Below are 144,179 nucleotides of genomic sequence, written 5' to 3' on the forward strand. Positions count from 1 at the left end.
ATGACGATGAGGAATTGTGCCCGAAGTGCGTATACGCCACAGTTAATGGGTGAAGAAGAACAAGCTTTTGTAATGGGTTGGAGCTGCTGGAATATGGAATGGATGCCGCTGGAATAGACAGTGGTGTGCAACACGGCACTTGGAAGTTACTTTTACAAGATTGCGTTGCAGAATTCCGCAACTAAATTATTATTTGCATAAAGTTGGTCTAAAGGCGTCACCTTTATGTCAGACTTGCGAAAAAATGGAAACGATAGATCACTTCTTTTTGTTCTGTCGCCGATATTCTCATCAGCGGAAAAGATGCCTGGTAATTCCACTTGAAAAGTTGGAATTAGAATTAAATGTGGCAGTAATTTTGTCGTTTGGCAGCATTAAATTCGGTTATAGCCACAGGGACGTCTGCTCTGCGGTATTTGAATACATAATTGAAACAAAGCGATTGCCATGTTAATCTGCCTATATATATATATATATATATATATATATATATATATATATATATATATATATATATATATATATATATATATATATATATATATATATATATATATATATATATATATATCCAAGGACTTCGAGCGGTCACCTGAGGCACCACCATCATAATTGACGAAGAGTGGGAAGGGACAGTGGTTAATCCCCTCTTCCCCCCCTCACCCGGTGAAAACTGCCGGACTATAAATAATAAAGTTTATTCATTCATTCATTCATTCATTCATTCATTCATTCATACTCATATGTCCATGTTTGCACGGCTACCATCTGTTAACAATAATCCCTACCGATTAAATTGATTGATTGATATGTGGGGTTTAATGTCCCAAAACCACCATATTATCATGAGAGACGCCGTAGTGTAGGGCTCCGGAAATTTCGACAATCTGGGGTTCTTTAACGTGCACCCAAATCTGAGCACAAGGACCTACAACATTTCCGCCTCCATCGGAAACGCAGCCGCCGCAGCCGGCATTCGATTCTGCGACCTGCGGAGTCAGCAGCCGAGTACCTTAGCCCCTAGACCACCACGGCAGGTCACCGATCAAATCAGCTTTCTGTCATTCTAATACTTATGCCACTTCCTTCTTTTCCTTTGTTTTCCGTGCTTTCTTTTTTCCCCATGCGCTGATGGCGCGTGTATATACAGCCACTCGACCCTTTCTACCCATGGGTCGAGTGGCTGTATATACACGCGCCATCAGCGCAAGCCCTACTGACCATGAAGGAATTCTAGGACGTGATGTGTTATAGTAATGCTTGACGGGCTTAGTTATTTTTAAGTTTATTGTATTGTTCGTTGTGAATTGTAATATATTTATCTTAGCAACCCGTTTGTGATGTTGAACCGGAAATAAAGAAAAAAAATATACAGCCACTCGAACACGTTTTCGCAAAACTTCGCAACCCTCGCTAAGAAATCGTTAATGACAGGTAATCCGCCACTCGATAAAACAACAGCTCCGGACCAACGCCGCTAAAGGAAGAGTAGAAACGTGGGATCCAGCAACAACAAAACAAAAACGAACAAGTCGAGTAGCTAACGGAACGAGAGCAGGAAAAGAAACACTAATCCGCGGAAGTCTGAACACGGACAAGAAGCGAGCTAAACGAGACGTGAAGGGACGGCAGCTTTATCCGCTGTCCTCATCCGAGCCGACGGTGAACATCGGCGACGAAATACGCCCCGAGGGATGGACGGTGGCGCCCGCTACCTCGCAAGCGTAAATCACGCCGGGTTCCGCAATAAACAAACTCGCGCTCGGACAGTCCCCGACCAGCAGGTTCCTTCTAGAGACGACGCAAGAACAAAGTGCGTTTGCCCGTGCCGTAACCGTTGGGATCTCCTGTTCGGCCGTGTGAGCGCTCACAGATTTGGAGGGGAAGTGCGCGCCAAGCTCCACAAGGAGGAAGGACCCGATCTAGCGCACTGCGAGGCGATTACTGCATATCTAGCGGAGGCGTTCCTGGCAACGCATTACTCATCATGCGCTCCTCGTCGTGCACCTCCCTAATACACTCTCGACACCAAAGAAACCATGGAAAGAGAAGACACGGGGAGGTGAACAAGGTTGCTTCTCTGCAGAGGAAGAAATCAAAACACGAGGATATATACATATAAGTACAATGAATACTTGAAGAGGTGTCTAATTGCGTAATATGATGTTTTCATTTCTGGTGTTTTATTTGTTTTGTTCGTTTATTGAAGCACTCCTGCAATGCCTCAAACATGAGACAGCAGTATCGGTAAATAAAAAAAACCGGCTGGGTCACCGCGAAGCTGATGGGCACACAGAGCTGCTCCCGAAATCACTAGGTATTTCTGAGTTTTGCGAAGTTGCTTTGTCAATTGAAACGTGCACTTACTCACGGCTGTACGAAGTGTTCACTCTCGTATCAAAATTATCTCTTCGTAAATTGAGTTTTGGCCACTAGCTTATCGAATGGTATTGATTGGCATAACGTAGCAGCACCGAATCAACACTTCACTAGCTTAATTACCCTATTCTGGCTAATCAGACTAAACAGCTACATTAAGTTAAACATAACGTTTGGACTTAGTCACACTCACTGGTCACGCCTAACACATTTCTAAACCCTACCTGAACTTAACGACCTAATTAGTTTTTAGCGCTCCTTCGGCTTAATTTAATTATACTAACTGGTCTAAATTAAGGCTGCATCAATAAGACTTGCCGTATGCGAACAATGCTAGCCACAACAAATAATTATATATGGTTAATTTGTTCTCTCTTAATGAGCTTAATTATTTCTATATATAATTAGTCGTAACCATGCTTAATCTGGCCTAATTTCACTTGGCTGTGATAACCTTGGCTTAAAAAGGCTTTTTAAACTTAATAAGGCTTGACGCGGCAAATATACATATATACATATATATATATATATATATATATATATATATATATATATATATATATATATATATATATATATATATATATATATATATATATATATATATATATATATATATATGTGTGTGTGTGTGTGTGTGTGTGTGTGTGTGTGTGTGTGTGTGTGTGTGTGTGTGTGTGTGTGTGTGTGTGTGTGTGTGAAGAAAAGCAGGGTAGTTAACCAGAAAGCAAATGTTGGGTTTGCTACCCTGCACCGGGGAAGGGGAAACAGGAGACAGGAAAGGGAATGACAGAAATAGAGCGGGACGAAAGCGAAAACACACAAACGCACTAAAACGTCACAAACGTTCGACCAGGCGCCAAAGGCGAGCTTGAAATGACGACGATAGTCTTCTTTCAGCGGCACACGGATAAACCTCGAGATAACAGCTCAGCTGTGAGAGGTTATCGCGGAACAGAGTCGGCAGAGTGTGAGCATGTGTCGGGGAGGGGGGGCTTGTTTGGTAGGCACCAAAACTCGAATTCCTCAGATCAAGAGGGTGGCGCTTGTGTACAGGAGAAGGCGTTTGACCAGTACTCCGCTGCGTGTATAGGTGAACGGATGAGCGAACTGTTGGGGACATTAGGCGTGTGCAAGGGGGGTGGGAAGGAGGTGGCTGGCTTCCATATTCATGTAAGAAATGGAGGCGCAAAGTCTGCCTCATAGATTGACTCGACAGGGAAGGGGTGCTGTGCTGCGATGAACCTTCGCCCCGTCTGAAGGGGGACCCTGCACATGCGATTAGAGATTTGACAGCACCGCAAATGCTCTCCTCCTAACTCTAATCCGAGTAAAATTATGGGCAGAGTAATAAATAAGAGTAATAATGTTAAATAACTATTGCAGCGTAGCTCTCCACTACGGTACTGCATACCCGTCAAATGTTAATTACCTGTGTTCACTTAAGGTGAACGAATCTATCGCATTATTAAAAATTAGAACTGAACCAACCATCAATAAATTAATTTTAATTATGCCAAGATTTAACTGGTTCTTTCTTTTATTATACTTACGCTAACTTTAATATTAACTTTTAATATTTATTGAACATAATTCTTACCTCTTTTAAAACGGAGCTGTAAAGCTTTTAGTTTTACCACGTGGTGTCACCAGAAAACTAATCATGCATCATCATTATCATCATAATCGTCATCAGCTATCTTCGTTCTTTTCTTCATCTTCATTTCTGTATCTATCTTCTGGTTTTGGGACCTCAAGCCCCACAAATTATTACATTGAGTCGAACGTGTCGCGTGCACTTATCGATGTATATGTGTGTGGTGCCGAGAAAAGTCGGGGTCTATTAGGGGCGAAGCTCCTTATGGCGTGGCTTGAGCGTCCCTCGTAGTACGTAACCACCAGTGGCACATACCCGAAATAGCGGTCCTTACGATTTTGACCTCCAAGGTAGTTCCGGTGAGAGATTTCTTCTGTGCGTGGTTGAACAATAAAAGATAATGCTCAATGCACATGTTAATGGCTGTTAAAGGGGAATGAGAGACAGGAGCATTCGACCTTTAGGTAACGCGCACGCTGCGATACCCATTAGCAGCTATTGGCTTGTACATTGAGCACGATCTGACAAGAAAGGGTTGCTACGTTATACTCGCTGGGTGTAACCTCCTTGGTTTTAGAAAGGTTTAGCGAGCGTTCGGCCGCATAGCCATGAATACAGTGAACTAGTATATACCATGAACTCGAGGTGGTTAAAGGTGGGAAGTGGACCCGAAGCGCAAGCCGTAAGAAAGTGTGCATGTGCCACCTCCCGTTTAGTCCTTGAAATGTCCGCTGGATGGCGGTGCTTCTATATGGAGAATATATGATGAAAAGATGCGAGATGGCGGTACTTGGAGTGCTGAATAGATGGACGAACGGACACACAGAGAGATGCATGGATGGACGCATGAACGGACGCAGGCGCGGATGCATGGTCGAACGCAGGGACGGACGCACGAACAGACGCACGCACGGACGGGTGGATGGACGCATGGACGGTTACACAGACGTATGCAGGAACGGACGGAAGCAAGAACGAATGGACGGACGAATGCTTCGCCCCACTCCCCATCACTCACTCCGTGGATATGCTGCCATTTTTTTCAATTTCAAGCTGACGCTTTGCGGTAAGCGATGCGAACATGACATTGCTTTCGTGCGAAGTTTTTTTTTTCTTTTGCATTTCGCCACTATCTAGAACTATAATTATTTCGTTCCTTACCTTTCCACCACCCCGCCACGGAGACCTAGTCGCTAAGGTACTCGGCTACTGACCCGCTAGTCAGGAGCCGAATACCTGGAGGCGGAAACGCTGGAGGCGAAAACGCTGTAGGCCCGTGTGCTCAGATTTGGGTGCACGTTAAAGAACCCCAGGTGTTGGAAATTTCCGAAGCCCTCCACTACGGCGTCTCTCATAATTATATGGTGGTTTTGGGACGCGTTAAACCTCACATACACATCTAACTTTCGCCACTTCAGAACACACAAACGAAAATACTGTCAACAAACTTTTACGTATGGCCGCATCACCCAAGCGGCAACTGACCTAGTGGTGGTGGTAGTGGTTAGAAGATGAGAAAAGGCACCTAATTTCTGCAACCCGGTCGGGAGCACGGCGCAGTGCCTGACCTGAAGAAGGCACGAACACATTCCGCTTGCATGCGAAGTGGAAAAGGAGAGTTCCCCCACCAAACCTCCTTCTCTCGTTTTTTCGCACTCTCCCTCTGTTTGGTGACCACACCAGTGACGTCATGAAAAAAATGTTCTGTTTGTGATTTATTTCCAGTGGGACGCCCGCCAGCCGCCAGTCGCAAAAGCAGCGCTGCCGCTGCGTATCAGCTTACCAGAGCGCGTACATGGGAAGTACAGGGAGTTCCCGCCCCCTGCCCAAGGCCCGTGAAGCTATGCTTTGTGTGCTCCTTTCCCACATTTGTACGTCCGTATTTAGCCACTATGTACGGCACAGGCGAAGGCTAACATCGAAAGGCCGGGCTCCCGCATTTCGTGAAAATTGTGTCACCAGGTATACAACTGTGTGCCGACTTATAGGCGCGAGTAATTCAAATTGTTTACCCCATTCCGCTTTTTTTTAACTCTAATCAATATTTATTCATCCCGTGTGGACTGTGGCGTTTGACTAAAGGTTTGCATACGTCGCATGAGGGCTCAGTTGAAGTTCTATCACGCGATTTGTTATGCATGCATATAGTAGCAAGTTACTTGAACGCTCGAGGGCTGTCAACGAGTGTTCTTTGGGCAAGAGTGGTTGCATTCTACCATAGGCAGGTGGCCATATTGTTTGCTGATTCGGTCAGTTTGTTAGTTGTTGTGGCTTGCAGACTTTAGACATATTGCCGAGAAATAAACGGGACATATCTCTATCTATAAGTGTTGTCCCACAGACCTGCTCCCCAGAGAAGTTGTCAAAATGTAAACCATTTATTATGCGTCTTACCCTACTATCCACCGAGCGATGTTATGAGTTACTTCACATAAAAACAGCCCGAAAAGACAGAGGACCTGTAACTGAAGGACACTGATGGAAGAGCTGACGGCGAAACAATTAAAAGGGCCCAAAGTAAATGACTGTGCTGATTGCGCCATCATCAGCGCTGCCATCTGCGTTCTTCTTTTATAAATGGTCCTCTCTTTCATTGCCGTTTTCATGTGACGTATGTCGTACGAACTCGCCCAAGCAACCACTTTAAAAGTGATGGCATGTGCCACAGTCTCCGAAAAAAATGTACACGTTGTAATTCATATTCAGAGACTTGCACATTGTATAGGTGCTGCTCGCACACAAGCCGCACACAAACACACACGCACGCACGGATTCACACACAAAAACATTAAAGAAACCCCTGGGCGCTTCCCACCGGTTCAAGCCAGCACAGCGTTTAAGACATACGAAAAGGCAGAAATGGGCGAAACGACGGCGTGTACTTATAGAATGCGTAGCAAAACAACGGTAAGCGAGACGACGAGGAAGATGCAGATGGCACCGTCACCCGGACGTAAGGGCTAGCCTCCAGATCAGTGTGTAGGATCTTCCCGTGAACCATGCTTCAGCCACTGAAATCCATTTGACAAACGGTGGCGATCATGTTCAAAGCCATTGTGAACAAAGCGCTCCAGAAAAGCCCGCTTCCCAGCGCCCTTCGCGCAGCCGCTGTGTTTTTTAGGGTGCAAGCAACGGAGTGGCGTCGTGACGCTTCTCGCCTGCCTCACCCACGAGCCTTAACGCTAGTAGCTGGGGTAAATGTTTCGCAGTACTTATCTTAGTCATTCTAATCTGTTGGACCTTACGCGCCTGAAACGCGATACGATCATGAGGTACCCGGTAATGGGCCGTTCTCACATAACTGCCGGTTTGTCGACGGCATGAGTGATTTTTCACTCCTTCTATCTCTAACTTTTATTCCCTTTACCCCATCCCCGGTGCAAGGTAGCCTACCAGGCTGAGCCATGTTTAACCTCCCTGCCCTTCCTTCATCCTTATTCTTTATCTCTCGGTTGATTCTGGTCACCTAACACGCACGGAAGTACAAGTACACGGTTGTTGTTGTTTTTTTTTAAGTGCGCCCACGTAGCCGGGAATCAAACCAGCGTCTTTAAACTTGATTAGCCGAGCAACACATTGGCAGCGAGGCCACCACGTAAAGAATCACTCATCTTCTTCATGATTAAGGTTCACTCAAAATTTCTGTCCGTATACTGCACTCATCTATTGTGCACGTTTTTTTTTTCATTCATATACCATTACCATCGTCGTGTTGCAATGTCTCTTTTTTCTTTGTCTCTATGAGTGTACAATGATTCTCACGATAGGCTTAACATTTTTCCACGCTAAGAGTTTACTGTTTATTTTATTACATAGTATATATATTATTTCTATGCTTAAATGGCAGCTGTGCGAACATGTATTTGTCTTCACTGGCAAATGAATGCATGTTTCTATGTACCAGTAAGATGTTGTGCAAAAACAAACAAATATCATGACACTCTATCTCGTGCACTTCTTAACGCGATCGTGCACGTTTTAACGCGATAGCGTTAGAAAAGTTCGTTTTGCAGAAATTCGGCGTCGGCATCGTCGTTGATAACAGCGTCGTTGGTTTTGGGCTAAAAATCATCTTGTCCGGGACCGAAAACTCAAGCAAGATGCAAACAAAGCAAATAGAAGAAAATTTTGGTTTAAAGTGAGAATCGATACCAGGCCTTCTGCATAACAAGCAGTTGTTCTACCACAGACATCGCTTGAAATAGCTTGGGGAAAAAAGAAACTACTTACATGAATGGCGCGTATTGTAAGAGCCCCCTTAACGCATGTAATGCATGTAATATAATCCCACCAGTCGTCAAAAGAAGTGGGCAGCACAACGAGTGGGTGGTTTTAAGCTACCGACCCATTGTAAGGTGTGCCACTGTGCAGTGCACATGCCTCCTCACGAACAAGTGGTGGCTATTGCGCCAATTGGTAAATATGAAGAACTATATGGCGTAGTAGGTACCCAGTACATCCAGCAGACGATCGAAAATAGTTTGAAACAAACAATTTTATACACACGACCTTTTTTTTTTCTTTTGACGTGGTGGATGGCACTGCGCGTGGGGCATCATTACGCTCTAGTAGGCACTCTTGTAGACAAAGCTCAAAGTTTTTGTCAATATTGTCAACATTGCGCATGGTAGCAACTTGAGCCACTTACCATGCAAGGTTTCATTGAATTCGCCTTGTTCTGTAAACTGTGGGGCGGAAGCGCAACGTCGGGGAGAATGAGAGCGCCAATTTCAAACGATTGCATTAAAAAAGAGATGAAGTTGGAAGAAAATATTTTCCTCTTATTCAAAGACAATATATCTTACGATATCATGGCCGCAATGAGGAATGATAATTATGCCAGTATGATGCCACAATATGGCATGCACAAATGAAGAACTCATTGGTTCGCCGCCAATGAGTCTTCTCGCTGAGAGCGGCACGGCTGAAGGCTTTTTATTTCTATATTTCTTGTTAAACATCTCAGCTCTTTGTACGTATGCGACGACATATCAGACTGTCATGGGGGCATGGAAGCATTATTTATTTATTTTCATTCACTGCGGCAGTGCCGTAACCCGAATTTTTCTCGGGTTAAACCAGCTATATCCACGTTTGTGCTGGCATTCCTTTCTGAAAAAAATTGAAAGTTTCCAAGCCCCTTCTCTGGTTACGCCACTGCGCCCCGGCGTTAGTCGTTGGAACGAATGACTTCCATACCTATAACGCTTGTCGCCATCGTTCGAACCAGTTACGACAGCGCCGCCGTTGCGCACTCTCGTGACGCTGCGAGAAATTATCGGTATAAGGCCCTTCACTCAACGAAGACGAGTACATAAAGCGCGGCCCGCGACTTGCGCATTTTGCAGGACTCCTCTGGGAGTCGCATTTCACGGAAACGGCGTCGTTCCGTCCAGTCTTCCCTATAACTGCATTTTCCTGCGAGGGCTTTTTCTCCGCGCAGCTCTTGGCTGCTTGTTTATTGAAATTAATAGCGCTCTTGTTTTAGCAGACGCGGTCGCTCGGGCTTTCTAAAAGCGTGCAGCATTACAGGGACAAACAGGACGTCTCACTCCAGAGGGCACCAGTCATTCACAAAGCATTTGTTGTGTGCGCTACGCTCATTCGTCGCCACAGGCGTCGGCAAATCGAGGTGGTATTCACAGTAAAGACAGTCAGTCAACGACAAACGCCTCTCACGAACAAGAGGGAATCGTTAATGCTGTGGCAGGACCGATCTCACAAACGTTCTATACACACGTACGTCAGAAAAGCTTGAGGGTGGGGTGACGTGGGAGAGTACTAACTAATATTACTCACATGTTCGTAATATATGTCACAATGAATGGTTCCGGAACTGCACCGAAACGCGTTCAAGCTTCAAACCAGAAGCCGTCTACACGAATACATTCTCGTGCTCCGACTTTGAGGTCGCAACTATGTAAGGCATGTCTCGCCATAGTGATCCTCAATGAGCTCACTACAGCTAAGATTTCACATCACAAATAGATAGCCGAAATGATAATGACTTTAATGTCCACCAATTCAGAGTGAATATAATGTAACGATAGCTCTCCTTTCATTTTACCCGTTTATTTTATTCGTTGCCCACTGTCAACCATTTATATACTGATGAAAACGTATGTCTTGGAACAAAGTCATTCTGGTAGCGCGTTAAGTTGCTCATGTTGCACAATGTGAACAGGGTGGTAGCTAGACGTCGCTTCGTTAAGTTGTGAGTAAGGGAAAGAAGTGAACTAGAAGCGAAGTCAGCCAGCTGTTAGGTAGTTTCCTGCGTGTGCTTATAGGTGGAGTGTAAATGCACAAATGTAATTTTTTTTATTATTTGGAGGGTAGGTGTGACTTCTTCTCATCCCCCTCCCTCTTGGCTACGCCAATGCTCTTCGCTTCGAACTGCGAAGAGTTGGTCACGTAAACAGGTGCTCTTCGCTTCGAACTGCGTGGTCATCAAACGCTCACGCCCCCCTCCCTTCTCCTCCAGACCTGAGACTTCTCAATATAATCATTCGTTTCCGCAGCGCTTGTTCTCCCTCCCCAAAACTGCTCTGCGCAGTCTATACAGACGGGTTCAGTGTGCATTGTCTACCCATGCTTAAACATTCGCCGTATTTATCAGGTGCGGCTCGCAGCTCGACTTCCCTATAACTAATAATAACGTAGCGCGTAAAATTGAGACATGGGAGAAGGAAAAGGGCAAGGAGGAGCCCTATGACTACATTTCCATCGAAAGCTTTTTCTCGGCGCATCTTTTCGCTGCTTGTAACTTTTAACTTGTGGGCTTCTTGTAGCTTTTTGCCCGTCTATGCGCGCTGTTCCGCGTTCAGTATGTACCAGGTGGCTCGCCGACAATCTGTTGCATTCTTTAGACTGGGCATGCAAACATTGACAAAAGAAACAAGTCGGGACACCCGAAACGCCAACTGCAACTGCAAAAGTGTGCAACATTGGAAAAGAAAGGCAGCGCGAAAGCTTACCTGCGCATGTCCAGTTGATAGATGAAGCTATCAACCCGGCACGCGTAGGCCGGTCGTCGTGAAAGATAACTGTTCATAAATTAGATAGATTTGTGGGGTTTAACGTCCCAAAACCACCATATGATTATGAGAGACGCAGTAGTGGAGGGCTCCGGAAATTTTGACCACCCAGGGTTCTTTAACGCGCACCCAAATCTTAGTACACGGGCCTACAACATTTCCGCCTCCATCGGAAATGCAGCCGCCGCAGCCGGGATTTGAACCCGCGACCTGCGGGTCAGCAGCCGAGTACCTTAGCCACTAGACCACCGCGGCGGGGCAAAATAACTGTTCAGGCATTTCATTTCTTCTTCGCGCGTGAAAGTGAATCGACGGTTGACTCCCGCATGCTCAACCGCTATTCTCAATGCCTCAAGCACAGAGACGAGCTTCTTCATTCATCTACCTACATGTACAAAACCGCATTCGTATTAGTTTGGCGACCCTCTCGACAAATTAAGCCTCCGAATGAGCCACCAGTTAACAATCTCTTATGTTTCAATGATATCTGCTTAACACAGTGGCCCGTCTATTCCACATCTGGCCTACAGGCAGATAATTTTTCGTGTCTTTTTTTTTCTATTCCGTCGTCGTGAGGTTTTGCTGTTGTTGGTCGGATTTTGCGACGTCTTGATTTTTTCTCTTGTGTCCGTGTTTGCATGCCCAGTATTTTAGAATAAATACTTATTAACCAGCAGAGCTCTCTGCTTTTCTAAGCTTGGGAAACCAATTGGCGACACTTGACCGTGTACGGCGAGCCACGATAGGCAGTGCGCCCTGGATGAGGGACTCCACCCGAACTAAGCAAGCAACACTTCTTTATGAAAGCTGTTTTTTTTTTGGCGGGGGGGGGGGGGGGGGGTCTATGAGCGTGCATAGGATGGCCGGCCACTAGCAAACAACAAGTGTTTTTTTTTAATACCACCTTCGAAGCGCTCAGTTTTTCCTTCTGCAACGTAACGGACCAATTAAGCTCTTCTTGGAGATCTTGTTCGTTAAAGGGAAAAGAACAAAGGTGCGTGGGAGGCAGGAAGATTTGTCGAGCTTCCAGCGCGGAAATGAAAACGAACCACGGTGAGAGAAGAAGGAACAAAAAAAAACACGCACACACACACACACAGGTGGAGCACTTTCGCCATCTGGTTGTTTCGCTGGCAACATACTATCGCTTCCGTGTCGGTGTGAGAGGCATAAGCGAGACCGTGCAAAAAGCACTTTTGTTACGAAGAGTTCCCACAGCCGGCAGAGCCAACATCACCTGGACAGAGCGTGTTTCTCTTCATGTTTTCCTAGCAATCTTCTACCCTTTGAGCATATCTATCTATCTATCTATCTATCTATTTATCTATCTATCTATCTATGTATATATCTATCTATCTATCTATCCCACCAGTGAAAGGGGTCCTGCTGAAGTCATCTGCCCACTCAATGGACCCAACTATCAAATATCGGTAAGTCAGCCGGTGAATTATAGTGTACACGTATTAGCACATCCCCTTCACTTGTGATAAAGGGATATTTTGGTGTGTATACACCTATCATCCGGTTATCCGTCACGAGAAAACTGCGCGAGTTAGATTCGAAGAGATGTTTTAATGGTCTGCGAGCGCTCCGATTTTCACATTTTTTAGCTGTATTATTCTCCCTCACAGCACTTCCACGCACTCCTTGTGATATTGGCACATTAGCTTTTTCCCTTTTTTCTCATTATTCAGAGAAAGATCCTGTCTCGATTTAATCCAAACCCCTCGCTATGACTTAAACTTCGAGTCTGTTTGAGCAACTCTCGATAAAAGCCCTCTATATACATGCCTACCAATTTGGTTAATGGATTCAAGCCGTATGGTATACATCTCGGACAACCCACTTCATCACACTAGACAGCACCACTTATAGACGTCATGTGACCCTTTTCAATCGTTTCTAAGGAATCGATGGACGCCTCCACGTGGCTTAATGCATGTCTGAGCTCCTCTGCATCGCTAACATTTCAGTTACGATTCACATGCTCAAGGACATTAGGCTTCTGCGGTTTATAACTTCACACATCACATAATTAATAAAAAAATATCAGAAAGTAAATGGTGTTTATGTATCCATGGTGGCAAATCGTACGACCCCAGTGCAGGCAGCTTTACCAAAAGGGCATTTGGCTTTGACGACACGATTAACGAAAGCCCAAAGTGCGCGTGTCTCTCGCGGCTCGGCTTTCGTTACCAACTGCGCTACAATTTAGGATACCGTCCTGTTGTCGTCACGTGTCTCGCGTTGGCGTCCAGCACGTCCAACGTTTTATGCACATGAAGCGAGCAAGCTGCGCGTTTTCAACGGCAGCATCGCCGAAGGGCTAATTCGCCTGTCCTAACCATCGAAACTACGGAGAAATGCCAGCGCCGGTAGTTAGAAGCACTGCGGGGCAGCGAAACGTGGAAAAACACCATACTGGAGACCATAGAACAGAAGAAAAAAATTAATTCGGGACAGGTAAGATAATCACAAGAAAGAACAGCAAAGAGTAGGAAATATTACATAGTCATTTGAAAAGAATAAAAAAGATAGAAAAGAGGAGTCAAATGCAAGAAAAGAACACAAAGGGGCAGAAGGTAGTTGATAAACACAACGTAGGCACAAAGAAAATGAACACGAATAATGTTCCGCAGTTCTCACTCATTGTACTGAACTGACTGCGTGGTTAGATGCGGGGTACCAGCAGTAAAACTTTCACTTGTGGTGGGACTGTTTTGTTATCTTCATGTAAACCTCTGCGTATTCAATCATGTGTTTTAGTCAGTTGCCATGTGCCGAATAATAGGCACCCAGTGTTCAGACGTCTATGAGCATTTTCATGCACTGAAAGGGCAGTCCAGAGTGCATATAAGTCGGAGACTAGGGTGCTCGCAAGAATGAAGGGCAAAATTGCACGAGAAATAGAAGAGGCATATTTTGTTAATAGGTTAGGTGATACATGCGTGGCGAGGCCCTCAATCACGCTACATGACACCGAGATGAATTACCTGAGTGCTGCCACTAAAATAGATTTTTTTTCTGCTAATATGACATGCGAATTTGTTGACCTGTATACATATGTGTGCGCTTTTACGGATAAATTTAGTTTATAGTATGCGCTTGTCCTTCTTTCATGTTTTTTTTTCGCACCATAATCTCGTTAAGTCGGTGAGTAACAGTGTTGTTCCGTAAGAAAGGAACAAGCAAAAAAACTCTCGTATCGTATACCCCCCCCCCCCTTCCCCGTGGATACTAAATATTTTATTGAAAAACAACGAGCGATATTGTAACTCTTGATAAGCGGTAGAAAATTCAATACTTGTTACCTTAAGGAAACATGAAAGACGTTTAAATACGAGTAAATAGGGTGTGTTTTTGTCTTACAACAATAGCCAACTTTCTTGTATGCCATTTTTTACACCATCGCCTTGCACTTGGCGTTCCCTGCTCATTAATGGCACGCGCGTTATCAGCGGGACATAGCATTCTTGATAGCAAAAAAAAGAAAAGGCGAGTTGTGAGTTTTCGGGAAAGGAAACGCTAGCCAGCGAGACTAGTATCATACTGTTGTGGAATTTAAAGACTCTCTTTTTACGCCAGCACTTCTTAGAGAGTGTACTCGCCACGAGTGCTTCCATTTACACCTCCCTCACTCTCACTACTTCTGTCTAGGCCAGTAGCCATTACAAGGCACTTACAAGGCACCGCCGGCGATGCCGTCGGCAGGCGACATTCTTAATCGTCACTCCTCGGCTCGTACAGCGTGAATTGTTTCTTCGTTGGACAACAAACGCCCTCTGTTGTTCGTGATTGCAGCGCACTGCACGGCTCTTCCCGCCGGCGCCGTGTCGGGGAGCTCGAAGAGCCGAGAACTACTGAGAACGCCGCCGAGAAGAGTTCGCAGCTCGGAGGCGTGTTTCGCCAGCGACATTAACGTTGAGTAATGGTCGCGAATGGCGGGAGGCGTCGCTTTGGCGGTGCTGCGGAAAGTAACCACTTTTTGTTTTCTCGATGGCAATTGAGAAACGAGGAACAACATGCCGTGCTTGTGCTTTCCCGACATAAAACAGCCCAAACGCGCTTCCTCTATAGTTATGCCCTGAGCGGCACTGCTTCAACTTTTAATGACCCCCGAAAACTACCACGGAAATCTCCCTTCTTAGCATTTATAGCTTTAATTTCCTCCTTATATGACGCCGGCTTTTCATTTCATGGCCGCCTAATTTTCTTTTCTTCTTCTCGCCATATGAATATTCCTATATTGTTCATCGACGTCTCCAAAGCTGCTGTAGACTTCGCTAAAACAGTTTACTGTATAGGTGCGTACCATTTAGCTTTCTCAATTAACGAGGCAATGAAATTGAGTGCGCTCACGTTCCAGCAAAGAGCTTCGATCGGTATTCGCTAAGAACGCGTAGACTTAATCACGAATGAAAAGTTTAAAAAAAATGGCAGCATATCCACGGAGTGAATGATGGGGAGTGGGGTGAAGCATTCGTCCGTCCATTCGTTCTTGCTTCCGTCCGTTCCTGCGTACGTCTGTGTAACCGTCCATGCGTCCATCCACCCGTCCGTGCGTGCGTCTGTTCGTGCGTCCGTTCCTGCGTTCGTCCATGCATCCGCGCCTGCGTCCGTTCATGCGTCCATCCATGCATCTGTCTGTGTGTCCGTTCGTCCATCTATTCAGCACTCCAAGTACCACCATCTCCCATCTTTTCATCATATATTCTCTATATAGAAGCACCGCCATCCAGCGGACATTTCAAGGACTAAATGGGAGGTGGCACATGCACACTTTCTTACGGCTTGCGCTTCGGGTTTACTTCCCACCTTTAACCACCTCGAGTTCATGGTATATACTAGTTCACTGTATTCATGGCTATGCGGCCCAACGCTCGCTAAACCTTTCTAAAACCAAGGAGGTTACACCCAGCGAGCATAACGTAGCAACCCTTTCTTGTCAGATCGTGCTCAATGTACATGCCAATAGCTGCTAATGGGGATCGCAGCGTGCGCGTTACCTAAAAACCGAATGCTCCTGTCTTTCATTCCCCCTTAGCAGCCATTAACATGTGCATTGAGCACTATCTTTTATTGTTCAACAACGCACAAAAGAAATCTCTCACCGGAACCACCTTGGAGGTCAAAATCGTAAGGACCGCTATTTCGGGTATGTGCCACTGGTGGTTACGTACTACGAGGGACGCACAAGCCACGCCATAAGGAGCTTCGCCCCTAAAAAGTTAGACCATCTCCCGCTAAAGGGAACAATGTGTGGATGCGAAGCAGCGGGGAGATTGTTCGCTTGAGCAGGGGATGGTGTACTTTATTGGGAACTTGTGCTGGCGCTAACGCTGACACTGATGGCAGCGTCGATGCTGGCGCTCTTTGCGGCGTTGCGCTGAAGAACTGGTAGGTGTTCTGTGGGCGCGCGCGCTCCGTGATTTTATACCGCGGGACTACCGTGGCCCCCCCAGCGAAAAAATTATTTGGATAAGTCCAGAGCTAGGACAGCCTTCGTGTGGCCCGGAAAGAGTGGGTCAAATATGTCGTGGGCGATTTGTAGCATAGCATCTTTTGTGGACAAATGGGGGCGAAAGCCAACCATGCTGTGAGGGTATAAGTCATAGTCTGTCATATGTTGCGTGAGCCTCGCCAAAACAACGTGCTCGAAAAGCTTGCCCAAACATGAAGTTAGTGAGTTCGGGCGAAGGTTCTGGATGTGAGCAGTTTGTTGGGCTTTGGTATGAACATTACTTTCGCATGGCGCCTCGACTGGAGAAGCAAGCCTTCCTTCCAACATTTGTTGAAATACTCCGTGATGCGAGCGATTAAGTTGTCATCCAGGTTTCGCAGTCTTGTTTTGGTGATCAAGTCGGTGCCGGGTGCGGATTTTGTGCGGAGAGTCAAAAGGGCGGCTCTGGTTATGTCGGTGTTGAGTTCGGGGTTCTGTTGTCCTGTGTATAATGGAAGAGGAGTTGATGTTCCAGGCAATGTGTCGGTGTTGCTAAGTTTATCTAAAGGATCATTAGGCTTGTCCATGTGTGCGTGGATAAGCCGGGTGACGTAGTGTTGGGTAGTGGTTTTCGTGTGTGATGGGTCAAGGAGGTGTCAGAGGAGGCCCCATGCTTTTTTTGCTGGCAAGCCTGTCGGCGATGCTATCACATACTTGCCCCCAATTGGAGCGGCATAGCTCCTCTGAATGTTGTTGGATTTCAGATTGTAAAGTGGCTAAACGTTTCTTTAGTGTCCTGTTATGTTTACTCCGTTTCCACCATTCTAGAAGGCTGTGATAAGCATCCCACAGGTGTGCAGGTCTGTTGCCGAGTGTTGGGGTGTCTGTAGTGGTTTCAATTAGCCGCGTATGATGCTGGATGTCGGTCTGAAGAGAGTCTACTCAGTCATTGATGTTCGTGATCAGATTGTCTGTTCGGGTGGTACGCGCAGCACGGAGAGCGTCCCACTCAATGAATTTGTGGGTCCTGGAGGTGTTGCGGGGTGGTTTGAAGGGGACCGATGTTTGTATAATATATAATGATCACTGCCCAGTGTGTGCTGTGTTCTCGTCCATGTGACAGTAGAGAGGGAGCGACTAACCACCAGGTCTGGACTAGTGTCCATACTGACACTGTTTCCTACCCATGTAGGTATCTGAAAGTTTTTGTGGATGGAGAGTTGGAGGTTTTGTAGGAGCAGACATAGCCTGCGACCTCCGTGTGTGGTTGTTTTATATCCCCAGTCAGTATGCTGACTGTTGAAATCACCGCCGATTAGCAAGGGATGTTTCCCCGCCAGTCGATGGAGCTCCCGGAAGAGAGAGTCCAATGAGGCCATCGGTTGTGATGGCGGGTGGTAGATGTTAGCGATAAATATGGATGGGGGTATATGTGGGGTGAATAATTTCCGTTATCACGCAGGGTGTGTGTGATGTGATGTAGTGTGTCTTACATGTGAAACCTAAGTGGACAAGGGTAGACGCTCTCAGTGCGTCTGTGGTGTCAGAGTGGGTGGAGTTGTAACTAGGAAGTGTGGCCTGTATAGCAGTATCTTGAAGAAGAAGGACCTGGGGCATCGGGGAGAGCGTGGGAAGTAGAAGCTGCAGTGGGGCGCGCTTGCCTGGAAAACTACGGCAGTTCCATGTTATAATATGAAGTGAGTTATTATTGCCCCGTCCTGCCATAATGGACCATAGGAGGATGGATGAGAGGTGCTAAACTTTCGTTACTGGAGATCTGGGGATCCACATCGACAGGCGGTGCTGTGAGGGGAAAGGCGGTGGCAAGTGGAGGCAGCTGCGTCAGGCGTGTCTCGAGAAGGCCAACCATCCTCTGGAGAATGGCTTCCATGCATTTTTCTATGCGTTCCGGTAATTTTGTACTTACGTCGGTGATAAGGGTGTTCAATTTAGTTTCAATGCGGCCTTCTAGTTCTTGGAGTGTTTTGTCGAATTGGTAGGACAGATTTCGCATTTTTGTCGATCGAACCATAAGGGGGGGTTGGGGTATCCGTGCGTTGTTTTTTGGAGGGTGGAAGATCGGGAGTGGTGTTAGCGTGCGTGTGAGAAGTGGGTAGAGAAGGTAAGATAGAGGGAGTGGGAGGGGCAAGTGAGCGCTGTGTTAGGTTTGTAAGGCGGTTTACCTGCTCCCGTAGGGCCCTGAGCTCGTTATTGTTGCTGTGATTGGCAGCCTGTTGGGCGGAGGCTGATGGCGATTTCCGTGCTTGATCAGCCCAGGTGATATCTTGCTTGGCTTTGTGGCTCCGGTCACGGGAGCGGGAGTGCGATGCACTGTGTCATGGCTGCGGAGAAGCTGGCTGTTCCCTATCCCGATATCTGGACTGGGTCCAGCCGCTAGTTGAGTCGTGCGTGGCGGCCGGCGGGCGTAGCGATGCTTGCATTCAACGTTGCCGGTGTGGTGCCCGTCCCCGCAGACGATACACTCGGTGAGCATGTTGGAGGTAGGGTCGGGGCATGATGGCCACTGCAATTGTGACAGCTTCCGCTTTTTGGGGCTGGACAAACGTCTTGGAGGTGCCCAATTCAGCGACAGTTGTAGCATGCTTCAACTTTTGGTCGGTAAGAAAAACATGTATGGATGCCCGCCCAGAAGCGTGATTTGATCGCTTCGAGCATCATGCCATCTTAACAGCTCTTTCTCCGTTGAATATGGGTACACGTTCATACACTTACATTCAGACCTTTCTCTCAGCACGCACTGCCGATTTTTAGTTCGGCCCGCTCACTTGCCCAACATACGCACTAAAAAGTGTCGGCACACAGCAAGGGTCCATCCTCTCACCCTTCAATTTAATGTTACTCTCATCCCCCTAGCCCGACAACTGGCAACTATTCCTCACCTAAAACACACCCTGTATGCAGATGACATCACGCTATGGTCTACCCATGGCGGTGATGGTGACATACAGGACACCATTCAAACCACCACCAACCTAACACAAAACTATGCAGCTAGTGTAGGACTTACTGTTCTCCAGAGAAGTCCAGACTGCTCTGCATCCGTCCCAAAAGCCGCAACTCCCCTTCCTCCCCCATCGTTATCGAACGGGATGGCAGATCGGTACCTGAGGTTGACACCCTCCGGATATTGGGCATTCATATCCAAAAGGATGGAAAGAACTCTAACACAATCCAGATACTCAAAGGTTGTAGGGCGATTTCACACCTGATCCGTCGGGTCTCGGGCCACCACCGAGACATGAAGGAGGGTGACCTATGTCGCCTTATTCATGCATTCGTACTCAGCCGCGTGCTCTACTACACTCTCTACCTCCAAATATCTCACCTAGACACTGACTTCCTGGATGCCTTCATCCATCTGGCATACAAAGTAGCCCTCCACCGTCCCATAAGTACACCCACCGATCGACTTCTCAAGCTGGGCCTTCACAACACTATCGGGGAACTTATAGACGCGCACCGCCAAGCGCAATACCTTCGCCTCCCACAAACTGACACCGAATGGCATATCTTGCATTCTCTTGGAATCCAGATACCGGCCAATGATGCGACATTACACCCCATACCATGGCCCCTGCACCGAGAACTCCTCATTACACCACTCCCCCGTAACATGCACCCCAGCCACCATGATAAACGCCGCCGAGCTGGTGCTAGAACTCTACACGGGTGTTATGGCTCCGAACCGGACGCCGTACGGGTGGACGCGGCCTGCGTGGGTGATGAAGTGGTCGCCACGATGGTGGATCGCACACTCTCCCATATAGGTACACACACACACACTTCCTCCGGACACCTCCCCCGAAGCTGCATAGGAAGCTGCCATTGCCTTAGCAATTGTTAACACTGAAGCACGATATGTTTTATCAGATTCCAAAACCGCAATTCTAAATTTCGCGGGAGGACAAGTTCACGTCCCTGTGTTCTGCATACTAGACTCGCCCGCTGCACCCTCGCCCCGTCGTGTGAAGTTGATCTGGATGCCCGCGCACTTTGGGAATCGTGGAAACGAGGCTGCCAATCTCTTAGCCCGAGGTTCTTTAAACCAGGCACTGCGGCCTCCGATCCCGGATTCACAAAAAAGCGTGCGTATACTTTCAACAAGCTGACTCAGGCCCATTGGGCAAAGTGTCAGCTTTATCCTCCACCGCACAAGTCCATCAGCAACCGACAGGCCACCCTCTGGCACCAGCTACAGACTCACACTCTTTCTTCTACTCTCATTCTATCGCACTATCACCCCCTTTTCTTTACACCAGCCTGTACTCTCTGCCCTGAATCTCATGCTTCTGCTATACACATCCTTTCTCACTGCCCTGCGGATCCCCCCCCCCACGGGCCCTAGAACATCTCAAGACCTGGGAGGACTGGGAGACCGTACTGCATTCAGAGGACCCGGTTGAGCAGACAATGGCTGCTGACCAGGCTGTCAGCGTCATAGAGCACCACCAAATGAACGCTTGAGCACAGCGGGACTGTGCGGGGGCCTGCGTGATCCAAACTCCTCTGTTGAAATAAATTTTTCCCCTCCTCCTCCCTGCGAAGTATGCAGCTGTCGCACCATGAACCTGTCGTGTACGCCGCTCCGTAGAGTAGAGGATTCCTAAAGGTGAAAGACTGTTCGCTCGATGTGCGCTAGAACGTTTTGGTGGAGAGGGTGAAGCGAGATCATGATACGCGGCGAGCAATGACAGGTTGGAGCGAGAGTCACGTCAGCGCGCACGCACTACGAGTAAAGGCGTGACCTACTTGGCATCCACTCAACACCTGTGACCGTATATTGGGTTTTCATTTCGAACAGGATGGCCTGACTACCGAAAACTGGCGGTTCCCTAGGCAAAAGCTGACCGACAGGATTGGGGAACTCGGTGCCTTGTCTTGTCCGCTTACAGCTAGGGCCACGATAATTCGATCACATTTGTTTAGTTTTGTTACTTACGTAGGTTCGGTTATGCCAGTTAAGCCCCACACAAAGTTTCTCCTGGAAAAGAAACTTTTCGGTTTTCTTTGGAGTCGTGCCTCTCCGTTTGTGTCGCGCCCCGTGCTGAAGTTGCGTAGGGACGAAGGGGGACTAGGTATTCCTGACCTTAGCGTTGTGACCACGGCGTTACACGTTAGATGGACGCGGGTAGCTCTCGATTCAGGTATGCTCCTTACTAGAAGCTTTGCGTCGTATTTTTTGAGCACGTGACTGAGGCTGTTCTCACCTGGGGCATTTTCGAATTTGGTGCCTCGGGCGGGAACGCTTTTTGCCTTCTATGCAGGGGCCGCTTCTACTTTGGCCCGTCTCCAAGAGGTCGACCCCGAGATAGATTTAGTTTCGATCGAACTCCACGAGTTAGTTGATAGACTTACCCCTGAATTACCTGCAAACTGTGTAGCATTTGACCTGTCCCACCTTAGTCCTAACTGGTGGTTCATCACTGCCAGTTTCCTGGACGCCAAGCGTGCTACATTCATGTATCGCCTGACCAGAGGGTGTCTGCCCCTAAAATTCAGGCCCTTCACGAGAATTCCTCAACGAGGAAGGTGCCCCTTTTGTGGCACTATGGAGGACCTGGTTCACGTGTTCTCCCAGTGCGCACTACCAGCTGCCCTCCATCGAAGGATAGCTAGCTTGTTTGGCCACCCAGGTGTTCCTTTCAACACCGTTCGTTTTCTTCATCCCCTGTCGGGACAAGCGGCTAAGCAGTATGTGCTTCTGCTTGCTGAGTGCCCCTACCAAGTGTGGGTGGCACGGTGCTGTGCCGTCTTTGATGGGAAGCGACCCGGACTTCACGAAGTGCTCGCTAAATACGGAAGGAGGTCTGGTTCGTTCTCCGCCGTAAGTGGCAGTGCCTAGGTGCAAATAAGTTTTATGAGATGTGGCACCGTCCGGCAGTGATTTTTAGTGAGTCAGGAGGGCAGATAAGTCAATTTTTAATGATGGCTTTCTCTAAGTTTCCACGACTAGGCCTAGTGGGCCGGTCGCCCCCGAGTTTGGTTTGTATGGTTGTCCACCCGAGCTTTGCATACGCTAAGGTGATCCTGTGGCCTTGTCGGGCTTTACCCGCAAGGGTAAAGCCCGACAAGGCGACAGGATCCTTGTTGGCTTCTCCTCTGTGCCTGGTGACTCTATATACTCGCCGAAGCGGAGGGTGGTTGCCTTCTTCGCGAAGGACTAAGTCGGCTTTCAGCCGTGCCGGTTTCCCTGGGTACGTTTGGTTTGCGTGCGGCGGCATTGGCCTCTGCAACAAATTGTAGTCCAGTAGGCCCCACAGGATGGATTGTGTCTCACTGCGCCGTAGTGGTGAGGAGACGGGCCGTGACCGCAAAGCACCTCACGCCGAGCGATAGCTCATCCGTCCTGAGGAGACGTTGTCGCAGGCTCTCTGCCGCGCGACAGTGTGAAGGCATGGGCCGTTTGGTTGTGCTGACTGAAGTTACCACGGCCAAGGGTAGTCCCGCTGCCACGTGCTTGGGTACGTCCGCTTTGCGTGCGGTGTCGAGAGCCAGCGTGCCGAAGGGTAGCCCCTGTGTCGAGTCTCGCTGGGCCCTAGCGGTCAGGAGACGGGCCATGACCGCAGCGCACCCCACGCGCTGCGATAGCTCACCTTGCCAGGATACGTTTACTTTGTGCGTCGCTACCGAAGTTGCTTCGCCGAAGGGTAGTCCCTTTGTCGGGTCTCCTTGGCTTGTACGCCGGAAGGCAAGCCGCGTCCGAATCCCACCGCTGCCACAGTGGTGGCAGCGGTGGGATTCGAACCCACACTCCCGAAGAGACTGGTGACTGTTATGAATTTGCTCTGCCGCGATGGTAGCGGTGGCGAAGAGCGGCGAGCCGTCGAGCGGACTTCGATGAAGCCTTAGCCGGAAGGTGAAACAGGGAGGCAATCCGTTTGGAAAACAGCAACAAAAGGAGCGTTTACTGTAGCAGGTTGTCGTTTTACAGAGCCGGCCAGCACGACAACGTCGGCTGGGGCAAAAAATCTCCTAACATGGGGCCGGCTCGGCCTTAAACAGCGTCTTTGGTCCATTCTCTCAGACCAGTTCTCGGGCTCGGAGGGGGAGACGTAGCCATACCCGGAACTGCAAAGTGGTTCGGCGGAGGAAGCGACGTTATCCCCGGAACTGCACGGTTCTTCTGCACGGAAGGCGGCGCTGGGAGGGGGGGGGGAGACAGTTCGTCGAAACAGGGCTCGATCTTGTGAGACGTGCTCCCGAACGAGGAACATGTCTGTGGCACAACAGCACCCCTGCCGCCAGACAATGCATCCGGAGTTTTGAGCCGTCAGCGCGGCTCGGAAGGAGGGATGCTGGTTGACCATCGGTAGCCGTTCCGCTCTCTCCGCCCGTTGAGACTTCCATAGGCCTGCAGAGGTTCACTGGAACGACGGAGTCGAACACAAAGCCGAACCACTCTGACCAAAGCAAGCACCCTCCAAATGCTGATCAAGTCGCCAGACCAGCATAAACCAAATGTTTCCTCGAGATTACGCTGGGCTAACAAATAGCATCACGAGCAACGAATCTCGGGAGGAATACATAATGCGGACACACCTTTAGCTAAGTGTCAGTGCATGACACCGCTAAACCAAACAGAATTTTTTTGTTTTCAAGCGATTCTCAATTGTAATTTAGGCAGAATCTGGATGATCGAAGCTTCTGAGGATTGTTCAATTTAGCACCGAAACTACAATTTAGTACACCGAGCAATCCTGAATCACGCACACAGGCGTCGCCTGCAAGCGTCATATTGTCAACTTAACAAAGTCCGTCCTCCTACAAGCTCTCTTTTCAATGCGCGCAGCCAATATGATCAAAACAAGATAAAACACGCTTGAAAAGGTAAGAAATTAACAATGAAAATCAAACTTGCGCACGTTAAACAAAACAAAGGGCAAAGTTGACCTACATTTACGTACATACTAACACGTAATGCAAAACACATAAGGTATTTAAACAGGGGCTTTTATAAATAAATTATAAATAAAACACACTGACTGTTACCCTTTTAAATTTTATGAAAACAAAATAATGAAACAACCATAGCAATGTCAGTTTTTCGATGAGAAGGAAAGTAAAACTTACAAAAATTCAGACGCATTCCTTTCTGAACGGCTGACGACAAAATTAGAAAAATAATTCTCAAAGCTAAGCACAAAATACACTCTTGGTATTGGTAAGGCAGCACTATCTCAGACGAACTCTGGGGAGTCGCGCACTCCACAGCTTTCGAGGGTTGCGGTCTGGACAATGGGACGACGAACCAACTTGTTCGCCGAACTTAGTAGCACCGACTTTTGACGTACACCCACCTAAGTCGAAGAAAGGGGCACCTGCACTGCGTCGTTTACCCCTCCGGTTCGACCAGCGACCTTTTCGCCATGGTGGAGAACAACCGCTCGTGTTACCGCTAAAGCGCTCACAACGTTTCCCCACTTGCTTGCATCTACGCGGCAGTGAAAAGGATAAGACCAGGCGGGGATCTCGGCGTTCGAATTTCCCTGAAATTCGGTCTTTCTTCATGTGCTTCCCGCCTAATCTCGGTCTCAGTGATGGCATGAGCCTCAAACATTTCCTATAGAACCCTTTCGCGATCCTACGCGTAGCCCTGAACCTGGCGTCTCGAATGAAGACGTCACGGCCCTTAACAACTGCTTTAACATGTTTGACGCTTCTCGTCTTTTCCGTGCTACGTTTTTGCCGAGGCCTTTTGCTTTTCGAATGGCTAGGAACGCTGGAAGCCCCGACACACTTATTAACAAGTGCGCTGCCTTCGCCAGGTTCTGCCAAAACTGTATGCGGCTGAACCAACTTATCTTTCTGGTCATTGTTAGGTGTCTGCTCTGGAGATGAGAGGAAACGGAGACTTTGGCTTCGGAATTTTATTGAAGTTCCTTTCTTCGCGACGCGCTTCGCGTTTGATCTAGATCTCAGCAGCGGCCTGAACTTCAACTTTCTTTTATTGAGCTTTGTCCCGACCTGAGCCCTGACATTGAGCATGGCACCTCAAGAGCCATGGCGTTTAGCCACTTTCACGCGTTTGGCACTCTTCAACTTTGCCTTATGTTCTCGCCGGCAACTCTTCTCAACAGAACTGATCGCCGTGCTCACAGCACTGGCATTCTTATTCGCAAGTACGCTGCGTTCAGTTTGTGGAGTCAAAGCTCCAGATAGGTTTGCTAGCTTTTCCTCGGGCCCGTTGCTAGCTGTCTCTGCTTGCGACAGAACGGGATTTCCGACACCTTTAAAGCCAATCAACTCGCCTGAAGGTGTCTCTCTTGTTTGTAAGGGTTCTCTCTCTCTTTTCAGGATAACCCGTGTTCGCAGGCCTTCGTAGTCGGCCTCCTGCTCTCTTTGACGCAATTCATCCTCTCGCTTTCTTCGGCAAGCGTCTACTTCTGGCGCCTTACGGCGTGCTTCGGCGCTGTCTCTATCGCTCCGACTTTCAGCAGGATTTGAAAGAAAAAAATATCTTATCAAATTGTATCTAGCCTGGCTAAAATCTCCTGCTTCCTGGTAGGGTAAACAACTCAAAACATGCGCGATTTTGCGCGGCAACAACGTGGCGAGCTTCTCCACCAAAAGGTCGCGGCTAACACCCACATTAGTGCAAACAACTTCAAAATCATCCAGAAAATGCGCGATGTTTTCGCCTGTCTAAAAGCTGTGGAGCTGCTGTTTCGCTCGCTCCCACTTAAGTGCTTGAATTTTAAGATCAAGCTCTCTCATTTTGAGAGCATGCTCTGTCCTTTTTCGTTTCTGTTCAGCCTTCCATTGTTCGTGCCTTTGAGCTTCTTCGGCCTTCCATTGTTCGTGCCTTCTATCCTCTCGCTCTTCGGCCTTCTGCTTTTCCTCACAGATGAGCTCCCAAAACTCGTCAGCCTCATCGGCAGTCACATTTTCTGCCCGCATCACCTCGAGAATCGCTTCCTTTGTTTTAGCGGACCCGGCGGAAATCCCCATGGCTCCACAAATTTCAAGGAGGTCCTGCGCCAGGTACTGCTCCATCGCGATCTCGTCCCTCGTGATGCTCTACTACTGATATTCACCGTACTTCAAAACTAATCGCGTGGTTTAAAGTAGGTGAATATCAAATTGTAACCATCAAAACAAAACAAAACAAAACAAAACACTCTCTTAACATCTGCCTGTGCTAGAGAGGTCTGGCGAAATGAACAGTAAACGTTGGGCACTCACCCAACCAAAGTAGCCGACGATGGTCCAACTCGTGGCTGCCGTCGAACAGTGTCAGGCCTTCAGGGATCCGGTCCAACTTGCCAATGTTGAGATCCGGGGTTGCTTGTCCCAGCTTGACGAACGATGAGAACCGGGTAGCGTATCGCAGCGTAGCCAAACGCTATAACGGCGGTCGTCCTCGTGCTCGGAGATCCGATCCAACTTTTCAGCCGTTGAGATCGGGGTAGCGGGTCCCAGAGCAGCAAAACGTTGAGGACAGGGGTAGCGTATCCCAGCGTATTCAAACGCTAATATCAAGTCGGTCGTGCTCGAGCTTCCAGGGGTCCGATCTGGCGTGCCAAACGTAGGATATCGTATCCCGTAGCTGCCAACCACTGTTATGAATTTGCTCTGTCGCGATGGTAGCGGTGGCGAAGAGCGGCGAGCCGTCGAGCGGACTTCGATGAAGCCTTAGCCCGAAGGTGAAACAGGGAGGCAATCCGTTTGGAAAACAGCAACAAAAGGAGCGTTTACTGTAGCAGGTTGTCGTTTTACAGAGCCGGCCAGCACGACAACGTCGGCTGGGGCAAAAAATCTCCTAACATGGGGCCGGCTCGGCCTTAAATAGCGTCTTTGGTCCATTCTCTCAGACCAGTTCTCGGGCTCGGAGGGGGAGACGTAGCCATACCCGGAACTGCAAAGTGGTTCGGCGGAGGAAGCGACGTTATCCCCGGAACTGCACGGTTCTTCTGCACGAAAGGCGGCGCTGGGACGTGGGGGGGGGGGGGGGGAGACAGTTCGTCGAAACAGGGCTCGATCTTGTGAGACGTGCTCCCGAACGAGGAACATGTCTGTGGCACAACACCACACAGACGGCGCCCGCCACCTCTCCTCGTGGCCCGAAAACAGGGCGGTCAACTTGTAAACCCTCCTCTACCACTTCGCTCTTGCTCTGCGTTTTTTGATAACCACCTTGGTTTTTTGCGCACATACGACACCATGAGGCCCCTGATTGTAGCCGCATCGTGTTTCTAGAAATCTGGCAGAATAACTGTTAAAAATATTGAAGATAATAAAAGAAATTGGGAGATTCCACACACAGTGAGAATCGATGATATGCGAATAACAAATGAAAAATGTTGATATGTCACTTCAAAATCAACACTACGTTATGAGGTGAAGGTAAATGATGCCGTACATGACTTCCGTGTCTTGATTATCGTGTTTAAATGTGTCGTTTACCTTCGTCATTTATTCCCGTCAGGTGATACCAAATTTAATATATGTGAAGGTAGCGAAACGGCCGTGAGCACGCTGTGATCGTGGTATATTTTCATGTTCTTACATGACACGCGTGTCAGGATTATCATGTTTGCACCAATCATATACTTCGTCATCCATTGACGTCGCGTAACACCAAATTTGGTATATGTGGAGCTGGCAAAACGGCCGTGAGCGTATCATGAAGGGACCAATATACTCCGATGTAGCGTTGACAGGCGCGTACGCCGGGCACCGCGACGCTTAGTTAGCAAACCGCGAGCACTCTATAGTCTGACGCCAGGTGCGAACAGCGTTCGTCGGCGCGGCCCGAAGGCAACCGACGCGAAATGCCACATGCTGCATTTCGCGCCGATGCTTTACCCAGACAACGCTGCGTATTTCTCTTTTCGTGACGGAGGCACGCCGGACCCGCTAAAACGCGCATGCGTCAAAGCAACACAGCGCGGCACGCGCCTGCGAGTACATGGTAGGACCGGTACCTGGCGTGGCAACGCCGGCGTGAAGCGACAAAATGAACGCCGGCGAGCACGCACACCGCATCACGTCGAGACGTATTGGAGCATTGACTGTGGCATGTAGTCATGCTCTCACATGACATGCATCTCATGATTATCATGTTTGCACCAGTCACATATCTTCGTCATTCATTGACGTCACGTACTACCAAATTCGGCATATGTAAAGCTAGCGAAACGGCTGCGAGCGCATCATCAGTGTGGCATGTAGTCATGTTGTTACATGACAAGGATGTCGTGATTATCATGTTTGGATGTGTCATTTACCTATGTCGTTCATTCGCGTCACGTAATACCAAGTTTGGCACATGTGAAGCTAGCAAAACGGCTGCGAACACATCATGAGCGTAGCATGTAGTCATGTTGTTACATGACACGCATCTCATGTTTGTCATGTTTGCACCAGTAGCATACCTTCGCCATACATTCAAGTACTGTAATACCAAATTTAGTACATGTGACGCTAGCGAAACGGCCGCGAGCGCATCATGGGCGTGGCATCTTGTCATGTTGTTACATGACACGCATGTCATGATTTTCATGTTAGGGTCTGTCGCTTGTGCTCGACATGCAATCATGTCATACCATACCATTTTTGCAAATGTCATGTGAACAAAACCACCACAAGGACTTCAGGACCATGAAATGTAAATCATGGCAATCATGACATACATGTCATGATTTCCATGTTGTGACTATTAAAATATGTTCTTAATACAGTAACGTTATGCCGTACCAAGTTTGGTATCGATACCACTGTCGAAACGGCCAGGAGAGCTAAAAGTCGTAAGCGGCTGCATAGATAGATAGATAGATAGATAGATAGATAGATAGATAGATAGATAGATAGATAGATAGATAGATAGATAGATAGATAGATAGATAGATAGATAGATAGATAGATAGATAGATAGATAGATAGATAGATAGATAGATAGATAGATAGATAGATAGATAGATAGATTGGTAGATACACATATAGATAGATAGATAGATAGATAGATAGATAGATAGATAGATAGATAGATAGATAGATAGATAGATAGATAGATAGATAGATAGATAGATAGATAGATAGATAGATAGATAGATAGATAGATAGATAGATAGATAGATAGATAGATAGATAGATAGATAGATACGCTCAAGGTCACCAAAGTTTGCTAACAAATGTTTCGCATTTAATAATAATAATAATAGTATAGCAGGTCGCGGGTCTGAATCCCGGCTTCGGCGGCTGCATTTCCGATGGAGGCGGTAATGTTGTAGGCCCGTGGGCTCAGATTTGGGCGCCCGTTAAAGAACCCCAGGTGGTCGAAATTTCCGGAGCCCTCCACTACGGCGTCTCTCATAATCATATGGTGGTTTTGGGACGTTAAACCCCACATATCTATAATAATAATAATAATAATAATAATAATAATAATAATAATAATAATAATAATAATAATAATAATAATAATATGGTTGGTTTTACGTCCAAACCACGACATGATTATGAGGGGGGAAAAACGCCAGGCCTGCGCGGCAGGCGCAGCACTATCACAGTGAAAGCTAGAAGAGCGGCTTTTCAGGGCCTTTTCTTAACACTCATTGGGTAACTACTGCAAACGCACTTGCTTGGTACCCACTATGGCATTAATAATAAACTTTTGGGTAGTAGGACGACATTCGCTATGCTATTTTTCATCATTCTTCTGAGAAGCGTGGTATCCGCTAAACACTTGCAAAGAATTTAATGCCAATTGTTCATGCAGGGGCTGACGATGATGAGTAATTACGGCTGAAGTGGGTATGCACCACATGAACTGTGGCGCATACCCACTTCAGCCATAATGCCTCATCATCGTCAGCCACTGCATGAACAATTGTTAAAATGGGAACAAGAAGAAGCTTTTGTAATGGGTTGGAGCATTGGACGGCCCACTCGTTACGCTATTCGCATTTGCGACGACTGGTTGTTCTTTCGCTGTTTTAGAACGACTAAGGCAAGTTTGCCAACAAGTCACAAGCACCAGTGCAACCCAGTGTTGAATCAAGTATTTGGCAATAGAGAATGATGATAAATTACCTTTCGATTTTATCATGATGACTGCTTTGCACAGTATATGGCACTCTAGATTGGCCGGACATCACTGTGACCCTGACTGGAGACCAGCAAGAGAGTGTTTAAAAAAGGTATCTCAAGGTTTCTCGAGGTATTAAGAACAGACGAATGTGTACCTTACGAATGTGTACGAACATGAAAAAATAACTACGGTCGTCAAGCATTACCATAACACATCACTTCCTAGAATTCCTTCATGGTCAGTAGAGCTTCTACCCTCTGTAGCCTCTACCCTCTGTAGTTCGTTGTGTGTTGTGTTACATTTGGTCCGGCAATTCGTCTGGGCAGACGCCATTGTGCGTAAGCGAGTCTGCTACGGAGGCTTTCAACCCCATCGGCACCCAGTCTGCAAGACGCTGTCCTGTAGATGTTCCAGGAAGCAGTCGGGTCTCAACGAAAGCTTCGCGAGACAAGCCTTTTGTTGAACTGGCTTGAACAGCGGTGGTATTGCGCCACTGTGGCTGGTCTCATTAAGACAACCTCTTGACTCGTCTATCGTCGTCGCCGACGCGAAATCGTCACAAAAGCACCGTCAGTCCTGAAGCGTGGGAAGACGTCGAATAAGCCGTCCCCAGGATCGAGCGTTTGGGCTGCCATGTTCGAGAGGGTTCTGGAAGCCGGTAGCTGAAAGCAGCCATGGACCACTGCTGACATTCGGGTCCGCGGCCATCTCCCCGGAGGAGCACAACTTTCCCTCTCCAGGCTATACCTCCTCGCCTTGCGGTGCCTTCAAGGCGTTGGCCGAATGCGTCATTGTGTGGTGTCCTCGTGCTAGCATTGGGCGTTTTCACCCAGCCGAGTGGTGCAATATCTGCACCCTTTATGGTGAACGGACCACTGAGACTTCGTCACCTGTTTTGTGGCGAGAGTGCTCACCGCCTTCTTCCGACCTCCGTGTAAGGAGACGGTGGGCTATAGAAATCAAAGACAGAGCTAAATCATGTGTGGATTCATGAGCGGAATCATGCGCTGTATCATGAAATTAATCTCTGTTGTCTTTTGTACATAATGCGGGATCTTCTGGATCACTGTACAGTTCCTATCTTTCATCTATCATGTAAACAAATCTTCGTTCTACCTCTCTTAACGCGTCCCCTCACTGGCGAAGATCGGCTATGCGGACGACGGTGGGAAGCCTTAAAGAAGACCTCCGTTCCTGCCATCGACCTCATACCCTTTGCAGTTGTAATATCTTATCAGCACCGCGTGTGTGAAGTTTAACCGCAAATGAAAAAAACAGCGTAGGACGGAAGGAAAATAGCAGGAAAAGAACGGCAGTGAGGTTAACTAGCCTATAGGCAGCCGGTTTGCTACCCTGTGCATAGGAGGGGGATGGGGGAGATGAAAGATAGAGAGCAGAGAGTGAAGAGAGATAAACAGCACATTCGGCAGCACACGCGCGCACACTCAGTCATAGTCTAGTCTTGTCCTTCGTGGGGTGTGACATTGCTGTTACAGCCGCTTGTTCAAGTCCGTGTCGCGTAGGAATTTCAACAGAGCTTTTGTCGCCTTCTATTGCAATGTCTTCTCTCGGGCACTTGACAGAATAGTGTCCACAGACATTTGACTGCAGTCGATGCGCACAAAAACGGACGCCAGTGACTGTCGGTGGATGTCATACAAGGGACAGTCACACAGGATGTGGTGTAGCGTCTCTTCGCAACGACAGGCATCGCAGAGAGCGTTGTCGGCTATTACTATGACAAAGGAATAAGTTTTTGTAAATGCCACTCCTAGCTATAAGCGATGAAGAAGAGGGGCTTCTCTTCGGTCGAGCCCAGTGGGCATGCGGAGAGCCATCAAAGAGGACAGGTGGTGTTGACGATTCGTCGCGTTTCTTGGTGAGCATCATAACGAAAACGTGATTTCACGCGCAAGTCGTCGAAGATTACTGGCTGCATCGGTCCGCGAAAGTGGTATGGCTTCTTCTCGTGTTCCTTCAAGAGCTGCCCGCGCGGCAGTATCGGCATGTTCGTTCCCTATGACGCCGCAGTGACTTGGTAGCCACTGAAACGTCACATGAGACCCTTTCTCGTGTGAAGTGTGGAGAAGACATCGAATTTCGAAAACAAGCTGTTCGTACGGCCGGCGGTGCAGTGCTGAGAGCACAGATTGAAGGGTAGCCCTTGGATAGCAGAAAATCGACCATTGTTGCGGTGGTCTCCGATTGACCACACAAAGTGCAGCAACCAAAGCAGCTAGTTCCACTGCTGTAGATGCCATGGAGCGGTCAGTCCTAAAGCTGATGGTAACACCTCTTGCTGGGACAACTACTGCACCTGTCGAACAGTGGCGGTTCGTGGAGCCATCGGTATATATATGTACACTGTCTGAATATTTCTCGTGCAAAAGAAGAAGAGACAGTGGTTTCAGCACGGGCGATGAAAGCTCAGATTTCCTCCGGATCCCTGGTACACTAAGATGCACTGATTGATAAGTGGGGTTTAAAGTCCCAAAACCGCCATATGATCATGAGAGACGCCGTATCCACTACGGCGTCTCTCATGATCATATGGCGGTTCATATCTCATGATCATATGGCGATCTCTCATGATCATATGGGATCATATGGCGGGCTCCGGAAATTTCGACCACCTGGAGTTCATTAACGTGCACCCAAATCTGAGCACACGGGCCTACAACATTTCCGCCTCCATCTAAAAATGCAGCCGCCGCAGCCGGGATTCGATCCCGCAACCTGCGGGTCAGCAGCCGAGAACCTTAGCAGCCGAGAACCTTAGCCACTAGACCATCGCGGCGGGGCACTATGATGCACTATGGGTCGAATAAGACACCAAGGGAGTATCGATGGTTTAAATGCAGGAGTGAAGCCCGAGGGAATTTTCTCGTTGTACTTGAAAATCATTTTAGCGAACGGTGCTTGGCGCCTCTCTGAAGGCTACAGTGCAAGGTGATGACAGGGAGCACGTGCGAAGTCTCTGATATGCGTTCTCAGGACTTCTACAGCAATGTGAGTTTGTATCGGATAGTCACCAGCAATTAAATTGTTGCCTCTGTTGATGTACGTCTTGGTATACCAAGGCACACTCTCAGTGCTTGGGCTTGTACTGCCTGTAGAACACGGACATTGGTCTTGCAGGTATTTCTAAGCACGGGCAAGCTATATCTCAGGAAACCGAGAAACAGGGCTCTGTAGAGTTTCTTCATTGCGTCTACTGGCATCTCCCACGTCTTTCCTGCCAGGAACTTGAACAATTGGGAAATAGCGGTCAGGCGTTTCTTCATATAGGCCACATGCGGACTCTAACAGAGGTCCCTATCAATAGTGATGCCTAGAAACCGGTGAATTTTGGCGTAAGAAATGGGTCGGTTGCAGATTGAGATGACCTAAGGGGTCATTGCTTTGCGAGTGAAGGGCACCAGCGCGCATTTTTCTGGTGATATGCTGATACCTTGTTTTAACAAGTAGTTGGCAATCATACTTGCTGCTCTTTGAAGCCGGGAACGTATCTGAGGACGTGTGACTGGCGACGTCCAGACACAGATGTCGTCTGCGTATATTTGAGATTTTAATAGTAATTACAAGTATTCAACAAGGCCAATCATTGCAAGATTGAATAGCATCGGGCTAAGAACTCCGCCTTGAGAAACACCCCTGGAAGAATAGCGTCGCGTAGTTGGGCCATCTTTTGTTAACACAAAGAATGATCTTGCAGCCATGCAACTCGAAATCCACCGAAAGACTCGACCACCAAGGCGAACCACCGCAAGAGCACCCAGAATGGCTTCATGTAGTACATTATCATTCGCGCCTTTCACATCTAGAAACAAAGCTGTAGATAGTCGCTTACGGGATTTTTCGTGCTGAACGTACGAAACTAGATCAACGACATTGTCAATGGAAGAGCAGTCGCGTCGGAAACCAGTCATGGAATTCGGATAAATTTTTTAGTATTCAAGATACCACTCCAGGTGGCCTAGTATCATAAACAGCGTAGCTCAATGGTAGAATACTGGGCTGGCACCCAGCAGACCCTGTTTTCGAGCCCCCCTGTGTCTTTAGTGCTAGGTTTTATTTTATTCATTTTTAATTTCGCGCGAGGAGGTTACGGACACCGGTGGCGGTGGCGGACAACTGTGCGTGACCCGAGTTGTGATCTCATAACAGCTTTGGCTATAAAGAATGTGGAGCTGCAGCAGCGGAGCTCGTGGCATCATACTGCTATTTAAATGAGCACATTACTTTGCTCTTTAAGTTTTGACACCATGCACTTTCACTGTTTATCCAGCCTTCGCAATGTTAAGTTGGTGAAGCTGCTTGAAACTTCAAATTCATAAAGTTTAGTCAACTGAAGGTGAGAATATATATTGGAGCTTGCCCAATTTTCGTGGTACTTACCGTTAAGATATGTGCGTTATACGCAGCGTACGGATAACGTCCGCTGTTATGAGGAAATGGAATAATTGCTCGTTGTCATCGTAATTACTTTTCTGTAGCGGCTGGCATCTTGAGATGACTAAAGGCATCAAATGCGGCATAAATTAAACTCGTAAATTGTTAACTTTTTGACTAGTTGACATATAATGGGAGAATCTCAGCGCTGCCTGCGAAGAGCCCGTTGCTGCTTTGAGATTGATCTAAGAAAAAGAGATGTGTAGTATATTTTTCATTTCATTTCATAGATACTGTGCGGTTTTGTAGAATTCGATTACGCTGCCCTGCCGCGGTGGTCTAGAGTGGTTAATGTGGTCAACTGCTAAACTGACTGAGCCCGTATTCTTAGATTTGGGTGCACGTTAAAGAACCCCAGGTGGTCGAAATTTCCGGAGTCCTCCACTACGTCGTCTCTCATAATCATATGAGGGTTTTGTGACATCAAACCCTAGATACCATGAGCGCGACAAGCGAGTGACTCTTCATTTTTTTTACATATCATCATCACATGTACATCTTCGTCATCTGTACATATCATCATCAATGTGATTTAGCTCGAGCTTTGCTGAATAAACCGGTTCCTCGCAAGTGGTGGTGCTGCTGGGTTATTATTATTATTATTATTATTATTATTATTATTATTATTATTATTATTATTATTATTATTATTATTATTATTATTATTATTATTATTATTATTATTATTATTATTGTTGTTGTTGTTGTTGTTGTTGTTGTTGTTGTTGTTGTTGTTGTTGTTGTTGTTGTTGTTGTTGTTGTTGTTGTTGTTGTTGTTGTTGTTGTTGTTGTAAATTTGATTAAGTTCCCCAGTGAAACCACCATTGAATCGCCGATGAGCGCATGACTGAGAGACAACAAGAATAACGTCACCTTCCGCGGGGAAGTAGTGAAATTCTAATCTATATGCGTCAAAGCAGAATAAGCTTACTAGGGAAAACGGCAAGTCGACAGAAATGCAAAGGGCGGATAACTTACGATATACATGCGGTGCCCGAGGGACAAAACGGTGACTAATCATTTAGGCTTTCGTAAGCGCAGCGCGAGGGATATATATATATAGGTGGCAAACATCACACGCAAGCGTAACGCGATCCCCTGGCGTACATTGGATCATCGCTTTTCACGAAGTAATGTCGCTACGTGACTCCATTCGAGTCTTAGTCACATCACGGTAAGTTGATGTCTGGCATAACAAACACGGCTGTCAAGTTTTTTTTTCGTTTTGCATGGACGCGGTTTCTTTTGATATCGCACTAAAATTTTGATTACGAATGCCTCAAATGTGGTTTCCTAAAAAAATGGGTGTGCCATAAATTGTGACATCGTACAACTTTATCATGTAAGCAACTGCCATCAAGTCACTAAATGAAGAGTGCGAGCCCAACAGATGAATGACTCATTTTCTTCGTGTCTACATATCGTCAAGTCTACATCTTCCTCATGCCCGCAGCCAGGAATTTTGTTCGGGAGGAGGGGGGGGGGGCACTTAAACTATATATGTCACCACATCCTGCATTGTAATTGTCAGGTACGTAGCGGTATGTACTAGGCTCTTACCAGTATCTTATAATTTTATATCACCCTGTACCTAACTGTGCAGTTTCCACTTGACCCAGATGAGCATTTTAGTCCCTCGCTATGTAATATTGCGGAAGCCATAGCATGAGCCGCCTTGTTTCTGGTAGGGTGCGCTATTATTGAGACAGAATTATAAGATTTTTTTTTCTTCGGTGATATGCACCTCTGGTAAAGGTGCACAGCGAAGGTAGGAAGTCATTGATTACGTATTTGACAAAACCACCATGAAAACCATTCAAAAACAAAACAGGCACTTGCCTTGTTCGAAGAAAAATAATCACATAAACATTTCAGGGCCGCTAGTGTTACAGTGAAACGGGTGCGAAAGGTCGTAACTATTTATGTGTTGGGTGGGGCAGAGGGCACATGTTGTACACTTAAGGATATTACCCCGCGTCCAGTTAATCGCGTTTTTAGTCGTTTGAGTGTGTGCAGATTCTAAAAGTAGCCGTGTCAAGAGGCGCTTTTCTGTCTCGATTAAACCTCCTGTATCTTCCCATTCAATAATAATAATAATAATAATAATATAATAATAATAATAATAATAATAATAATAATAATAATAATAATAATAATAATAATAATAATATAACGTTTTATTTTTCTTTAATAGTTTGGTGATGGACAGTTGCAGGTAAAAGCTGCTCTCAGAAAGAGTCACCTTGACAAAGGCCCTCAGCCACCTTTTAGCATGGCATCAGTGGCAAACAGTCAGTAATGTGAACTCAACAACAAAAAAGAAATAAATGAATAAATAAATAATAAATAAAAATTATGAAGAATCAAGTCCAAATTCTGAAAATAAAAATAGCAACCATGATAATACAGCAACTGCAAGGAAATCTTAAAAAGTAAACATGCGTATATCGTGCAATTGAGCCTGTGTACAGTGTAAGAAATCTATGCCAGCTTTCACATATTTATTAAGCAACGTAGGAACTATGTAGGATAACTTATCTGTGGAGTATTTTGTTCTCAAAGTTTTTATTTTCCATGTTTCTTCATTTCGTACTTCAAACAATGTATTATTTGGCTTCAGTTTTGAGAGGTCGTACAAAAAAAAATGTCGACTTTCTTTTCAATTCACGCCTGATTGCCAATTCACGCCTGATGATGTGGTTAGCGTTCAAGTGATTGTCTGCCAAGGCGTTCAAGCTTGCATTGTTTTTCCTGACATCATTCTGGTGCTGCTGCATTCTTGTTTTAAAATTTCCATTTTCGCGTAAGTGTGATAATGAAAACCAGTAGGTAATCAAGTCATGAAAGGTAGAGGATACTTAAATTGTACCGTTTGAAATGTGTAATTGTGAGATAGATGCGAATAAAGTCAAGTGGATAAAAGAAAACTTGCTTTCCGCCAGGACCGAACCTGGTACTTTCGAATAATGTGTCCGATGCTCTACCAATAGAGCTACGGTGGAGCATCAGGCACATTATTTAAAGGAGCCAGGTTTTGGGCCTGCTAGTGGAAAAGGTATTTTCGTTCACTTTACTTTCTTCACATTTATATCACCAATACTACGATACGCTTAAAACAGTACATTTACTATCCCCCATACTTTCGTTGGCTTCATTATCTGCAGGTTTTAATTAAGGGTCTGTCAAACAAAAGCAAAAAAAACAAGCCCTCAGAGCGCCAGTCTTTCATTGATCACATACTCGGCTCATGTGAAAACCAATGGAATGGGGAATTTGTCATCTCAATAGGCGTTTCAAGCTCACATTTACCGTCCCACTATGGAATCAACATGTGTTACTTTGGGCACATTGCAAAGAGTTATGTGCAAGGGGGTAGAAAGAAACGTTAACAGTGCAGTGTACTGTTTTCATCACGCCCTGACCTTGGTGTCAAAAAAAAGAAAGAAATGATGCTACGAAAACTCTTGATTGTCTCATGAATGACTCTAGGTGCTTTTCATTACAATTCAGGCAACAATCGCTTGAAAGGAAATGCGAAACAGCAGAGAATGTAGATGCCACACTGCTAACGTTTCTTTACAAACCCACTAGGATACCATAGCTGTCTTTGCTTGTGTAATTTGGGGTAAATCTGTCTAGGTTAAAGGATTACCTAAAGATGTTTCCTTACACTAAAAGAACAAGTTGTTTGTTATTTCAAGTTTATTAACTATGTATCTCCCCATAGGTCTCTGCGTGAGCAGAAATATTGAGCTTCGAGTAGTGATTTCCGTGACATTGGAATTTTGGTAGGGTTTTGCATTCGGCACGTGACAATGAAGGTGTGCGCTAGGAATGCCAATTAATCTGGCTGCTTTTGTGGCAGAACGACGACTGCATATCCTTTAGATAATACAGCCTCATCATTTCTCCGGCATACGGTTTAGTCTTATGTGTGGTGTATTGCAGTGCCTTCCATCGACTGTGTCCTTGACTTATCGATATTTGTTCAGCAAGAAAAAAGTCGCAAGCGCATATCAGTGGCACTTTTTCTTGACGTGAAGGGTGCATATTATAATGTAGCTCACGATGCCATCCTCACTTCTCTCGCAGCAATGGGCATTGGTGGACGAATGTTTCAATGGATAAAAGATTATATAACTGGCAGGGGTTTCTTTGTGCAAAACAGATGAGGGTACAACTTCTGAACATTACACCTACTGCGGAGTACCTCAAGGAGGTTTTTTAAGCCCCACATTGTTCAATGTTGCCCTCATTGGTCTGGTGAAGGTTCTGCCAAAGTCGGTGTGCCTATTCATATACGCCGATGATATTTGCCTCTGGAGTGCTCCAGTTACTCGCCCTCAGGTGCGTGCACGAATACAGCGGGCAGCAGCCCTCACAACAGCCTACCTTCAGAAACAAGGCCTAACTATATCAACTGTGAAGTGCGCGTTGATGGCGTTTACACGCAAACCAATGACGCCATACCCTGTTTACATCAATGGGCAGAGTGTCAAATATGCACGGACGCATCGTTTCCTGGGCTTATTAAGGGACAGAAGTCTTTCGTGGAGCCCGCATTGTGCGTACTTGAAGAAGAGACTGCTATCTCTTGTGCATATAATGAAATTCATGTGCGGGAAAGCATGGGGAACTTCTGTGGCCTCCATGCTACAGCTGTACAGAGCCCTATTTTTGGGTCTATTGCGCTACAGCTTGTCGGTACTGACTAACACTTGCAAATCCAATACTCATTCATTGGAGAGTTTGCAGGGTCAGGCAATGCGTATCTGCCTAGGACTACCCCGATGCGCTTCTACTTATGCCACAATCATGCTTGCCAAAGACCATCCGGTTAGGACATATAGAGTTGTGTATTGCCTCAGAGCGCACATTCGACATGCTAGCCGTGTCCCCGACCACCACTTGGCCCTTCTACCTTCCGGAAGACCACGTGCTACGTTTTCAGACGTCATAGCCAAGCACCTTAACAGCATTCCATCAGGATATACGCCAGCTACGAGAATGACATGTCCTTTGGGGTGCCTCGACCAGCCGCAAGTACGTCTAGAAATTCCGGGTATCAAAAAGAAATGTAATCACTCCAGAGTAGCATTGAAGCAAGCAACACTGCTATTATTACATGAGTTGTACTTGGACCAAACGCAGATATACACTGATGGGTCCGTCTTGTCCAGCAGCTCATCAGGTGCCGCTGTAATTCCGGCTGCAGCAACGACAATCAAATTTAAGTTGTCGCATATGACTACATCTACGGCATCAGAGCTTGCTGCTATAAGGGCTGCTTTACAATATCTCGTTCAAGAACGTCCAGGAAAATGGGTCATACTCTGTGATCCGAAGGCAGCGCTTCAGAGTTTGCAGTCTGCCATGCGTAGGAGGAGTCATGAACAATTGGTACAAGAAATAAGACATTGCCATCACAAAGCTCTAGCACGAGGGCATGATATTATATATCAATGGCTGCCTGGACATATCGGTATTACCGAAAATCAATTAGCCGTTGATGCAGCCCGCTCAGCCCATGAAGGAACCCGTGTAGTCCCGATTCCTCTATCAAGGAATGATGCAGCAAGACAACTTTACCTGCTGGCTCGAGATCTTACACGTACGTTCTGGTCATCTACCAGCTTCCAAAGGTGTCAATTTTATGAACTGGATCCTTCGCTCAAGATAAAGCTACCATCACAACTTTCCCGCTCCGATGCGACACTGTTATGCCACCTTTGGTTGGGTGTTGCATTCACAAAGGTGTACTTCTTTCGCATTGGTATGGCAGACACTTCTACATGCGACTACTGCGGAGCTGAAGAGACCATTGAACACGTCCTGTGCAGCAGTGCTTGCTACGACACACAGCGATGCCAGCTCCGGATGGTTTTGAATCAACTTGACCCCGGACCATTTTGTGTGCAGAAGATTCTAGGACCTTGGGCATGTGCCTCAGTTGCGCAGAAAGCGACTAAAGCACTCCTACTGTACTTAAAGTCAACAAACCTGAGCGACCGCCTGTAGACTGTGTGTGCTCCCCGGGTGTGCTCGTGATTGTGTGTACATTCTCATCTCTCTGCAACCTCTTTTCTCCCCTTCATCTCTTCCCCAGTGCAGGGCAGCAAACCGGATGTGCGTCTGGTTAACCTCCCTGCCTTTCCTTGCATCTTTTATCTCTCTCTCTCTCTCTCTCTCTCTCTCTCTCCATCTGACCAGCGGCTTTCACCTATTACGCACAGCATGGCGTCAACTTGCTGGCCGTGCTGTCACGCTTTGATGTTATTCAGTTCTGCTAACAGACGTAACATAGCTACATTAAGCACAAGTGGAAATGGGATCAATTCCCAAGGTGTTTACCAGCTTTGGAGTTCTATGACATGTTATCTGATTTCGCATATGATTGACATTATATGATACACGTGTGTTATTACATACATGTAGGTATGCTTAGCTTTTGTAGCTTCTCCAAAGTAGCCTTCTGAGTGATTTTATTTATTTACATTTACATTTTACTTACATCGCCGTAAGGCATTACGTAGGGGAGGTACACATAACTTGACTACATAGTTTCAATCGAAACAATAGATACAACAAATACAACAGCACCCAAGATATTTTAAGAGAAGGAAAAAAAACACTCGAATATTGGTGAGCGAAATCAACGTCGCAGTCATGCATTTGTAAACACGCACACGCTTCGAGACAACAAACCATTCTTAGTGGCAGTGATATTGTAGGCATTGTTACAAGGAAGAAAAAAGGATTCATTATCAGTTTCATTGACGAGATCATCCGGTAGAAGGTTCCATTCCTGTATTGTTTTTACAAAAAAAGAACTACCGAAAGAGTGGGTTTTGTAGCGGTAGTCTAATATTTTTCGTGAATGGTCTTGACGATTAGAGACGAACGTTGGTGTGAACAGATAATCGAGAGGGTTAATAGCATTTCCATTATAATATATACAATGAAGAAATTTAAGCCTCAGTTTCTGCCTCCTTACCATCAGTGTCTCCCAATTCAATGCTCGTTTCATTTCTGTGATGATTGCAAAGGAATTATAGTTGTTGCTAACAAATCTGGCTGCTTGGTTTTGAACTTTTTCCAATGCGTCAATCAAGTATTGCTGATGGGGATCCCAGATTACGCAAGCATACTCTAGAATAGGTATTACATACATGAGATAAAGGGTTTGTTTCACGGTCTGTGAAGCTTGCCTAAAATTTCTGCGTATGAAGTATAGCATCTGGCCTGCCTTGGTCACAGATATGTCAATGTGTTTATTCCACTTGAAATTCTCGGAATAATAGACGCCCAGATACTTTTAATAGGATTCATTGCTAATTATTAAATTATTTATTTCGTATGTTGTGTCTAGTTTATCAATCCGATCGATGAATGATACACAACAACATTTACGGACGTTTAGACTCATTTTCCATTTTTGGCACCACGTTGATATCCGGTACAGATCATGCCGCAAAATTTCAGCATCCTTGTGCGATTTAATCACTCTAATTACTACACAATCATCTGCGAATAACTTAATGGGAGAGTTTATACCATCGACTATGGTATTAATATAAATCAGGAAAAGCAAAGGTCCTAATACGCTCCCCTGTGGTACACCGGACGTAACGGTTACCGCAGATGATTTTGAGCTGTTAAGCACTACGTTCTGCTGTCGATCATTTAGATAGTTCTTTACCCAATTGATAACTTTAAGGTTTATGTTTGCAAAGAGCATTGCGAATTCTAACAGATTGTGTGGGACGGTATCGAAAGCTTTCCGGAAGTCGAGGGACAGTGCATCTACTTGAGCGCCACTGTCTATAGATTGTGCGATGTAATGCTGAAATTCGACTAGTTGAGTTACGCATGAGTGTCTATTTCTGAAACCATGCTGAGATGGAGTGAGAAAGTTGATCGACTGTAGGTATTTAACTGTTTTACTGTATATGATGTGCTCAAATAACTTACAGCAAATTGCTGTTAGCGAGATGGGCCTGTAATTTTCGACAAGCTTTTTATCACCTGATTTATGAACCGGGACAACGTTTGCAACTTTCCAGTCATGTGGGACAACTCCAGTATTTAGTGTAATTTCATATATAACGCATAAGTACTTTGCAATGACGCTGTGACAGTTTTTAAGAACAAATGGTGATAGACCATCTGGTCCAACTGTTTTAGTTGTATCTATCTGCCGTAACAAGCAATCAACACCAGTAATGTCAACCTCCACGTCTTTCATGGAAGGCATCGTGACTGGAAGCGCCCCCACATCACCAGGTGTGCTTTGTGAAAAAACTGATTGGAAATAGTTGTTGAAAGCTTCAGCTTTTTCTTCATCGGTGCACAAAGTATCACTCTCCACGGTCAGAGCAGGAATACTCATATCGTCTTTTCTAGTTTGTTTCACATACTTCCAGAACTCTTTCGGGTTCTGCTTTAACCTATCGCTTAATTGGGCAAAAAAAAGTATCCTTCCTTGCTTTTATTGCCGATTTCAGTGTGAGGTTTGCATGCTGTCGAAAAGGTAATCTCGAGACCCATTTTAAAGATTGCTTCGGTAAACAATATACGCAATCACGTGTATATTTTTTAGTGTTCATTTTTAGCGTAATGTTTTGCGTGGAAACTCAAATATTGAACCTCATCATAGTATGCAGGAACAGCTTTCTGCCATCACTGTTTTGCCAAACTACGTAGTAACTTTTAGCGTCATATGATCATTTTAGCATGTCAATAAAACATTGTCATGTAGGCTTCCTAGGAGTAGCGTTTCCCACGGACCAAATGAATTTTCGTGTCTGTCTCAACGTACACATCTGTACATCACGATTCATGCCCCGATCGTCGATAGCGTGTCGCGCTGCTGCTGCGTGACGTAAATGGCGCGACAGGTTCTCTACCTGAATCTTCGAGTTCAAGACGCGTGCGAAATGCCACCTTCTTGTAAGTTGAAGCTCACGCACCTTCAGGCATCGCGATGTCACGCCGGACGCAACCTACCGCAGACGGGCCGATTTCATGCCACTGGAGGCGGCAGCATAACTGAATGTTAACGATCACGCAGGTTAAAACTCATCGGCAGCGTTTCCGACGTCCCTGACCCCGACCATGCAACTCCTACCCATGCCGAACAGGACGTAACGGTGCAAAGGCTTCGTTTACGCCCCAATACGGGTAAGCGAGCCCGCAAGTGCTAAAATATACGTTTGTGTCGGTGTGCTGGCTATAATCGGCGACAACGAACACCTCTGCTACACCGAGTGGTTGCCACCGCTTCGCGAACATCGCGTCGGGCCAATCTGCGTTCGAATGCCTTCCGTTCGTGCGGCCCTACCGTGCACAGCTGAGGGAGGGAGGGGGTCAGGGAAGAAGAAGACTATGCACCCTCAGGCCGCTCTAGGTGGCCGAAAGTCCGTGCGCTTCGGCGACCCCTATGGCCGAGCGTACGATCGGGAGTTGGTCGTCCGGTTGGGAGCTGCGCAGAGCAGCCTCCCATCGTTCCTGTCACTCAGCCCCCGCAAAGGGGGGATTCGGCTTGTTTGGATATATATATATATATAAATATATATATATATATATATATATATATATATATATATATATATCTGTGTGTGTGTGTGTGTGTGTGTGTGTGTGTGTGTGTGTGTGTGTGTGTGTGTGTGTGTGTGTGTGTGTGTGTGTGTGTGTGTGTGTGTGATGAAAGTCGGCTCGGGGACTCGAGCAGAGGCGACAATGGGGTAAGGTGTCATGCGGGTGAATTTTAGAATGTATGAAGCAGGAAATCAAGGTGCCCGTTCGGAGTCGGCGCCAAAAGATTTGCACAGTCTGGGACAGTGATTTATGGGCTGGCGGGTAGATCATGCGGGAATGGCGGTAATGTAAAGTAATCTCATGGTAGGTGAAGAGGCGCTTTGGCGCACTGCGAAAGGAAGGCAGACCGTCCAATGCCTGGTTGACAAGTGCTCGGGCTTGTTCATGGACGGCTGCATTCACGGGATGGCCACAATGCACGGTAACCCACAAAACGGTGATTATTCGCTGAGGGGAGGGAGGAATCGTAGGGTACGGTGTGCAGGTGCACGAATTCGACGCATAGCAAAATTACGAATGGCCGTTTTTGAGTCTGAGAAGATATACTCCGGCTAGGTGTGGGAATTGCCAACGCAATCGCTGCTTCTTCTCCCTCGATTGGTTGAGCCACTCGGTTGAAGGTGGCGCTACAAAGTAATTTCTGGGCGTTGTCTCATACTGCCACCGCAAAGGCACGACGATGGGAGTATTCTGCCCAAAAATACCCACCCCAGCCATAATCACGACCGGCGGATAGTCGGAAGCGATAAGGGGTAGAACGCAAAGCGACGGGCAGGTGCCACCACCGTGTCGTCTTAGGAAAGCGTTTGAAACACTTGCCTTTTTGAGCATCGCGTTGCACTGTTAGCGCATTAGCGCAGCGTGATAAACGCTACGGTGCTTAGAATTACTTGTGTGTGCCTTCTCTATATATAGAAAGGCACACACAAAAACCAACTCGCTCTTTAAAAACCAACTCGCTCGCTCGATTCCGCGCCGACCTGTTGTGCCCCCGCGATCTCCGACGACAGCGCAGCTCTCTCTGGCCGACCGGCCCGCCCTCCCCTCCGGCTTCTCCTAACGCCGTGAAGCTCTCGCTAAGTGGTGCCACGTTCTCGGACGCCTGCGACCGTGTCCATCTTTCTGTATCTTATTTTACTTCTGTATGTGGGTGTCCTCATCTCTGTCCCTATCCCTTTAATTCTACCTATCTATTTTAATGCCTCCTTACCTCCATCCCTCGTGAGCTACTGTTGAGGTGTCGCACTATGATGCAGACAGTTACGGGACTCACTTTTCTCTTCTTTTCTCTCTTTCAAGAATCACTTACAACCAAGTGGGGCAGACGGGCGGTCGTGCCGTGGTTTGGCCTTTATACGCTATTGCCTTGCTTGCTTGCTTTCTTGTACCTGTTCTGGTCCTCATCCAATAAGAAGGAGGCCAAGACGCCGGCGGTTAATCTAAGTGAAAAATTACTGCTGGGTAAAAGAAAAAAATGCTTACTTTTTTAACAGGATATGGTAATTTTTGACAAGGAGAAAAAAAGAAATGAAGTAATAAAATTTTTGAATGACTTGTAATTATTCCATTTACATGTGTCACAGAACGAGCGCTAAAAATGGGTGCACCGCCAAATTCTTGCAATAACGGGCGGGAGAAACGCCGCGAGGTCAAAAGAAAAAAAAAGAAAACAAACATCCAAGGCTCCCCGGGCGCGCGCTCCCCCCTTCGCCGACGAACCTCCTCACCCCACAACGGCGGCCGAGCAAGCGCTGGAAAGTTCCAGAAGGAAATAGGCGTGGTCAGACCGAGTTGAGTCATCTGTCGGGGACAGCCCCCGTACCGTCTCGCGCCTCTCCCCAGCCTTCGCTGCGTATCGCGCCGACGAAATGACGAGAACTTTCTGGAATGTCGCGCGGAAGGTATTTAACTGAGCAGCCGAGACGAGAGATCAGGAGGAGACGGAAGTTAGCGCCAGAGCGCGTAGGGATTCCGCCGAGTAGTCGGCGAAGGTTTTGTTCGTAGAGACAAAGCGGGAGAGGAAGAGGATTTCCACCTGAGGGGTGAAGGCTCGAGCTACAGGCAAGAGCGTGTGTTTACCGCTATCGAGCGAAGACGCGTGGCAACAGCTGCGTGTGTGAAGCCAACGTGTTTCCGGCGAAGAAGTTTGAAGCTTGGAGAGTGGCCAATTGAAGACGCGAGGTTTCCTAAAAGAGAAACTTCGAGGGCGCGGAACGATAACAACGCTGGACTTTGAGTGAATGATTCTCGAAAGAGTATCATCCAGACTTTTGTTCCAAGAACTTTGGACTGGATAGGTTTTCTATCTCTTTAGTCTTTAAGTGTCTTGGTCGTTATATGAATGCGACTGCATTGTAGTGCGTATCGTTGTCTGTGTACGTTGTTTCGAGTGTGGCTGATTGTACTGTGTAGTACGTTGTTTGATTGGTGACATATTGTCCTCAGCTATTGTGGAGTGAGCATATTGTGTATTGTTTTTCTGATCTGCTATTATTGAGAATATAATTTTGTTTGTTTATCAACTCTCGGCTCTGACTTATTCTTTGGGCCACATCCGGCGTCTGCTGGCGCGCCAATAAGGACCACTTCTAAATTGTCCACGCTTTCGTGGTGCGGTTCGGTGGGCCGATACTTCGGCTCTTGGAATTAGCCCGGCGATCGCCTCCCTAATTAACGGGACCAGTGTGACAATTAAACTGGCGTCCGCGACACAGGACCTTTTGGTGCACAGTGTGTCCAAAGTAGTGAGAAAGAGCCTCGAGTGTTGATAATGCTATCGGAACGATTTTGTGTGTTGTCCAGTGTTCTCGTTAACGAGTGCAGTAGAGTGTTCCGATAGAGTGATTTAGGCAGATACCTTTTACACGCGGCAAGGTTTTATTTGTGAGGAGAAATGGATCTCGAAAAGTTAGTAGCTCTTGGTGAGAAGATGGGTCTTTCTGGCGCCGAACTACGGAAATGGGTAAGCCAGAAGGAGAAAGGGGCGGTGGAGAGAGAAAGGCTGGCCGCTGAAAGGGCGAAGGAAGAAAGAGAGCAACAATTGAAGTTGGAGTTGGAGAGAGAAAAGTTGGCAGCTGAAAGGGCGAGAGAAGAGAAGCAAAGGAGCGACAGCTGAAAGAAGAAAGAGAAGCGGAGATGGCTGAAAGGGAACGGCAGCGACAGCACGAGATGGAACTCGAGCGGCTCCGTTTGCAACAGCGAAGTGAAACTCCGGTCCAAGCTAGAGTTGAGAGCAGCGAACGGGAAGATCACGGCTTCTGCTTGAACCCAAGCAAGCTGCTCGTAGCGTTTGATGAAAGGAAGGACGACCTAGACGCGTACCTCCACAGATTTGAGACGATTGCGAGGAGCCAGAATTGGCCGGAACAGCAATGGGCAACTGCTTTGAGTACGTGCTTGAGTGGTGAAGCGCTCAGTGTGTACGGTAGGCTGACGCCGACCGATGCAGCCAACTATGCAAAGGTGAAAGCGGCTTTGCTGAAGCGATTTAGATTTACCGTAGAAGGATTCCGGGACAGATTTCGGACAGGAAAGCCAGCTGATGGTGAGACGGCTACACAGTACGCCGCCCGACTTAGCCACTATTTCGACAGATGGATTGAACTTTCAGGGACAGCGCAGGAGTACGATGAACTTAGAGAGCTCCTAATTAGAGAACAATTTCTTACTAGTTGCCACCCAAGCCTGTCGCTGTACTTGAAAGAGAGGAAGGCTGAGTCACTTGAAGGAATGCTTGAATTGGCTGATCAATTCTTGGAAGCGCAAGGTGGAACTAATTTGGCCAAGGTCAAGAAGGATTGTCCCGATGATTCGAAGAAATTGGCTCCCGAAGAAAAGAAGCGTGCACCGGAGAGCATTCCGCGATGTTTTCTGTGTAACCGAGTGGGTCATCACGCGAAAAACTGTCGAACGATCTTTACGAGCCCTATGGTAGTAAAATGTTTCAAGTGTGGTCAGACTGGGCACAAAGCAGACGCTTGTCGGAACGGAGTGAGTCAAACTCACCAGGTATCCTGTGTGCAAGCGGCACCGAAATCTGTTAACAATGCCGTCACTGATGGATTCGTAGAGTTGAAAAATGGGGAGAAAATTCCTATTGTGGGTGCTGTAATGTCAAAACAGCCAACCGGTGTTTCGAAGGGAATGCCAACGCTGCCTGAAAAAGTTGCAGACAAAAAGATTACGGTGTTAAGAGATACCGGCAGCTCCACTGTTATCATGCGGAGAAATCTGGTACGGGAAAGTGAGTTAACAGGCAAAATGAAACCGGTTTGCCTAATTGACCGTACAGCTCGGATGCTTCCCGAAGCAGAAATCGAGGTTGAAACCCCATACTTCAGCGGGAAGGTTACTGCGTTATGCATGACGACCCCCCTGTACGACCTTGTCATCGGAAACATCGACGGGGCGCGAGGACCGAATGATCCGGAATGCTTGGGAGAAGACCTTAAGATAGAGCCCTCGCCAACCCAGCGACCGCGAGATACAGTGGAGGAGCAGCCCGTGACGGATCTCACTAGAGCCCAAGGCGAAACCGCGGCGCAAGAGACTGTGAATGAGAAGATGATCGTGTTGAATGAGTTCACCGGCCGAGAAACTGGACTTACGTCGGCACGACCTCAACCGACCGACAGTGTAAGGAGACGGAGTTGGCCAGCCGGGCAAAATGTAAAGACATGATCAAGCTGGTAAATAAACAGACAGGACCCGTCGAATGTTATGGCCCGTTAACGGTGTCGAAAGTGACAACGATGGCTGAGACGACGCCTCAGATATCGTCGTTGGAAAGGGCTCGCCGAAAAAGAACGTGGAAACACAAGAAGAGATCGAGCGAGCACCGCAAGAAAGGGCGCAAGCGCCGCTCGGAATGCACCGGATAGGTGCCGAGGTCGAATCTGAATGTGTTTGACAGTGCTGAGTGTCATGTGTTGTGTTAATGTTGTGTTATCCTGTGTCACAAGTGTCGAAGTGTTTGTGCTGTGATGTATAGTGTTGTATAATGGTTGTAAAGACAGAACCTTGTACGTTTGTATTGTTTGGAATGTGTGATGAAGCGTTGTACTCATGTATCTGCGGTTATATTTCATGTGTGTGAGATTGAATTGTAATGGCCAATCGTATTGAGTGATCTATTGTGAATGTGAAGTGTCATGAGCGACGGATGGTGTTAGTCTTTCAGAGTGTGTGGTGACTGTTCGCGCTCGTTTGTGTGGGTTTGAATATTATGAGATAATATTCTTAAAGTGGGGGGCAGTGTCACAGAACGAGCGCTAAAAATGGGTGCGCCGCCAAATTCTTGCAATAACGGGCGGGAGAAACGCCGCGAGGTCAAAAGAAAAAAAAGAAAACAAACATCCAAGGCTCCCCGGGCGCGCGCTCTCCTCTCGGAAGCGTGGCTTCGCCGACGAACCTCCTCACCCCACAACGGCGGCCGAGCAAGCGCTGGAAAGTTCCAAAAGGAAATAGGCGTGGTCAGACCGAGTTGAGTCATCTGTCGGGGACGGCCCCCATACCGTCTCGCGCCTCTCCCCAGCCTTCGCTGCGTATCGCGCCGACGAAATGACGAGAACTTTCTGGAATGTCGCGCGGAAGGTATTTAACTGAGCAGCCGAGACGAGAGATCAGGAGGAGACGGAAGTTAGCGCCAGAGCGCGTAGGGATTCCGCCGAGTAGTCGGCGAAGGTTTTGTCCGTAGAGACAAAGCGGGAGAAGAAGAGGATTTCCACCTGAGGGGTGAAGGCTCGAGCTACAGGCAAGAGCGTGTGTTTACCGCTATCGAGCGAAGACGCGTGGCAACAGCTGCGTGTGTGAAGCCGACGTGTTTCCGGCGAAGAAGTTTGAAGCTTGGAGAGTGGCCAATTGAAGACGCGAGGTTTCCTGGAAGAGAAACTTCGAGGGCGCGGAACGACAACAACGCTGGACTTTGAGTGAGTGATTCTCGGAAGAGTATCATCCAGACTTTTGTTCCAAGAACTTTGGACTGGATAGGTTTTCTATCTCTTTAGTCTTTAAGTGTCTTGGTCGTTCAATGCATGCGACTGCATTGTAGTGCGTATCGTTGTCTGTGTCCGTTGTTTCGAGTGTGGCTGATTGTACTGTGTAGTACGTTGTTTGATTGGTGACATATTGTCCTCAGCTATTGTGGAGTGAGCATATTTGTGTATTGTTTTTCTGATCTGCTATTATTGAGAATATAATTTTGTTTGTTTATCAACTCTCGGCTCTGACTTGTTCTTTGGGCCACAGCCGGCGTCTGCTGGCACTCCAATAAGGACCACTTCTAAATTGTCCACGCTTTCGTGGTGCGGTTCGGGGGGCCGATACTTCGACTCTTGGAATTAGCCCGGCGATCGCCTCCCTAATTAACGGGACCGGTGTGACAACATGATTCTTTAGTAGGTTAAATTAATACTGTGTAATGATGAAATGCAAGATTTAAGTTGGTTTTGAAAAAGAGCTGATCAATGACTAAACAAAGTAATTTCAGAGATTCTTTCTGAAATCTTTACGCAACCCGCGTGATTTCAGCCTGCTTTTAGCACTGCCTGCAGAAGCAATTTGAAACATTCTGCAACTCAAGTGATCTAACAGAGCATTTGTTATTGGTTCGCCTTAGATCAAGTGAAGATGTTGTGTGAATACGTCATCATGCGACGTCACGTAAAAAATGTTCGCAGCCTGTGACATCTTGATGATGTCACCAGATGACGTCATAGCATGATGCTGATCTTTTGCATCAGTCGCGTCGACGCCACCGATGCCGGCGGTCACTTTCCGCGTTTGATGGGACATCTACGGCTTCGGCCATATTTATTGGTTACCACAGAAGTCTTCAGAAATGTGTCATGTCATCCGCAAAGGGCGCTAGCTTTGCAGCCGTCACACTTGCAATCTCACGGGCGAAAATCAACGTACACCACAACCAATGTTCTCAGCAGGGCGGGCTATGTTCATAGTGTTCTAAGGAAACGGGTTATTGGTGTGCAGCGCCGTCAAATCTTACGCTGTCATATGCCGGATCACCGACGCACCGGAGCTATGGTGACGCCAATGGATGCACTCGCTGACGCTGCTTCGCGGGATGCATATGAGCTCAGTGAATACCTCCTATTACCCTGCCTCGCATTACCACTGGTTAAAAAGTTGACAATCTTAATTTCTACAATTATTGCTGGAATTGTGGGCCTCAGTCGGCATAAAATGTTCGCAGCTACAGCAAAAAAAAATAAAAAACTAGCGATGCAGCGACAAAATATCGCATTCTCTCTTTTTTTTCTTTTTTAAGGATTTTTGAACACGTTTTCAAACAACCGGTATTTCATCATTAGTGCGTGAGCGTTCGAGTTCACCACAATAAAGCGGTTTTTCACAACTTGTGGAGGCGCTGGTTTAAACAGCGAAGTTTTTTAGTCAAATATCTAAATTTAGTTGTGGCAAGGTATTTTCGCCTCGCAGTAGCATTTATGTGCGAAGACGACAGGAGCCAGACAGAGCATTCTTATAAAACATCCGCATTTATTAAAAATTAGTTTTCATAGTTAATCACGAGCACCTCCAGCTCAGCGTATTCGTTAGTAAAGCGTCTAAGACCGCTTCAATAGCGCACTTTATTTGGTCGGAAATGTGCAGCTACACATTTATGGCACCCAAGCGCTCAGCGAGACACGATTGCGGTATTCAGAAAGCGTTCGCGTTTTTCTTCCTTGCTTTTTTTTTTAGCGGCTCCGTCAAAACTCGTATTTCTCATCTTACAGGCAACAAAGTAATGCAAAAAAAAACCTCTCCAACGACGGGGGTCCACAAAACATGCAGCGTTTGCGGCTTCACGTCCGGGAAACGCGAACATTGGAAGTTGACTTTTTTGCGCATAAAAGGAAAAACAAAATGACTGAAAAATATAACAAAGCGCTATCCTTCTACCTGATGTACGCTCTTCTGCGCTGGAAGTTTTTAGTGGATTACCAACACTGCCAAAAATAAGTGCAAGTGCCACGCCTTGCTGACGCTTGCGCTTATTCAGCGTGTACGTGCGTGGGAGTAAATTGTGCAAAGCTGGGAAATTGAGACAAGGGGCGTTTTCACGCGCCTCGGTGATTCATTGCAAATGAGTAACTTGAGATGAACGTGTGTGTCTATATCAAATCGCGCGTCTTTCTTTTATGGCACTATCCCTAGAGCGTCAGTTTCCGCCTGAAAGCCACTATCTCACCAACCAGCTCCGTCAACACTGACACTTGACGCTCAGACGGGACATAGCCGAGATTGCAGACAGAAGGGTGCAATTGAAGGCAGTGGAACGACGCTTTTCTCCTACTCTGAACGCTTAAAAAAGCCGCGAAACTCCGTGCGAGCCTTGCGTAGCTAAGGCGGATCATGGCGAAGTCACTAAACGTCGTTTTTTACCGCATCGTCTACATCTGTGCGTTGTGGTGCGTGGATCTGGCGTATCAACGTGAAGCGCCGAGTGAAAACGACTACGACGAGCAAGGCGTCAAGCTCTGGGCGCTTCTAGTGGCCGGTTCGAACGGCTACCCCAACTACAGGCACCAGGCTGACGTGTGCCACGCTTACCACCTGCTGCGACGCCACGGCATCCCGGATAATCGCATCGTGGTCATGACGTACGACGACATCGCGTACGCCGAGGAAAACCCGACGCCTGGTGTCGTCGTGAACCACATCAACGGCTCCAACCTCTATCCTGGAATGGTGAAGGACTACACGGGTGATCTGGTCACCCCGGAAAACTTTCTCAGCGTTCTCCAGGGTCGGAGACCGCGCGACGGAGGCACGGGAAAGGTGATCGCTAGCGGACCGCGAGACCACGTATTCGTGTACTTTGCCGATCACGGCGCTCCGGGCTTGATCGCATTCCCAAACAGCGTACTGCACGCCAGGAACTTGAGTGATGTCATCAGGAAAATGCACAGCAGGGGCCAGTTTGGCAAAATGGTGATATACGTCGAAGCCTGCGAATCGGGTTCCATGTTTGCCGACGGTTTGCTGCCGAACAACGTTAGCGTGTATGCCACGACAGCGGCCAATCCCGACGAGCCTTCCTACGCCTGCTATTATGACCCCATTCGTCAAACTTACTTGGGCGATGTCTACAGCGTGAAATGGATGGAGGACTCTGACATAGAAAACTTGAGGAAGGAGACTCTAATAGATCAGTTCAATATTGTCAAATGGGAGACGAACACGAGCCATGTGCAGGAGTACGGAGATCTCAACGTTGGCGCCATGACAGTGAGTCAGTTTCAAGGAAGCAACGTGACGGAGCCTGTCATCCACCCAACGGTGCCCTTGGACGAAGTCGACAGTCGGGATGTACCAGTAGCTGTCCTTCAAAAGAAGATCAAAGCAGCTACTGATCCCCATTTAAAGAACGCCCTTGAGAGGAAGTTGGAAAATATTTTGGCTAATCGGTCTCTCGTTGAACAGAAGGTCAGGAAAATAGTCCAGCTGCTTACCTACGGAAACGCAGAACAAGCAGAGATGTTGTTAACTGCAAAGAAACGCATATCAGACTTCGACTGCTACGAGAAAGTGATCGACAGCTTCAGCAGGAAGTGTTTCGCACTTGCAGCCAGTCCATACGCGTTGAGCCAACTCCATGTTTTTGCGACTGCATGCGACACATTTGAAGCCAGTGAGATTAAGGCAGCTATCAGTGCTATGTGCACGTCACCTTCAATAAAAGGTATTGTCTAATTGCGAAGTTCGCTCCCTTTAATATTAAAAAATGCAGCAGCAATAAATGAAACTCTAGTTCTAGCGGATGTGCATATTAATCACTTCTTAGTCTAAGCAAAGGCACATTTGTCCTTGTGAAACATACAGCGAAAGTGTGTGTTGAAGGAACATCAAGTGGCTGAACGATTTGTATGCATGGCATTACTGAACATATGATGCTATGTGGTTGTAACATAGAGCGCGGCAGTCAAACAAGTCGAGGTCAAGCGTTTTAGTGGACGGATTCATGCCGAGCCAAACAACGATCAAAGTGCGATGAGAACAGCAAGCATATGGTAGTCGAAATTATGAATCTAAGCTGACATGCTACGGCTTTTACACGCTTCATACATTCCAAATTAACCTCTGGTGCTTGCCCTAAGTATATAATGTGCGTGGCCTCGTGCGTTGCAGAGACACTCTTCTTAACGGGGGGTGGAGGGTGTAGAAATTAATAACTTCAATACTTCAGTAGTTGCTGATGTTTAGGCGCGAAAATTTCTTTAGATTCGCATTCCCGCAGTTACCATACCGAAGTTGTGTTCGTGCCATTTCGGGAGGCCCACAGCTGTGATCTGCGGAAATGTTGTAGGCCCGTGTGCCAGATTTGGGAGCACCTTACAGAACCCCAGGTGGCCAAAATTTCGGAGCCCTCCACTACGGCGTCTCTCACAATCGATTGATTTGATTGATATGTGGGGTTTAACGTCCCAAAACCACTATATGATTATGAGAGACGCCGTAGTGGAGGGCTCCGGAAATTTAGACCACCTGGGGTTCTTTAACGTGCACCCAAATCTGAGCACGCGTCTCTCACAATCAGATGGTGGTTTTGGGACGTTACACCTTACCTATCAGATCAGCAACTTTGATCTGCCGTACAAGCGCACTGAGAAAGAGTGCCTCAGTTTTCAGCAAATCCGTGCAAGCGACAATTCTCGGAAAGAAGTACCATGCAAAGGCGGCTGGTTTGGAAGTGCTCCGCGAGATTTCTTTTTTGATTATGCGGGTGCAAAGTCACCTGAATATTGTACAATAGACGTTCCTCGGTGAACATAATGAATAATGGCGAATAATATGCCATAAAAGATATTTATCCTGACTTGACGGCCACTTAGCGTTAAAGGACCCCTGACTGCTAAAGTTTTGTTTGCGAGTTTTTTTTGTAGTAATATTTATCTTTTCGTCTGGTAATACCGGTATTATATCGTAACGCATCGTATAGTCAATGTTGGCGACGTTAATTAAGAACGACTTTGCGTCAGTTTGAAACACCCGCCTAAATACCGTTAGAAACAATCGCCCCAGAGTGGAGCAGCGCCTGCTTTCAATAGGGGAACCCGCGTGCGGTGAATAATGAAACGATGTGGGTGCTTTTATTAGCGTGTCCCCCTCAGAAAAAAATTAGCCCCGTATCTGCATGTTACACTACAAATGTCGTCGAAAGACTAAAGTCTTGCGTCTGGAGAGAGTGAACAAAACGTTTATTTGATGCTCTGCGCTAGAAAATCGGTGAATGGTATTCTGGAGGCGCTGCGTTAGAGTGCCTCGAGCGTGCAGCGGAGGCGAACGAGCGCATCAAGTCATGTCACACGTGAGACATGAGCGCTATCTGGCAGTTATCTTGGGAAACGAAGCGCACGTCGTGCGCGCCCGTCTCGGAGGTGACAAGGTGTAGAACGCAAGGCGGCGGGTAGGTGCCACCACCGTGTCGTCTTAGCAAAGCGTTAGAAACACTTTCGTTTTCGTGCTAGCATTGCATGGTCAGCGCAGCGTGATAAACGCTACGGTCCTTAGAATTACTTATGTATGCCTTTTCTAGTAAAAGACAAACATACAGAATATTGACGCGTTGTTATGGTGCCTCAGATATGCGCAATAATTGCTTTTTAATTGAAAATCGCACAAGTATGAACGCTCAATCTGCGGATGGGGTCGGCCGTTAGGGGTATCGTCTAGTGCCGTTTAGGGTTCCGTTAAGGGCGGACAAACATACAAAAATACAGACAAGACAGACCAAAATTTTTGCATCGAAGGTCACCAAGAAAGACCTTCGTCTTTAACAGCAAAGCATTCCTGGCGTAAATAGCCAAAACCACCTTGAGAGCCGCCCGACAACAGAGCGAGAGGGATGACGAACAATAGTCTTCGCCAGGTTCCTGTCGGGGTATTGTGCACGGCCCGCAAATGTTGACCCTGCAGCGTCACAAGGGGAGTCCCGGTCTATGTCAAACCACAGAAAATGCTGACTGCGCCTGAATACTCGGAAGAGCACGCACCCTCACTTTAAACCAAAATAAAATACCTTCTAGGCTACGCTCGCCACTAATAATCGGTCAGAGGTGGCCGCGCATGCGACTATTAAACAACACAAGCATCTCGAGTTTCTAAATTTGGTGTCAGGGGTCTGTAAATAGTGTTTTCTTCTAAGCACTGCTTTTTGTCAGAAAAGGGACATTTCTTTTGTAATTGCTGCAGCTATCAAGAGCAAAATCTTGTGATTCGTTTCTTAATAACATGAACCCTTTCTGAAGTAAAAGAATGTCGTTGCCACCAAATTTTATTTTTTACAAATGATTTCTTCAAAGAAAAACAAAAGTCTTGAATAGCAGTAATCAGAGATGCAAGTTTTTCACTGATAAATTATCACGCCTAAAATTATTATTTTTGCTCAGACGGGCGCCCTTGGCACATTTAACAATCACCAAAGTTTTCATCTTCCTAGGCGCCAAAATTCTCAAAAAATAAACATATGAAATATTTTATTTTTGATATTTTCAAAATGATTCTACATTTTTCATCCAAATTTATAAAACATTTAGCAACATCTCTACTCAAGTAGCTTGCAAGTTTTGGTTGAACTTGCTTTAGAAAAAATGGCAGATCCCACGTACAGTGGTAATCGATGATTTGCGAAGCATGAATAAGAAAGGTTGATATGTCACTTTAAAATCAGTGCATCGTTACGAGGTGGAGGTAAATGATGCCGTACATGACTTCCGTGTCATGATAATCATATTTGGATGTGTCGTTTATCTTCGTCATCTATTCACGTCACGTGATACCAAATTTAGTATATGTGGAGGAAGCGAAACGGACGCAAGCATGCGATGAGCGTCGTATGTTGTCATGTTCTTACATGACACGCGTGTCAGGATTATGATGTTTGCACCAGTCATATATTTCGTCATCTATTGACGTTACGTAACACCAACTATGGTACATCTGGAGCCAGCAAAACGGCCGCGAGCACATCATGAAGGGCCCAGTACACTCCAATGTAGCGTTGACGCGCGCGCACGCTGGCAACAGCGATGCTACGTTAGCAAAACGCGAGCACTCTATAGTCTGTCGCCAGGCCGCGACCGGCGCGACCAGCGTCCGTCGGCGCGACCCGATGGCAGCCGGCGCAAAACGCATAACCAGCGCGAAATGCGACGTGCTGCATTTCGAGCTGACGCGTTACCCAGACAACACTGCGTCTCCCTCTTTTCATGACGGGGAGACACCGGACGCGCCGAAACGCGCATGCGTCAAAGCAACGCCGCTCGGTGCGTGCCTGCGAATATATGGCAGGACCGGCACCTGGCGCGGCAACGCCGGCGTGATGCGCCGAAATGTATTGGCGCCTTAACTGTGGCATGTAGTCATGTCCTCACATGATACGCCACTCATAATTATCACGTTTGCACCAGTCACATACCTTCATCATCCATTGGCGTCACGTAATACCAAATTTGGAATATGTGAAGCTAGTGAAACGGACGCGAGCGCATCATGAGTGTGGCATGTAGTCGTGTTGTTACATGACACGCACGTCGTGATTATCATGTTTGGATGAGTCATTTACCTATGTCATCCGTTCGCATTGCGTAATATAGTGTTTGGTACATGTGAAGCTAGCGAAACGACCGCGAGCGCATCAGGAGCGTAGCATGTAGTCATGTACATGCCACGCATCTCATGATTATTATGTTTGCATCAGTCACATACCTTCGTCATCCATTCACGCGCCGTAATATTGGTATGTCACACTAGCGAAACGGCCGCGAGCGCATCATGAGCTTGGCATGTAGTCATGTTGTTACATGACAGGCATGTCATGATTTTCTGGTTAAGGTCAGTCGCTTGTGTTCGCCATGCAATCATGTCATACCATACAAGTTTTGCAACATGCCATGTGAATGAAACCACCGCAAGCGCTGCAAGACCATGAAATGTAAATCATGACATTCATAACATCCTTGTCATGATTTTTAAGCTATGACTAGTCAGATACGTTCTGCGTACAGTCATGTTATGTCATACCAAGTTTGGTGTCGATACCATTATCGAAACGGCCACGACAGCTAAAAGTCCTAGGCGGCTAGATAGATAGATAGATAGATAGATAGATAGATAGATAGATAGATAGATAGATAGATAGACAGACAGACAGACAGATAGATAGATAGATAGATAGATAGATAGATAGATAGATAGATAGACAGATAGACAGACACGCTCGAAGTAACCGAAGTTTGCTAAGAAATGCTTCGCATTTAATAAAAGAGCGATGGGCAGTAGTTGTTCTACACATCTTTGTTATCCCTCCCCCCTTAAGATCAACAACATTGAAGCGATATCAATGAAATCATTGTGATTTACTGGCACACAGACTGAAGTACAAAATTCAGGTAAGGACATTTCACTTTGCAAATGAATGAAAGCAAGTATCAGCCGACTTAAATGCTGCCTTGCACTGCTCCTTTAAAGGGACACGAAATTGAAACAGCCAATATGTTTATATTGATAAATTGTAATCTGAGAACGCTGATGTCCATGATTTCATCACAAAGGCATTTTAAAACATGAGCACATTAAGGTCAAACTTGCATCCTTAAATTTCGCACTGAAATCTTTGCGCCTGACGTCACGGCTTTCGAAGCCATTTTTTGTATTTTGGCGTCAACGAAATTCATTGAAACTTTGTGTGTTATGTCTCTGACCCTTTCGGAGGTCAATGAACCTAATGTTCAGCGATTAGAGACTACTCAGTACCTGCTAGACACTGTCAAAACTAAATAAATGCTACCCACATTTCTTGTGCGTCTTTTTGTGTGCAAGCGTGGTGATATTCGTATAGAGAAATAGAATCATGAGGTAAAATGCAGCCCATAAAAGACGCCACACAAAAGGAGGAGGACACAGGCCAAGCGCTGAACTAGCAACTGACATCTTTATTACAAAAGAGGACAACGAATACAATCGGTATCGCTGCATGCGCATCCTCCAAACTGCACGTATTTGCAACGCCTATTCAAGTTAAATGATTTCACAATGATGTAGAAAGATGGATGTGGCCGAGGTGCAATCAGCATTCTTCTTTTGTGTGTCGTCTTTATGCGCTGCATTTTTCATTATGAAGCGAAACCACCTCGCCCAGTTTTGTACGCTGCTGCAGAGAAATGGTAGTTTACTATGACGAAAAGCGAGTGTATATAGCGCCCCTTCAATGCACGATTCATATTTTTCTTGACAATGTCACTGTCTTTGCTGTTCTTACCTTACTGGCAGGGATGTAGCCAGAAAATATTTGCGAGGTGGGGAGTTGAACAACCCCTTAACCTTCCCCGTCAGTGTGCCAATGTATTGCAAGGTCCCTAGATAAAACTTGTTTCATCTAGGGACCTTAATGTCTTGGGTGGCGGCACGCTATTTAGTGAGCATTGTTGAACTCACGAGAGAGGCGACCGTAGAAGAGTACACTTGGCAACACTGGTGTACACGCCGGCTGCCGCCGCCGCACAAGGTGTGAGCAATGGACCAAGCTCCTAAAATCCGTACATGCATTGTTGTTGAGTGGAATATGGTTCGTGCAAAACATATACTCTTTAGATTTATTTAGAAAATTTCAAATATTTACACACCCTTACAAAAGTACAGGGTGAAGTCCACACATTGCATTTTTTGAGCTGCGAAACTTATATCTAAGCCTGACTTTAGGCTTCAAAGTAGCAGCTGTGATTAAATGAGGCAGATATGTAGAAGACCTCACCTATCAATTGTTGGTTTAGGTGCCACCGCTATCTCAAACACTAATGCGATCCCGAAGGCGAGCAAGCTAGACCTACTACAGGTGCCGCTATGCTGCATCTCTTTCAAAGCAACCTTCACGCGATCAGCCCTATGCAAAAAAGTGAAAAGCAGCTTGACTGCTTGCATGAATACCTCACACACTTTCACAACCATTACGATTCCGCCCGATAATGTTGCATTGGACGTTCCCTCATATCAGCGTCAGTATCGGTGTGGAGCAGACAAAGCAGAAAGTAGCGAGTGGTCGCAGCATACGTCAGCACTTTTCTGTGCGCCACCTTTATAACAAAGCACTAAGAACATACAGATTCTCACGACACATATGTGGAGTGTAACCTGCAAAAACATGTACAAGATGGTGATTGATTGATATGTGGGGTTTAATGCCTCAAAACTACCATATGAGAGGTGCAGTAATGGAGAATTTCAACCACCTGGGCTTCTCCAACGTGCACCAAAATCTGAGCACCTGGGCCTACAGCATTTTCGCGTCCATCGAAAATGCAGCCGCCGTCAGGATTCGATCCCGCTACCTGTGGGTCAGCAGCCGAATACCTTAGCCGCTACACCACTGCAGCGTGGCTAATGTACAAGATGCAATAGCTACTCTGTAGGAAACCGTATGAGCTTTGATTTCCCTGTAACCAGGGGTAAAAAATTCAACATTTTCAGGCAGTGTGTGCTACTTTATTAGGCAAAGTGAGAGCATGATAGGTAGCATAGCTCTCAACTATACCTTTACATGACAATGGAAAAAGAACAACTATGAAGGCGGAGTAAGAAGTCTCCCTTGTTATATAAATGATGAATATGAAATGCTCCAACAGGGAAATTTGTGTATCACGCAAAAACTATGAAAACACAGAATTGCAGGTTGCATACTATTAACAAAAGCACATACAGACGTCGCAAGCAAATTGAAGGAAGTAAACAATACAGCTGCCATTTACTGCACATTGATGAACATACAGTAGAACTAATGGCTGATAATTCACACAATAATAAAAAATGAAATATTTACAAAGATAGAATTAGATGTCTATTTCACTTTGCTGTGTCAATGATAAGTGCAAAATGCTACAAAAGCGAATTTTATAAATTATAGAATAAGCAGTATGACAACACATAACTGCTAGTTTTGCTTTATTAATTAGAGCACATCACACCGAAATTCAACAATATGGACATCCTCAAGAAAAGTGAGCAAGGTGAACAATATTTTCGTTGCTCACAATTCATTTTCTGTCTGTCACTGTAAATAGACTGTTCAACAGATAATAGAGTGCACGACATCGATCACAATTTTAAACAAAGCCGTAGGATTGGTTCAAGGCAATATCTGCAACATAAAAATTCAATGAAGGTATCCTCCATTCCCTTGCGAAGCGCAGAGACCAACAGTTCTTTGAATGCTCTCAAGCCAGAGGTTTCTATTCCTTACTATGAAAACACTGTGAATTGATTTTCACAGCCCAAGGAACTAAATGAATGTGTGCATATCTGCCCCCTTTTACCAGTGCAGCAATGTCTATACAGAGTCATTGGATTAATACGGTCCATTTAAATTCAACTGCAATAACTATTCAGCTACTGCTTCCATGAATAAGCAACACTGCATCTTGACATAATAGCCTCGAAACCTGCACATAAGTGTGCAGTGGCAAACATCTTTGCAAGAATAACTGAATGAGCATGTCTACCAAGGGGATCAGTTTTTTCCAGGTTTAAATTAGTCCTGATGGGCATGCGCACAGCTTCTATGAAAACCTATGCGCTTGCCTCGGAACTTCATGGAAGCACTATAAATGCAGAAAAGCCAAAAGTCTGAGAACCTCTGTTTCAACTGCCAGAGTTCGAATAACTATGAAAAACCTGAAAAATGCACTCCTATACATTGGACAAGCTATTTCACTGACACATGGTGCTCTGAAGCTGCTGTTTAGGCAACAAGCCTCTTACACATCCACCGGCTCACTTTTGCATGGCCGATCAAGTACCATTGTTTCTGGCCTTGCAGCTTCATTTTTCCCACTGTCATCTTCCTCTTTCTCCTCCTCCTCATCCTCTGAACTATCTTCATCCTCAACATCTGATGTGATTGCCACTTTCAGACCAGAAAATGATGACAGACACGAGTCGCACGTCTCAATGTGGCATACACGAACACGACACTGCCGTATGTGTTTGTATTTCAAATGTTCTGTGAAGTCCTCCACACTTTTCTTACAAGCCACGCACCAAACAAGTTCTTGTAAAAAATTTAGCTGTGATGAGGCAGAGGGGGCCACTTCCATGGGATCTGCCCGTTCCACTTTTATTTTGGACAGCACCGACTGAAAGGTGGGCTCTGCCCATGCACCTGAGATTTCTTTTGATTTGGAATTGGATTCAACAGGTGAAATATCTGTTGTCTTAGCTATTACTGTAAGCGCAGAGGCCTTAGCCAAAAATGGCTGCTTTGTAAGCTGAACTACTGGCAAACAGGTCACTTCCCTCACATTGGTGTTGAGCTCAGAAGGTGACATAGCCAGAAATGGTGGCTTTGAAGGCTGCCCTACTGGAAGGCAGGTCACTTCTTTCACACTAGATTTAGGCTTATCAGTTGACATAGCCAAAAATGGCTGCTCTGTAGGTTGGCCTATCGGCAAACAAGTAATTTCCTTTCCACTGGATATAAACTCACCAGTTGACACAGTCAAACTTGGCTGCTTTGTAGGTTGGCCTATCGGCAAGCAGGTAACTTCCTTTCCACTGGGTTTAAGCTCACCAGTTGACGCAGTCAAAATTGGCTGCTTTGTAGATTGGCCTATCGGCAAGCAGGTAACGTCATTCCCACTGGATTTAAGCTCACCAGTTGACGCAGTCGAAATTCCGTGCTTTGTAGGTTGGCCTATCGGCAAGCAGGTAACTTCGTTTCCACTGAACTTAAGCTCACCAGTTGACACAGACGAAATTGGTTGCTTTGTAGGTTGGCCTATCGGCAAGAAGATAACTTCATCCCCACTGGATTTTAGCTCACCAGTTGACGCAGTCGAAATTGGCTGCTTTGTAGGTTGGCCTATCGGCAAGCATATAACTTGGTTCCCACTGGATTTAAGCTCACCAGTTGACACAGCCGAAATTGGCTGCTTTGTAGATTGGCCTATCGGCAAGCAGGTAACTTCATTCCCACTGGTACTAAACTTACCAGTTGAAGAAATTGCTACAGCGTTATTCACCACAGAAGTAGGGCACACCAACAACTGTTGCTTTGCTGAACTGGAACCAGCAGCTGTCACGGAAGGTGTTTCAGCCAGGAATGGTCTTGATGTGGTAGCAGGATGGATACTTACAGGACTAGACTGAGCCATGAAAGGCGACATTGGTGACTTGGTGTGTGCAGTTGCAGGAATGAAGGCTGCACCTGAAGTTGACTCCTTTGAAGAGCTGGAGCCAGTAACTGCAGTTGTAGTGTTTGCAGGTAATAACGGTCTTGCGGCGAAATTGGAACCCGCACTTTCAGGACTAGAGGTTGAAGCTGAAGGCGGCCACTTTGCAGCACTGGAACTGGCACTTGAATTATCGGAGGTCTGAACCACGACTGGCAGTCTTGTAAAACTAGAAGAGGAGTTTGTAGCTGTTGAGTCTGTAGCACAGAATGGCCTTTTCACAGTGTTCAGCTGGGAAGTTGAGGAAGAATAGGATGCAGCCATGGATGGTCGCACTGAGTAACTGGGATTCGCAAGAGCAGAAGTAGGTGCTCCAGCCGAAGACGGGCACATTGCAGAACTGAAATGACCAGTGGTTGGAGACAATAATGGCCGCTTTGCAGCACTGGAGTTTGAAGTTGCAGAACTAGAACTTGGAGCTGAAAATGGCCGCTTCACAGAGTTGGCCTGGTAGCTTGTGGAAGGAGAGGATGTAGGCAGGCATGGTCGCTTTGAGGAATTATACTTAACAATTGTGGGAGTAGAAGCTTCGGCTGATAATGGCCTCTTGGAGGTTTGGCCATTATTAACTGCAGCAGATGATTTGTTCCTATTATTAGTGTGTACTTTACGTACATGTTTTTCAAAATGCCCATACATGGCAAATACAGCTTCGCATATAGGGCACTTGTATGACAGGGTGGCCATCCTTACTGTCATTCGATGCACCTGCACAGAAAAACAATGGCAATAAATTTAGTATAGGCTAATAACAGAGTCATTGCAAGGACTTGTTAATGGTCACAACAGAATACAAAAACTCAAAACCCTAGACAGGGGTTGTGTGCTCAAGCCGACGTTTCAACAAATGGACTTCTCTTCTTCAAGGCTGAAATTAGGAGAACACAAGTCCACTTGCCATAACGTTGGCTCGAGCACGCAACCACTGTTTACAGATTCTTTGATTACAAGCTTTCGTCTTCCCCTTCCCATAGTGTTTTTTTTTTTTTCAAATGCTAAAAAGCTTTTTTAAAAGTTCTTCACCAAAAAACATTTCAAACTTCGGTAGAGTTGAAACTCACAATGACGAAATCAACGGGCAAAGCAAAAAAATTCGCCCTTGCGAGAATTTCATGTTTTCATTGGCGGTGGAATCTTTGCAGGCAGACAAATCAGACCAAACGATCACTTCATGCAGTTCACATCGAACCAAGCACACACAGAGACTGCTACCGCTCCACACACGTGACCATGTGCGGAAGCAATGGGTACACAAAGCCTACAAATTCAGGGAACCACCGCGAATGAAACTCCATGTGAATGTGGATTTGGCTATGTAGTCCACGATTACGAGTCAGCATAAGCTGGCGTTTCTGCGACAGCCCATTGAAATACTATTACATGCCTACTGCAAAGTCACCTCAGATATTTGTCGAGGTTTGTTTTCAAAGATGTAGTTGTAGCTGCTAGTTGAATGCATTTATGATTGGAACATTGTGCAGTTACCCATACTAATGGGCAACGGATTATCATCATTCTATTCGCCAGCTTTTCTTTTTTGTAAACAGTGACAGCGGCAGTTGCTTTGTGGCGATTGTTTTCTGCAATTTATGTGTATCACGAATGCATTTGAGCAGCTTTTGAATGTAGTTAATGTTACAAGAGTGAATTATTTGTGCACTCTAGTTTAAAAAATTTTGTTAATGAAGGACAGTGATTGAAGTATGTTTCACAGTCCCTGGTTATGAAATACAATGACTTCCGTGGGCGTTCGCCAGGGCTAAATATCGTTGCGGTGAGAATGTCATTCCCTTAAAATTTCACCATTACAAGTTTCGACTGTACTAGAGTAACACTTGTTAGGCACTGTTCTGGAATCATTTGAAAACTACCCAAATCGGTCTGTACTTAGACATTTTGCAGTATGTTACCAAGCCCCTAGAAGGCAAGCATCCGCTGTTACTTTTGCTTTTGCTAGAATATGCGAGCAAAGTTCTTCCCCTGTAGGAAATCAAGCCTCTCGATGCCTAGGAAAAGGGTTTTATTTACAATAAACCACAGCCCGGTTCAGTTGGCTGCTGTTGTAGCGCATGAATCCAAAACACAACAGTTCGTCGTCTTCTTCAGCAAACTTTTTCCCAACATCCCCTGCATACTCCTATGCACCACAGCTCATAGACCTTCACGTGATGACATAGCCTCTTTATATTGCGTGAGTAGAGTCGATCTGAAGCCAGCAGCATGTGTGTGCTGCGAGCTGGACTGAAAAAGCAGTGAACAAGGAGAACTATGGCAGCAAAAATGGCCTTTCTAAGTAAAGTATATTCTGAAAAATGGATTTGAACTACGGTACTCTAATAACAAAGCCCGATACTCCCCAACCACTATCTATAATTTCTTCAATCCAACTTTTTGGCAACATATGAAAAAATTCAAAGACTGCAAAAAAGCCCACAGGGAAGCCGACTTGGTAAACTTTAACCCCAATTAATTACATCAGGTATGATTAAAATGAAGTCAGCAATGCTAAACAAAAGTTTTTCTGTTTAACTAAAATGAAGTTCCAAGGTAAAGCTTCATGCTACGATACTGACGAGGCACATGAAAAAAGAGAAGAATGGGGGTTGGCACGAGCGGTGATCTTCCCAATCCCTGGACTCTCACATTCATCATCTCCTGTAAATAAAGGCATCTCACCGTAACAATATTGGTGGAGGTGCGGGCTCCAGAACAGTGATGCCGGGCGAACGATCAGGGAAGCGCTGCTTCCAGAGCTACATCGAAGCCGCCGACTGGCCAGTCTACCACCACTCTCTATGGATCTGATCGCTGACGGCGACAACATGCAGCCTTCGTCTCGCTCCAGCTACGTTTCAGTGCTTCATGGACACTACATTATGTGGACTGCAAAGTCTGTCTTTGCTGACTGGATGACATAAATTTTGGTAGTACATTCGATGAGCAAAACCAATGTCTGGTCATTGTTCTCACCTGCCTTGAGAGAGCTAAGCTCACAGTGAATTCTCAGAAGTGTCATAACAGGAACTGTGAGACTCTGGTTCTGGGGATCACCTGGTTGACTAGCATGGCGTTTGACTAGATTCTCAGAAGGTGGCTGCAGTCAGCAGCTTCCAACAACCTCAGTCTGCACAAGAGTTGCGAAGCTTTTCGAGCTTATGATCGCACTTCCGTCGCTTTGTGCCTAAGCTCGCCAACCTCGTTTACCCTTTGACGTCCCTACTCAACATGGATTCGCCTTTTCAGTGGTCAGAAGAATGCGAGTGACCTTTTTCGCAACTCAAGTTCGTTTTTATGTCAGGGCCCTTGCTTCTCCACTATGACCCATCTGCTGCCACAGAAGCTCGTACCTACGCCAGTGGTGTAGCTATTGGCGCTGTCTTGGTCCAACGCCATGGAACTGCTGACCCCGTCTTTGCCTATGCCAGTCGCTGTTTAAGTAAACCGGAGCGAAACTACGCTCTTGCAGAGCAAGAATGTCTCATGGTCACATTCACGATGCACAAGTTTCGCCCTTGTATCTACAAATGCTGATTTTAGACAATCACAAACCACCATTCTTCATGTTGGCTCACTGGACTTTGGGACCCATCCGGTCGTCTTGCTCGTTAGACGTAATCATTGCAAGAACACAACTTTGCAGTCAGTTACAAGAGTGGTCATTGACGTGCTGACGCTGATTGCCTTTTACGGCTTCCCCTTCCGACAACCGAGTGTAACGCACACAACTCTGATGAATATTTGGCAGTAATCAATGCTCCAATTCCTGGCCAAACAACTTTTCCAGCAAAGTAATGCAGTGACAACAGTCTTGCTTCTTTCTTCATCTTTGGAAAGAACGGTCAAGGCCGTTTCATCGTAAGAATTATTCAAGCAAAAGCCCTCGTCTACTTCAAGTGGTGCTCACAAGTTTGAGACAACACATACTTCTGAGCAATGCACAATGATGCAACATCTGGCCATATAGGTTTTTCTGGGAGATTTAATCACACACAAGAACGCTTCTTCTCGCCAAATATGTGTAAAAGTGTGACTGCATACCCTGCGAGCTGTGAGCAATATCAACGCTACAAGCGTACGACAACCCCGCCAACCGGGCTACTTCACCCCATAGCACACCGGTGTTCACCATTTTGTGTCGTCAATCTCGCTATTTATAACTATTGCCTACAACACTCCACGGCACGAAACAACCAGATACAGTCAATTTTATCTGCTCTACAAACGCCAGCCACGCACAGCTCTTGACACTACTCTTTCGTTTTCTGCAACCGGCCAACCTACTCTCGCTGAAACCATTTGCCGTGCAGAAGAGGCCCAGCTCATCGCCTGTCTTTGAACTTTCGTTTCCAAGAAACGCTCTAAGAACCGATACCACAGAAATCACCTCCAGGAATTGTTTGAACAAAATGGATTTGGCACGGCTTTGAACACGCCTTCTCAAGCGCGGCCTCTGCCAAAAGTTTCTGGCCAACTACACTGATCAGTTTATTGTCCTGGAACGTCTCAGTGATGTCACGTATGCTATATCTCGGCTGTAGTCAACTGACCATCGCTCAAGCAAGACCAACGTCGTCCATGCTGCCCGTATAAGATGCTCTCATCATTGCAACGAAGACAGACTCGCCCAGTGGCGGGCATCGTCTGTGAAGGGGGTATTGCTACGATACTGAGGGGACGCATGGAAGAAGAGAAGAACGAGGTTGGCACGAGCAGTGATCTGCCCGATCCTTGGATTCTCACATTCATCATCTCCTGTAAATAAAGGCATCTCACCGTAACACTTCACAATAATACATTCTCGAGTATTACACACAATAATGACGATGTGATTAAGAGGCACAATGCAAAAAGGGGAAGGTAGTATTGGGGTTATTTTGACTATAACTAAGTTTAATTATAGAGTACCCACATTTAAGTTCAAGGTTGTTCTTGCGTTTCCCTCCCTTAGATACGGCCACCATGGCCAGCAATCAAACCCGCGTTTTCAAACTTAACAGTGTGATCACCTTGAGGCAAAGTTTCCTCACAAAGATGGATAATAGCATACTGCTCACCTCTTTCATGTGGGAAACCAGCTTGGCAACATAAATGCGACCACATCGTGGACAACGGCCAGCATCCCTGCCCCTTTTGGCCATGTACTGCATGTTGGGTGTAACCATGCCATGAGCCCCCAGCAAATGCCGTTCCAGTCCCTGGTCGCTGAAACAACGCCTGTCACACTTTTGGCAGCTGAGTGGTGGGCGCTGGGACAGTGTAGCCCGATGGATTTTCACACTGTGTGTTCGATGCATGTGCAAGCGCAACTGCGCCAAGTCTTTGACAAAGCCATCACAGATCTCACAAGCTATAACGGGTGCAGTTGAGCTGGTTCCCTTGGGGCTTTCACATATTTGTGGTTGTGTGCCTTGCTGGGCTTCCTCTGCACCAGTACGCAAACTAGCCAAGTTGGAAGGTGATTGAGCAACAGCTATGACCTGCCTGATGCTTTCATTGTACAATGGGATAAGCTCCGTACCATTGCCAACAACCTGGAATGTTTGGTTTGATGAAATATCTGGCTGGATCAATGTCAACCTAGACTTGCTCTGTTCCTGACTTTGATTTTGCAAGTGAGCAGATCTTCGTTTTTTGGATAGCAGTGGCGGTTTTCCTTGAGGCGCTACCAATGCAGAGGCTCCGTTCTGACGTGTCGCGCCAGAGCCTTTACGTGGATCTTTAGCAATGCGGCCTAATGAAAATAATGTTTCCTCATAGTTCATGATATTATTAAAATTAAGAGGTTTAGCTGTGACTCCCGGAGGCTGAAAGTCATAAGTGGGCCTCTGATTCTGACTTGAGCTAAAAACCTTTTCACAACGGTTAACATGGGAAGTGGCCTTAATTTTCAGGTTGGTCTCAAAAGGACAAAAAGGGCACTGATGATGCAGCTGTGGAGGCTCTAGGATTGCCTGTCGGTTGTGCATAGCCTCTACATGGAATGCAAACACTTTGCTATCGCGAGTCGCGTAGTCACAAAAACCGCACTGAAGCTCCCGCCGTGTTGTCAAATGTGGTGTCAGTAGGTGGCCTTCCAGAACAAGGCTTGATTCAGTTTTAAAATCGCATAACTTGCATGACTTGGGCTTGAATTTAAAGGCAGAGTTTGCTATTAAAGTTTTTCTATGTTCTTCTATTAGCCCTTTATACTCATCGATCATCTCTTGATTACGACCACCAGTTTTCTTTATCTCGCGCCTCTTGAGCTTTAGCACCTCTTGGTTACACACCTCACGTGCTCTGCTCAAACCGAGACCGATGAAGAACTTTCCAATTTCACTTTCAAAAAACTCATCAGCAGAGCTCACATTTTGCCTCAAAGGCAGCACTTTTTTCTGTTTCTTACTTCCCTCACAATTTTCGTCCTCTGTCAAAAGGTAGTCTGGTCTTTTTATAAGTAAGGGAGTAACCAACGAAGGAGCTTCAACTACGACATCTGCCCTTTTCATACGAAAATCTCTGGCCTTCGACACAGATGTTGGCACATACTTCCCAACCTTTATGTATTGATGAAGAAACTGTGAGACATAAGGATGACATGTCTCTTCCTGCTCATCTTCATCTTCACTCTCTTCTTCAGTTTCTTCTTTACTTGTCTCAGTGAATGAAGTGTTTTCGCCATCTTTTGAAGACAAAAGGTCATCAGCAGCTTGACTACATGGTTCACAACTAATTGATGGTTGTACGTCTGTCTGACTATAATGTGACTCAGATGAACTGGTGTCAGGTTTCTCCACTGACGATTGAAGACTGGGCATGTGATTGTCATGCTTACTTCCAGGCTGAATTTCCTCTTCTCCTGCTTTCTTCTTCAAAGGTTCAACTGAGGAAGACTCTTGAACATCACAATCATTTTCCTCTTTTTTTCCTATGGCATCTATTATGGGATATATTGTGGAAGAGCCATGTCCCTCATTATGAGTCTCCTCTTTTCTGGATTCCTGCTTTCCCCGTTCACAGGAGGAAGAGTGCTCTTCTTTTTCACTCTCCACTTCTTTCACTGCCTCTCTCTCTGGTACAAAAGAAAAGGAGATGTGTCCTTCCCTATCAATTTCCTCTCCTTTTTCTGCAGCGTGTTTTCCAACATCCGTGGAAAAAGAGCCATGTGGACTGTCTGAGTGCATGCTGCTCTCACTAAAGGCACTGCTACAGTTTTTCTCAAAACAAGATGATTCACTGAGATTGGCACCACATGGTTTGGCCTCTAGGCTATCGTCTTTATCCAGCTTCGAGAGAACTTCGCCTCGGGAACACTCATCTTCACTTTCACACTTCTCTCCTGCTGACTGCTTTGCCATTTCTTTCGTTTTACTTTCAGAAGAGTTCTTTCTCTGTTCCCAGGTGACTAACCTGCCTTTAGTTGGCTCAGAGATAACTGAATTTAGAACATCACTGTCACACAGTGTGGAGGCAGAGTTATCTCTTTTCCGCCCTGAATGAACTGCAAGCTTTAGGTCTGCATCTTCAGTTTTTACTTCTTCCTTTAACTGTTTTGCTATTTCATTTCTAGCCTGCACACTAGAAGGGTCCCCAGACCTTTCCAAAGTCCCACAGCTGTCTTTGGCAGTACCACTAGAGCATGCCTCTGAACCTGATGAACTAAAAACATTACTGTCAGGTAATCTTGGTACAAGGTCCACATCACATTCTGTTTCTGGAAAAACCTTGCCTTCGCAGTTCAAGTTTGCATTTTGATTCTGCTTCTCCTCTTCGGTCTCTTTGGTAGCTTCACTACAAGGACTCTCTAACTCAAATGCCACACTGAATTCTTTTTTCAAGTCTAAACTCACTGGTTCAGCTGCTTCCATGTCTGCATCTTCAGCTTTTACTTCTTCCTTCAACTGTGTTCCTATTTCATTCCTAGCTTGCACATTAGAAGGGTCCCCAGACCTTTCCAAAGTTTCACAGCTGTCTTTGGCAGTACCACCAGAGCATGCCTCTGAACGTGATGAACTGACAACATTACTGTCAGGTAATCTTGGTACAAGGTTCGCATCACCTTCTGTTTCTGGAAAAACCTTGCCTTCACAGTTCAAGTTTGCATTTTCAATCTGCTTCTCCTCTTCAGTCTTCTTGGTAGCTTCACTACAAGAAGGACTCTCCAACTCGGATGCCACACTGAATTCTTTTTTCAAGTCTAAACTCACTGCTTCAGCTGCTTCCATGTCTGCATCTTCAGCTTTTACTTCTTCCTTCAACTGTGTTCCTATTTCATTCCTAGCTTGCACATTAGAAGGGTCCCCAGACCTTTCCAAAGTTTCACAGCTGTCTTTGGCAGTACCACCAGAGCATGCCTTTGAACGTGATGAACTGACAACATTACTGTCAGGTAATCTTGGTACAAGGTTCGCATCACCTTCTGTTTCTGGAAAAACCTTGCCTTCGCAGTTCAAGCTTGCATTCTCATTCTGCTTGTTGTCTTCAGACTCCTTGGTAGCTTCACTACAAGAAGGACCCTCAAACTCGGATGCAACATTGAATTCTTTTTTCAAGTTTACGTTCACTGCTTCAGCTGCTTCCATGTTCCAAGTGGCACTGCAAGAATAAAGAAAGTATAACCTTAATTTCTTGGCATGAAAGTTAACGTATTTTGAATGTAACGAAACACTGTACATTGTGCTACACAACAGCATGTTTCCAAAAGACTTCCAATTTGTCCATATTCATACAGCTAATTTAGAATGCACCCACAAATTCTAGCACTTCTCACAGTGGGTGGAACATAATCATGACAAAAATCTAGACCAAAATAATCACACTCAACAGCGCAACAACCTAGTTACTGGCATTATTTGCTTGAAGTTATTGTTGCAGCTGCAAAAGGCATTTGTTGTTAAGAGGCATGATATCTTTTTGAGACATAGAAAAATAATTATATATGTGGAGCTTCAAGCTTTCTTTTTTTCCTAAAACAGCGAAATACATGTATGAAAACTTGGCTTATTCACAGGGGAGCACAAAAACACTTAAAGGGGCCCTGCAACACTTTTCGAGCATAGTCAGAAATTGCTGCCCATCGGTAGTAGAGGCTACCGAGAATAAGCGAGACAAATAAAATGGCACAGCACCGTCGCCTGAATTTGCAATATATTCTCGAAGTCAGTTAAAAAACGCGTTTTATTCTCTCATCAAGTGATGCTATATACTAAAAAATGATCGCATTATAGGCCCAAGTGTCACGCTATTGGTTGATCTGAGCATGGCTCGCTCGGGAGTTACGAGGGCTGCCGAAAGAGGCCGCAATGTGTCAGCACGATCGCACTGAAAGACTGCACGTTCAAATAAAAACGAGAAAAAATGCTCAAGGGCACAAGGCCCACATCATATACCTGATTCCCCCGTGCCATCCCTCCCTGCTTAGCTTCGAGCGCTTTGGTTGCAATAAGAGAAGAGAATGAGCAATTGCAGCATGCGACAAATCTTTGCAACTGCGCTCGTGCTGGGTGGATTCTAAAAAACTTTTGAGGAGGTGAATTCGTGAGACAATAAGCTAATAAGCTTTTTTGGTAAATCTATTCCATGGCTACTTGGAAAAGCGTTCCACCAGAAGCCCTTCAAGTTCCTCTCATTTTAAAAACACTTGTAATCAAAGTGGGTCAACTTTTTATTGCGACATAAAACAAAAAAAAACTAGCTTCTAATCAGAAACGAGCCACATGCTGCACTTGTTTGAGCTACATCTATTAAACTAGAGCTGAATCAGTATCTTGTGGCCACAACAACCAACATGAGACCTAGCTGCTTTGCTGTCATGCTTTCGCTTGAGAACTTTTATCTTTAGTTAGTTATTACATATTGTAGAGAGAATCACGAAGAAAAAAAACTAGAAGACAAGCTTTCGTATTTCTGTCAGCCTTTTAGTCTTTCTTTTCGAGTTTTGCACTACAATATCATATCATATTCTTTTGTTCTGAGACAGTACATTCACAATAAAGGATGATGAAAATGAACATATCGGGGACCAATCTGTATATAAAAAAAAGAAGTCCCAAATGACACTGCATAAAATCAGCTTGCAATGAGCATGAAATAAAAAAGATTACTGAAGCATTTTTCAGGGGTCTTAATATATTCATAGAATGAGAAAACGTTGCTGCCTGCCACCAAAAGGAGTGCACCTGTTCTCAGAAGGAACTACCTGCTCAACAAAATTTGTGTCACTACCCGTGTGCAACAGAGGCCAGTACCAGCAGAAGCACATTGATAAAGTTAGTTTTGTCACTAGCAAAGTTTTGTGGTATTGTTTAAGTGCTGCTTATTAGATCTTGTTATAATGTAGCCAGTACAAGACTGCAGCCAGTTCAAGATTGTCACAGAGCAAATGTGCAGTATGTGCTCTGCGACACTTTTTTCACCACATACACCACGTCATGGACGCATTTGTTCATCTGCTAGCAGCATTTTTGTCATCTAAGCTGGCATGTCATGCATCTTAAGGTATTTCCTTTTTTTGCAGTTCAAACGTAAACATTTACACTAATTTTTGTATTCACACACCAATTTTCATTGAGATGCACCTTGAAATGCAAGACACGCCAGCTTAGCTGACAAAAATGCTGCTAGCAGACGGCGAACAAATGCATCCATGACGTTGTGCACGCGGTGAAAAGAGTGTCGCAGAGCACATGTTTCCACGGTGAGTGTTGCGCCGTGCTGATAGTGGTTGGGCACTCGCTCGCGTGTTCTCCTAACTGTGCTCACCGCTGTACGTGGCAATATGTAGAAGTTAAATGCACAAATCTGAGCATGATTTTACATACCTAAGCCGTAATGTACTTGCTAAGTAAACATTTCGTTGTGTTTTACAGACCAAGCGTTGCTGCCGCTCTTTCTCGTATGGCCTTGACGTGAATGAGTAAAAGATGATGTTTGGGTGGTACCCTCCACCTGTGCGGCACTTTACACGTAGCCGTACTATCGTTTCCTGCATTTTTTTTTTTTTGGGGGGGGGGGGGGGTGGCGCTTCTGCGTAGTTGATTGCAGTAGCCATCGCCATCCTACTATCTGTTTCGCAAAAAGGCCACCAGGACAGTGCAACAGGTCATGAAACAGGGCAAAGACTTGAATCACAAGGGTATCTGGGCAAATTCTTGCTAATGTTAAGCCCCCAGCATCACAAGATCATGTGTTCAATGACAACGAATGTTTGCACTTATCCTGATGAAGGCCGACTGCAACTATCGTCTTTAAAACGCACAATGCATTGCATCTGCATATACAAATACGTGTGGGCCACATTTGACTACACCAAACTTGCAAAATGTGCAACCCTAAAACAATCAAGTTATGATTCTGATCACGAGTATAATTTTATGTCGTGATAATCTTACCGTGAAAATTATACCGTGAAAAGCCACGGCATAATTTTATTACGCCGCGGCTTTTTTTAATAATAAAATATGCCACGGCATATTTTATAATGAGGGGCGACAAATCATGAAGCAATGTACGAATGACGGAGGGCAAACTAGCATCATTTTCAAAGCTCCATGCAGCTGAATGCTGTTTGAGCTCAAATAGCAGTTTAGGCACTTATCTTAAAAATGCCGTGAACGCAGGTCACAGATTTGGTGCACTTTTCGATAACTCAACCTTGTTCTGCCGGCTAGGTGCAAGCACACGCATCACCTAACGCTCCAAACCGCACAGCTAAGTGAGGTCTATAATTTGTGAATTACTCACTCACCCTGTTTGCCGTTTTGATAACGAGATTTGCGCATCTGCTGTCTTAAGCCTGATCGGGATAATATTTCTAGCATGAAGCAGTCAATTAAGTTCAACCAAGTCAGCCCGATCGCGATCAAAAAAGACCGTGTGACTGGCATTTCACTACTGCTGCTACTAATCATTATAGTAATAATCAACTGAGGAAGTTATTTGGAGCAGTAGGTCATGCTTTCAGCTCGAACAAAGGAACAAGTTATTTGCTACTTCCCACTTTTTCAAGTGTTTCACACTCACACAAGTGTTTCACTAACCGCTATAACACAAGCGTGTTATAGCGGTTCGCCATAACGCACAGCTTGTTAGAGCAAAACAGATAAATGAATATGCGATCATACCATTCGACTGCCAAACACAACCCAGCCAACGCTATCATCTGTCAGGAAATCGATACTCAATAAACTTAAAACAGCAACCGGATGGGAATTACAACGTTCTTGTTACCGCTCAGAAAAACAGCATCGTTCTTATTTGAATTAAAAATGTAAAGAGACTAACTTATTCGGAAGCCGCGGTATTTGCTCGGGCAAAGGCTGGATTCACTTGCCAGTCGATGCCAGCACGATGACAGTATCGTTGGCAAAGCACAGAAGAGGTGACGCGATGAGGCTTATTATCACGTAGAAACTATACACTTTTCTTCAGGTAGTGCTAAAGAAAGTGCCGAAACAACCATGAAACACCACCATCCATTTCGCCGAACAGCGCCACGGCGCCATTTTAAAAAACCATGGTTTCATTATTTTACACGAAACTCCATGTACACAAACGCTGAAAAACGGCAAGTTTTGATTGGTTGACAATAGCGCCTCCAAGTTGCCAGGTGTTGCGTTGAGACTTCCGTAACTAAAGAAACACTGAACTGGTTGTACTACAAAAACATCTGCCACTCAAACGCACTCTCTGTGCAAAAAAAAAACTATTATTTGCGTTTATAACATTACATAACACACAAATTAATTGAGATTACTTTAACACATAAAATTGTCATAAAGTTTGCCATCATCATATTTATTCAGTTGCTGCATCGACAATGACACCAATTCGGTGCGCCGCGTACCATGCTACAGTGCACTGTAACCATGCTGCTGTGTTTTAATCATGCTTTTCGAAGTTACGCTGATGAACGAGAGATGACCAGCGAGCAGTTTGATTATTTACTCGCTTCGTAGAAGTTTACTAGTGGACTGAAAAACCAAGGAATGGTTGTTATAATCCTGCCCAGGTGACGATGGATTCGCTGCCGAAGCTGCTGCCTGTGTGGCCCAACGCTGCTGAACACGCATTAGCCGAACTGGTTGATTTCAGCGTCGACGCGAAATATCAACCAGACTTTGGAGGTGCTGGTGTGGATGTCCAAACGAATGATGACGGACTTCCGCATTTCTCGACCTTAAAGTGTCACGATTCTCGACGGAACAAGCTGTCCGCGCAGTATTTAACGCTGCCTCTATCGGTTCCGAACAGGGGTGTGTGTGCTCTCGCGTCACTGTTTTTGGAGTCATAATAAGGCGTATAATCGCGTGTGCTTTCACTTTTTCTTGCAGTTGCAAGTGCAGTGGAACCGTGCTTACAATATCAGCTTGACCTAAATAGACGAATACGTGCCTTCGAGTCAACGATTGGCGTTTACCGCGGTTATATCAAACGCAAAGTAAGGTTCTCATTAACATTTCGCTACCGCATTAAAGTAACGATGAACGGCTCCTTCACTCTTGTTATCTCCCGTATTTCTCTTTAGGGCCCCTTCGCAAGCGCTGTTCAAGAAATCGAAGAAGCCCTGATGTCAAAAAAGCCTCGCACAGAACTTAGAAACATGAACATTCATCGGAGCCTACTAGAGTTAATACAAATACAACCTGAATCGTTCTGCTACAGGGTAAGTTTTACAAGGGAAGCCTGCTCAACAATTTTTTAAGCGTGCATGGGATTTTCAGTTGAACAGTACATCATGAAAGAAGCAATTCAGTGATTTCCAACCCCTTACCCGCCACTTTTTTTGTAATTTTCTATTACGGGTGAGTTTAAGTCTTGGAAGCTTTGGATTCACGATGACAAAGTGCTCAATACAAAAGTGAGAGAACCATGGAAAGGAATAACAAACAAAAGTGTTTGGCTCCTTTGATCCTTTCTGCCCTTCATTTGATTTTGTGCGGTGTATTTTTTAATGCAATACCAAATAGCCTAGTCCCACACATTGCTTTTGAAGTCACTGTCTATATAAGAACGCTTTTAGAATATCATGCAAGCATACACATATGACTTCTTTCACGAAGGACTGTAATTGGGATTTCACTGGAGGATGCCTTGCCACAATTCCTCATCCTTTATCAAATGGATCCATCCTGCTGGCCCACCCATCTGGGAACGAGCTAGACAAGCTAGGTACGGTTTGTTATAGATGCATTCCAGGCGCACTTATGCTTATTCTTCATTTGCATAAAAAAACTTGCAAATATAATTAAATGGTACCACTATTGGTCTCATCAAAAGCATTACAGTGTCATATTACATTACAGTGTCATTGCATGTCAGGCATCTAGGCGCCACCATCATGGGCTGTTCTGCCAATGTGTTCTACTTCTTTCTTATTTTTTTTCATACAATGACGTAGATTACTTAAGCCATAAAACATTGTATGCACCAACCCAACCGTTTTCGCTACCGTAATACTGTTTGTTTAGTTGTTAAGGATACGAAACACAAATAGCCCAAGACAAATCCTTTAACAGCTCAGAATGTGTAGTCCCTCATTTTAATTACAGCCTCGGTGCGACAAGGCCAGTTAAAAGGGTTCTGAACAAAATTTTGCCGTAAGCTTTTCAGCCTAATCGAAAAATTGATTGTTGAAATCGATAGACACCACCGTCATTTCAGGCAGAAGCTATAGGAGAGTAATGGATTTAATTATTTTTTCACAGACCGTCTTGCGGCTGCACCGTGAACTAGATAGAGGAGGCGATGTTACACTCGCTGGAAACAGGCATCCAAACAATGCAGGCCATCACTCGCATCTCTCAAGCTGCTCAGCTACCACTATGGTTCCCAGAACAACTATGGCAGGGAACAATGCTTCTAGCTTGGGCCAAGCTTCAGGCTTTTTGCGAAAGGGGGAGGGGAATGATACTTCGGAAGAGGTGGAGAAAAAGGAACAGGACAGGAACACATGTACCCTGATTGCGCCTGGGAGAGTGTGGCATCATGGCTCGCACGTAGCCGCTGCACGCTGACAATCCACCAAAAATACAGCCAGCTGTTAAATATGAAAAATAAACTCTGTTCGTCAGAACAGTAGCACAGTCCGAGAGTAATTTCGATGTTCTTATCGGTTTTTGCAATTTTCATTCAGTATCTCTTTAGGCCGTCGCTTTATTAAGTTGTGTAGCTTCTAAGAAATGTTTTCAAAAAGCAGTAGTCATTGATGTCGAAGCTTGTAAGCCTCTTGTAAATGTCCTGGTGATGACGTCGTCTTGGCTGACATTTCATTTTCTTACCCTCACAGACATTGCTAACCACAATATTTTCTGTGGATATCAGTTATGCAAGGTCTCTTGTTCAGCAACCATTTGCAAGCATCAGTAAAAGTTGCAATGCAAGGTGTTGATGCTAGGTTAAGGCTTAATTTAATGCAAGTTTCGAGTGCCTCATTTTATTATGTTGCCACATGCAAATTCTAGATAATTCATTGTCAGTGTTATGAAGCATTCTTTCTTTAACAACTTTATGTGTGTAAGAGAGAGCAAATTTTGATGATTTAAATGTTTAGTAAGTAAGAAAGTGCTGTCATCTTGGGCATTATGTAGTACTGTTTTCTTTAATGCTTCTTTTTCAGCCATATCTGAATATCAGCCGGCTCCTTTTCACTCAAAAGAAGCATTCCTGGAGAAGCAATCAAGTCTGGTTCTGGAATCAGCTGGAACTAACGGCACAATTTTTCAAGTGAGCCTACAGCACGTTCAAAAAGGTAAGTGTATCTCAGCAACACTGTTGCACTATTTTTTTACAGATGCCTAAACGTGGCACACATTAAAGTTTTGCACATTTTGTATAACTACCTATATTTTTTTATAACTGTCTATTTCATATAACTACCTCTGCGAGGACACGTCTCACTTTCAAGTTATACCGATTCGTAAAGAAGAGGGACCATCCACGTTTTTTTAAGTTTCTCACTCTTGTTCCTTTTTTACAGAGACGACATGCTGTGTTCGATTAAAAAACAGTTGTCAGTATATTCGTTTGTTTGACACACTGAAGAAGGAACCAGCGATGCTCTCGGAATTCTTGTATGATAGCGGTGTTTGTTGTACTACACCAAGGTGAGTCCATAGCTTGTAAGGCTGCTCAGTGACCACAGAGACCTTTCTTTATGCCCACTCTGTCTATTGGCCAACTTGCATGTTTGGTTCCTGATACCAATTCACCGAGCATCATGGCTTTCATATACTAGATTTTATATTGTCACGGGGTCCCGACGTGGAAGAAGGGAGCAGTTTCAGGTCGAATGATAAACTGTTTATTTGAGTCGAATTTGTGGCCACGTCAAAGAAAAATCCAAGAACAGCAAGACACTGGCACTGATAGCTGCGAGCAGAGCGTTGGTCGTTGATCAACTGACAAGCGGCGAAGCGTGTCGGCATTTATACCCTTGCCATCGAATATTCTAGCGTTATCGCTAGCAGCGACGTAGGTTCTCGAATAATCTGTGACGTTTCCTAAGTGGTTGTAATCTTAAGGGGAGACGCGGGTCGAAAATCGCGGTTTTCCGGAAAATTTTCACTTTTTTTTTTCCGGCTGTGTTGGCATCCTTGGACTATAATCTATTACTTCTGAAAATATCAAGTTGAAATTCGCACGAGAAATTATCAAAAAATGCTTCCAAGTGGGCAGCGGTGACGCGAGAAATGCGCGAAAGTCGCGAAAAACGGCGAAGTTCGCGTCGTCCTGTCGCGAAAACGACGCGTTGGCCGCCATTTGCAATAGTGCACGCATGCTGCGAAGGCCGTATCCTTCATAATCCACTAGTAGCCAGTCTCGTGCCTTCACGCAGAATAAACAAAAAACGAGAAAAACAACGCGTACGTCACGCGTTTTGAATATCGCGGCACACAGCGCGAGGCCGCCATTGGACGGCGGTGCGCTCCACGCTCCTCCCCCTCCTATCTCTCCGGCAAAAGAGCGAAGCCTCGGACGTCGCGATCGAGTTTTTCTGCGTTTCTCTGCATTTTTGCGTCATGGCAAGCCCGAAGAAGTGCACTTCAGATAATCGAAAGTTCAGAACTCGCCACAAGTATCGAGGGAAACGGCGTCGGACGCTTCGCAAAGCGACAGCGAACGACGATGTCGCCCCCGACCAACGCCCCGACGCTCCGACTTCGGATAGGCCTAACACCGTCACCGAACCCTGCGACAGTGGTTGTGAAATAGCCGCTGCCGTGGAATTCGTCAGTGCATCCCAAAGGAAGATTGGATTCTTCGAGAGTGAACGTAGACCGGTAGATGCTGCTACTGCGAACATGCTGCTTTGCGAAATCGATGCGCTGACGGCACTTGTGGCGGGTGCGCAATGCCCAACCTGCCGCGAACGGAAGCTCGGCGTGCGAGAGGCAGCTGGAAAGCGCAAAGGACTTTCGGCATTCCTCGAACTGTGCTGTCAAAATTCTGATTGCCCTGAATCTGCACTTTCGTTCACGCACACGTCGAGACGTACTGCTTCGGCCGGGGACCAAGGAACGAGCGCTCGTTTTGACAGCGGCAGCTCGTGTGACAGCTTTGCTGTAAACGTGAAGGCAGTTCTGGCAGCACGCGCTATAGGCGCAGGCCACGACCAACTTTCAGGATTTTGTGCGATTCTCGGTCTTCCGAGCCCGATGCATCACAAGACATTCAACGGCATTTGCAAGAAGCTCCATGGTGCGGCGATGACGGCAGTGAGTAAAAACTTGCACCAGGCACGAAACATCACGAAGGACGCAGTCGGCGGCAGAGATGTGCCAGTCATGTTTGATGGCACCTGGCAGAAAAGAGGTCATAAAAGCCACAATGGAGTGGGCACAGTCATGTCCCTGGACACGGGGCTCTGCCTCGATTGTGAAGTTCTCTCGAACTACTGCCATGCTTGCAGTATACACAGGGACCTTGGGGAGGATGAAGAGATATGGCGAGCTTTTCATCTTCCAGTTTGCCAAAAAAACACTGACTGCTCATCCCATGCAATGGAACCTGCGGCAGCTGTCAATATATGGCAGAGGACCTTGTCTTATGAAACTCCACTGCGATTCACCAGCTTCCTAAGTGATGGTGACAGCAAGGCCTACACTGCAGTCTGCGAGGCAAATGTATACTGTGACACCCCCATTGACAAAGAAGAGTGCACGAACCACGTTGCAAAGCGCTTGGGAACTGCCCTACGAAAATTGGCAACGCCACTGCCACGAGGCGAAAAACTGAAAGATGCGACAATAATAAAACTACAAACATATTACAAGATCCCCATCACGAGCAACAAGGACAGTGTCCGAAATATGTACACTGCCATATGGGCATCGTATTTTCATTGCTGCTCCAGTGATGGTGCCAGTAGCCACAACTTTTGCCCCGCGGGACCAAATTCGTGGTGCAAGCACAAGCGTGCGGAAGCACTGGGGGAGCCTGCACCACGCCACACCCCACTGTTGACGAAGGCTCAAGGATTGGCAATTATGCCTATCTACAAGCGCCTTACAGAGGAGTAACTCCTTATTCGGTGCCTTCATGGCAAGACACAGAATGCAGCCGAATCGCTGAACAGCAAGATATGGCTGCTATGTCCAAAAACAAAGTTCGCCTCCTGAACAACTGTGGAGACAGCCACCGCTCTTGCTGTACTCTGGTACAACAAAGGCCACAGGGGCTTTGAAGAAGTGCTCGAAGGCATTGGAATTCTCCCCTCACAAGATCTGGCCACACATGGTGACCACTGTGACGTCACGCGCATCAGGAAGATGAACCTGAAGCAAACTGCAGAAGCGAGGGCACACCGTCGCAACACAGCGAAGAGAGCTCGTGTTGAGGACACTGACCGCAAGAGCCGTGAAGGACCAAGCTATGGTGCAGGGGACTTCTAGACACTTGCAGTGCATTCAAGGCGAGGTACTTTTCATTGTGCCCCAATTTGATGCAAAAAGAATGATTTCCTAATAAATGCCAACTTTGCGAACTTTCAAACTTGTTTTTCTCATTTTCATTTTTTCTGACAGTTTCACGTTTTCCGGGCAGCCTTTTAGAAACTTATATTCATTGTATAGTAACGAAACTTGGCACACATATTCTTAAACACATGCAGAATGCAAATATCTACTCTAAATTGCAATGCCTACCAGCATTAGTTGTGAAAATATTAGCTTATTGTTTCAAGGGAGATTGAAAATAATAAGTCATTTAATACAATTTTTTTTTTCTTGGTTCCAATATTTCTGTGACATATCTATATAGATATTTGCACTTTTCAATCTACCGAGAGTCAAATAAGATCAGACACAGTGCTTTTACTGAAAGTTTAGTACATAAAAGAGTGCCCGCAAAAAATGTAACTTTTTGCTATTGTTTATGGCATAACTCAATAATTATAGCAGCTACCCAAAAAATGATTGCATATTTGAAATCTGCATGAAAAACTATACTAATAACAAACTTTTCAAGTCTCTATTACTAGAAATAAAAAAAAATACTTTTTCGAGGAGCGTCTCCCCTTAACAAAACGATTTACTAAAGCCTCGAAGCTTCTCGAACATCGTTGGCGTGGTTTGCCCTGAACGTATTGTAATGGTGTGATAAGAAAACTTGAAGAAAAGAACGTAGCATTGCCCTCCTCTGAAAAAGGCATCGTCCCGATGCTTTAACAAAAGACAAAGGTACAATAATAAAGATAACAATAAGTACAGCAACAACAACAAAATACAGTCCTCAGGTTCGCGCATGGAATGGTTTGAGGCGCAGGACATGGACGACTTCAGGTCGAGCACGGCGCCGTTGAGAATTCGTAATGCCGTCAGGAACAACCAAGCAGTCGAGTGGGCCACGAGAACCGCTCTGTACGGTCTGAAGTACCATCCCATATTTTTCGCTGAGCCCACGTTGACATATCGGCGTCCATACCCAGACACGGTCCCCGAGCTGGTACTCAACAAAGCTTCGTCGAAGATTGTAATGGCGGCTGTCAGTCGCCTGCTGGTTCTTGATGCACAGGCGGGCGAGTTGATGAGCTTCTTTCGCGCGCTGAAGGTAGGCAGTGACGTCGAGGTTCTCTTCGTCAGCGACGTTTTCAAGCATACCGTTGAGCATCGTTGCCGGGCTCCTTCCATAGACCAACTTGTACTGCGTCATCTGCGTCGTTTCTTGGACGACGGTATTGAACTCGAAGGTCACCTGCGGAAGGATTTTATTCCACGTCTTGTGTTCGACATCGACGTACATGGCCAGCATGTCGGTGATTGTCTTGTTTAGCCACTCGGTGAGACCATTTGTCTATGCTTGGTAGGCGGTGGTGGGGCAGTGGCTTGTCTGGCTATGTCTCGAAATTGCTTGAGTCAAGTCAGCAGTAAAGGCCGTACCTCTATCAGTAATGAGGACCTGTAGAACTCCATGACACAGAACAATGTTCTCGACGAAGAACCTTGCTATCTCGAAGGCACTGCCTTTGGTGATAGCCTTTGTTTCGGCGTAGCGTGTGAAGTAGTCATTAGCTACGACGATCCATTTGTTCCCGAAATTGGACGTCGGGATCGGCCCCAGCAAGTCCATGCCGATTTTGCTGGAACGATCGGCGAGGTGGCTCGATGGGCTAGAGATGTCCGGCTGGCCTAGTTGGTGGTATCTTCCGTCGCTGACAGTCGCGGCAGGTCCTGACACAGCGAGTGACATCGGCGGAAGGTCGCGGCCAGTAGTGCTTTTTTTGTATTCTTGCGAGGGTACGGGAAACACCGAGGCGTCTAGCCATCGGGTTGTTGTGTAGGGCCTCGAGTACTTCTGGTCTCACTGCTGAAGGAACCACGAGAAGGTGGTCGGCTGGAAGGGGCCAGAAGTTCTTCTTTAAGAGAACTCCGTTTTTCTAGAAGAACAACTCCAGTCCTCTCTTGAAAATATTTGGAACAGTCGTGCTGCTACCCTTGAGGTATTCCACAGGGCTTCCGAGTTCCAGGTCAGCTCGCTGTTGCTTGGCGAAGTCGTCAGCAGTTTTTGTTCCTAAGAAGCTGTCCTCATCCTAGCCATAGGGCCACGGTGGTTCAACGGGAGCACGAGAAAAGTAGTCGATGCGGAGTGTGTTTTTCCAGACTTGTAAACGATGGTCACATCGAATTCTTGGAAGTCTGAGGCTCCATCGTGCGAGGCAACTTGAAGGGTCTTTCTACTTAGCTAGCCAACACAAGGCGTGGTGGTCACTCACAGCTTTGAAAGGCCTGCCGTAGAGGTAAAGGCGAAACTTTGATGCTGCCCAGATGATGGCAAGGCACTCCTTTTCTGTTGTGGTATAGTTGGCCTCGGCCTTGGATAGTGGCCGGCTAGCATAACTGATGACCTTTTACACGCCGCCAGTCCTTTGCACAAGGACGGCGCCGAGTCCTACGCTGCTGTGTCAGTGTGTACTGTTTCGGCATATTCGTCGAAATGGGCAAGTATCGGTGGGTTTGGAGGCATCGTTTAAGTGCCTGAAATGCTTCCTCTTGTGCCGTTTCCCACCTGAATTCGACGTTGCTTTTTGGGGGGTGAGTTAGCGGCTTGGCAATCTGTGAAAAACGTTTGACGAAACGGCTGTAATAGGCGCACAATCCGAGGGACCGGCATACAGCCTTCTTGTCGGTGGGCTGTTGGAAATCGGCGATGGCCGATGTTTTCCATGGGTAGGTATGGACTCCAGACTTGCTTATCACGTGTCCCAGGAACAACAGCTCCTTGTACGCGAAGCGGCACTTTTTTTGGCTTCGGGGTTAGTCCAGAAGTGTCGATAGCTTGAAGTACCGCTTCAAGCCACCGGAGATGCTCGTCGAAGCAGGAGGAAAACAAGATGACGTCATCCAAGTACATGAGGCAAGTCTGCTATTTCAATCCAGCCAGCATGGTGTCCGCAGGCGCCGAGCAAAGACCAAATGGCATGATCTTAAACTCGAAGAGGCTGTCTGGGGTGATAAAGGCCGTCGTCTCTCGATCTCTCTCGTCAACCTGAATTCGCCAATAGCCTGATTTGAGGTCCATCGAAGAAAAGTACTTTGCATTGTGGGAACGGTCCAGTGTGTCGTCTATACGTGGGAGAGGGCACACGTCCTTCTTTATGATTTTGTTCAGGCGGCGGTAATCAATGCAAGCTTCTTCACTAATACCGCGGGTGACGTCAGCCCACAGACTTTTGGATGGTTGAATGATGTCACGTAGCATTTCGTCGACTTGGTTCTTCACGGCATTGCCCTCGCGCGCCGAGACTCGATACAGGCTTTGTCTAACTGGTCGGGCACTTTCTTCTATTAAGATGCGATGTTTTCGCGACTAGGGTTTGTGGAATTCGTGATGATAACTAGAAGCAGTTCTTTAATTGCAAAAGCAGGGACTTGAGCCGGTCTTGCACTTTGAAAGGCTCGGGTTGACATCGAAATCTGGTTCGGCACCTAGATTCGTTGAAGCAACATCGAAGAATGCGAATAAATTGCTGGCCTCCACGAATTTGTCGATATGCGTTACTGACGTACCACGGTTAAGGTGCCTATATTCGTGACTGAAGTTTATCAGCACCATCTTTGCATTGCCGTTACACAACTCAGCTATGCCTCTTCCGACGCCAATCTGACGGTTCAGAAGAAGGTGCTGATCGCCCTCGACGATGCCTTCAAAGTCTTCGGCTTTTTCGGTGACAATAGAAACGACGACGCTGGAGAAAGGTGGCATGGTGACCTGCTCTTCTAGCTCATGCTATGCGTGATTACTTGGCGTTGTAGGGCTCGGCAGGGTGTATTCTGAGGTTAGTGTGGTTGTTGTAGACCTCAGGTCAATGAAAGCGCCGTGTTGACTTAGAAAGTCCGAGTACCTTATCCCTAGAGCAATTTTGTAAAAATACAAGGTTCGCAGGATAAGTCTGGTTACTGATTGTGATTCTTGCTGTGCAGACTCCAGTCGGCTTTGTTTCGGGGCCTGGCCATGCAATCCTCACTTTTTTAACTTGGTCGCGAACGACCCACCGACGACAAAATAGTCGGCTCCAGTATCGACGAGAGCAGTGACGAGGTGGCCATCGAATATTATGTCGAGGTCACTGGTTTGTCGGCATGCATTGCGGTTAGGTCGTGGCGTCGGGTCACGGCTATGTCTATTTGCTCCGCTGCTTCCACGTTGTGTCATGACGTCTTCTGCAGGCTGCGAAGGTTCGAGATTGAAACCCTTTTTGTCTTGCAGCGGGTGCTTTCGATTTCGTGGCGGTGGCAGAAGATCTTCGGTAGTTTGTCGTACAGCAGCCGCACCTCTATCGGTTGCTGCCCTTAGTTTTCAGAGTAAGTGCTCAGAGATCGGCCTTGAACAGGGCCGGTGTACTGCCCGCGGTGCGGTAAAGCGCAGCGACCTGGTGGCGGTAAACGATACGGTCATCGGCGTGTCGACTGTGCTCTCGCAAGGTAGTCGACGATGTCATGTGGTCGTTCACCTTGTTGTAGGCGCGGCGCATTGATGTCGAAGCCCCTTAGACCCATCTGTCGGTATTGGCATCGGCGGTAGGTGTGCGCAGCCTCTCCACAGTGGTAGCAGAGCGGGCGGTTGTCAGGTGCACGCCAAACGTCTGTTCTTCTCAGCACGCTGCGCTGGCCCGCTGGTGAACGATAAAACGTCAAAGGTGGTGGTAAGGTCTGGTGACACAAGTGCGACGGGGCGGCGTTTCGGCATGGGCGGGGAGAAGGGGCATGATGGCGGGCTGTAGCAGCATAGCTCATGACTTGCAGCTGTGGCTCTGAAGACTAAGGAACGCCCAGCGATGGCTGGATCTCCTGGCGTACGACGTCTGCGATGGAGTCCACGTGCGGCTGCGCTGGAGGAAGCGATTTTCGCAGCTCTTCTTGCACGATCGCTCGGATCATCTCACACAAGTCGGGGGTTCCTAGCGCTTGCATGTCGGCGTAGCTTGCAGACGAGAAGCTACGGTTGTATTGCCATATCTGCATCTCGAGCGTCTCATCTATCGTAGATGCTTCCGAAACGAATTCGGAGACCGTCTTTGGGGTGTTCCTGATCAGCCCGGTGAAGAGTTCTTGCTTGACTCCTCGCATGAACAGGTGAACCTTCTTCTCCTCAGACATGTCGGGGTCAGCGTGGTGGAAGAATCAGTTCATTTCTTCCATGAAAATGGTGACATTTTCATTGGGCAGCTGCACCCGTGTCTCCAGCAACGCAGTGGCCTTCTCTTTGCGAGCGTGAACGTTTGCACGAATATGCCGTTGAAAAGGTCACATGTTTGAAGGGCTGACTCCCGATTCTCGAACCACGTCCTTGCTGCATCTTGCAGATAAAAGTCAGCGCGACGTAGCTTCTCCACCGCGTCCCAGTGGTTTAGGGCAGCCACTCGCTCGTAGGTCTTTAGCCAGGTCTCCAGTACTTCAAACGATGATCCGTGGAAAATCGGTGGTTCTCTTGGCTGCTGCATCACAATCACGGGCGTAGCAGTTGTCGTCGTTGCCGCGATCGAGGTCACGGCCTTGGTCTTCCGAGCCTTGTCTTGTAGAAGCCCGTACTCCGGAGGTAAACCCTGCTGTCCGTGGCTTGTTTGGTGTTCGTGGCTGGCGTCGGTGTCTTCTTTACGTCGTGGGCTGGGTTCACGGCTTGACAGGGGTGTCCGGTACATGGAAGAAGCAGCACCTCCACCAGATGTCATGTGGTCGCGACGTGGAAGAAGGGAGCAGTTGCAGGTCTAATGATAAAGTGTTTATTTGAGCCGAGCTTGTAAAAGGCAAATCAGATTAGAGCAAGACACTGGCACTGATAGCGGCGAGCAGAGCATTGGTTGTTGATCAACTGACAAGCGGCGAAGCGTGTTGGCATTTATGCCCTTGCCATCGAATATTCTAGTGTTATCGCTAGCGGCGACGTAGGTTCCTGAATAATCTGTGACATTCCTGAAGTGGGCATAATCTTAACAGAACGATCTACTAAAATCTTGAAGCTTCTCGAACATCGTAGGTGCGGTTTGCGCTGAATGTAGTGTAACGGAGTGATAACAAATCTTGAAGAAAGAAACGTGGCAATATTAGGCTTGTGTGAATACTGATTTTATTCAAATAATTTTGAATCAAATATAAATGGCATCTATCACATATTGTAAAGAAAAATTATTGTATTTGTCATGACCCAACTAACCTGCAGAATGTTTTTTTTTATTAATAATTGAAACAAGGCCTGTGCAAAAGCTATTCTTTTTAGTTCAAAGAATGTTATGTAGTGAAGAGGAATGCCCACTACTGCAGCGACATCGACACGTTGGCGCGAGGCACGAGCAAAAACTGCCTGGTTGCTGCTGCGACGCTGCCCGTATACTCGGCCTGCTCTTGCTGCTTCGGTACCGACGCCGCTACCGCTGTTTACCTTGCATTTACATTATATTTTGGTGGAGAGTGCTGCGGTCTTCCCCCGTCCTGGAACTCCGTAGCCGAAAGCTGCCGTCTGTCATGCCTGACGACGCTGTCTTCACACCCCCACCGGCTTCGCCACGCAGGGGCTGTCCCGGTGCCCAGCTCTTGCGAGAACCAGACATCTTCAGTGGCACCGATGAGAAAGACGTTGAGGATTGGCTGGAATCTTATGAACGAGCCAGTGCTACTAACAAATGGGACGATCCCGCGAAGCTTGGTACCGTGATGTTTTATTTAACGCATGTTGCCAAGCTATGGTACAGAAACCATGAGGCGGATATCCCCACTTGGACAACCTGCATCACAGATGTTTTTGGACGCCCTGGTCTGCGGAAACTTCGCGCAGAACAACGTCTACGAAGCTGGTCCCAACAAACTGGTGAAACATTCACTAGCTACATCGAGGACGTCCTCGACCTCTGCCGGAATGCCCCGCCGCGGTGGTCTAGTGGCTAAGGTACTCGGCTGCTGACCCGCATGGCGCGGGTTCGAATCCCGGCTGCGGCGGCTGCATTTCCGATGGAGGCGGAAATGTTGTAGGCCCGTGTGCTCAGATTTGGGTGCACGTTAAAGAACCCCAGGTGGTCTAAATTTCCGGAGCCCTCTACTACGGCGTCTCTCATAATCATGAAGTGGTTTTGGGACGTTAAACCCCACATATCAATCAATCAATCGACCTCTGCCGGCGTGTCAACCCGAAGATGGCGGTAACTGACAAGGTACGACACATCATGAAAGGCATTTCCGACGACGCCTTTCAAATGCTGCTCTCGAAGAACCCTGTCACTGTCTCTGCGCTCATCGAGTTGTGTCAGAGTTTCGACGAGCTCCGACGACAGCGTCTCCTCATGCGACGCCCTAACGTCGCGGATGACACACTCTCAAGCCTAACCACCACCTCTGACCTTGAGTCCCCGCTATCGCAGATCAAGGAGTTTGTTCGTGCTGAAGTCGCTCGTCAGCTATCGCTGCTATCGACAGTCGGCCAACCACAGTCACCTCTTCCAGCAAACCTTCGCCAGGCCATCCAGGAGCAAGTTTGCGCGGCTCTGCCATCTGCCCGTGACGCTTCATCGTTGCCGACCCCCGTTGCCTGTGCCGAGGTAACTGCACCTCTAAGCTATGCTGAAGTGGCCGCTCGACCACCTCTTCAGACTTTTACATCACTGCCATCAGCCATGCCACCACGACCTACTCCTCAGTTCGCCCAGCCAAGGTCTCTCCAGAGTAGTGGACAATGGCGTACAGTCGACAATCGGCCAATATGCTTTGCCTGTGGCCTACCTGGCCACATAGCGCGATACTGCCGTCGACGCGTCCCTATCTACCACCACCAGAGCTACCACCAGAGCTTCGAACCTGCCCCTTATGTGTCACCGCGCCCTTCGTTCACAGGATCTCAGCCTCCTGACCAGATGTCATCGTACGCCGACTACCGCCCTCCAGTTAACCGTCGCTCACCATCTCCTCGACGCCGCTCGCCATCCCCGATGCGCCGTCGTTCTTCATCGCCGGAGCGGGAAAACTGATTTCCGCAGTTCCAGAGGCAGGAACTGCGTCGCCCGCGAAAAGACCTAGGCCTCTCTCTTCCCCAACGAATGTTCTCGACGTATATGTAGACGGCGTCGCTGCACTCGCTCTTGTCGACGCTGGTGCTGCAGTTTCAGTGATCAGTGCCAGACTCTGCCGCTTGCTCAAAAAGTTATGACGCCAATAGCAAGTATATCACTTCGTACAGCCAGCGCAGAGCACGTCACGCCAGCTGCTGCCTGTACTGCTCGAATCGCGATTGATGGCCTCATCTATGTCGTTGAATTACTAGTTTTAGATTCCTGTTCCCATGATCTCATTTTGGGTTGGGACTTTCTCTCCGCTAATAAGGCCGTCATCGACTGCTCTCGCGCTGAGGTAGAATTTGAAGTGTTTGGCGACGCTCCGTTAAATGATGCACTTGAAACCGGGGACAAACTATTTGTTGCTGAAGACGTCATCATACCGCCGCACTCTTTCGCCCTTGGTATCTTGCAACTCGCTCGCCGAATCGAGTGCCCTTTTCTCGCCATCTGCCCTTTTCGTTCGCCGCAAGTGTTCGCCGCTACCTTATGCCCTTCTAGAACTTCATGACGGCGTCAGCAGACTGCTCATCTCGAACCTCTTGTCATGTCCTGTAACACTACTTCGGGGTGAGTGCGTCCGGCGGGTTTACAGTCTCGACCCTTCTACAATTTTTGACATGCCGACTGGTCCTTCCGCCAAACACGAAGTCGCCGGAGTGACTTGTGCCTCTTCGCCGCAGACTACTAGGCCTGACGTACTCAGCAGCTCCATCGCCGACACGTTAACCATTTCGCAACGTGCTCAGCTGCTACGACTGCTGGAGAAGTTCCGTTCTTCCTTTGACTGCCAGCATACTCCCCTCGGCCGCACGTCCGCTGTGTGTCACCGCATCGATACGGGTACCAATGCGCCATTGCGTCAAAGACCTTATCGCGTGTCCGCAGCCGAGCGCCAGGTTATCGATGACCAAGTAGCTGACATGCTCAAGCGTGGCGTCATCCAGCCTTCGAATAGCCCCTGGGCATCTCCAGTCGTTCTCGTTAAGAAGAAGGACGGGTCAATTCGCTTCTGTGTTGACTACCGTCGTCTTAACAAAACAACTCGAAAAGACATTTATCCCTTACCGAGAATCGACGATGCCCTTGACTGCCTCCAAGGTGCGGAGTACTTCTCTTCTATTGACCTACGAAGTGGCTACTGGCAAGTCCCTCTGGCCCCTGAAGATCAGCCTAAGACGGCCTTTGTCACACCTGATGGCCTTTACAAATTCTGTGTCATGCCTTTTGGTCTTTGCAACGCCCCCGCAACATTCGAGCGGATGATGGACAATCTTTTGCGTAGCCTGAAGTGGAAAACATGCTTGTGCTACTTGGATGACGTAGTTATATTTTCACCAGATTTTCCAACGCATCTTCGCAGGCTAGATGAAGTACTGCAGTGCCTAACTGACGCTGGCCTTCAGCTCAACCTGAAGAAATGCCGCTTCGGCGCAAATCAGCTCACCATCCTCGGCCATGTTGTCTCTAAAGACGGTATCCTTTCTGACACCGCCAAGCTTCGGGCAGTTGCAGAGTTTCCTAAACCTGCGTCTCTGAAGGATCTGCGCAGCTTTCTTGGCCTCTGCTCCTATTTTCGCCGCTTTATTCGGAATTTTGCGATGATCACCGCCCCCTTGACTGAACTTCTGCGCAGTGACTCGAAGAGTTACGCTTGGTCACCCACCTGTGACGATGCTTTCGAAAAGTTGCGCCGCCTGTTAACCTCGCCGCCAATCTTGCGTTACTTTGACCCGACTGCTCCGACTGAGGTACACACCGATGCCAGTGGTGTTGGACTCGGCCCAGTGCTCGCGCAGCGCAAATCAGTATTCGAGGAGTACCTAGTTGCATACGCAAGCCGTACCCTCACCAAAGCGGAGAAGAACTATTCTGTGACAGAAGAGGGGTGTCTGGCAATTATATGGGCTCTAGGTAAATTTAGACCATACCTATATGGTCACCCCTTCGACGTAGTCACCGATCACCATGCGCTTTGCTGGTTATCCACATTGAAAGACCCCTCCGGTTGTTTAGCTCGCTGGGCTTTGCGGTTGCAAGAGTTCGACATGCGTGTTGTCTACAGGTCTGGTCGACGTCACACTGATGCCGACGCCCTATCACGTTCACCTGTGTCCCCCGAAAGCTCTGCATGTCTATCTGCCGTGGACGAAATGGTGTCGTTCCCAGAAAACTGTGACATGGCGTCTGAGCAACGTAAGGATGACTGGATTAGCACTCTTCTGCGATTCCTTTCAGACCCGTTGACTTCTCCATCTTCTCGAACGTTGCGCCGTCAAGCGGCTCACTTTGAGGTCCGCGATGGCCTCCTTTATCGCAGGAACTACAAGTCCGACGGCCGAAAGTGGTTACTCGTCATACCTCGCCATCTTCGTGCTGCAATATGTTCAGCTTTCCACACTGACCCTCAGTGCGCACATGCGGGCGTCTTCAAAACATACGCTCGGCTTTCCTCCCTGTTTTATTGGCGAGGAATGTACACCTTTGTGTGCAAATACATTCAGTCATGCCCTCAGTGCCAACGACGCAAAGCTCTCCCTCTTCATGCCTCTGGTCCGATCCAGCCAATCTCTTGCCCAGCCAGGCCTTTCGACCGCGTTGGAATTGATCTGTATGGGCCTCTACCATTCACGGCTTCCAGAAACCGTTGGATCGTTGTCGCTGTCGACTACTTGACGCGATACGCGGAAACAGCCGCTTTGCCTGCTGCCACAGCACGCGACGTCTCATCTTTTCTCCTGCGGAACTTCATTCTGCGTCACGGCGCACCACGTGAACTTCTCAGCGACAGAGGACGTGTATTCCTTTCTGAAGTCATCAACGCACTCCTTGCCGAATGCCGTATCATTCACCGGACTACCGCCGCCTACCATCCGCAGACGAATGGATTGACGGAAAGATTCAACCGTACCCTAGGGGATATGATATCAAAGTATGTTGCCTCAGACCACTCCGACTGGGACCTCATTCTGCCTTTTGTGACGTACGCCTACAATACTGCTCCACAAGCGACTACGGGCTTTTCACCATTTTTCCTGTTATATGGCCGAGACCCTTCCACCACACTAGATACCATTCTGCCCTACCACCCCGATTCCTCCGAGTCTACGCCCATCTCTGAAGCTGCCCGCCGCGCCGAGGAATGCCGTAAGCTCGCCCAGTCGTTCACAACAATCGACCAATGGAGACAAAAATCTCGGCGTGACGATAACCACCCGTACCCTAACTTTGTTCCGGACACTCTTGTTTGGCTTTGGGTTCCCGCTGTGCCTACAGGCCTTTTCTCGAAGTTTTTTTCAAAATACCAGGGACCCTACCGCATTGTCTCGCAGACTTCACCAGTTAACTACATCGTCGAACCCGTTACGCCATCCACAGACCAGCGCTTTCGGGGTCGTGAAATTGTTCACGTACAGCGGCTGAAACCTTATTACGACCCGCTCGTACTCTGTTCACCGTGAGTCGCCAGGATGGCTCCTTTTTCGACGGGGGACGAAGTGTAGTGAAGAGGAATGCCCACTATTGCAGCGACATCGACACGTTGGCGCGAGGCACGAGCAAAGACTGCCTGGTTGCTGCTGCGACGCTGCCCGTATACTCGGCCTGCTCTTGCTGCTTTGGTACCGACGCCGCTACCGCTGTTTACCTTGCATTTACATTATAGTTAAAACAACTTTGAAAAGTAGCAGGATTTGATTTTCATTTGAATGCTAAAGATAACCTGTAAATAGTGTTGCATTTTAAAGTTTATCTTACTCAGAGCATATAAGCTGGTATAACAATCTTTTAAACTTCAAAAATGATGCATTGCGATGGTAAGATGTTCGTTTAACCTTGAAGTGGGGCTTTGAGACAGTACAGATTTTTTTTCTGGATAAGTGTTTTTAGAGTTTAGCACCCATTTACCATAGTGACATCACCTTTACAGGGGATTACATGCGGACTAATAACATCTGCACATGCAGAACGTATGGCTGGGTTGACTAGTGAAGGAGGTGCCCGCTCCCTTGTACAAGCGCTTCATTTTTCACATTTTGCGAAGGTTACCAAGTATATTAATCTATCATCCAGAACCGACATTGACTTTGTACAGTGCAGTTAGGCTAATTTAGCTTAACTGTGCTCACTTAGAGCAAGCAGTAAGCATCTACATCAATTGATGTTTCCATTTGCAATTTTTAATAAATTTAAATAAATATTTATAGTAAGTTCTAGGTAATTGCACATACCTGTATCAACCAACGCACAATTCCTCTATACAGTAGGTAATGGAGTAAAAAAGTGTAAGGTTAAGGGCTCGTTTTCTTTGTTTCATACAATATTAATGAGAATTAACAGATAACACTGCCAAGGAAAATATATGGGGTGTTGTTAAATGTAGTTGTAACATAAATGGGAACAAAGAAAAGGAGACGAAAAAATAACTTTCCACCAGCAGGGACCAAACCTGCGACCTTCGAATAACGTGTGCAATGCTCCACGACTGAACAACTTTATAGCAAATATTATATGCATTTAAACTTGAGAGCGTCAGTCAGGCAGCCACCTGTTGCTGTTAACGTGAGTGTGGAACACTGTTTTTTTGTTTTTTTTTTTTGCCTGTTGGCGTCACGTAGCACATGATCGTGTTATGAGCTGGCAGCTGACCAGTGATTTGTCGCATACTACCTAAAGGAATCTATTTTTTCAGGATGAGACCCTCACTAGGAAGGAGAGAAAGAAGTGTAAATTTAAAGGCTAGCTTTTTTTGTGTGTGTGTGTGTGGTTACACAAAATATTGATGATAACCAGCAGACAATGATGCCAAGGAAAGTATTGGGGATGGTGTTGTTATCGTAATGATATGATGAAAAATTTTTTTGTTGTATGAACCTGCCCTTATGTCTGATTTTTCATTTTTCCCCCTCTCGCTGCAGCAAGCATATCTTTGGAGAACTTGTTGCCATTACAGAGGATGGAAACGTGCTTCTGCAGCAGTGTGATCGAACGTAAGTTTATGCTTATACAGTCGATCCCAGATATATTGAACTCGAAAGGGATAGTGAAATAGTTCTATATATCGATAATTCGAAATACAAAACGTGTGTATTCAAAGGTTAAATTAAAGCATTTCAGGCCTCGGAAATCATTACAGGCACTAACACAATGATTCGCTCTCAGTATAATAAAGGACAAAGTGCAAACAGCAATTTATCACACTTTATTTCGCATGAAAATAGTCTGCAGATTTGTTTTGCTTCTTGTGCGCCATCAAGTTCCAGTCATCCTTAATATTGTTGAAGTTTTTCAAATAAGCGAATTGAGCTCCTTCAGCCAGAATAGCGTTGGCTGATGCAGAATGCTAATGCAAGCTTTGTAGCGTGGCAAAAGGTTGGTCAGCGGCGGCACAGAAAGCGTTGGCCTATTAATAACCACATTGGTACACTACCGCAGCAACGGCAGCCATGATCTCAGCATCGATGCAGTCAGAAACAGCTACATCGTCATTTGCACCGATGAAGTCACTCACAACGCACCTAAAGTTGTTTCCTGGCCCGCAAGGAGAGTTTACAACGATGCTTTACTTGACATCGCTGCAAGTGCCAGCGATAATTTTTATCTCTATGTGCGGGTCAATGTTCAGTTCAATTTCACAATGAGGATTTGTCAGAAACGAGCTGAGAAGAGCACAAGTCTACCAGTCGCAAAATACTCAAAAAACAACGTCGAGTTCCCGCCGTCGACATGCTGGCGATATCGATGTCACTTGTGGCTTTGCAGCTGGCAGCCGCTGCTTTCAGCTGCTTTGATGTGAAAGGCTAGAAAAGGCGTAGCCTCCGAGATATGCGTCTTAAAACCGAGAACACTAAAAATACGTCACAAAATTTACATCTTGAAGGCCATGCTTTTCAGGCTCTCATGTCATTGTGCACTAACAAACAAGGAATGAAATACGAACATCGCAATGAGATGCCGAGTCACTTCTCATTCTGGTGTCCTCGGCAATCGGTCTTTTTGTAAAACACCAAGCCCACGCTTTACGACTTACAGATTGCACATCAAACATACCCGTAAGCATTTTCGTCACCTGCGCATAAAGAGAGATCGGAACTTATTAGAGCGCTGTCATCAATTTATCAATATTTGCTAGGAAAAGTGCTTCGGCGCGGCGCCGCGTTCGATATATGTAGTGGATGTCCTGCAGTGCGTGAGTTCGATATATGGGTGCCCCGGTCCCATACGTTTACATGTAAAATTCAAGGGGATTGCTTGCCTGTTCGATATAGTCAATAATCCGATATATCTGAGTTGGATACATCTGGGATCAACTGTAGTATATTGTATAAAAAATTCAAAAGCTTACATCATATTCTGGCAATCATCATTGCTTTTTTCGTCATGGGTCATATACAGGCGGCGCAGCATCAAGTCATGGTCGGTTTAGTAAAATATATTTTTCTTCTCTTTCTCAATTTTATTGAAGTTGATTTATTGTAGCACTGCTGTATTATTAGAACATTCTTCCGGCATTTCCCGTGCAAACATGAAGCTTTTGGTGACTACAGTTCTGTTAGCAAGTTAGATTTAACAACCTTTTTTATTAACAAAGCAAATTGTAAAACTTTACCGACTTTGTTATATTGAGGTTTGTCGGTATACTCTTAAATAAGCATGCACTATACTCAATATCATGCATGTGCTCTTTTGTTAGACACGACTTTGTTCGCTAATAAACATCAGCCGTACAAGTTCAATGGCAAGGGAGAAATGAATAAATTATACTTTGCAGTGAACCTTCGTGGAGAGCTTCCGTGTCTCACGAACGTCCATCCAGCAATCAGTGGTGGTGCACTAGTTTTGGAAGCCATCCTAGACACATCTGCTACATGGACCGCTCTGGATTGTACAGCCTCGATGCGAGACGACCGGTATGGCTTTTGATTTGTCTGTGCGAAGAAAATCTGGGCATATGTTCCATAAAATTTTTGCGCTGCCTTTCATTGGCAATGAATTTGAGTTATTTCACTGCTTGAGTAGCTTTCGTGGTATCGTAACTCTCCTATCGGCTATTGTCACAGCTTTTCTTGAAATTGTGCCCCAAGAGACCTGTCATAAATTCTATTCAAGACATTTGCTTTCTGTAAATAAAAAAATTCTACCTTTTTCTAATTTAAAGATGCCAGTGTGTCAGAATTAAGCGAAAACGAAAAATTTTATTTTTGACTGGAACGAGAACTTTGTAAGCTATCTATGTTTTGTTCTGAAGTGAAAGGAAGTGTTTTCTATCGTTTTTGGTTCATGGGCAAACTTGGCGATTTGGAACTTTGATCCTGCAACAGAGGTATAGCCAAGGGAAGGGTTCAGTTTCCCCCCAGAATTCAATTTTGCTTACATATAACACACATACACATAATGCACGCATAAACTCAGTACATAAAGTATGGTTGCCCCCCTACTCGAAACATTTCTTGCTATGCCCCTGACATGTGACTTGAGCAGTAATGCATATATCAGGGGTACAGTACTAGCACGTATCTTTGGCAGAAATTCCGTAGTAAAGATGCTTTAAAATTTTCTAAAACATGATAAGAGGGGCAACCAAAGATATTTGTTTTAGTTTGGGCAGATTTTCATGTGCGTGACACTATATGAGAATCTGCACACAAGCCAACATGATGAGGGCATTCTTGACGCTTATGTTTTATCAGAACAGCGATCTCACGTATCAGTTATGCACTCAATGACGACTGCTTCTGAGATCATGATCATTCCATTGACACATCGCATTGACCCTGCTCACTGAGTTCGTGATTCACATTGTGAAAAGTAAATATTACTACTTAGAAGGTTTATGCTAGTTGGTTGGAATTTGTAGTAAATTTGCTTGCGTTACTCATGATAGGTGGAAAGAATGTGCTTTACCCCTATCTCATATTTTTAAAGGGCCTCGCACCAGGTGCGACCACTTTGAGTTGGCGAGCGCAATGCATACACCGGGCATTCACTGTCACGTCTGCCAAAATTTACACCGCTATGCGTCGTGGAAATGGATCAAATTTCAAGCTGAATGCTGCCCTTCTTGCCTGCAAACTGAACACTTGTCCTTACTCTCGCGGGGGCATGCCCAGAGAATTAGTGGATGTCGTATGAGGAAAAATGGCCCTACGTAGTTGGTAGCGCCTTGACGTCCTCTCTACGTACCTGCGCTCCGACATAGCCCACTGTAGCAAGTGATACTGTGATAATTATTTGACACATGTGAAGATTGTGTAATTTTTGGCTTGCATAGATGAATACAACTTGAGAGTAATTATAGAACACACAAATAGATCGTGTGTTTGTTTCCTTTTTTTAATGTGTACTGCAAATAGCAGCGAGATGCAAGACTCATATGCCTCCTTTTTGCGTGCGTTCATATGCTCGCACTTTGCACATTGTGCAGACATCACCCCTTACAACGGAACTACGCTCAAATTCTGATATGACGAACCTGGATATAATGAATTATCGGTTGTAATGGAGTAAAGAAAGAATAGTCTTGCCATAAATATGGTGTTACAAACCTATGTTTATAACGAAATTTCAGATATAGCGAAGATATTTTTGTGGACGACATGGCTTCGTGTGTTGATTAATATATGAAGTTTAGCATCCCAAAACCACCATATGATTATGAGAGGCCGTAGTGGAGGGCTCCGAAAATTTCTACCACCTGGAGTTCTTTAACGTGCCCCCAAATCTGAGCACACGAGCCTACAGCATTTCCGCCTCCATTGAATATGCAGCTGCCACTGCCGGGATTCGATCCTGCGACCTGCAGGTCAGCAGCTGAGTACCTTAGCCACCAGACCACCACGGCGGGGCAACTTTGTGTGTTCCGGCGCTTGTTAGGCTCATTTATCCGGCGCCGTCTAACTAAATGTTTGTACGGCGCAGGCTGATGATAGTGCTAGTCTCGTGTCTGTACAAATTACGCAGCTTTGGTGACAAGTAATAAGTTGAAGGTTAATTGTTCGGCGAGGGTGCATTCTGCATAGCTTGAAGAGATGAAGTGCAGGGAACGCCTCTACAACAACGCTCTCGTCTCGGGGGCTCGGGTTGGTTCAGGCACGTCATTTGCTTATGACCTCGTATTCATATGACATGTTCATGGGTATGTGTCGTGTGATCTTTACATTCGTGCACTGATGAGGGCAGGGAAAGGACTTGGCTTGCCAAGGCTACGCGCGGAGAGTGGCAAGGTTTTAAAGCTCGCCTTCTCGCATCATGGTTTTGTGCTGCTTGAGAACATTTGTTTTCCTCAGCCTTTAATGAACTGATCAGAAAAATTATTGTCACAGTGCTCTTTATTCAGTGCAACAACTTCCAGTGTCTAAATAAAATTGACTGTGTCACCTGGTGAGGGGCCTTAAAGAGGAGATGCCATTTGAAAAATGCAAATTTTCTCAATATTACATATTTTTTTTTTTTACTTGCTTTCAGTAGTTTAGTTACTCTACTTTCAAGACAAAAAATATCAAGTATGTAATTAAACTCGAAGTAGGTTAAAACCGTATAAAGAGCAGGAGATGGCTAATAAAATTCAAAAAGCTTATTGTCTAAGGTCATCTCGAAATTGTCACCTGGCTACTTGCCATAGTATTTCGTATAAGGAGTTCACCAAAGCCACATGCTCAAAATAGCTACGATTTCCAAGCTGTCGTGATGGAAGAAATCATTTTACAAAGCATATGTTTGCCACGTAGATGAACTTTTGAGCTTTTATTTCTACGCTTAAAATGTTTTTCACAATATGCAACTTTACTTCTTGAGTTTGGACATCATGTTTTTGTACTTCTGATTGCCAGATTGGGACAAACTTTTTAACATGTGCAGAGTGAAATTATTTTGTTTAATAACCTCATAACACTTATATATTTACTATGGACTTAAAGTAAGCAAGTAGTATGGGCTGAGCACTTTAAGCATTCTCACATTACAATTTTTTTTTGTTCATTAAAATGTCTTATAAATACTTTTTTGTTATTTATTTAGCATTCTACTGTTAAAGATAGAGCAATATGAGTGAATAATGCCTCATAATGATATAGGTTTAGTGACATAAAAACTGTGCCCAAGAAGAGTGATATTATACACATTGCTATGATACAAAACAAAAGCTATGCGACTTGCTACAAAACTGATTATACTATATATCTGAAATCGGCATAAAAACCAATGTACGTAGCAGAAATATCATTGCCCTGTGCTACGGATTGAAGAAACGTTTTTTTTCGAGTAACATCTCTTCTTAAGAGGGGCGCAAGTGACTACACAAAAAGTCCTATGTTTTTTAAAACTACATTACCCTCGAATTCTCGCATTCAAAGAAAAAATCATTATTGACAGTCGCAAAAATTTTTTGTTTAAATGTAAAGCATTTCTTTCTAACACCAGGGAGGACGTTTTTCTTTTTTTACCCCCCCCCCCCCCAACTAAAGGCAGCATTAGTCGTGGTTTATAGAAGTTGTTGGTTGTATACTGTATTGTGGCTTTCCTTTTTCACGTCGCTCGATAACATGCTTTTTGTCTACTTTTGCCATCTTTTAATTGCAAACTGTGCTCATGCCTGCTGATCACAAGAGCTGTTGGGCAGCAATTCGCTGTGCAAAGTGTGTAGTTTATAGTGAAAATAGATGGTTTTTCGTTTCTTTTTTTTTTCTTCCTTTCGTGAAATTGGAACAGTCATGACTCCTATTGCTTTTTGTTGAAGGATCCCATAAATTAGTTTAATTACCAGCTTATTTCTGTCAGACTCTGTGACAGTCGTGCAGTCTTTGTTGACAGTGACCATCTTTAATTATTTGCATTGTTTTCCATGCTGATATTTCTGTATTAATGACAGTCACCCAGCTAACCAAGGGCGCACTGTGTATACTTATTTTGCTGTAGTATCACTGATATTTCCTGCAAAGCTAGGAATGCAATGTCATGCTCGTTAGACATTCAAGGCATGAATTTTTTGGTCGGGTTCCTTTTTTTCTTCTATTAGTCATTTAAAAACAAAGATATATTGTAAGATTACCCGAAATTGCTGTTATTGTTGCCTCTTTTCTACCCCTCCTCGCTTGCTTTCCTGTTTAGAACTTAAGATCTTTACGTTTATTATTTTAAAAACAACATTTTTCGTATAGTACTTTGATGAAAGTTTTTTTTTTGCTTTTCGTGGTACAGGTATACATATAGTGCTTACCAATCACTATTAAAAATCCTCACAATATCGAAACATATGGGACTCCTGGACATCTGGTTTAGCAAGATATATTTAAGGGAACACTTACTGAATTCCCCAATAATCTTTGTTTCATGCCTCTAATGTCCATCTTCTCTCTCTCTCTTTTTTTTTTTTTTTCAGGGTTCTCGCAAGCACACATTTTGCACTATACAACATGAAGCATTTCTGAAAGATGAATTCATGTTGTTCGAACCGAACCCTCTTAACTGTCATCAGTTATACTTGGCGAGCTCAAAGATGTTGTCGGTATGGGATGAGCGACACACGAGACAGCCAGTAAGTTTAGTTTTTTTTAATCTGTTGGTAAATAGGGGCTATCAATGACGCATATTTCGTTCTATGTTAAGTGTTGTGGTCCTGCCTGATAGGGCCTCTAAAGGGGTCGTGAACCACCCTATGTGCTTGGTGAAAAGCACATCTTGTGGAAAGCAGACACTGCTATGAACAGCTCAGCCAAGTCACGCTGTCGTGAATGGCAAGGACAGTTTACAAGCGTAACAAAACGTTGCCATTTTCTTCATACTGGTTTCTCTCTTCAGCGCAGCCGGCGCCGCCTGCTGTTTGAGGCTATACAACGGATAGCATGTTATGGCTAAGAGCCAATATAAATCAAGAGCAGCATGTGGATCAGATGTGCATCTTGTCATGAGGTGCTGCCAAGTGCTGGAGCCTCTCCACAGTTTGCTAATGTTAGGTGACTGAAATGTGATGGTTGGATTGACTCCACATCTAAAGAAATAGTCAGGCTTATGTTTACAGCCATGCTTGCCATCAGCAGGATCACTGACCAGAGGTGCAGGCTTTTGTGTCTCCACCTCCCAAATGGACATGCCACAGCTTTTTGAAGTGTTACTATACTATAGTTTCATGCATGATAGCAGTAGAAATAACTGGAGGATCCTGCTCGTTTTATATCCACTGTCGGCCACTGGCGACCCCTTGAAAGTCTGGTCACTGACATCAAGTAATAACCACTGGCCCTCGAATATTGGAAAAGAGGTCCGTTTCACACTTTGCTAGAGAGATTCACATGCCACACACACCTACAGAGTTGGGTTGTTGCGTTTGGGACTCAGTCTCTTAACCACCATAATGTGTTATCTGATCAAGTCAAAGGGTTGGTGCAGAGCCTGTTTAATAGCCTGAAAGTATGCTCCTAAATTGCTTTGTTGGTGGTATTCTAATAAATATAACAGAGTGTTAAGCTATAGAGAGCATATGGGACATTATTAGCTGTTATTAATTATATTCTAATAATTATGATATACATTAAAATCTATTAAAGTGGTAAAAGCATACCTTTGCCATTGGTGGGACTCATACCCACGACCTTTGAACTACACATTTGATGTTCAACCATCTCAGTGACAGGTGTTCCTCCATACACTTTGTAGGGCATTTATGTGCACTTAATCCAATGGAGTGTTAACCAGCGCCACTTGTAGCCAAGGCAGTGAGTGCGAAACACTGTTTTTGCCAGAGGGCGCAGTGTAACACGTTATCCTCACATGAGGTGGCAGCTGATCAACTGTTTGGTAGCCAACGACAAAGGTGTTTTTGCGTCCACTTTGACTCAATTCAATGCATGTCATATTATTTCACTTAAGGTAAAAACGGCAAACAATGTCGTCTATCCTTTCCTTCCTTGGCTTCATTGTTTGCTTGATTCATTATGTTATATTTAACAAAGAAACAAGTCCCTCAAACATTTCTTCTTTGTTTGGTGGTCAATCATAGGTACTTTCATTGTACACCATTGTTTTCTTCCAGGTTCTGACTTGGAACCACTGCTTACAACATTCGCCAACATTTTTAGAATTCACTCCTTTCGAAGACTTTGAGGATCGAAGTCATCGTGATCTCTACGTCACGTTGGGCTCACAGAGGTCACGGCAGGTTGCCATCTTTCATGTTCGTCAGGACTCTCTGTCCGTTCAGCCGATTTCCCTAGTGCCCCCATGGCACTTGTCCCGGCCAAGCGATTTCGCAAAGCACCTTGAACATCAAGGGTGTACCATAGATGAACATGTGCTTAGGCGAGTCAAGGCCCCACTCATAGGAGGCTGCATGGTCGACTGTGGGAGCGGGGCTTTCTCAGCACTGCAGATGACGTCATACGGAGATATATTCCATCAGGCAAGTGAGCTTGACAGTTGCCTTATATACTTTTCAAAGCATATACAGTAAAAGCTTGTACATTCAGATGTCACGGGACCTATTCGCACCCATATTTGTGCCGCTTGGTGGGCATAAAGGATCGTCTGAATTAATCTAGTTATGGCAAGGCAAGTTACAACAAAATTAACCAGACTTTCATTGTATTTAACGGTGTATATGCTGACCAGGACTGAAGAACATGTCCGAATTATCACATTTTTTCTATTAATAAGGGTCGAATGAAAAAGCTTTTATTGTATTATTACAACAGAGTCTGTCCCAGCAGTTCTGAATCATTCAATTGGTTTTACTTTCCTGTTAGATATCACTGTCTGTTGGCCTCACATGAAAGATGGTATCCAAAAGCTTTAGTTATATAAAGAAGTTACAGAGATGTTCACATAAAAGTTTTTGTGCAAAATCAGAGTCACTGTCATGCATTCTTGTCTTTGTTCCAAGTAGTTTTCTTTCGGCGGGCTTTAGCAAAAATGAACTCTGTATGATGAACAAACTAAAGCCCAAGGTGTCATAAAGCTCCTCAATTTGAAATGCAACATTGCACAATAAATCTACGATGAAATGAACACTGCCTGTGAGGATGGAAGCCCATCATATGACACGATTATGCGGTGAAAGTGGACTTTTCAAATGGGCCACGTGTCCAGGACAGACTAGCCACGAGTGGGTAGTCCCTCAATCGAGGATTATCCGGACATGTTGAAGAAAATGCAGGTCATGATCTTCTATGACAGAAGATTGATCATTGAAAGTGGATGGTGTAGACTGCATGGAACTGCGTGGAAAATTATTCATGAGGAACTGATTTGAATAAGGCACCTGCACACTGAGTACATTGCTTGATGTCACCTCTTCAAAAGTGAGCTCGCTATGATTTTTTAAAGAATTTGACACAGATTGTGCGAGGCATCCATTGTCGCCGCCCACTGGTTAGACTATGAACTTTTGCAGTGTTCACCTTGTTCACCTTATCTTGCACGCATCGACGTCTTGCTCTATCCTGAGATGAATAAACCGCTACGTGGTTGGCGATTTGACAGAGAGGATGTAATTTTTGCGGTAGAACAATGGCATTAGAAAAAAGCAGATGACTTTTACGAAAAAGGCTCGCAACAGGTAAAGAAATGCTGGCAAAAATGTGTGACTGTGCAAGGAGACTACATGGAGAAAAAGTAGTATTGACCACTGCAAGTGACTATTGTGCTTATTTATGTTGCGGGTATAATTAAAGTGTTTAAATACCACCTTGTAGATAATTGCCAGGTACTGAAAATTAAGCCCCTCACTTTATTCTCATTCTTTACTTAAAGGGACAATAAAGACAATTATCAAGTCAATGTTGATTGCTGAAATAGCGGTCCAGAAACCTGGTAGTGCTACTTTTGGGCCAAGGAAGTGCTTATTTTGAAATAAAATCACGTTCTAGTGGTCCGCATTTTATTAAGACACTTCAAATCCCCCACTTGAAAGTGACCGTCTCACGTCACTGTTGTTGTGCACAATGTTGCCCTGCTTTATGTGGGGCCGCCAACACTAGTTGCAGGAGAGCAAAATAAGCAGTAGCCACAGCAGCAACAATGGACATTGAACAATTTTTAGCCATGGCCTCTAAGATTACAGGCGTGCTTGGTTAAACTGGAGCCCACTAGGTGGCACGACCTGTCCAGTTTAGCCAGGCAAAAATTGAAACTTCATACAACTCGCGCCATTCCGCATAGTAACATCCGGCGGCTCTTTTTTTCATGAATGAAACAGAAAGGAACAAGCGTCATTTTATTTCATCTCTTGATGCACGGAAGGCTCTTAGTTTAGTGCAGCTAGTTTGATTACTAATAGGCGGTTAGTCTGACGTCATCGGGATAATTTCGCGAATGTCCTCATCGTGGCACATGTGTTCTCGTGCATTACCTTAATTTCTCAGCAAGTAGGGCACTGCTGTTGATAATGTTGTTTTAGACGTCATTTATTGAGCTTTCAGTCTGACATAAATCGTTATTTAACTCTGGTGTCCTTTTAATGACCCTCCTGACCCTGTTGGCCATCACTACTTGATATAATATGTTGGTTTATTGACCAATTGCTTGTATCTAGCCTCTCATGCTATGCAGAGTCTGCAGTTTATAGTATATTCTATGTTCACTCTGATTGCCAGATGTGGCCCTCGTAAACACTCCCAGGACTGGAATAAATGCATGTATAGTATAATAGTTAAGAAAGTGGAGCAAAGACAGATGCTGTTAAAGCATTCAATGCATCCTGAAGAGATTTTTTCTACAGCTCCTAAGAAGTAGCAAGTTGTCTTGTAGGGATATCTTTTTTTTTTGTTTATAACATCCCACTTATTGTTGTTCTAACGTGAATTTGTAACTAATTATGCATCTGCAGAAAAAGTACTAACAGCCAACATCGTGGAACTTCCTTTAGTTCTAGAAGAGACACTTAGGCTAGTTAGTGGTTCATACTTATAGTGGAAAAACAGTGCTAAAGAGACCGATAAGAGCTAAGAAAGGCATGACACTGGATCCTTGTGTTCCACATGCATCTACAGCACAGACTCGGCAGGGCTTACAGGAGTTGTCAGATAATCATCTTCAAGCATGCACACAGCTTCACATAAGCAGCCATTACTGCATAAGCAGCCTGCATGACCCTGGCTCCATGAAAGCAAAAGCACAGTGCCACACTTGTAGTAACAAAAACCTCGGCAAGCTAAAAAAAACTGTAAATAAAGGACCAAGTGTGTTGTTACTTCCTTAAAACTTCTTACAATTGCTATTTTTAAAAAAATTTTTGCAGGACTTTGTGCGGGACGGCGATAAGCCCTTGTGCAGGAGTGACTGGAATTTCAGTGCTGGCTGCAAGTTGCTGCCAGTTCCAGAAATAGAGCAGAGAGTAAAGTGGTGGACTGACCTTGTTATTGCTACAGGCACTGTCAACAAGGATGGACCAGAGAAGCATCCACTGCTTGTTAATCATTTCATTCAGTATCGAGGTAAAACATAGACATCTCCGTGTTGGCAAATGTATCTCAAAGCATTTTTCTTAATCTTGTCTTCTGATTGCATCGTTTGCAACGTCCTTTCTCTGCTCCTTGTCAAGAGAGAGAGAAAAAATTGTGCAGTAGTGGCGCTGTAGTGGAGCTTGTACTAAACTCAGCTGGCTGCCCTGATATCAGATAGAAGGGAAAAAAAGATAAAGTTCAGTTGTTGACGTGATGAAAACATAGCTCCAAGAACTTGTTCACTGAGAAAGACGGGCATTGCTAGTATATATATGGGGCATTCCATGGTTTTCTTTCAACCAATGGCACTGAGATTGGCTCTGTCAGCTATGCTTATCAAGAAGGAGTCTCCAATTATTAATATAGTGCCTGGTTGCAGACACCAACGAATTGTTCATTTTTTTAAAGCCCGTAGTGATTAAGCTGTAGGTAGGCTCAAATAAGTGTACAGTCATTGTGATCGCTGCCTTGTCTTAGCCATTAATGCAATTTAAATGTTATTTTTGTGAATGTAGTTATAAATGGACATTATATTTTATTTATGCAGAAAAAATGGTTAAAATGGTTAGAAACTAATCACTGCCATCAGGGACGTTGTCAGGAGGTGGCACACTAAACCTGTGACCCTCTAGCCCCCCCCCCCCCCCCCCCCCCCAGAAAAAGTTTTGTGGCTACGCGCCCGACTGCCATTGATTCCACTGCCAGCTTGCACTAAGCTGTAATGGTGGTAGTTTATGAATAAGTGGATTTTCTATAGGGGCTAGCATTCTTGTGAAAGTGAAATCACACATCACATGAATTGGCATTTTCGCTACCAAAAAACATGAACATGTTCGAACTGCGAAAAAATTCACAGAAAAAATTGAAACTTACCACAGTGGCTCGGGAGGTCTTTTATCTGGCTGCCAAGTTCAAGGGGTGCGCAGCACAATGTGACCACTACGCTGTGTTGTTGCTGCTAGTTCACTGGCTGAATGTACAGCAATGTTCCATTCGCTGGTGTCCAGTGAGTGTTTTCGTATACGTTTGTCACTGTGCTATAGCCGTCTAGAGGCACTGAGAAAGAGGGATTGATGCTTCTAGGCTTTCTAGAATTGACATTTGCCCTTGCATCACAAACAGAAGCCATCATTTGCAAAACGTGTTGAATAACATGAAAAACAGCATCTTGCTCTGGTCGCCCTGCCGCGGTGGTCTAGTGGCTAAGGTACTAAGCTGCTGACTCGAAGGTCGCGGGATCGAATCCCGGCTGCAGCGGCTGCATTTCCAATGGAGGCGGAAATGTTGTAGGCCCATGTGCTCAGATTTGGGCACACGTTAAATAACCCCAGCTGGTCAAAATTTCCGGAGCCCTCCACTACGCCGTCTCTCATTATCATATGGTGGTTTTGGGACGTTAAACCTCACATATCAATCAATAATCTTGCTCTGGTCGGCAGTGGCAAAGGGCTCCATGAACAGTGGTGCCTCATATAAGTGCAGAACCAATCAGAATAGGGAAGGGAGATCTTGCTGCATGTGAACTAGCTGCCAGGTGCCCTAAATGTCAAATGTCTGCGTGTGAATCTACTAAAATATATCTGACAGCCTTTTGTACCACCTGCATGTGTTTCATACTGGCCCAACCTTCAAATCTTGCCCGCATTCTTTATATATTTTCTTGTTTTAATGGTAATTCTGTAGTTTGTTTGCCCATTAAACCATGCTTGTCCCTTTGAATTGAGATAACATGTCAAAGGTGGACTCTTAGTGTGCCTTTTGGACAGTTCACAATATATTATAGATTTTTTTTATTTTTTTGCAATGTTTTTCATTTAGCATTTAAGGCAGTGTTTTTTATGTGGCATTGATTTTTTCCCAACAAAAACTGCATTTGCAGGTCTGTGTACACATGGGATTCTAGTTTGTCATTGTCCATAGAAAGCATAGGCAAAGCACTGGAAATACACATGCATGCATGCATGTTGAACCTAACTTACGATTAAGACAATGCAAGGCACTATGTATAAGGTCTCATTCATTCTATCCAATACCTTGCAGAAGGAGAAACTATTGAACTGTAATAAGTACCAAGCTAGCTAGGGTTTGGGTTAATTGAGCCACGCTTGCTGTCTAAAAAATTATGTTCCCAGTGCGCTGAAGTATTTGTAACACTCCTCTAAAATATTGTCATTGTCTTTTTAATGAAGAGCTGTTTGTTTGCTTTCATGGCTATGTCATCGGTTTGTTCTGTGGATGTATCAAGGAGTCGCTTCGGATGATAACGATCCTCTGACACAACGCAACAGGGCAAAGCTTTCCAACCTGCAAAACATGATCATTCAAGCGATGAATGAGGTAAGAGATTTAGTTCAACCTTTTAGTGCATACATTTATTTCATAACCATGTTTCATCATCATCATCATCATCATCATCATCATCATCATCAGCCTGTCTACGTCCACTGCAGGACAAAGGCCTCTCCCATGTTCCGCCAGTTAACCCGGTCCTGTGCTTGCTGTTGCCAATTTATACCCGCAAACTTCTTAATCTCATCTGCCCACCTAACCTTCTGTCTCCCCCTACCCCGCTTCCCTTCTCTGGGAATCCAGTTGGTGACCCTTAATGACCAGCGGTTATCCTGTCTACGTGCTACATGCCCGGCCCATGTCCATTTCCTCTTCTTTATTGCCATGTTTGCATAATGGAAAAGTATCAGGGTGCATTCAGGTCCTTGAAAACCTTTAAATTTGAAAAATGTATTTTTAAGGCCCTTGAAAGTCCTGCAATTTTTGCCCCATCCTTGAATATCCTTGAATTTTCTGAGCACTCCCAACCAACATTGTGGCCTCCTTTATGTGGCAGATCGGTATACCTGCCAAGTCTCCTGGATTTCGACCAGTTTTTATGTTTGTACGGTTGTCGGGAAAATCTCTCGGAAATCGAAATTTTTGTGCGTGATCTGGCCACATTGACAAAAATGCAGCCCAATTCAATCCAGGCTTTTTGCGAACCCATCGTATTTCATTGTGAACGAATTTAGGAGGCATTAATCTAAACGTACAGTAGAGTCTCAATGATGCAAGACCGGCAGATACACGAATTCGTGAAATTCCCCGGCCAAGTTCTGCGATGTCTATTGGGCCAAAATTGGGATGTTCCGAGCTCTTTCTCTAATCGCGGCGGGTTGTATGAACTTCAGTGTCGAAACTGTGGAACGAAGGCCGAAAGCAGTGTGCTCGAAGCTTCGGAAGGACATGCGCAATCAGCGCATGCACTGTCAGAATTGCGATTATCGTTTCCCACAACCGCTGTGTACGAAACCGTGGTCTCTCTTGAAACAATCATGTGTGGTGATTACAGAGCTCTGAAAGTGCACATGCCTTCAACGCTCGACCAGTTAAAGTGAGGTTGCGTTCCACAAACGCTGCGGACAAAATCGTGGCAGATGTGATTATAGGAAGCACAAAATGACGCGGTTTTAAAGGTTCTTGCGTAGCCAACACACGTGGTTTGAAAATGAAACTACAGGTTTCTGTAATTGCCGCACCCCAAATCGCAGTGCCTGACACGAAATACGCTCTCTGAGTTTTCTTAATTTCATATGCGCCATTCCTTTCAGTGCACACTAGCACAAAGTACTCGTAAAACCATGTGTAACGCCAACGACGCTGACAAGCTCTCGTTGCAATGGCCTACACTACCGTCTCCCGGATGTCACCTGGCAGCACCTTCGACTGTCGCACCATGTTTGGCCTAGCAGAGAGATCACGCAAGGCGGCGCCTCTGGGCAAGGGAAACACGATTTGTTTTTCACGCCTCCCCATTCTAGCCACCCTAGCGTTGGCTTAGCCATAGCTTCGCGGTGGCAGGTGGTGTTCGTACGTTTCTCTGTCAATTGTTTGATAGCCCCGTCATCGGTCAGAATCAGTGCAAAGAGGGCTTTTTACAACCTGAAATTGTCGCAGACAATTTGAATCACAGTGCTGCTACAGAATTCAGCGTGGACCAAGCCTGCATCGTCAGGTGGAGGAAACGGCGGGACCAGGTGCTCAAGGGCGTCATGGCTCACAAGAAATTCACGGGACCGCGCAAGGGCCGACAACCCTAAGAGGAAGTCTGCGAGTTTTTTCACAGCGAAAGAAACAGAGGTATGGCTGTCACTGACAATGCCACCCAGACGAAGGTGATGGAGATTCCTCGCGTGGTGTTCTGCGCTAGCCGTGGCTGGGTGGAGCCCCGGATGTGAAAACCAAGCTGCTCAAGAGCAACTGTAACTTGGTCATAATTCCAGGAGGCATGACACTAGTGCTGCAACCGCTGCATGTCTTAGTGAACAAGGCATTCAAGGCGCACCTTAAGTATGAAGAGTGGGCCCGGAACTATGACAAAAAAAAAAAAAAAAGCCGACGAGAAAGTTGCAAATAGTGTACCCCCCGTCCATCGTGGCAACATGGATATTAGATGCGTGTAAACGTATCAAAGTCGACGTTCTCGCGAAGTCGTTCAAGAAGTGTTGTGTCACGAACAACATGGATGGCATCGAAGAGGATCTGCTGTGAGACATCGAGAGTAACGATTCGAATGGTGCAATGGACTCGAGCGGTGCGATAGGCTCGAGCTGTGTGACGGTCTAGAGCTGTGCGACAGACTGCAGCAGTGCAACGGACTCGAGCGATGCGACGGACTCGAGCGGCAGCGATAGTGACTAACCTGCTGCACCAGTGATGGGTTCGCTGTGTGCACCTATTTTTCTTTTTATCTTTTCGAATAAAATGCGGTTTCTCATGTTAATTTTATTCATATTTTGTTGCAAAGGGGGCCTGAGCTGTGCGGTCATCTTTCGATTTTTTTAATCTAAACACCTCCCATAACTTTTAATATCATGAAAAAAATGGGGTGCATAGAATTGAGTAAATACGGTATTTTCAAAATATCTTTAATGCCATAGCGAAATTGACAGTCTCAATGGGTTTTCGCCGTCGCTGTAATGTCCCAATCGGGAAGATCCCCCAGCCCATCGTAAGTTCTATCCACTGGTAATGGCGGGCGAGCGGGTGCGAATAACGCAGCTGGAACAGAGATCAAACCAATTGGCCCATCTCTATCACTCGTAGGGCACCACAAGGCCGGCCCTCAAATGCTCAAGCAAAGAGGAAACGCCCCTCCTCTCTTTGATAAGCATGAAAAAACACAAAGGGGAAGGGGGGGGGTTGCTTGAGAAGCAACTGTAAGCTTTAATTTTACGGGCGCGCACTATCTCGCTACCTCGGCAGCCATCGGCGGGCAGGTCGTGTACCCTTCTAAATGCTGCGTTCTCACCACGCAAAAACTCTGTGAAAAGTGTCCCTGGAATGGCTGCATTCTCTTACACCAGAGTTTTGTAGAGTTGCGTGAAAACGGATCCAAAAAAGAGGGCTGCCAGCCGCACTTCGTATGAGACTACGATTTGTTGCTATCACATTGCTTCATCCTTGCAGTGACACTGCGACTTTCTTTTTGTTATTATACACTGTTATATTTATTTTCAGTGTGGAAGTGCTGCTCCGATTGCTCCAAACTGCTCTAAAACAGAAATGCTGCTCCAAACTGTGATTTTTGTCAGTAACTGCCCCAAACCTGCTCCAAAACAGCACTGAAAAAATGAGAATAATAAACTTTTGCTGTTTAACCATCTCATAAGTCATATAGACACTGAAAAGAACCTGAGTACAGTAAAATCTCGACGATACGATTACGGTGGATGCAAATTTCATGATAATACAAATTTTAAGGTTGCTTCGGATGAATTACATTATATAAAATACACCGTGATTCTGTGTTATACATATGGTTTTCCCAGCTACTGTAGATGATACTTACGCACGATTGAGTGCTGCACGCAAGCGATGCAATGCGGCTTGTCTGTGGGAGGAAGGCCCCATCACACTTGGCCTTAAAGGGACTGAATGCGGCCAAACTCACCGGAATTTTTTTCGCTTCACCGCAGGAGAAGTGACTAAAAAACCGTGCCACGAGGCGGACACAAAAAAATTGGTCTGAGACCAATATTTCCGCCACGCGATAGCAGATCCCCTTTTTGCAATGGCTTTGGCTACACCGGCTGTGCTGGCTCTCAAACCTTGTGATGTAAACAACCATGCTGTCACAAAACGAGCGCTCAAAAAGGGCGCACCGCTAAATTCTCGCGACGAAACGCCGGAGTGACGCCGCGAGGTCAACGATAAAAAAAAAGAAAACCAGCATCCAAAGACTCCCCGGGCACGTGCCCCTCTCCCCTCGGAAGCGTGCGTCGCCGACAAACCTCCTCTCATCGGCACCCGAGCAAGCCCTGGAACGTTCTAGATGGAAAGGGGCGTGGTGATGCAGGGTTGCGTCATCCGTGGCGGACGGCCCTCGTACCGTCTCGCGCTTTCCCCAGCCTTCGCTGCGTATCGCGCCGACGAAATGCTGAGAATTTTCTGGAATCTCGCGCGGAAGGTATTTAATCGAGCAGCCGAGATGCGGGATCAGGAGAAGAAGGAAGTTAGCGCCAGAGTGCGTAGGGTATCCCGCCGCGTCTGTCGGTGAAGGTTTTGTCCTTAGTGACAAAGCAGGAGAAGAAGAAGGTATGCGCCAGAGTGCGCAGGGTGTTCCGCCTTGAGGGCGAAGCCTTTTGTCTTCCGTGACAAAGGAGGAGAAGAAGAGGATTTCCACCTGAGGGGTGAAGACTCGAGCTACAGGCAAGAGTGTGTGTCTACCGCTATCGAGCGAAGACGCGTGGCAACAGCTGCGTGTGTGAAGCCGACGTGTTTCCGGCGAAGAAGTTTGGAGCCCGGAGAGCAGCCAATTGAAGACGCGAAGTTTCCTGGAAGAGAAACGTCGGGGGCGAAGACGCGAAGTTTCCTGGATGAGAAACTTCGGGGGCAGTGGAACGACAACAACGCTGGACTTTGAGTGAGTGATTCTCGGAAGAGTATCATTCAGACTTTTGTTCCAAGAACTTTGGACTGAATAAGTTTTCTAACTCTTTAGTCTTCAAGTGTCTTGGTTGTTCGATGCATGCGACTGCATTGTAGTGCGTATTGTTGTCTGTGTCCGTTGTTTCGAGTGTGGCTGATTGTACTGTGTAGTACATTGTTTTGATTGGTGTCATATTGTATTCAACTATTGTCGAGTGTGCATACTTGTGTATCGTTTTGGATCTGCCATAACTGAGAATATAATTTTGTTTTGTTTATCAACTCTTGGCTCTGACTTGTTCTTTGGGCCACAGCCGGCGTCCGCTGGCGTGCCAAGTAGGACCACTTCTAAGTTGTCCACGCTTTCGTGGTGCGGTTCGGGGGGCCGATACTTCGGCCCTTGGAATTAGCCCGGCAATCGCCTCCCTAATTAACGGGACCTGTGACACATGCAACCTGCTGTATATTCAAGATGGCAGCCAATGCCTCGGTGGGTGCATCGGCGCAAAGGCGAACTAGTACCGGCGCAGCACAACGAAGATCACGGCCATGAAAGAGACGTGTTCATCAAGAGCCTGGTTTGAATTACGATCGCTGTGAACACAGGAAGTAGGCAAAGGTGCAGCAGCAGGGAGTCGGCATGCCCTAAACGTGTCTCTCTTTTGCACTGCTGGATTAATCCGTCGCTGCAGCTGTGTCGGCTTGTGTCATTTCTTTTGACGTATCTCCCGAAACAAAGTTTGTAAATACGTAAACTATTTTTTTTTTCCAGTGCTTTGTGCCTAACTAGAACTCTAGGGATTTTGATGCTCAGGAATAAATTTTCTAGTGGCAAAGACGACAGCGGTGGCATGTATATGAGGGGCAGAACGAATGTGAACATTTTCGATGGGCACGTACATGGTTTTGTGGCCACTCTGGCGTTTTCGCTTAAATTCTCGCAAGTGAATTCTCTTGAACTGATTTTTTTCATATCGACTTCGTGGTGCATTTTTCCGGTGGCTTAATTGGCGAAGCGAGTGAATTTTCAAGAAGTTTTGCCGCTTTCGTTCCCTTTGATGCCAAGTGGGAACGCACCTTATAACGCCAGCAGCATGAGTGAGGAAACCGAGGCACTTTATTGAGAGGTGGTGGAAGCAGTAAAGCTCAAAAGAACCTCATGGACTTCTTTCAGCAAAAAGTAGTTGACCCCAATAAAGTTCTTGTTCATCTTCGCGATCAGCTTTAACTTGTTTTTGGTTCATACGAATTCGGGATAGTACAAATATTTTGCATGCTCCCTTCAAGTTCGTATCATCGAGACTCTACTATACTATCATCCCAGTATGCTACTAATGTGCAGCATTATCTGCTCTGATCTCATTTGTGCAAAATGCACTGGCATATTAAGGATGTAGCTCATTTTGGCAGTTTTTTTTTTTCAGCTTGACTTGCAAGCTAGTGTAGAGAAATATATAAATGAGCAGGATTGATTTAATCCCGAACTGACTATCTACTGCTTATTTGGCAACAGTCATGTGGGACTGTGGTTACTTCTAACTTCTAAAATGTGGTGCTCGGCTTTATTGGTTTGATTTGATTTTTGTTACAAATACTAGTATTTTAATTATATATGTAGCTCACTTCACAGTACATTTTTGACAACCAGTCATCTTTTTACTTTATAGCTTCTTGAAATTTACATTGACTTTTGTCTGTGAAGTATATCTTATAATAAAAATAATATTTACAAGATGGCGAATTTTGTATCTGTTCCCAAACACCAATAGCTGCTCCCAACTAACATTTTTCTCACTCCGAAAACACTTTTGGCTGCTAAAAACAGTACTTCTCCTGCCTCTAATTATGCTCGGAAAAGTAAGAAGTGACATGTATTTTCTAAAAGTTCGAATACTTCGAATTGTAAAATTCCGGTGTGAATCAAATAGCAAACACTGTATGAAAAATATTTGGAAGTCCGAATATTCCCACACTTCTAGCTGTGAGTAGTGTTCACACTGCCATCACTTGTGGCCAAAAAGATGTTTTAGGGCTAAAAAATACAATTTTAGTATTATATTTATTTGCCATAGAATTCGCTTTACTGCTTCAATGCTTCACTGTTTCCCTAAAGTATTAGTCTTGTAATACTTTTTTAAATATTAATATGATATGTATTACAGAACAAAACACTGTCCTCAGAAGAGTGGAAACAAGCCGTAACAGCACACAGCGCAGATATCTCACAAGATGAGAGTGGTGTGGATGAAGCCAGAAGCTCGTTGGAAGCCATCCACCTTGGTACTTGGGATCGAACTGCGAGACGCTACCTAGAACTTTGGACAGAAACAGTTGAGTATTGCTTTTCTCTACTTCGGAATGTAATAGTAGTTCATTACGCTCATAATTTATTGGCCTCTCTGCTTTTGTGTTCCTCACTGCTTGGCAGGCTCATGCGGTGGGATCACCAGATGTCAGTGGCAAGTGTATACTTCTTGCTTATTACAGACTGGATGTCCACTAAGCACCGGTGAAAAGAAAGAAGATGCGCATGCTTCCATAATGGAGTTTTCACAGGACTGCACAGGTGAACAGAAGCAGCAGGAAGAGGAACAGCATCTAGAAATTCAGGGGAAGACCTGGCAGGGCGTGCTTCATGGCGAGAGCCCGGTTATGACCCTGACATCCAGAGCCGCCAATCCTTCAACGGATCTGCTCTTACGAAATACTGAGCCTGAATACTACGACCCAAGCCAGCCTTTGTTTGACGAAAGTGATCTCACGGGTTTGACGCAGGTGTCTGTGACACCGGAACTACGCAAGTCCCGACAGCCGAGTTTGTCGTTAAAGAAAAAAAAAGTCGTCATGGATGGTTTTTGAGAAAGCCAAAAGGCCAAATGTTGATGCCTTCAGCGTGCAGGCCTCGAAAGCCACCAGCTAGGTAGCGGGCTAAGCAAGTGTCACTCCATTCCTGCTATATTGCATCTGTTCAAAAAATTGTCTTGATATGCTTTAACAGCAGTAAGTTAAAATCTCATCTACATCATAGTGACAAACGGACTTAATGAAGGTTACTGTTGTCAGTGTTTGGCACAATGTCTGGCTTTCTTTTACCCATGCACAAATCTTCCAGGAAGCTTAAAAATTCACCATTCCTCATTGTTTGTTCATTCATTACACATCATCATTCACTGTCAATAAACACTGTCACAACTAGGCAAAGTCATTCTCATCTGGTTTTCATTCAGCATTTTCAGCCATTAGTAGTGGCAATCCCCTGTTGTAAGATATTAAAAATTTCTAGGGCCCTCAAGTACTTTCGTAGCAACTTCAAGGCAACAACATTTTCATTTTTCTTACTGCTTCATTAAACCTTTTCTTGAATCTTTCCCGGCTCACATCCGTGTGTTGTCTTTATTGTTACAAATGCAAGTGAGAATCTGTCGCTACTGCCATAATGTTTCTATTTTCTTGCGTGCTCAAGGAAAATTTGTATTTTAACACCGCAAAGACGAGGTAAATGTGCAGTTATAAATGGTTAAACTTGGTCTGTATGTGTGTTCATACAAACATATGCTTGAGCATACTTTGAAGTTCAAAATGTGGCATAACCCTAACATATGGAGGTAAGGAAGAGACAACAGTGCAAGAGCTAGCTTTCAACTGGATGTTTATTTTTCCGAAGCAACAGTGTAAATAGAACCATACACAGAAGGCCCAATCTACGCACATAAACAGAACAGAAGGTTTTATTGTGCTAAATGAAGAAAAATACATGTGCATCATATACATAAAGAGGTCCCATAGTCAGAGACTGCAAGGGCACCTCTTGTACAATGTAGAATTGAGATTGATTGTGATGTACATAGCAGGGAGACAGAGCTACAGTAAAATGCAATTGAAATAAATAAAGTAAGAATATACCTTGTAATCTCACAGAAACAATTTAAAAGCAAGAATAACGAGTTAACTTCAATGACAAGTGATTACAGAACGTAACTCACAATAAACACGAATCAAATAAGAAACAGCAAAACAGGCTAGTTAGTTGACATGATAGGATTTTTTAACTTCGATTTAATTACCTTCAGAGAACGGCATACTTTAATGTCGGAAGGTAAACTATTCCAAAAAGAAATTCCGGAAAAATGAATGGTTTGTTCGCCATAATTGGTGCGAACTTTTGGCAGTAGAAAGTTATTGTTAAGGGCAAATCTTGTGACATTGTTATTTGAGAGAATGGTAGTAAAGTGTGGAAGTTGGTTATTTATAGTTCAATACATGTAAATACCAAGGTTATATTTAACTAGCTCAGATACAGTTAATATATTTTTTTCGTGAAGTAGTGACTTAGCGTTAGAGAGATATGGGCTTGACGTGAGAATTCTTATCGCTTGGTTTTGAATTGTCTGAACTGAAGTAAGATGAGTGGTGTATGTGTTACTCCATGAAGTAATACAGTAAAAAATGTGCAAATGAACAAAAGAGAAATACAGTGACATAAGTATTGATGGATTGAAATAAAGACGAGATTTAATCAGTAGTCGAACGCCATACGTCATTTTTTTCCTAATATATGCAACATGTCGGTGGTATTTCAAGTTACTGTCGAGTTCAACGCCTAGGAATCTACAGCAGTCGCTCACAGGGATTTCGTTGCGCGCAATTATAACAGGAGGGATAGAAGGTAAGGGTTTTTGTGGTGAAGAGAAGACAACAAATTTTGTCTTAGGCGTGTTAATTTCTAACATATTATTACTGCACCATTGAACGAGTTGAGCCAGATCAAAGTTTAGTTTTCCAGTTAAGGATATAATGCTGCTATCGGAGTTAAAAATTGTGCTGTCGTCGGCGTATAATATACAACTGGATGAAGAAAGGCATTTCAGCAAATCGTTAATATAGAGTAAAAACAAAAGGGGCCCCAGAATGGACCCCTGGGGTACACCAATATTAGTTAATTTGATTGATGAATATGCATTAGAAATTACCACCTTCCGTGTCCTGTTGCAGAGATGAATACCTGCCGCATCCAGAAAAATCAGTTTATTTACAGTTGGCAACACGGAGGGGCAGCTGACAGAGATTACCGGCCTTAATACCATAACTAGCCCAAAAAGCCACCTGTCTCTTGCAAAACACGCCTTGGCAAAACACGCAGGAGGACTTAGGGAGTGACCACTCTCTGATAGAGATTACGGTAGACACGGGCCTGAGCGTTCGTAGAACATACTCTGAAAGCACAGGCCGTAAACTCAAATTAGTGCAGTGGGACGCGTTCCGCAAACAGCGAGCAGAAGGCGGGCGAGGCGACGAGCCGATCACGGATATAGACGAGTGGACCGCGACGCTCAATCGGGACGTAGACGCGATAACGTGCCACATCCCGCCCGAAGCGAAGCTCGAAGTAATCGACAGCAGGCTCCTACACATGTGGGAAGCAAAGCAAGCCCTACTCAAGAGGTGGAAGCGCCAAAGACATAACCGGGCGTTGAGAAAACGCATAGCACGGTTAGACAGAGAAATTGAGGAACATGCGTTCCAAGTCTGTAGGTCACAATGGGAAGACCTGTGCAACGGCCTCGAGCGACAGATGCGCGGGGCGAGTGCTTGGCGCCTTTTCCGGCACCTATTGGATCCGGAAGATACTCGTGCCGCTCAAGGCCATAAAACTCGGAGACTTGTGAACGATCATAAAGGCGATGACCTGCTCGGTGCAATACGTGACCGGTACTTTAAGTTGGCAGAGAGCGTCCAACACCCAGATTATGACGGCGTTGCTAATGAGCAACTAGACGCCGAATTTAGCGAAGCGGAAATTCGGGCAGTCCTTTTTGAACTAAACACCCGATCGGCGCCCGGCCTGGACCGGGTTTCGAACAAGGCTCTCCGCAACTTAGATGACGAGTCAATCTCCCGATTTGTGACTTATGTCAACGAGTGCTGGCAACGCGGTTCCCTTCCTGAAGCATGGAAAAGAGCTCGAGTTATCATGATTCCTAAACCGGGCAAGCAGGTTGCGCTTGATAATCTAAGGCCAATTTCGCTCACGTCTTGTGTAGGAAAAGTTCTGGAGCACGCAGTCCTCAAACGCGTGACTGACTTTCTCGAAGTCCGCGATGTATTTCCGCACACCATGCTAGGATTCCGCCGCAATCTCTCCGCACAAGACGCGTTGCTTCAGCTGAAGCACCACATTGTTGATGACATTACCAGCTCAACCAAGGCGATCCTTGGCCTAGATATTAAAAAGGCCTTCGACAGCGTTAAACACGAAGCAATTTTAAACAGAGTTCAAACATTAGGACTAGGACAAAAAACATATAATTACATACGTGACTTCCTTGCCGGCAGACGCGTACGCGTCGTCGTTGGAGATGTGGAACTGCAAGAATTTGAGATGGGCTCGAGGGGCACGCCACAAGGCTCCGTAATTTCGCCATTACTCTTTAATTTAGTTCTAATTGGGCTACCCGAGAAATTATTAGGCATACAAGGATTGTATCACAGTATCTACGCGGATGACATCACCCTCTGGGTTCCCGGCGGAGGTTGTGATGGTCACGTCGAGCGTACGCTCCAGGCAGGTGTAGACGAAGTTCAGGAGTACTTGAGAGGAACGGGCCTCGAATGCTCGGCAACCAAGTCGGAACTTCTAATCTACAAACCTACAAGTAGAGGTCGCAAAACCCCGCGCGACGAGGAAAGGGAGTGCTACAAAATAAGCGTTCTATTGGCAGATGGCACTCCCATTCCACACGTAGACAAAATTAGAATTCTGGGGTTACACCTGCAGGCAAACGGCCATAATGGTGAGACGGTGCGAAGACTACGTCGTTCGGTAGACGACACGATCCGACTCCTACGTCGTATCACGAACAGACGTACTGGTATGCGCGAACACTGCGCGATCCGTCTAGTGCAGGCGTACGCAATAAGCCGTATAACATACGTTGCCCCCTACCTCAAATTGTTAGGCTCAGAAAAAAACAAAATCGAATGTATAACACGAAAGGCTTTCAAGAGAGCAATTGGAGTTCCACTGAATGCGAGCACTGAAAAGTTACTAGAACTTGGACTGCACAACTCACTCGACGAGTTAATTGAGGCCCATGTCGTTTCGCAAAACGAACGCTTGTCGGGGTCTAAGACGGGTCGACACATCCTCGAGTCACTTGGCATCCGGTACCACACTCAGCAGGGAGAAAAAGCGGATGTTCCTGCCTCGGTTCGCGACCGCCTAATTGTTCCGCCGCTTCCTAAGAATATGCACCCGACGCACCACGTCGGGCGCCGTAACCAGCGAGCTAGAGACCTTCAAAAGAAGTACGGCACTAGCGACGAAGTTGTGTACGTAGATGCCGCGAGATATGGGGACGGGAGACACGCACACGCCGCTGCGGTCGTTGACCGTGCGGGCAAATGCCTCGCGAGCGCCACGGTGACCACGGGACATACGGAGGCGGCCGAAGAAGCCGCGATAGCCCTAGCAATCGCCACGGTGCCGAACGCTACGATCGTAATCAGCGACTCGCAGGCAGCAATCCGCGGCTTCGCGCGCGGCCGCGTCTCGCGGGAAGCGGCCCGCATCCTTAAGATGTGCGGTGATGGTGACTCAGCGTCGCGATCGCCACAACAAAATTTAACAGTCTTCCTCCTTTGGACCCCGGCACACACCGATGTCCCGCTTCCGGGCAACGAGGCAGCCCACGCCGCGGCTCGAGGTCTCACTCGCCGAGCCGTGGCACATTCCGTGGCCGCCGCCTCCGCTCCCGAGAACGGGGCTTCTGATCTGCCGGATCGAGACACTTCGACAGACACGCAGCGACAACACAGACCACAACGGTCGTGGGGTGATCGTCTCATCACGTTCCGAGATATTACGCAACACTACAGACTGGAAAGGCGAAAGTTCCCGCCACCGCATGACAAATTAAACAGACACGATGCCGTAAGCTATCGCTTACTACAAACCCACTCTTACCCCAGCCCGGTCGTCTTACGCCACTGCTACCCGCACTTACACATTACCGATCTATGTAAAGCATGCGGGCACAGAGCAACGCTGCGCCACATGCTCTGGGAATGCGCCGGTAACAATGGTCGAGAAACGGCCGCCGTTCGCGATGCGCCTATGGCGGCTGCCAATACCAGGCAACAGGAAGCCTCGAGCTCACTCGTTCCCGCCGCCGTCCCGTCTGCGGGAGCCGCGGGGGACCTTCTCCGTCGGCGACGCCGCCGCTGGGAGGCGGCGCTCAGAAGCTCGGAGCTCAACGACCAGCTCTGGGCTGTCCGGCAGGCCGAAGATGCCGCCCGAGTTCAGGGACTCAGCGCCGCCATCTGAGGCCACCAAGACCAAGCTGCCGGCCAAGCTCTAATAAAGTTTCCTCTCTCTCTCTTATGTTCCTGATGTTGTGCAATATGCCGGACAAAGGGACAAGAAGCTACATCAGTGTGTTGCTCCAACCGTGATTACACTGCACGCTACTGCTGCCACTATGTAATATTGAATGAAAAAAGGAGGAATGGATCAAGGTCATCTTTATTTCTTGCACGCGGCCCGATGAAACCAACAGGCAAAGGAGCCAAGGAAGGCATAGGCTAATTTAGCACACAATAAAGCGTAATGCTGGCACGTGCAGTGCCCCTTTGCAAGAAGCACATCTGATCCAGACCCCACGTTTGGTTTCTGCAATCTCTTGGCCACTGCCAGCAATCTGCTTCTATGACGCAATGAAGCCACACCCAACCTCTGAGGAGCGTAAGTACGGGCCTCTGTGTGAAGAGAGGAGGAGGGGAGGACAAGAACAACAAGAGGGAAGGAAGGGAGGTTAACCAGGCACATGCCCGGTTTGCTACACTACTCTGGGGGAATGGGAAGAAGGGCGCTTGAGTAAGTGATCAATTCGCGCTCGTCTCGTAAACTCTCCTCCCCATTTACGAACAGATTTGGCTGACCTGTTCAAAGCAGCAACTGCTTTCTGCTATGGATAATTTTCCCAGTTCACGTCTGTGCAACCAAATTTACCCTGCCACACACAACACAATGCAAAGCGTGTGGTGTGCCTCACGGAGAGCTCGGCCTTATCATATGGGCCTGTATGCAGCTATACAGCACAAACTATACATTTACAATCACCATGGCTGAGCAGTGGGAGGCACGTGCTTGGCGGACTAGGTCTGGGCAGTCCTGCTGATCGAGCACGTGTCCAGGATTGAAGGCCTGGCCACCGCCTATGGAAGAGGGTTATGGAGGGGGCCAGTCTTCCAGCCCCTGCCTTTCTTGATTCCAGCAGGGGTAAATAAACTTTATCTCTTCCACCAAGCAGAAGGGAAGATGAAAGCCTTAAATTTAAGGCTTGAACAAAACGTCAGCAGCTCCAATGTTTGCATATATATCCCCCGTTGTGGGTAAGCACCATCTAGTGAAGGAACATCATCATCACGACCGTTGTTGCGGCCGGAGGAACGTCGCCTCTCCATGGACTGAAAGAAACAACTCGGCTGCTGTCGCGTCAGCCTGTGCGCTTTGGCCAGCATGACGGTCCGCTTGGCCATCGTCGCGGTCCTGGTACTCTGCTGGTCATTTGCTGCCGGCGGCGGCGTCAGCGACGATAGCGGCCGTGGCTCCCACACCAAAAAACGGAACGCCATGATCGACTTACACGATTCGCTCGCAAAATTCGCGTCGTCGCTCCGAAACTTTGAGAGGAAGAGCCAGCAAGTGCTGAACGCTGCAGTGGCAGAGGAGGAAGGTGGTTGCGTGTTTTCGCAGGCTGCCGAAGATGGGAGGCATGCGGTGTCGGAAGATAACGGACGCCCTCGAAGCCGCAGACATCGTGGTCGTGGTATCGGCGACGTTGGGTCTTACGACGCTGAAGGTGGTGGGCCCTTCAAACCTAACGGATATGCGACGCACAGCGCCGAGAACCTGGTTCAGAAAAGAGACGACGAGTCTGTTCGGGTGATCCGCATCAAGATTCTGCACCATGGACACGACAGAGAGGAAGACTACCACTCAGGCGTCGCTCGGAGGTTGCCACCGAAAACGACGCCATGTCTGGTCTCACATTGGGTCACTGCGTCGCGGCATCGCGCCACCACTATGACCACTCGCACGGCCAAGGTGGCAATGATCAACAAGAAGTCTTCTGCCTTGACTTCTACAAGTACATTAGCCGCATATTGCGCGCAAGACGATGCCGCGAGAGAAGTTCCGCAAAAGCCGGATGATCGCAAAAATGACGGAGGTGCGCACCATGATGAGGAACCGCATGGGCACGATCAAGACGAGCAAGTCGCGTCCGGAAATGACGAGTCCCACACCGATAATGCGCAGCCGTCGAGAGACGCTCACGAGTCTCATGCTGATGATGAAGGCATAACGAACGTTGAAGACAACGGGTCGTTCGGGGACGAGTACGCGGAAAGTGAAACGACGACGATGACTGCCACAGGGACACAGACCAAAGCAAAACCTTACATGCTGCACTCACGCGGAGATCATTTGCGTATTCATATAGTGCACAAGCCGTCCAACCCACTGACAGACGTCAACGAGACGTTCTTCGCTAACCATAGCTTCGTCAACAAAACGGGCCACGATGTCCTGATGGTGAAAACCGATGACCATTTCTTTGCCACAAACGGCTCCAAAGTGTTCAAAGTTCGGGAGGCGGATCGCCATCTTTTCCCTGCAGGTGTGTCATTCAGCAATGCTGCGATGCTTAAGAGCGGGGAACCGCAGCCGTACCTCAAGGAACAGGACTATGTGGAAGAATTTGAGAAGCGAGTGAGGCGGGTAAACGAAAGTTTACAGCGTATTCGCAATTACCGCCAGCCACAGAAAGCAAAGATAAGAAACAGACGCGAGAACGTCCGCTCTATGAGGTCGCTCCGCTTCGCGCCTTCTCCTAAGCGGACTGCCACGCCTTCTCGCAAATCAGAGAACCGAAATTCTCATGTCATCGGCGCTAGCAGTGGCAACATCAGGATTATATTTAACAGGCGTGTGGACAATGAGAAAGGCCTGCAGGAAGAAGTCATTGCCAAACCCGCACCGATTGTTGCGGAAGCGAACTATGGCGGCGCGAAGCTACGCCGCAACATACGCATCCTCGACCCTTTGTCTAGGGGAATACCATTGAAGGGAATGGTGAAGCGTCACGTAAACGAGACCACTGCGCCTACGGAACAAGGTGATGACGTGGTAAACGTTGTTAATAGCTCCCAGAGTAATGAGCCATCGATGGGCATGCTTGAGCAAGTGGTCACCCGCGTTTCATATGTTCAAGAGTCAGACCCTGTTGTGTCCAAGTACGAGCAGTACCGCTTTAGGGCGATTGCGTTGACTGCCGTTCTTGCAGCCGCGGCTGTGTTTTCGGTGTCGGCAGTTTTGGCGGTGCTCTACTTTGACTTGAACCGTCTCATTTGTTTCGTAAGAAGTTTCAAGTATTCTCCTCTTGACATGTCGTCTCCTCTTGACGATGACATCGAAGAGGTGGTTTCTTCAACTCCCTGAGCTGGTGAAAACTAAATTTCGTCTTTGTGCTTGTAGACAGGGTTGGTTCATGCAATTTACCTACCACCGGTGCAACGCCATGCGAGCTTTACACGCCACGCGAGTGGTACTGAATTGTGTCAATTTCTGATTTGTTGAAACAATGCAATATTTTTTCTTTCGCTACAGTACAGTAGGACGGGTAGGTAATTGATCAAATTAGGCTGAGCGAACATTTGGAGTGCTATATACAATGTGCGCTCAATAAAAGTTCAGGCTGGCAAAGTATTGGTGTTCTGTGTGTTCCATTTAACAGCTTACCCCGTAGGGAGAGCACAAGAACATAAAGGGGAGATAAGGGGAGGCACAAGGAATTATGCTAGGGATTTGCGGGGGTCAAATAAATTGCCATTACGGCAGACAGCTGTTGCGATGTTAGGAGGTAGTACTGGAGAGTCGGACGTCCACCACGTGCGATCCTGATGGTGAAAAGGGGGCGCGCTAATATACTCTGACTTAAAATGACAGTCTTATAAATTTGTCTTTGTCTGTTAGTGCTCTTCTTTTAGAGCACCGCTTAGACACTCGTTTGCGTTTAGCCAAATCCACCTAGAAATATATCAAGGCCTCCGGTTCAACGTCATGCTAGTGAGACGGACCAAAATCTTTTTACGTTTCTCTCTCTCTCTCTCTCTCTCTCTCTTTGCCGCACGTGTGAGAGCGTCTGCTGTGCTGGGTACGTATTGCTGGGGGGCGGGAATGGGCGCTCACCTGTTTCAAGGAAAGAGAAAAGGAGCTAATTTCTGTCGGCGATTATGGCGACATGGCCAAGCCCCTTGTTGTGTAGAGGGAGAAGGGGATAAAAAGAATGGTAGAAAGCTAGATAAAGAAAATGAAGCACTCGCCGCACACGATTGTGGAGAGTAGGGAACAGATTGGAAAGATGGGGGACAGGGTTGAAGGAGTCGAGGAAGGGACACCAATCGGCGATAGCTGCACGGCACCATGAGATCGTGGATGGTGGGCCGATCAACGAGAGCTTCGCTGGTGTCGGAAATCGCTGATGGCACAACCATTCAGCATGGAATATAGCTAGCGAGTCCTCGCCAGTTTTGAGAGGAGACGGCAGAGACGAAGAAAGAGGGAGACTAATTAACCTGCCTCCATTTCGCATGCGTTTGTATTATCGCGCAGACGGCATCCGCGTTCCATCGCTCATAAAGCTAATTGCTAATTTATCCTTTCGCGTTAGGGGGAGACGCCACAGCTGACTCTGCGTCGGGGAAACTCAAAAGCATATATAGAAAGAGAGAGAGAGAGAACTTCATCAATGCAATTGAACTTAGTTGTGATTTTTCATACACCGAGCGCTTGTTCAATAGTGTAAAAAAGGACATGTAGTCGGTTTTAAGCACCATGCACTGACACAACACATGGCACGTGTATATATGTGAGTCTCGTGTCATGCACATAATAGTATTACATGAGACACTTTTTATGCAATGCCTCGCAACTTTACGCATGCATACAACTATGTTGATGGCGGCCTAGCTTCCCAACAGTGTATATTCATTTGCATCATTGAATGAATTTTAATGTCTAAAAAGCAGCTTAACAAAGAAATGAAATTTTAAATGCAGGGCAATCCCTAGAGAACCAAATGTGTTTTGGGCGTTTTTATCTACTTATCTACATATCTGGTTAGCTACGTCTTGGTACTCTCGTATTTGCCTCATCCTTAGTACAGACTAAAATTGGCATTGGGGGGGGGGGGAAGGAAGGTATGAGAACATGTGTATGATGCCAACATAACGTGAAAATCATGTGTCATGTGTATGTCATGAAATTCTTTCAGTCATGTGTCCCTGCGGTATGCTGATATGCGCCTTAATGTTTGTATCTACCTGAGCAGCGACAATAGATGTCGGTAATTTAAACGCGAGAACCTTTCAAAAATCTGGCACTAGCAGCGTTCATACAATGAGTGCAGAGAATAAAAATAAGGGTCCCAGAAGGAATCGAAATCCAGCATTTCGTGTGGGAGGCATGTTTTCTACCACAGAACCACGCAAGTTATTGAATCTGCTTTGGCAAAGGTACTATGAAGACATCGTCGGCGCAAAGTGATTACGGTTACTATGCTAGCTATCTAAGTTTATAACAAGGGGATAAACATATGTACTCCTACTATACAGATGTGCGTCATGTCCGGTTAACATCAGTTGTAGCTGCAGTATCGCACCGCAAGGATATCCTTCAAGAACAATCGTCCCAGCAGAAATTTCGGAAAACTGTTACTGTATTAAAACATTCACTGGTAACATTTTCATTTATTTGTAGCAATACAATTGAGTGATTACTGTTATGAAGGAAAAATTCGCCTCATTTGTTGGTTTCCCCGGCGTGCAGCTGACAGTGACCACTGTCAAAAATGAGGGGGGGGGGGCTCAGCCCTTTCAACTTTTCTCAGTGGGAAAGCTCGCGCCCCCCTTGCCCCCCCCCCCCCCCCCGGCTGATAGGCCCATGATGGGACCCCATTGGCGTCGGCTGCTGCCTAGGCTCGTCGAACCAAGGCCTGCGTCGGCGCGTGTCATGGAGGAAAGAAAGAGTTTTCCTCCGTGGAGTTTTCCTTCATTCGTGGCGCTTATCCATATGATGCGGCGTCGAGAGAGAGATCGAGCGCACGGCTTCGCGCGCGCCCACGCTCGGCGCCGCGTCAAAAAGCTTCGCGCTGATGCGCTGCGACGGATACGTGGGGTCAGGCTTTAAACATGCTTCTGAGTTTCTACCGAGCTGCATGGTCCTTCGCTGTCCTTGCAAGTTGCAACCCTTGCCGCCTTGGGCTTTCATGAGTTATGCTTGGTGACATGTATCACCAGCTGCGGTGCTGCGCATCATATTAATTTCGAGTGATCATAACATTTAAAACACAAAATCACGGAATCAGAGTATATGCATTGTTCACAGGTCGGCAACTCCAATGTATTGAACATGACACCAATTTTTGTTTAAAAAAAACCGAACCGAAACCGAAACTGATTTTGTAGCAAGCCGAAGCCGTACCGCAGTAGCCAGCTGGCTGAGCACGTTGACGATTTCGGCGAGTTGCTGCGCGCCATCAAGGCTCCTTGGTGTCATCTCCCTTATTGCTTGCTGTAGTTGATTAAATTATAATGGCTAAGAGTCTGCGGAGTAAGTGGAAACGCAAAATGCGTGCTAAGAAGCGGGAGCGGTACTCAGTCAAAGAACTTGCCAAGTTGAAGGAGATGCTGGACGCCGCTGCCAGTACTTCCAAAAGCGACGTTGACATGTCGGAAATGTGCACAGTCGTTGATGGCAAGCAAGTCGCCGACCAATCCGCCGAGTCCAATGAGCCGTTGGACGCTGAAGGTGCGTCAGTAGTTTGTTGTTTTGGTTCGAGTGTTCCGCGTATGGCTGTAATAAGGCTGGCCAGTGCCTGCGGCATGTGCGCAGAGGTTTTCACCTGCGCCAACTACACTCCCTTGCCACGAGTCAGCCGAAGATCCCTCTTTCAGAACTTGAAAATGACCGCAGTTAAACATGGTCGCGCATTCGGAAACTAATATGACAGGAGACAAAGAAAAGTTAACGTACTTTGTATGTGGGTCGATTACAGGGCACAAAACAATCGGTGGGAAAACATGAAACTCATTTAGTGAACTAATCTACCGTATGAGTGGTGAAATGTATGATCTCCTTCGTCATTGGGGGATCAGCAGCGCAAAGCATGCGATTATGCTTTGAAACATGCGGTATTCTTTTCCAGAACGACCTCGATTTAGTATTTTCGAGCACAAATGGTGACCACTTCAATAATCACTCACAATTATGGACACATGCTGCCGAATGTCAACATGCGTTCTATGAAAAGAGAAGTATGCACACTTCATGAAGTTTACGGAAGCCGCTGAATGCGTCAAAGGCCCACGGTACAAAATGGCCGCTCTTATATTTGTACAGTGGGATGTAAGACGATCGAAGCAGCTTTTGAAGCAACGAGTAGCATGGTATGGCGTTTTTATTGTGTCAGACTTGCAAGCGTAAAGTGCCGATAGGTTGTGTTATGTATGTTGTGTGCGGAGAATTTCGCGTATGTTGAAACACAATGGAAATGCGTAAAAGAGCCAGAAAATTATGAGTGCACTTAATTTTCAGAGTAAGAAACAATTTACTATTGCCAATCACTATATTGAACCCGGGATGGTGTCTTTGTTACACAAAGGAAAATAATTTTACAGGTAAGCAGCATGAAAACAAATGGACGGATGTTTCATGATGCTACGATGACCATAAAATCATTGTATGTGACAAAAGAGGCACGATAACACCTTTTGCACCGAAATAACAAGCATCTGTCTAGAGGTGCATGCCTCTTGAATGAAAAAAATTACCGCTCGCACAATTATATTTATCTCGTATTGACTGCATTTGTTATTAAACTAAACACGAAGCTCTCCAAAGTATTATGCTGTAATTTGTGAGAAGAAGGGCACCACGTGTGCTGAATGGAACATGCAGAAAGCGACTGCACTGGCAAGAATGCCCGTACGGCAGCATGGCTTCTCAAACCAGAAGCCGATGCATACAAGCGCCGTAGGCCACAATCCTTTGTGTGAGCTACAATTTTGCTATCCACCTATTGAGAACTACGACGTCGAAGCCCTTGTCCCCCTACATACCTGTTGGCATCATTGACACCCTTGCCATCAAAATTTCTCTCACAGGAACAGTTGTGTCAAGTCCAGGCGGTTGTAAGGCTCAGACCCTATGCTGGTATTGCTGATGCTTGTCTCATTTCATAGGGATGTGAACTGCATTTTAACTTAAGCAATTTCAAAAGAACACTGAGATTTTCACCGCATTGATGTTACTCAACTTTACAGCAATATAGAGATTGTTCTGTCTGTTTAAAAAGAAGAAACATGGTAAGGATATTTTATCATAGTTGAAATGAGCCACTGAAGCGGGTTGGTTTTGAATTCGGGTAGTTTTGGCTAACAACACTGCCAACATTAGTGACATGGGAGCCAGTCTTGTGTAATGTGGTGTAATGGAAACAGCACAAATGTTTTTCTGACTGAACTTGATACACAACAGTTCATTTTCTTCTTTATGTGCACCATATTACTGTGAGATATTATACAAATAGAATAATGCTTTTATAAAAAACATATAGGCCTGTAAGTGCAGTCATATTACATAATTTCAGTGAGATTAAAGTAGCAGTAAGCAATAACTGTTAAATAAGCTTGTTAAATTAAGTGCCTTCCCAGGTAGACACTTGTGTGCACTAGCCGTATTTTCAATCACAAGTGATACAAGACAGTACATAAGGTGCTTGTGGATATTTTGGGCTGGTATTGTTTGTGTGCTGAAAGATGTCCAGCATGCACACAGCTGCAGTAAAATGAGTTGGACAAGCTTTTGTAGTAGTAGAAACATTTATTCTCCATGATCGTCTGTTACTATGCACCGAAAACATGACTTTCATTTGAAGTATTCCTACTTGAAGGGTCAGTGGTTCTATAACTGCTTCTATGTACACAGTCTGCAGTTTATTGTATTGGTGCTATAATACTAGCTCGTATTCACGTTTTCAATTCATTTTTCCTGGTCATGGTGATTCCTCCGGGGTGTTGTAAGTTTGAGTGACGCCTCAAAAATGCACGTCAAATGACGTCAGCCTTTGTACTCCCATGCAACAGCCCAGAAAAGAGATGTTCGTTCTTTCCCGTTTAAAAGGCTGGTGGTGAAATCAGAGTTTGTATTTCTATTATGACTAGATTCATAGCAGTATGATATCGTACTGCTTAGTGATTGCACGTATCAATTGTTGCACATCAAGTTTCTTGGTTTTATTTCATTCTTTGAGCACTGTACAAATATTTATCTATTTGTGCTTATGCAGGTGTTTCATTGCTTACTTAATCTGTATTCTTTCTGCCACAGCTGATGGGCAAGCCACAGCAGAGATGGATGTGGACAAGCCAGTGAGGAAATACAACCCAAGGACGCTGAGAGATGAGCATGGCACCTACCCTGTCTGGATGAGTCAGAGAGCCATCCGGAAGCGGAAAGCTAAGCAAGGACGCGGCAAGTCTCGAAAGTCGGCTTCTCACAAGGGTATCAAGAAAAACAAAAAGCGCAAGTCCTCACGGTAGTTTTGCAAGTGTTCATCAAGCATAATGTTAATAGACTTTTTTAGGCAATAAAAATTGACCATCCTCACACACCATGTTATATACTATTTTGTTGTGAAACTGGAGATTCGGACATGCAGGCTGAAGTCGTATATATTGGAATGGTTATTGTGGATAACTATGCCTCAGACATTTTGTGTACTAGTTAAAGCAGTGGAGTGCCTCGTGGAAAATGTAGGTTAAATTATCTGCTGACCTGTACTCATAGAACATACTGTACACCGGCAAGTGAAGAAATATTCTCTTATCTATGAGTCAGTATTCTATCGAATCATCTGTTCTTGGTAAATAGTTACAGTGCAGAAATAATGATTTGATATTTGTTTTGTTAGAGTGGAATAGTTGCCATATCTGTGTTTGTTGCATAAAAGTTCTAATGCACGGTGCACAGCGTAAGTAATGGCCCAGAGGCGGTCTGGCACACTTTGTTTCTACTTGTGTGTGCTGTGGGATCTGTGTGAGATGCTCGATTTCATTGTATTTTAGATATGAGCCAGCACTCACCTACGGTGCAAAAATGTTTCAGCTGTCATGTAGGCCTCTTGTCCCGTTTTAAATGCTGAAAAACTTGGGAGGACGTTTCAGCTTTTTTTTTTCTGAAGTGTGTTTTTTTTAGTATTTTGTTTTTCTGAAGCAGTTTCAAGCAATGGCGTGGCTCTGGAGTTAAACGCCTGCTTGTTGTGCAGAGGCCCGAGTTTGATTTTCACTCATACCGAGATTTTTTTATTATTTTATTTGCATCCTTTTTGATTTTAACTCAAACATTTTTGGCTCGCAACCATCGTTGCCAATGCCAAAATTTCAGTGAAGTGAGCTTTTTAATGCGCTTGCATTAATGCTGCACCTCTTTCTTTGCATTTGAAGCGCTTAAATTCAGCACCTGTGATGCAATTTTAGAGTTTGCATGTAGTGCTGATCTCGAGCACACTGATGGCAGGGTAGGCCCGTGTGCTCAGATTTAGGTGCACGTTAAAGAATCCCAGCTGATCGAAGTTCCCGCAGCCCTTCACTACGGCGTCTCTCATAACTATGTTGTGGTTTTGGGACATGAAACCACACACAATAAATTAATTGGAATGTTGGCAGTGGAATGTTGTGCTGAACAGTGCGTCAGGTATGGGGAAAATCCCGTTCACAGTCATCATCAAGAGTGGGTCCTAGGTCAATTACCATCTGTCGAGGCATCCAGTGGTGTCCTGCTTAATCACCCAGCACCTACTATGCATCTTGTCACATTGTTACGTGGATGAATTTCGCTTAGGGCCCCTACCTTCGTTGAAGGAATTTTCTGCTCCACAGCCTCAGAGAGCAGAGTTTGGTAGCAATCTTCTTCTGGTTGGTTCATTTGTAAGTGGTCTGCAGACAGCTCGAAGTTAGCGAGGCATATGCTGTTTACATTTCACATGAGTATGATAATTTGAGTGACGAAGCAAAAATTCTCTAGGCTCCCTAGGCCAGGGTTCTCAAACACGTGGCCCACAGGCGTTTCGTATACGGCCTGCACATGACTTTCTTCGTAACATATTGTTTTTATTTTCCTAATAAGTCCATAAGCTATGCAGACGTGACTTGTCTTAAGAATTTTCTTCCTGGTTACCCTATCCGGTTGCCATATTTGTGGTGTGTTAAAACATAGCCGTGGAACAAAATACTGTTTCAGAATCGTCTGTATCATTTCAGTCATTCTGCAGGTCAGCATTCACTTTTTCGTTACCACGCCTATCCGAATCGATCGCCGGTGATCGACGCTTTTCGGTCACCAATTTTGGCATGTTAAATTTCTTTATCGTGCACCCAGAATTTTCTAGTAGTTAGTTCAGCCACTCAACTTTCAGAATTTTTTCGAATTTGCCAACTTGGGCAACATAGCGATTTTTTCGCAGACTTTTGCACGAACCAATGTGCGTGTGTAGTCGGAAAAATGCACTAGGTTGGCGAACTTCACAAAAGTATGTGCCCCTCGTGATTATACTACAGTAACATCAAAGTGCTGTGATGAAAAGAAGCTTTGCAAGCCAAATATCGAATTGATGTGTTTCTTAGCTTTGCGATTTGACCGAGTTGAGTTGTAATAATTGTCAAAAATTTATGCCAGATAATCAATAGAGAGCTGTTGCTAGTAGTCAGGAAAAATTAATTCTGCAAAAAAAATATTTTTCAAGGTCCGCCACATGTACAAAGTGTGCAGGTGGCTCTCACAGCCAGTTTCCAGCTGCTTTGATTTTGCTTGTATCGATATATCAGACACAGGCTCACATCTAGTGTCACTAGTCGCTCCTTATTACGCGGTCGTCACGTGCGCATGGGTGCGCATCAGCGCTGCAAAACACATGCGCTGCTTGAAACTGTCTTGCGAGCCCACCTGAATTCAGTGAGAACGAGCTGAGATTTCGTGGATGACAGCACCTCAGCTTCAAGTTTTAGTGCGACGATGTTTTGCGTCAGCCTGAGACATCCGTAGCCTTTCACTGGTTTGTTTTGTTTACATTCTCGAGTGATCTCCTCCGCCACAAGTGCATATAGCTTCTGACCTTTGTGCATAATCTTATAGTTACTCAGGTTACGTGCGTGGTCCACACTTCGCTAGGGCGCGGTGTGGTAGCGCTGGCTGCAGAGCTTCTATTAATGGCAAGGAGGCCCCGGGAGCACATCTTGGCCTTGACTACGGAGCAGGGCAAAAGATTTCAGAACTGCGTGATATTGTCCTTTTTTTTTATTTTGATACGCCCAAAATGCAAAGGAATATGCTTGGATGCATTTGTTAGAACGCCAACCTATGCGGAGTGAGGTGGCTCATGGAAAAAGGTGATGCTAGATGTAATGGCGAAGTTCATTGGACACCTAATTTATAGAAGGATTATTCACATCATGGGTATTCATCTGTGTTGGAATACCTAGAGACTCTTATCGCAACGCAATGAAAATTCACTGAGAAGAGTGTACGAGCATACTTGTACCTCTAAAAAACCATGCATTGCTTCACCACATGACATGAGCAATGAAGCAGCACTTCGGTTCTGATTTTCTTTGCCTATGTGAAGAGAAACATTTTGTACAACATCAATTATTTTGATACTGTTCCTAGATCATTTATCACAAAATGTTTATTCTGAATTTTCTTTGTTTTGAATGTTTTTTATATATGGTGTTTTTTATTTCACTGTTTACCAGTTGGTCACAAAAAATTTTACACTTTTCACAATTTTATTCATTTTGAAATATTTTTGTTGCTTTACTACCTACATTTTTTTGGAAAAAGCATTTCATTTCGCAAAATTCGGTATGCTGTGATGCGTGCTGGAGTACTTCTCAAACTTGCAAAAATGATCTTGCCGAGACATATAAAAAACAACCATTCTCCCACGGTAACGAAAGAGTTAATATGCTTCTTGAAACCTGACTCCAAATCCCCTTCAGGAGTGACCCATATATGAGTATGAGAAAAGCTTTCTTTCAAACAACAATGTAGGCTGATATTTATTTCAAACACCCCATCCCCTTTCCTCAGTAACCTTCTTTACTATCCTGGCCCATCTGGAGTCTAAATTGCAGCCCACGGCTGAAATAAGACCCCTGCTATGTTCTCTGAAGTGGCCTATAGATTGATTGATTGATTGATTAAAACTTTATTTCGGTCCTGAGAAGACGCATGGGAGACCCCGCGCCATCCGGCTAATCTCGCGTAGGGACTGTTAAGCTGAGCTTGGCGGCTCGTTCATGGGCACTCTGGACGGCCAGGGCTTGATCAATATGTTCGGGGCTGCGTAAGAGCGCAGCCCACCTGTCCTCGCTGAGGGCGGAGCCGATGGCTTCACATTCCCACAAAACATGGTTGAATGTTGCTAACAGTCCACAGGCGGGGCAATCTGCACTTGGATACCGTTCAGGGTACATGGCATGAAGAACCGCAGGGTCAGGTACGCACTGGCTTGCAATAGTCTAAGGGTAACTGCCTGCGCCCTGCACAAGGCAGGCTGTGGGAGGGGGAATACCCTTCTTAACAGATAGAAGTGCTTTGTTATTTCTTTGAACGTAAGTAAGGGTTCCCAGCGAGGCAGTTGGACTCCGGAGGCGGTGCGGTCAGTGAGTCCTCGTGCGGCCTCCTGTGCTCCCTTGTTAGGGTTAGAGGTAGAGCCCTCACTCGACCCCAGGTGAGTGGGAAACCAAGTGAGAGGATGGGGCGTGATACTCTTGACGCTTTGGAGAATGCGGAGGGCTTTAGGGGCTACCATCCCGGTTTTGTAGGCTTTGATAGCCGCCTTGGAGTCGCTGTATATTGACTCTTTGCGACTATCTAACATAGCCAGCGCGATTGCTACCTGTTCGGCTATCACGGACTTCGATGTGCGTACCGTGGCGGACCAAGTGAGCCTGGAATTTGAGTCGACGATGGAAACAGTGAACGCCTCTTGTAGTACATATGGCGCAGCATCCACAAAGCTTGCATCAGTGGGGTTGCTACGGACGTGCTCGAGCAGAGCTCTGCCCCTGGCCCTACGTCGACCAACGTTGTGGGCAGGGTGCATATTGCAGTGTGCATAATTCACTGGGGTCTCGTCACCAGTGAAAAGCCGTATTTCACTTTAAGACGCAGGTTTCCAGTCACGGTGGCCGCCGCCTCGGGGTCTTTTCTTGTAGAGCAGAAGTTCAGATTTCGATGGGGAGCACCTCAGACCGGTGGGACGGAGGAAACGTTCAGTCACAACGATTGCGCGCTGCATGGCTTCCTCAACTTGACCATCGCTACCGTTGGTGCACCAGATGGTTATATCATCTGCGTAGATGGTGTGATTGATTTCTTGAACCTTCGTGAGTTCCTTGGAGAGCCCGATCATCACGATGTCAAATAGTGTTGGTGAAATGACTGAGCCCTGAGGCATGCCGCGTGAACCGAGGTTGATCTCTCGTGAGAAGTACCCTTCGATCTTGAGCTTGATAGTCCTCTGGCAAAGAAAGGATCTCACGAAGTCGTAGACCCTCTTCTCTAGCCCTAAGCTGGCAATAGACTGGAGAATGAATTCGTGAGAAATGTTGTCGAAAGCCTTCTCCCAGTCTAATCCAAGGATGACTCTGGTATCTCCTGTGCTCCGGTCGATGATCTGATGCTTTATCAGATTCATGGCATCCTGTGTTAAGAGGTCAGCTCTAAAACCAAACATATTGTGTGTGTACATGTCATTGGTCTCGAGGTGCACCTTGAGTCGGTTCAGAAAGGCATGCTCTGCGACCTTACCGACACAGGAAGTTAAAGAAATCGGTCTTAGATTATCTATTGCTGGTGCTTTACCAGGTTTCGGGATTAGTACCATGTAGGCCGTCTTCCACTGTGTGGAGACCTCCCCACGGCACCACACCTCATTAATCTTTTCTGTGAGGCATTCGATGGAGCCATCACCAAGGTTCTTGAGCGCCTTACTAGTTATACCATCAGGGCCAGGGGCGGATTTGGCATTTAGAGCCTAGAGAGCCTGTCGGATCTTGGCCACAGTAATGTCCTAATCCAACTCCTGCACGTCACACCCCGCGTTGTCCGCAAACTGTGTGGATGCAGAGCTATTCGCGACTCGCTGATACTTGTCTATAAGCTTGTTGACAACCAATTTGTCCGGGGTTGAGTCAGTAGCAAGATGGATGGCTCGCGCGAGGGATCGCCTCTGGCTGGAAATGGTGCTGCCCTGATCGAGAAGGTGTTTGAGAAGATCTCAGCTCTTGCCAGATCTGAGCTGACCCTCGATGCTCTCGTAGAGCTCATGCCATTGTTGCTTACACAGGGTTTTGCAGAGCTCCTCAATCACCCTGTTAACTTCAGAAACCTTGCGGAGTGTCCTATTTTGCCTCTGCCCCTTCCACCTCGTAAGTGCGGCTTGCTTAGCTTCTAGTAGGTGGGCCAACCTGCTGTCCATGTTTTCAATGTCGAGGTCAGTGACGACCTCCTTGGTCGCTGCCGTGCCGTCATCTCTGATTCCTTTGTACCATCCTTCAAATTCTGTCCCGGCCGCCAGTGCTCTCTCAGCTTTGACTTTGCGAAAAATATCCCAGTCGACCACCTTAAATTTTCTCGTCCTAAAGCAAGCAATGGGGAAGGATACCTCGATGATGTAGTGGTCACTTCTGAAGTCTAGAGCCGTGTTGACCCACTTGACCCCACCTATATTCTTCACAAAAGTGAGGTCCAGGGTGGTATCCTAGCATGTGGATTTACCTCTCCTAGTGGGGAAATTCTTGTCAGTGATAAGCGTCATGTCGGCTTCTGTCGCAGTCTGCTATAGCTCGCGTACCTTGGGGGTATAGTACATGTATCCCCACACGCTGTGTGGGGCGTTGAAATCCCCGACGATGACAAGGTGGTAACCACTGGCCATGCTCACAGCCCTTTTGAAGAGAGAGCTTGCTTCTGCAGTCCTGCAGTATACTGCAGTCCTGCGATAACTGGGACTGCAGTATACATTGAGAATGACAAGGCTGTTTCTTCGAAGGCCCTTTTTGGCTGAGTTCATTATAATTTCAGTAATTACGTACTCAATGCCATCGGCAACTGTACCGAGGTCACGCGATAGATAATTTTACCTTTTGCTGATAAGTGTGGCAACTCCCCTACCTCCTAAATGTGATGACGCTACTAGGTTACCCTGGAGTTTGATGGGGGTGCCAGACGCAACTTCCTGAACAGCGATGATTTGGCGCTTAACATCAAGAGTTCTTAAATGTTGCTGTAGAATGGGTTTTTTGTGAGTAAACCCGCCACAGTTCCTATGCCAGATTCTGAAGTTTTCGTCCACACTATCCATGTTTAGGCTGAGAGGATGGTTGAGCAGCTATTGCGGCCCGGAGGATCGCGCCTTCATTCGGTGGCGCTAGTACATTGCGTTGTGCTGGGACCTGCAAAGGAGTCGGACAGGGGTCTCTCTTGGCATTGACCTCTTCTAACTTGCTTATGCGCTCACTCAGTGCTCCTAATCCCATCATAGGGTGCGCCACGGCTTCCTGAATTTTCGCTAAGGTAGCCTGCATGTTGACGAAGGAATCCTTGAGTTCCGACAGTAAGTTTACCGCCTTTACTTGTGTGTTCTGAACCGTTCGGCGCTTGGTTCTGCTAGACCTGTGAAGTGCCTCAGACGTATCCATGGCGACCGGGCCTGAGATGGGCTGCGCCGAAGGGAGCGACGACGCGAGCTTTCTAATCTCCGCCATCTCCGCAGCTAGCCTGTTAATTTCTTGCTTAAGCTGCACGTTTTCTTTCCCCGGCTGCTCGGTAGCTCGTCGCATCTCATCGAGCTTACTTGCGTAGGGAGAACCGCGATTCGATTCGTCGCCTCTAGGAGGCTCACGCCCGCCTCGGGCCTCGTCAGCGCAGGAGAGCGTCGGCTTCTTGCTGTTAGAGGTGGTGGGCGTGCGGGAGCGGGACCTGGTCGGCCCTGACGAAACAAGGCCCCGGCCTTGAGGTGGAGCGAGGCTGAGAAGTGGAACTTCTCTGGGCCTTTTCTGTCGACCTGGAGCGGGAGCCAGACCCTGGAGGTCCCCTGGAGGCACCGCGGCGCCTGGATCCGGAGCGGCCTCCAGAGCATCCCCTGTAGCGGGGGCGTCCTCTGCGTTGAGCATCCGTGGTGGGTGACAAAGACTGGAACTCGTCCACAGTGTAAAGGTGACGCAGCCGGGACGGTGACACAGCACCAGCCATTCTGGCACGCCCACTGCGACGATGATGCACAATGTACGGGATCGTGAACCTTTGAGCACAGTCTTTGCTTGCCATGAGATGCTGGCTACCGCAGAGTTTGCACTTGGGAGTACACACATGTTGCTTGTCGGGGCTTGTGGCACCACAGCCTCGGCAAATCGCGTCACCGGGAGTGGGGCACACGTCAGCGCGATGACCAAGACGGCCGCATGCATAACACATGTTGATTTGCTTGCGGTAGAGCAAGTACTGCATCAGCATCGGTCCATACCTGATAAAGTTCGGTACACGATACTCGTCAAAAGCGACGATGACCGTGCCGGTTCGGGCTATTTTCTTGGCTGCTAAGGCGAGTGGATCATTGGTGTTGACAATCTTGGCATCAATGACATCAGGGCCGTCTTAAAGGGGTACGTTTCGAATCACCCCTTTGCGCGTGGAGTGTGGGGCAGTCTTATAGCACTTAGCTTGTGCACCTTGCCCAAAATGAGTATTTGTTTCATCCGAACGTATCGGCCTGCATTTTCGCGCTTGGGAGTACTGGCAACCATAAGATTTTGCTGCAGATTCGGGCATAGAGTATCCTGGCACAAATCTTCCTGGCTTATGCCAGCGGCAACTAGTATTGCGTCTACCACCGTAGCTGCACCAATTTTCGAGATATTGAGTCCACCTCTCGACCGGGTCACAATCTTGATGTCATCTTGACGAAGTGAGGACATCTTTCCCGCCCGTAGTACTTTGGACTTCAGCACAGCGCCACTCAATTTGCCGCGACGTGCGCCCGGCTGCGACGATGGCGCGTTAGAGTCAGCACTGTGTGTTTTGGCTCCAACTCTTTTGGCCCCAGTGGACTGCCAACTTTTATCTTGAGTAAACTCTTCTTCTGAAATATTCTCTCCGTGCACTTCATACTGCATCGTGAGTAAATAATTCAGTGCACCGGGCCTCGGAAGGGCTTGGCACAGGCTTGAATAAGCCTAGCAAAAGCACGGTCTCCCAAGCCACTCGTTAGGGTTAAAGAGGGCACCGCACCACAGGAAAAGAAATTGTTCCTAACTTGACAAAAATCACTCACTGTGGTCAAATATGGTATCGGTAGGATCCTGATCACTTCTCGGAACCAATGCGAGCAACAGTTGATGAACACTTGATGAAAAAACTCTAGAAACACAGATTTAGTTGCCCGTGTGCAGGAGCCGTACGAACTGGCTTATAGATGATTTTTTACAGCTGGTCTGTGCAACTTCGATGAGGTGGCACTGCCGGCATCTGGCCTTTCACTTTGAGAATGTTACCTTTAGCAGTACTGATCAACATGTCTCCATCTGCGCCTTGTTTTCACTCGGCATCTTCAAAGTGTCTGCATGTGGTTAGGGTGACTAAAAGCAAACAGATGGTAGCATAAAAAAATTTAACATGACGACACTGCAGATGCGATTTCCTTCCTCCTCAAATTTGTCACAACCTGTGCCGTGTGGCCCAGAAGTTGGATACCAACAGTTTCATTTGCTTTATATTTGCCTCTTGAAGCTCTGAGAGCAATGTATTTGTCTGAAAATTGCAGTTTTTCCAAGATGTACTCTCAAGTCGCCAAAGACACTACTTAGCAGGTGTGGCAAACAAAAGAAAAAGAAGGCAATCTGCGTAATGTACAGAACATACCTGATGCTTTGCCCCTGTGGAAGATGACACAATGGGTAGGCGATCTCACCATTTATTTATTGCTGTGAGAACAATGGGTGAGTAGCAAGCACAACTGTGAATTCAAGAGGGCAGTTGCGTCTGTGTCGGTGCCATAGGTAGGCAATAAAATAGGTCATTCAGACTCACTGATAAAATATATTTTGCCCTCAGGGCTCACTCAAATTCACCAGTTTTCTTCAAGTGTACTCACCTGGACTCAGACTCTCTAAACTTTTTTCCCTCTCTGTTTCGAACTCGCCAGCACATTACTCACTCTGATTCACTACGACTAACGACTTCACCTGAGTCTGAGGGAGCTTGATTTAGTCTACTTATGAGTCTGTTTGCATAAAGTTAGCTTCAGTAGGCTCATGATAATTCAAACTCCGATAATTCATAGTTTCAGTTAATTCAAACAAAATTCAATTTTTTGGTTTGCCCTTTATTCTATCAGTGTATTTAAAGGTCCCCTTAATTCAAACTCTACCATTCGGTTATTTCATACTTTTTGCGGTTCCATACCAAAAAATATCTGCTGCTTTCCCACTACTATTTAAAATTTGCGTCTTTATCTAATCCTAACAGTCTAAAAGTGAAAAATAAGGGCCTTAGGCTTTCAAGGAAAAATGCTTTGCTAGTAAACAAATGTTTGAAACGAAGCACATGCATGGTAAAGCGTGATGCTTCTTGACTGGTATAGAGAGCTTTGTGCTGAAGGCACATGTAGCAAAGAAGCAGTTTGCAATTCACAATTTCTTTAAAGGGTCTGATCAGCAGTAAATGGCCAATAAACTTGTGGACCTTACACCCCTGCTTTCTGTTCATTGCATGCAGTTAGGCTTTGAAAACGCCTAAATAGTTTTTAAATCTGATAAAATCAATGCCTAATCATAATGTGTGGTGTCACCTCACCCACAGTCATATATCTACCCCTGTCCTGCGGCAAGTGGTACATCGGCCAAACAGGCAGGTGTTTAAATGAGCGGCTGAAAGAGGTCGCTCACAACGTCTCTTCTACAGTATCGGGCCACTTCGGCATTCATTGCCGAGACCGCAGTTGTGTCCTCGACTTTCAGCATTGTACCGTCATTAGGCGTCATCAGGACCAGATGATACGCAAAATTTATGAGGCTGCAGAAATAGAAAGGCTGGGCAGTGCATTTGTCAGCTGGCCTTCGATTGCTCTATCACAAAGAGAAATAGATTTTCTTCAGAACGTTGACACACGTGATGTTCATGGTGCGTTATCACGATGATTACTCCGTTGTTAGGTGAATTTTGTTTTTTTTATTTGTTTTTTTCTCTTTTTGTTAGATACTGCTCAAGTATATATTGCACGGTTCCAGTAAATAAATCTTGTTGTAAGTCAGTGCCGCTTTCGATCTCCTTCTTTTCTTGTCCCTCCTTATTGGTGCTGTTTTTTATGTGAATCATGTCATACCAACTTGCCCAAGCAACCACGTTAGATATCTGAGAACTTCTGATAATTCAAACAAAATTCAAATGTTCCTTAGAGTTCGAATTAACGAGAGTCGACTATATTTCGATCAAGGTGTCAATGGTGTTTAATGCCACTATCTCACATAATCGGTGCTCTGTGATATGCCTTCTGATCTTGTACTTCAAATACGTGTTATATTTGGGGTTTCAATCCAGTAAGTACATTTTTATGAAATACACATCTGGCATGAGATATCTTTATCGAGAAGTTTCGTTGAAAGAGTTTGCTCTGGGAGGTCATGGCCACAGTGTTGGTCGTGGCACTACCTCCCTTCCTACCCCACAACTCAGGCGTCTGATTAATAAATATCGATGTGCCGCATGGATGCCAGTGCATTGTGATATGTGTATAGACTTGAGTGTCAATGTAAGCCAGTATAACGCTGAAGATGAGTAGGTAGAACCATACGTTGCCAATAAAAGATGGAGCTCACACCAACTCTCTCAAGAAACATTTCACACTTATAAATGTTGGTGCACAGGCATACTCTAGGTAGGAAGTAGAGTAACCAGTGATTCGCTAGACAGCGGTGTTGTGTGCAAACGTCACAAAAGGAAGAATTATGTCCAAGTTGTCTTGGTATGGTCCGATATACATCGATAACATGTCGATCAGTGTGTGATGAAATCGTTCTGTCAACCCATTAGTTTGAGAGTGGTAGGCTGACGTTTTGTGCGCTGTGCCGCAAGTCTGCAAGAGTTCTTCAATGATTGTAGACAGAAAGGTCCTGCTGCGATCACTCAACAGGACACGAGGTGCACCGTGCCGTAACACTATGGAGTTGAGAAAAAAATCGGCAACATCTGAGGCAGAATTTGTATGTAGAAGAGCAGTCTCCGCGTACCATGTCAGGTGATCGACTACTGTCACTATCCATCGTTGACCTCTTGGCGTGATTGGGAAAGGCCGGACCGAGACTCAATTCACTAATGTTGACCTCAACTAGACTCACTCATACTCAAGGTCACCAAAAATTTTCTCAGCCAGACTCATTCGGACTTAAACTGGTCAAAATATTGCTCACCTGGGCTCACTCAGACTCAAGGCTCGATCCGTGTTTGAGCCAGTTTGAGTGAGTCGACTCATGAGCTCATGAGTGATTTTGCCAACCCAGGGTAAGTGCTGCCGTGTTGGCTTGTAACTTCATATACTGGCGGTTACTGATAACAATTAAAGGCATACGCCATAAATGCAAGGTGGAATAAACATATCACTTTTGCTGTGGTGTAATACGTGCCAGAAAAACGCAAATGTCTCTACCTCAGGACTATATTTCTGTACAAGCATTGGACTTGGCCCCGCTACAACAAGCTTGTGTGGCATGGCCATGGCCGCTTCACTGGCTTAAGGTTAGTTACAATCATGTGATCAAACATGGCCTCACCCATGCGCCACTGCGGAAAATTGTCTGCATAAGTTTGTTGGTGGTGCAAAGTTTTATGGGGCCTGTTTGTGTGAGAATG

At 46.1% G+C, this 144,179-nt stretch overlaps 2 protein-coding genes, 1 long non-coding RNA gene and 1 pseudogene across 4 annotated transcripts; 3 read left to right on the forward strand and 1 right to left on the reverse strand.

Moving 5' to 3' along the window:
- The first annotated feature begins 52,653 nt into the window (after positions 1–52,653).
- On the forward strand, positions 52,654–54,326 carry LOC142788292 (legumain pseudogene; annotated as a pseudogene).
- Positions 54,327–61,027: 6,701 nt separating this feature from the next.
- LOC119187242 (uncharacterized) lies at positions 61,028–76,232 on the reverse strand. The gene is made up of 3 exons (XR_012889323.1): positions 76,052–76,232; positions 68,845–72,364; positions 61,028–64,498 (listed from the first exon to the last, which is right to left on the reverse strand). It is a non-coding gene; the product is annotated as an uncharacterized LOC119187242 (long non-coding RNA).
- Positions 76,233–76,611: 379 nt separating this feature from the next.
- Positions 76,612–117,528, forward strand: LOC142788288 (TATA box-binding protein-associated factor RNA polymerase I subunit C-like). Of its 2 annotated transcripts, XM_075884889.1 has the most exons (14): positions 76,612–77,022; positions 77,101–77,207; positions 77,295–77,432; positions 77,830–77,938; positions 79,386–79,517; positions 79,746–79,872; positions 95,717–95,788; positions 97,570–97,708; positions 102,175–102,330; positions 103,825–104,190; positions 107,026–107,221; positions 109,476–109,567; positions 116,314–116,481; positions 116,639–117,528. In XM_075884889.1, the coding sequence occupies exons 1-14, from the start codon at positions 76,785–76,787 to the stop codon at positions 117,008–117,010; spliced, it is 2,412 nt and encodes an 803-aa protein (XP_075741004.1). In that variant the 5' UTR covers positions 76,612–76,784; the 3' UTR covers positions 117,011–117,528. The 2 variants fall into 2 exon arrangements, with proteins under 2 accessions (XP_075741004.1, XP_075741005.1); XM_075884890.1 differs by lacking the exons at positions 76,612–77,022; positions 77,101–77,207 and having other exon boundaries at positions 77,790–77,938.
- An 11,192-nt stretch (positions 117,529–128,720) lies between these two features.
- On the forward strand, positions 128,721–131,883 carry LOC142788285 (protein LLP homolog). Its single transcript, XM_075884884.1, has 2 exons — positions 128,721–129,020; positions 131,601–131,883. Exons 1-2 carry the CDS (start codon positions 128,804–128,806, stop codon positions 131,810–131,812), a joined length of 429 nt encoding a protein of 142 aa, XP_075740999.1. The 5' UTR covers positions 128,721–128,803; the 3' UTR covers positions 131,813–131,883.
- The last annotated feature ends 12,296 nt before the right edge of the window (positions 131,884–144,179 follow it).

This window comes from Rhipicephalus microplus, unplaced genomic scaffold (assembly GCF_043290135.1).
Source record: "Rhipicephalus microplus isolate Deutch F79 unplaced genomic scaffold, USDA_Rmic scaffold_52, whole genome shotgun sequence".
NCBI classification, from domain to species: domain Eukaryota; kingdom Metazoa; phylum Arthropoda; class Arachnida; order Ixodida; family Ixodidae; genus Rhipicephalus; species Rhipicephalus microplus.

What these genes read in the sequence shown, in the direction of transcription:
- LOC142788288 (XM_075884889.1), top strand. Translation starts at nt 76,785, where the DNA reads ATGGATTCGCTGCCGAAGCTGCTGCCTGTGTGGCCCAACGCTGCTGAA. An exon ending in GAACGAGCTAGACAAGCTAG is followed by an intron (nt 77,939 to 79,385) that starts GTACGGTTTGTT and finishes CTTCTTTTTCAG; the next exon opens with CCATATCTGAATATCAGCCG. An exon ending in AGCGACACACGAGACAGCCA is followed by an intron (nt 102,331 to 103,824) that starts GTAAGTTTAGTT and finishes GTTTTCTTCCAG; the next exon opens with GTTCTGACTTGGAACCACTG.
- LOC142788285 (XM_075884884.1), top strand. Translation starts at nt 128,804, where the DNA reads ATGGCTAAGAGTCTGCGGAGTAAGTGGAAACGCAAAATGCGTGCTAAG. An exon ending in TGAGCCGTTGGACGCTGAAG is followed by an intron (nt 129,021 to 131,600) that starts GTGCGTCAGTAG and finishes TTTCTGCCACAG; the next exon opens with CTGATGGGCAAGCCACAGCA.